Here is a 144,179-nt window from a genome sequence, read left to right as displayed (position 1 = left end):
ATAGTCTGATAATTAGGGGGGGGGGAGTCCCTTGAGTCAATAACAAACGAAGAACTAAATATGTACAAAATTATATACAGGTGAAATATGAAAAGTATAATATATTTACATTATTTACAAATTGCGTGTCTCTGTTAAAACATATGACCCGGCCGTCCAGGTGCACGACCGCTCGTTCGGGTTGCTCATCGTACTATAGTTAATAGTCCTTCGGCTTGCCCGGATCGGATCCTACAGGGTTGTTCCTTCACCGGGTTCGCCGTAGGCCTGGAGTCATGACTGTGTTTGTTTGTGTATGTATGGCTGACAATATGGGGGGGGGGCTCTCTGTTTTTCTTATTAAATTTTCTTGCGAGGATACCATCTGATAGAAAAAAGTTTATAATCGGGTTATACGAAAGGAATAGAATAAAGTTGCGTTGCATATGAACTTTTAAATCATTTATATGCAGTGGTGTGGGAAATAAGTTCAAATGAATAAAAAGTAAAACACCAAAACATAAACTTAGGTACCACTAGAATAAATATTTACGAAAGGGCTAGAAATTTGGCAGCGGTGAAATTGTAAGCGAAGGTTCAGCTTAGGCAAAATTTTCAAATCTACGGGATCCAAAAACTTTGTTTCCCATACATTGTGGTGTAGTTTCTGAAACTTCAAACGCAAAATTATTTCCTTTCCTTTAATTATTTCCTCTCCAAAATTATTTCTATTCAGGTATAACTTTTAATTTCTCAAGTTTAAGATTCTTTTAAACTTAATTAGTTAATGAATTTTAATTAAGCAGTCAACCCACTGTTTTAAAAGTTTGTTTTTAATCTTCTAATTATTAAACCCATTAGATCTAACTATTAAAAAACTATTAAACCCATTAGATCAGCAGTTCCCAAACGGTGTTCCGCAGAACTCAGGGGTTCAGTCCTCGGTGAAGGTTTGTTTGATCTCGTATATCCCTTGTCTTCTGGGTTTGGTTCGAAATTACAAGGTTACGGAGTTGAGGATTGATAGTCGTAAACTAAGAATTGGGTCGGGTGTTCAAACGCTGTTTATAAAAGATAAAGTAAAATCAATTGAGAAGAAATTAATCAACGATTGGTTGTTATTTTTTAGAAAATGATTATTAATTGCAATTTTATAAATTATTTTGAAAATGTTTAATAAATGAAGGACATCTTTTCAGGGATGAGATTTTTCCGCTTTTTAGCGGATTTCCGCTTTTTTCACTTTTATCTCTTAAATTTCAGCTTTTTTATCAAAAATTCAGATTTTCTAAAAATTTCTCTTTTTTTTATAAGTATTCAGCTTTTTCAAAAAGTTCACCAATTTTAAATAAAACTACATAGATACAGAAAAATAAAACTACATAGCTACCAATCCTTTCTCATTTTTATTTATTTTAGATATAGCTATTTTCTTGCGTTTTATACGTAGCAGATAACATTTTCCGAATTTTTTACCCGCCCTCCAGATAGATCCGATTTTCGCAGCTCAAACGACGCTGCTTCTGACAAGCCTTTTAGAGGTCCCAAGCATGGAATCTGCTAATATCTCGATTCTTATTCACACGATTTTAATATCAAACATAGCTTTTCATATTTGCGTGTTGCGATTTTTATTCACGCGATTTGAATATTGTGCGTTGCGATTCTTATTTACGAGATTTAAAAATCCGATATTGTGATTCGTATTTACGCCTTTTTAAAAACCTATGTAGCGATTCGTATTCACGCAAGTTTAAAATTCAATGTCTTGATTTGCTCATGCGGTTTATAATATCAAACACTGATTTTCGTATTTGTACGGGATTTTAAAATAAGGCATTGGGATTCGCATTCACGCATTCTAAAAATTCATAATTCTTATTTATGCAATCTAAAAATTACGCATCAGGATTCGTATTTACTCGATATAAAAATTATGAATCGTGATTTGAATTTGCGCGTTTTAAAAATTCTATATCCCAGTTTGTATTTTCTCATTTTCAATATCGTTTATCTAGTTTCGTATTCATGTGATTTCAAAATCCATACTTGTTATTCATATTCACGCAATTTTAAGATCAACTATCGCAATTCTTGTAAGAAGTAAAAATTTTTTAAAAAATTAGTTACTATAAAGGTGACTGTTTTTTTAACGACGATTATTAGTGTATATATAAGCAGGGGTCTGTCCAGACATTTTGTGAAAGGTTCGTTTTTCGTGAAATTGTGAAAAAATTACTCACATTCTTTCAACCAGGGTCCGCTTTTATGAATTTTTGCATATACGGTCCGTTATTGCTAAAAAAACTTTTTCAAGGAGTTTTTAAATTGTAAAGACATACAAGATTATGCTCAACACTGTAAAATTATAATAATAATAAAAAAATCAATTTTAAAAAATAAACAACAATTGCTGCTTCCAAATTAGAGATGCAACATACAAATATTTGGTATTTAGCCTGTACTGCTGAACGCAGAATATTAATTTCGGACGAATAATGGAAGAATCGTCTGCCGAAGATAAAACTTAATTCGTTTACATCCATCTTTCTTGTTTTCTGCCCTGGAAAGGATTTATTCGATTAACAAAATAATAATGAAGATAAACAAATTTGTGAAGGGTTCGATTAAAAGAAAAATTATTTTGTGAGGGGTCCGTTTTTAAGTTAGAATATTTTGTGAAGGTTTCGTTTTTATGAAGGGATATTTTGTGAAGGGTCCGTTAACGGACCCAAATTTCTTCTAAACAGACCGCTGGTAAGTGTTACAACATCAGAGAAACTGAAAGGGAATATATATTAAAAACTTACATTCTGTGCTTGCAAAGAAGAAAAAATAGGATTTGTCACAAGATGTTTGAAGATGGACTAGCGACTAAATATAGCAAACATAAAAGATGTAGCAAACAAAAGCAATAACTTAAAAAGGGATTTAATTAAGTTGTTTTTTTTTGGAAAAAGAGTTAATTAACTCATCTTTAAAATTTTATTTATAATTGCTGTTATTTATGCTATAAAATGCAAAATTCTTATCACATAAAAAACAGTTATCTAAATAGTTGCTGATTGTCATGTAATTTTTCAAACTAAAATAGCAATTTTTGTATGTTAAGGAGTTACTGTATATTTCTACTTCACTGTTAATGATATGTTTCAAAGTGCTCTTGTTAGATTAGACTATAATATGAACATAATGATTCGGTCCATTGTTAAAGTTTTTTTTCCTAATATAATTTAAAAAGTAATATTACTGATATATTTGCTATAAATCACATAACAGTATTTATTAAAAGAAATAAAATATTAATGTATATTCTCAGTAGTTTTAATTTGTTAAACCAGGTAGTTTTTCAAGTAATAATTGCCTCTTATGTGAACTGAGGAAAAATATAATTTCCAGCTTTATTTTTTCAATTGATAATTTTTATTTTCACTAAATGTTAAGTATCAATGTAATCATTTATATAATAATAGATTAGTACACAATTGTATGTCAACACATTATTTATTACCTTAAACTGTTTGGAATTTATTATTAAAGGGTTGCTCTTGCGTAAAATTTACTATCCTGGAAATTCAGCCTTTTTGCCTTTTGGCCAATCTCATCCCTGTTAATCGTGTAGTTTTATCTATACTAGTCTTAAAATTGTGTTTTATGTCAGACAGTTTAATTTACGAGTCACGAGTGTCAGTAATGAAGTTTTTGATTTGATTTTTCTCATGCACCTACTGAAATAAATGAGCTAAAAAGTGGTTTTTGTAAAAATAAAGAAGAATAAAAAAGACGAAAATAAATGTGGAGAATGCTTATCAGACTAATATCAATTAATTAATGAAAAACTAATTGAACATAAATTTTACTACCTGTTTTCGTAAATAATAATATTTTGTAAATCATAAGCAGTTAAATACTGTCATAATTCATGGAGCTCTTAGGAATCGAAACCGCTAAAATCTAGATGCCCCTCTAATTATTCCTTTAGTTTTCTATTAAGCCCTCTAGTTTTTACTATACCTCTAACGTGTATATCTATTTATGAACATGACTGGATTATTGGATTATGACTGGATTATTCATTGTCTCATTTATGATTGGATTATTTATTTTAGTGCTTAGAATGGACTTGGTACTTATCTACAGAAACCCAAATATTTATAGTGAGTTTGTTTGTCTGCGCCATCATGAGAAGGTAAGTTGTGTTGCTTACAAAGTAAATATAAGAAATTAGTTATGCTTATAACCTGAAATCTAATCTCTATGAAAGAATTTTCCTAGTTTTAAACCTCTCCACTCGAGAGGTGACTGTCAGTCACCACTGTCACCTGTAAATTACCCACCACTCTAATTGTGAATTTTTTTTAAATCTTAATGTTTAGTTACCACTTCATTCAGTGATCCTCGGATTTTATAAGGTAAGATTGTAAAAATTCTTTCAAAATGTTAGTGGTTGCGTCCATTTTTTTAACAGTTGAAAGGACTTCGAATGCAAAGGGTTAAGAGAAACGAAGAATTATGGATTTTTATTTGATTTTTGGTTTAACTGTTTACATGCCGCACTCTTATTTTGCATCAGTAGAAAAAAAAACCTTAATGAAAAATGTGGTAGCAAGTTTGCACAAAAAGTAAATGAAAATTTTCAGCAATGTTAACTGCTCCGGATAAGATAAAGGAAAATTAAAACGGTTGAAAACTACAAACGAAATTTCGCCAACTTATATATAAAAAAAGTAGAGTATTCCATAATTCTTTGAACAGTTTGTAACTAGTGGTGAGTGAAAATCCTATCAATCGAACTTACAATAATCCAAAAATCATACGTTAAAAACTTCCACTTTAAAATAATTATCGGCTGTCTGGAGCAATTAGCAACTAGTTTGGTAATAAAACTTAACTGGTACAGTTCATAACAAGATATGTAATTTTATATTATTGATACATACTGCTGGATAGGAATTTCAAGCTTCTAAAACTATAAGTGATTAAATTGAAAAATTTGAGTTATCTGTCTTTAATATCTCAAAGATGATATATGTTCCAGAAATGGAGCATTCTTATTTAAATGGTTTATAAAATAACTTAAAAGAAGGCTGATCATAAAAACAATCGAAACTTATTTCTGAAAAGTAAGAATATTATACTGTATGACAAAAAGTCCTGAATTAACAAAAAAAAATTTCAAAAGTTTTTGTTGCTTCAATAATATTTGATTTCGTTTACTATTACTAGAAAATACCTATAGCCGAAATCCTAAACATGGAAAGCAGTCTGTAAGTGTCGAGGGAAAAAAAGTGAACACTCTGAAAGTACCTTTTTGATCTAATTATTAGATTTTCACGCAATAAGACGCAACCTTCAAAGTTTGAGGGCATAGCCTTAAATTTGCAAATTAAATAGAGCAGGCGATATTAAGTTTCTAAATCTGACACAAAACACTCCGAATAAAAAGGGGGAAACAGCTATCTGAAATAGTTCAAACAAGATAGAAGTAGAAAGTTTAGATCCCTTAATCGAATTTGGCAAGTATTTTGCATGTTTTGCGAAATTTTTAAGCGATTCAAAAAATCTTTGCGCACGATTATAAAATTTTGTTATCTAAAGTAAATTTATCGGGAAAAAATATAATTAATAATTATGAATTATTTATTATTATTTTTTCAGTAATGTCCCTCTGTGGACTGATTGTAAAGACGCAGTTTCCGGTAGAATATCGAAGTCAAGCATCACTTGATGCGGTCAGTAGGCGGGTGGGAGACAATTTTAATCAGCTTGCGTAGGGACCGAGGGTGAGCGGTATCTGTTCTCGTTGAACTGTTCCACCGTAAATTGCTCGATTTTGCGCACAGGTCGTTGGGTTACCAAAGAGGAGGAGCCGTTCCCTCTGCAAAATTGGGATGGCATGTCTTCGGATCATCCTCGGGAAGTGTCCCAAACCATCCCTAATAGCCCATTGTGCAGCTCTAGTGCGACGTGAATAAAATACCTACCTACTTTTATTTCGTAAAAGTCGAAATAATTATGAATTGTAAAGTATACAAATTTTACATGATTTAAAAGTATATAACTTTAATCAACAAAATTCAGAATTTAAGCGAAATCGGTTAAATAGTTTTATGTTATCCGATTTCAAAAATTTTTACATTTGACTTCTCGAGAACTATTTGACAAATTTCGATTAAATTTTGTCACTTAAGATTACATACTTCTAAAGGTACCTTAAAATTTCGGTAGTATCTGAAACTATAATATATTTCCTTAGTTAAAGTGCTCATGCTTAACCTCTTTTCATATATGAGTCGTTACTTAAAATGAACGAGTGAAAATCACTCAACTTGAGTGAAATTTCACTTTTTCATCTACAAAAAAGGAGCCTTCTCATCTTGAGTGAAATTCACTCAAGTGAAATGAAATCATTCAAGTTTGAGTGAAAAAATTTCAATCGAACTTGAATAAAATTCAATCGTTTTTGATTGATTATCTGTGTCACTTGAGTGGATTGTTTCAACTTGAATTTGTGTGAATTTCAACCATTTTTCATTCATAATTAGCATAATTTAAGTGAATATATTTTAATCATACTATCATTATTTATTCTTTTTACTTGAATGCCATTTAAATCACATTTGAATTAAATTGATCCTTTTCGGACAATTTACTGAATCTTTTAATGCCTATCATAAATTAGATGAAAAGAAAAATATTTTTAGCAAGTGTAATAGAAGTAATTTATCAACATTCATTTCTTTCAAATTTTATCAATGGTTTGTTCGGTAATTAATAAGATTTTTTTTTAATTTTAAAACTAAACAGTGTTATTTGACAAAAAAAAATGAAAGCTTAATAACCCATTTGTATTTTACAATATGCTGAATATAATTGCATAATAATACTTTTTAGAGATCGAAAGCTTTGTGACAGACTTAAGTGCAAAATTTTAAGGATTTTAACTTTTTGTAATGAAATAAATTTTTTATTAACAGTTTACGCAATTTTTCATTTTATTTAGATATTCAAATAGTAATAAAAGTGACGTCATAGTACGTTAAATCGAACTTAACCATTTCCATCCTTGTTCTTGGGAGCATAACTTTGATACTTTTTCTACATTCCATTTTATTTGGACGTTAACTTTTCTAGTTATTACTTTATTTATAAAAGGTTTGCTAAAATATACTTAAAAATATTTATTAGACGTTGGTGAAAGGTAAGAGCATAAGCTCTTTTTAACAGGATACACACTCAATTTCAGAAAAAAATTCCATAACTTTTCCATTTATTCCATATTTACTTTCATGTCAGCAAAATTATGCAGTTCTTAGTTTTTAATTCTTTACCACTTTATAAAATGGCTTCTCGAAGCGTCCTTGCAAAAAGAAGAAGTAAAATATTTAATATAATTATGTATATAATTATATATACTGCTGCTTCTAACCTGGCTTTGTATTTATTTTCTTTCATGGTAAAATTCCATTTACTCTTAACTATTTTTAAATTTTCAGGTTTATCAACTAGATCCCAAACATCGTGTTCGTGAAAAGAATTTAATTCTTCATTCATTGCTTTTCCCCATTTTAACCGATTTTTATCACGTTTAGCATCATCAAAATTACCTGGAATATTAGTTACTAAGTTTGAATTTGCTTTTGCCTGTATTCTATCTGACCGACGTACACCTAGCTCAGGTAACCTGTTTTCGTCTTCAGTTATTCGTTGTTCATTTAATTCCCTAGTTTTTGTCTTTAGTTGAACCTACTGGACGACCACGAGTTTTAGTTTCACTTAAATCTCGGCTATCCTTCAAATCCAGTGGAAATTCAAAACTTGTATTTTGGCCTTCAACGTTTCTTCGGATATTAAGAAATTCATCGTTGTCATTAGATTTATCCTCACTGAACAGATCACTACTGCCTAATAATTTTTCATTCAATTTTACTGAACGCTCTTCGATTACTTTATTTCTTTCCGGATCGTAAATACGATAAGCTCGTCTTGCCTTCGAATATCCCAACATAATACCCTTTTTACCTGGAATAGAAAATTTGTGTCTTAAAGCTTTACGAACATGATAGTATACTGTAGCGCGAAAAATGCGTAGATATTTATATTATGCTTTTAATTAAAGAATAATTCTTTTGGGACTTCAGTTTTACCTTTTCGAGGAGTGAGGTTAGTAACATGTGTTGCATGAGCTATTGCTTCAGCCCAAAAATTTAAATGAAGCTTACTGTTGTAGTTAAAAATATTGCAGTTACCAAAACAAAAGGAAAAATATTACGAAACAAAAACAAATAAAATTTTAATGTTTAATTTAACAAAACAAATCTCATTTAACAAAACAAATCTCACCTTGTGAGGAAAACATAAGAAAGTTCAACTAAGAAGAACTAAAGGAAATGTTCCACAAATTCCCACTAAAAAATCAAAAAAAGAACGCAAACCACCAACACAACATGTCCCAACTTCATACCCTTGCCAACCCGTTCAAAAATGACTTCAACAGTAATTCAAATTCTGTTCCTTGAATACAATCGTCAATCTTCAACGTTTACTATCATAGATTAATGTTCTAGCTCTATCTAACAAAATCCTATTAGCTCGTTCAGCTTTACTCAAGCTTTCTGGGTTGTACGGCAAAGATTTTTCATGCGTAACTCCACATTCAGTGAAATAAAACTCAAGATCTTTATTTACAAACTCAAGACCATTATCACTACGAAATTTCTTAATTTTCTTATTTAGTAAGTTTTCAAATTTCAGCTTAAAACTTACAATTTTATCAAATACTTCAGTTTTGCTTTTAAGAAAATAAGTAATATACATGCCAGAAAAATCATCTACTATTATTAAAAAATACCTTGAATTACCTAAAGACTTAACTGGGAATGGTCCACACAAATCACCATGTATTAATTCTAAAGTTGTTGAACTTTGAGGAGTTAAAATACTATAATGAGTTCTGCTGGTAATCTTAGAAATATCGCATGATTCACAAGGCAATTCATTATCAATTTTTAAATCTAACACTTTAGACATTTTACGCATATAAACAGCATTTAAATGACACAATCTTTTATGCTAAAATACATTAATTTCAGCGTTATTTTATACTTTGATACACCCAGAAAAACATACCTCGTTATTAACATTAGGTTTTAGCTTAACTTCTAATTTTTTATTCACATTTAAATCTTTCAAAACTAAGCGTCCATTAGGAGCAATAATTAATACTGTGTTTGAATGTGATTTTACCCTCTTTTTCCATTAAACATGTAACTGACAGTAAATTATGACGTAATTCTGATACATACAATACATTACCAATTATACTTTCTGCATTACTACTTTGTGAAATAGCTTTAACAGTTCCAGTTCCTTTAGTAACCAATTTAAAAGTCTTGCCTGCCTGGTATATTTTACTGTCGCAAACATCTGGAGATTCAAACCAGCATTCATCCTTGCACATATGAGACGTGGCTCCGCTATCCAGGATCCAACATTCGTCCACTTGTCCTTTCTGTTCAACCGAAACTAAGGCGAAATTATCTGGAGTAGCACTATCGGATACCAATGTTTCTTGAAAATTTGGTTTTCGACGACCTTTTACTCTACTTGCCGATGGCTTGTAGCCTCTATCGGTTCCCACTTCTTGATGTTTTGAATAACAGTTCCTCGCTACATGTCCCGATCGTCTACAGGTTTAGTAAATTTTCCTTGGTAAACTCTTCTTCTGAGTAGCATACGCAGATTCCAAATTTCTTTGTCCACGGGATTTCTGTAGTAAATCTTTTCGTCATCCCATAAGACTTCGATTATTTCTTCTTGCCACTTTTCTCGTTGAATTTTTAAAACTTGTTTTATGCTCTCATATTTTCCAGCTAGACCACTGACCTTGTAAAACACCAATTCTCTGTCAGATATTTTCAGTCCCAAGAAAGCACACTTAGTAGATAATCCTTTAGATCGAACTATATAATCGTTTACGGCTTCTGAATCCAGCATTTCTGAGCTCTTAAGTGCGGCACCAGCATCAATTTTCTTCAAACCCAGTGTAGGTAGTTTTAATCCTTGTCCACAAAGCTTTTGTATTCTTTTCTTCTGCATATTGCAAAGCCTGTTCGTCTGATAGCGACAATTTCAAGTATTTTGCGGCATCGTGGTTAGTAGTTTCCCAAACTTGCAATTTAACAGGTTTAGTTGGAGCTTCCTTTGTCAATGCCGACATTAGTCTTTTCAAATTCAGAACTGCTTCCAATTTCATGGCCCAAAGATGATAATTAGTTCCAGTCAACTTCGGAATTCCAAAATCTAAGTCTTTTTCCATGATGATTGTAAACCACGCTCTGCTACCAACTGCTGTTTTGTTGAAGAACACAGAAGCAATGGCGGTAAATAAAGAGTTTATTAAAATACAACTTGAGGAAATAACATCTCGCACACACAGTGCTATGCAAAAGAAAATACATCTTAATCAGTCATCATAGCTTATGATGTGACCGAACGAACGAAATACCTCTCAGGCAGCTGCTTCAACTACTATATACGGATTTCCCCTTACAGGAAGTCGTTACACTAACTTACGCAACTCGCGCAACTTATCTGAGAGAGAGAGGAAAAATGGGGCTTTGTTCGCATATTAACAACAAAATGCATAGAACATCTGAAGATACAGATTTGAAGGAATGGATCTTGACTCAAAAATTGAACTTGAAGAAAAATTATAAGAAATTTTATGCTAGCAACAAAGAAAAATAGTTTTTATAATCTGATAAATACTTTATGAAATACGAAAATAGCACTAATTCTGGATTCCAGTGTACCGTTACCCTTCAAACTTTGGCAAGGCTGTTATCTTTTAATTGAATTTTGGTAACAGTTACCCAGGTTCAAAAATAGACAAATAACTAATGAATTACATGAAACATTTAACAATAAAAATTAAATTTTATTATAACTATAAATTTTCAACAAATACAACCCCAATCATTTCCAGATGCCTTCATGTGCACTAAAATTTCCAATCTATACACTTTTAAATTTCCAAATGGTTATACTCAAGATAAAACTTTTCGATAAAAAGCACTTTTAAATTTCATATGCACAACATTCAATTAATTCACACTAAAAGAGACATTTACGAAATAAAAATACTAGCTCATTCTAAATTTACAAAAACATTTAAACTTTAGGTCATTATATTCCTACAACAGATAATTAAAATTAAATATCCAAGGCTCATCTTAAAATAGGTATCTTAACACCTGATAGAAATAATTTAAAATACGAAATAAAATGCTCTTCTAAACAGTTACTAAAAAGGTAAGAAATTAGAGTTTATAAATACACAAGGAACTTGCAGATCACCTTCTGGAACGCCCACCGGGTTTGCAGCTAGACTTGTGGACTAGGAGAACTTCGACTTTCTGACCGCCATTCAGTTCTTTAGAAGGATTCGATTTTCTGCCGAGGAACGCTCAATTCTTGCCAACCGTCTTGAACTTAGCGACATTCAGTCTATCACTTCCCGTCAACTATTCCGAGGCTTCAGATCAACTTTCTTCCAGACAACAGCTCATCCGACCAATGTTGCGTACTTAGTCGCGGCATCCAGAGACTCTTTCCAAACACCAACCTTTCAGCATTTCAGCCTAGATCAACTCACTCCGTGACTCCAGCTATATCTAAACTCATTCTCGATGATACCGGCTCAGAACACACTTCTAGCAGCCATGATAGCTCCTGTCAGCGGTGATGTTTCAACCCAACATTCCATCGGGCACGATCCGCACTCCCGTCGTACTGCTTTTACAGCCACTCTTCACGCCTCTTATACTTTTTTCATCAAGGCGAAATAATCCAGACGACCTGTTTACTCGCTCAAAAGTCATCCCGCATCCAGTGGACGTCAGAACAAAAAAAAAGATCCATTAGAAAAACCAGCTACAAACCCACTAATACGCCATAAAAGTGATAATCCAATCCTCCTTAAATGTTAATACAATTTATATCCACAATCTACCCCAAAAATCCCATTTTAAAAGGATCAATAAAAATTTCTCATGAAATATCATAATTTTGATTGCATTTAAATTTTATCATAGTGGTGCCATCTATTAAAAAATAACCCTTCTTTAAAAAGTATTGATACAAAAAAAACTCCAATAAATTCCTATTTATTACACCAGTTAAATAAATGCTAAAAACAGGATAGAATCAGAAATACTATTTAATTTTTTTAAATATAATATTTTCAACTTTTTTTTTGAATGATATATTTATAGTAAAATGCATAGAACATCTGAAGATACAAATTTGAAGGAATGGATCTTGCAAATCTGAATTTTCATAAATTAAAGACTGACAACTTAATTAATCTCGCAATTAAAATGACGCATAAAAGCAATTTAAATGACGGTAATTATAGACTGTATGAACAATAAATTATTTCGTAAATATCTTTTATAAAAGAAGTGTAGAATGATATGAAATTAATTATCGGCAAATGTTTTGTACCAAAATTATACATGAAAAAAACTAAAACATGAGTATAAATTTATTATATTAAAATAAAATGTTAAAACTTTAATATGAGATCTGAAAAAATTCTAAAACTCTTTACAGATATAATAATTACATGCTTTGCCAAAGATTCTAGCATGGAATCAGATTTTTTCAATATTCCATAATCATCCGTATTTAACACTTTCAATTTTAATAAGTTTTATAGACAAATAATTTAAATCAACAGTATTTTATTTAAAAACGCTGAAAAATAGCTAATTTAAATGGAAAGTGTATATAACACATTCTAAATAAAAGTATTTTAAAAAAACAGTATATTAAAAATAAGAACAACAAAGTATCTTTACTTATCAAAAAGTAAAACAGAGTCTTCTTCAGAAATACCGCTGTTAACTAAATGTTGTTTTACTTCTTAATTCAAATTATTCAGTAACATATTCTCCAGAAAAAAATTAAACGTAAAATAAAAGCGAAGACATAATTTATTTAGATCACATAACAAAAGAATTTTATTTAGATTTACTATCTTTTGCTTTTTAAAATAAAACGATAGAAATTCTAGCTTATAGCTCGCACTTAATCAAATAATAAATAACTCACTCAAGTTTGAGCGAAAACCACTCAAGTATCGATTAAGTATATACCACTCAAGTTCGATTGAACGCAAAGCAAGAATTTAGCTCAAATATAGGTGTATTTTACTCAAGTTGAGTTAAAAAAAATTTCACACTTTTTTGAGTAGGCGAAATCACTCTATCTTTTTAAGGGAGTATTTCTAACAACGCAACATAGAATGGAGTAGGTTTTTTTTTTAAATTTCTATCACTCCAAATGTCAGTTCTAGAGTCAAATGACACTGTAATAGGTCAGTTGAAAGAATTAAAAAAATTGTAGGAAGAGTATTTCATTTCTATTTAAAAGGTGGTAAAGCTTAACATTCTGTGATTGCCCCTATTTTATTTTTGGCTATGAAAGTATAATTCACACCCCGGCAAAAAAAGTGACACACGTCAAAAAACAGCATTTGAGAAAAATCAACTTAAGGAATACTATGAAACTTATTCTGAAATAGCATAATCTTGAGCACAATCTGAGATAGCACAATCTAGAAAGGAGATACTTTTAGAGCTTGATGGGGCGCTTCATATATATGTTTTATTGACATAACCTCAAAATTTCTGTTTTTGACTTGTGTCACTTTTCCTGAAGGGGTGCGAATTGTGTGTGATATTTCATGTGAACAAATATATATGTTTCGGTATTTCTAAGTTGTAAAGAAAATTTCTCTCAAAAACGGAAAAATGACGAAGTTAAAAATGGTCCACTTGAGATAATACTTACATTACTGTCTAATAATCAGGCTACAATAAACGCTTTTGGATTTTTTGGAATACATTTTTACCTCTTAAGTAATTGATATCTCAAAATTATTTAGTAAATATACTAAAAATGATACATAGCACTTAATTCAAGCGAATGTAGTACAGGGCTTAAGCTCTATGAAACGATATTTCTTCTGCCAACAAATATTTTGGTTGATTTTACATGACTAACCTACTTGCACAAGTTCATGAAGTGAAAATGCCATTTTGACATATGTAGTATTTGGGTCGATCGACTAAAATGAGACATTTAAACTTAGAAGTAATACCAAATATTTTTTAACGTTAGAAATAGCATTGACCGATTTATCGGAGATCTAAAGTCGCTAATGTAGATTCGGTGGATGGGAATCTAGAATAAATAGAGAAGAGAAGTAAAAAAAAGTTCATCAATTATGGTGATAGACAGGCGTTGATTTCAGGAAATCATTAGTGATCAGGGTGTAAATCCCTTGAGAATGGTTTGCGGGGGTCCAAGCACTTCTTGATTCTATAGTAGGTCTTCTAGATCCTTCATTAAGGAAACCAGTCGATGGGCTGATGATGCAGGAGATGAGGTTTAGTGATTAAAATGGCCTTTTCTACTGGGACGTTGACTAGTACTGAGAGAAGTTAGAAATATGGTACTTCATGCTATTGTAGCATCTGGCTGGTGAGTCTCGGCTTTCTACGCACTGATACTTGAAGCAGTGCCCTTCGGCACACTTCATGCAAATGTTTTTTTTTACCTATTCCTATTTGCGGTTCTTTTCTGAGTGCCAGCCCTGTGAGAAGCTCTACCTCATTCATCTGATTGAAGTTGAGTTGAGAGTTGCTGAAGCAAAAATGTGACGGGGAAATAAAGCTTACACTCTTTATGTATCGGAGAAAATATACTGAATTACAATACAATTCAATTTAGCCACCCCCGGGGGTAAAACCCCAAGCTTCGCAAGTGCATAGAGTGGTGTATTGCCCGAGATGAGATGGGCAAATATTATTAACTGACTGACTGATACAGTTTTATCGGAGTGCCTATCGCAAGGGGATATCTGCTCCTTCATCTAAGTTAATAAAATTAAAAATGAAGATTTTACATAGATTGTTTACATAGAGTTCTTTCCATATTTTTGTCCAAATCCTGTAGATTTTACTTCAATTGTTAAAGTGCATAGTTGAATATTATTATTTTTTTAATAATTAATGTAGAAGGCCAGGAAGAGGATTCTTGTTAGCTGGATTGGTAATCGTCATAAGTGTTTTGCTAGCAGCATTTTCTCATCTTTATTACAAGCTTCCACCAACTTATCATCTATCATATTTGAATCTCGAGTAAGTCATTTAGTGTTAAATTTTTTGAAATATTTAACTTCATAAGTTTCCTTATTGCTTAATCAATGAGAAGTTCATATTAAATTTAATGCTCCTAATTTTCGAATAAATGAAAGGAAATTAATTTTTATTTTACTAAATATAGAAATCGATTAAACTGCTAGGGCAGGAGTTTCTAAACTTTTGGGTATGTTTACTTGGAAAAACAAGATAATTGCTTAAAAATTTCTGTTTGAAGCAATAAAAATAATTTTATGTTAATACTGTTCTAGAAAAAGTATATTTTCCAAATTGTCATTTTATATAGCTATAAAATTTATTATGCTATTGACCTACGCATTGTGCGTATAAGTTACCTTACTTTTTACTCAAACTCAAGGCACAGGACTAATCAAATAGGTGTTTGACTTCAATATTTTGTAGTTTGTTTTGCTGTAGGTATTTTTTTCAGTTCTTAAATAAGTTTTTTTTTTCTTTACAGTGATTGGTTTTATTATGCTGTCAAAGGATACACACCAATTCATTTTCACCTTCCTACTTGCGCTATTGGATTAATTGTTGGTTACATCTTGGCGACCAAAAGAGGCCATATACCAGAAGTATTATCCTGTTTGTTTTACAATTGTTTTCAGTGTATCAAAAAACATTTTACTTTTATTCCTGACTGTACTGTCGTTTTAGTTCAGAAAGGTTGTAAGCGGATATAAAAGAAAATATTTTGTCAACGCTTTTTACAGACCAATTTCTTTAGTGTTTTCGGATCACTCTTTTAAACTTTAAAAAAACACAAAGTATGCAATTTTTCTTGACATTTTTTGCAAAATGATTTGTATATTTTTGTTCTTAATTAGTATCTTAGTTATATTTAAGTGAAAAATATTTCGCTCCTAAAGCTTTTTAAATAGTGCTTTGAACTTATATATGTAGAGTATAAAGGAGTAAAACTAATAAACAAAAATATGTATAATCGCAATGTGCTAGCACTTGATGTTTTAAAACTACGAATTGAACTTATTAATGTTTCTTCCTCTAAATACACGTTTTGAACAAAATTGTTTCTTTGGTTAGAAATCAACTTGTTTTAGATATAGCAAATTTAGCTATTTTCAAATTCGATATACGAAGGGAAAAAGATTTAATTGAAGAAAATAAATAAATAAACAATTTTCCCCTTTTCTGCATTACAACATTAAAGGGGTAAAGTAAGGGTAAAAGTTATTAGGGAGATCTGAATAATGTTATGGTATCGATTTACGTTGTTTTCAAAAACATTGTTTGTTGTTTCATAATCTTATTCAATGTAAAATTTAACAATTCGATGCTAAGGGCGGTAGAGTTTTGATTCTACGTAATTTAAAATAGTCCCAGGAAGCCCACTCATGTTCAAGATGGTATTACAAGGGACCTAAAAAACTGAGTTCGTCCCCGGGTGCTGTAAACTGGGTTGAAAACTGCTCCGCTTACTGCAGAAGTTTTAATAAATTGGTAGCTAATTAAACAGTAAAGTTTGTAAAATAAGGATGATTACGTTTACTTTTATCAAAGTAATCGTATGATTGTTAAATTAATGCATTTTATATGAAACTTCAAATTTTTGATAAATAGTGGTGGAAAAAATGACATACAATGAAAAATTTTAAACTAAAAAAAACTTAAATTTCGTTATCCCTAGAAATTACTCTTTTACAAAACGGAGCAAGTTGGCATCTCTGAGCCCAGTTATGCCTCCGATTTAGGTATAATATCGGAGTAAATATGTGAAAAAATAATCAGTAGCTAACTAATAATAATTTCAATTCCTTTAACACTTAAAAATGCAAACAGTTTCATTAAATAATATTTCAGGAATGATATGTAACTATGACTCACTATGACATTGTTCATTATAACTGCAGACTAAGTTAAACTTTTTATTAGCAGCATATTAATGCCATAGGCTGGTTTCTGTCATTTATGACATTCTTAACTATGATGACTTTGACTTACAAGTGGAACCAAGGAGCGCACGCTCACCCAGGCGTCTTTGTCTCAACTTTATATGGCTCCACTCACAGACTGGCTTGGGGTCTGTGTTTAGCTTTTATAACATTATCGTGTACTTGGGGACAAGGCGGTAAGTTCACATTTTGCAGTTTGAGAAAAATATTGCGATATTTTTAATGCGTTTTGTAAGAAGCTTCCATCAATGGTTCAAACTATTTATATCTGAGATACTGAAATATTTTTATGAACCACACTTTTTGTACATTACAACTTTTGCAATGTTTACTCAGTAACTATAATCCATCATCTTGTGGTGTTTCTACACTTTCCATTTGATAATGTGTTGTATAAATTTATTTAAATTTCTTTAAATACAAAAATAATTCTGAAATTCACACATACATCTGTCCATTATTTTCTTATATTCCGTTACCATTTCTAAGTAGACGTCAAAAGTCAGCACAATAAAACCAAAATTTCTTCTACTACTTTAGCTTCAAAAAAACTTTTTGAGTTTACTTCTGTTAAAATGTTGTATATTTGCGAAATAAATGCTAACAGTGCAGCTTTTGTGATAGCGCTCTAAACTTTTCCGAAAAACAGTAATTTCCTTTTAAACTTTTTAAAAGAAAGCTGTATCAAAATAGGCTAATAATTGCTTTTTTTTTTAAGAACTACCAGTAGTATTCTGATATAAATAAATATTAACAATGAATATAAACTTTTTTCGAAAAATAGAGAACTCCATTTGCTCCTCAAACTTTAATTTTGTCATGTATGTTTCTAAGTTAAAATTTCAAGATGAATGGGAAAAGGGCAGTAAGGCCTCAGACGCCCAGTTCCACTACAACGAACGAACGAATTTTCGAAAAATAGAAATCTTTTTAAGGGAAAGCTAAATTAAAATGGCTAATAATTGCTTGCTTTTTTCTCCGGAATTATCAGTATTAAGTATTCTCAGATAAATAAATGCATACCTGCCAACATTTACTCATTTTGGGTGAAATTTTATTTTTTATTTAAAGTGGTAGTAAATGTATACTACCTTTCATTTATAAACTTATTTTTTTATGTTTCTGACCGCCAATATTCTTGAAAAAAAAATGAAGCATATATATTAATATGTGAGAGTAACTTGGATGTCTGATTAAGATTTTTCAATATAAAAACTTTTTTTTTTCTGAACAAAACCTTAATTCAATTTCAATTTTACTGTCACTGGGAAAAATCAGCCTCGAAAGGATTAAAAATTGGCAGGTATGTAAATGCTAACAATGAGCCTTCTGTAATGGCACTTTCCAGTATTTTTCGAAAAATAGAACTCTCTGTTTAAAAAAAAAGCCATCTTAAGATGTAATAATCGTTTTTACTTTTATTTTTCAGGAATCATCAATAGTATTCTGAGTTGGGAAGGCTTTGTACCATTCTCAAGATTGAGTTACATGGTGTACCTCATTCATCATGGTCTAACGTATATTTATACCGGGTCCATAAGGCAGTCAATGCTGTTAGGACATCGGACTATGGTAAGATCTTGTGCAAAAAATACTATTAAATAAACAAAATCTTTAAAAAAATATGACAAATAAAGTTCCTAAAATACACTATCCTCCCAAATATAGAAACTATCAATTTGAGATTCGTCTAATTTTCCGATTCCTTTTACTATATAGCTAAAGTAGTGTCTTATATCATAAGTGTGCTACGAATCAAAATGTATTAAGTCAGAACTTTCATGACTACATACTCTCCAACAATTGCTGTTATCGTTAATTTATTTTTCTCAATAGTAGTGAAAAAAAAAAGCAGAAACTCTTGTAAAAAATTGAATTTCATATAAACCATTTACAGTTTTCGCACGACCTTAAAAAAATAAATGAGTGTTAGCTAATGTTTTTCCAGATTACTAAATAATGCTTAAATTTATTTTTCATTAGTCAATTACGAAATAACACCAGAGTTATTTTTCGCACCCTTTTATATATTTTTTAAATTAAATATTTATTGATAGCTTATGACATCTAGATAACTCTCACTTTTGCAACGACTTATAAAAAATTTCCAGACCCTGGGAACCCTGTTTTACTAAATCTTAATAAGATAGTTAAGTTTTTGCTCTTATAAGCTGTCTCCACTTCATTACAAAATTGCAATAAATCGAATATGATACAATTAAGTCCTAGTCGTAGTGTTTTGATTTTATTGGGCACCTGGGCCGCGAAGCGGCCCCTATCCCATTCATCTGGAATTTTAGAACAGTTTTGGTTGAGCAATGAGGTAAGCAGGCAATGGAGTTGCTTTTATGAATGTTTCAAGCTCTTTGCTTGAATAACTAAAAAGGAATCAAAAATAAATTGAGCAACTTGCTCTAAACTGTGTTTGTTTGATTTTGGAGTTGTTCAGAATTGTATCAGCATGAGTAAACGTTATTTTCAGAAAGGTTGATGAAATTATTTATTTTGATAGTTATGATATGAGGCGTCGGAGGTGAAATGTGCAGCTATTGGTCTGTAGTTTTTATCTTTGATATAATTTTCAAATTTAAAGATTTCATTAAAATTTGCTGCTTTACATTCTATGGCTTTATCGAAAAAATCCGCGTTTAGCTTGTATATATGCTGTGATAGAGTTGGTATTTTGAGGTCTGTATGTATATTGGTATTCCGGATGAACCATCTTGCACAGGTTATTTTTCTAAGGATCTTGTTTTGGCATTGGTTTAATTTCTTCAGTAGATGTTGAGGTATCGTTGTCCAGGCAGGTGAGGCATAGGTAAGTATTCGGCTGATCATTGCCGTATATACACTGCTGGACAATTGCTAAGGACGGATAACACTATCATCCATAGCAATCACAAAATGAAAGGAAGCAAAACTTGGAAAATTAGAATAAGTGCGGGATATAGTAAAAAGAGGTATGCGTATGCAAATTTTTTTTCCACGTCTGTTCACTACGTGATAGCGCTAATAAGAGCTTTAAAGGTTGTGACGCGTGAGGAGAGTTGTTGTTTCAAGTCTAAGTTTTACAGGAAAGATTTAGTTGACGAACTTGAAATTTTTGGCATGTCTTCCCGATATCACTTAGATGATTTTAAGCGTGGCCAAATTATTGGAAAGATCGAAGAAGGGCGAAAAACAACAGATGTTGCCAGGGAGTTCGACATCGCTCACGGCGTTGTTTCACGGCTGTGGAAATCATTTAAAACAACTGGAATGTGTAGTAGGCGGCACGGGGAGGTCGTGTTAGAAATACAACGCCTGCAGAAGACAGATACATCGTCCTATCAGCAAAAAAGAACAGGCGCACCACAGCTCAGCAGGTGGCAAATCAGTTTCTTGCTCCCACAGGAAAGCAGATCTCCCGAGAAACTGTTGCCAGACGTTTGAGGGGAGGAGGACTATACGCCCGCAGACCTGTTGTGTGTGTCTCATTGACCGGACAGCACCGTACTGCCCGTTTGCAATGGTGTCGTGAGCATCACAATTGGACTGAACAGGACTGGGCATGCGTACTATTCTCAGATGAGAGTAGGTTCAGTCTGTCATCGGATTGTAGACAACTGATCTGGCGCGAGAGTGGTACTGGTTATCGTCCAGAAAATATCCAGGAAAGGGACCGATATCCGGCATGCAGTGTCATGGTGTGAGCCGGCATCATGATCAATGGCCGCACGCGCCTACATGTGGTTGCGAATGGGACTATGACGGGCCAACGATACATTGATGAAGTTCTACTTCCTCATGTTCGTCTTATCCTTGGTGCTGTCGGTGAAAAATTTGTTTTTATGGACGACAACGTAACATGTCATCAGACACTCGCTGTTCAGGATTGTCTAGATAGTGAGGGTATTCAGCGCCTCGTATGGCCATCGCGTTCTCCAGATCAAAACCCCATTGAAAATGTTTGGGATGCTTTGGGGAGGCAACTTGCTGGTCGAAACTATCCTTCGACAAACAAGAACACCCTCATCCGTGCACTGACAGAGGAATGGGATAAATTGCCTCAACAGCTGCTGGGTAATGTTGGGCAAAGTATGATACGACGTGTAGAATGTTGCATCACACTCCACGGTGGACATATCCCGTACTGACACCTTTCTTCAAGTTGCCTGCTGACATTTAGATGCATTGTTCCATTTTTCCGTACACAGCATCGAATGAACATTTTTTTCTTTCAGATGTTTCATAGCTTTTGTACTTTCCAGAACAATGAATATTCTTTATTCTAATGTCTGAACAGTGTGGCAACTATATTTTATCCTACTAGGCCTCATGTCTTGCTTAATGTTATGCTACATTGCAATTTGTGATCCGTCCTTAGCAATTGTCCAGCAGTGTAGTAGCTTCTTTAGTTTAAGTGGCATATTCTGATTATATATCAATGGTTGTATGGCTATTATTGCTGCATTTGATTTATCTATTGTGATTTTGATGTGATCATTCCAGGTGAGTTTGCTATTGATTATAAGGCCAAGATTATTTGCTTTTTTAACTATTGGTATTGGTATGTTGAACATTTTTGGTCGATGATACAATTAAATGTAGTAGATGTTCCTTACATCTATTTCAACAGTTTATAATTAGTGGTGGAATAAATTCTTATAATTCTGGTTAATCAAGATTTTAATGCATTACATTTAATTGCTACCACTAGAAAAATATTTTATGTATCTACGACAATTCTTTAGTTTTAGTAATTATATTTCAATTGCTACCGTAATGTTGCTCATCACAAAATGTTTTTATACAATGTTTTTAATCAATTTTCATGATGTATGGAATATGGGCGGCTGTGCGGCCCAGGTGCTTTGTTTTTGAATAATAAAAACAAGAAAATTATATTTCTGAGAACAAAGTAGCATGATCAAAAAGTTTTAGGGATTGTACAAAGTTTTGAAAAATCTCTATGTAAATAATCTTTCTCTTAGAAGCAAATGTTTTGTAAGATTTGGTGTGGTAAAACTGTTTGCACAGTTTGAAATCATGCCTGAAGTTTTTTAGAAATAATGTCATCCTTATTCAAGAAAATTTGTATTGAATTAAATGAGCTTAAGAAATTAAAAGCTTTTGCCTTTTTAATACCACTATATTTATAAAACTATTTTAAAAATTATATATCACGATTTAATTTATATGTGGGAAAACCGATCCAGATTTCGCTTGGGTAAAATGGATGTCATTATTTTAACACGTTCACGCCGGGAAAAGTGAAAGTACTGGTAGAAGAATCATTTCAATATTAGATGACATTCGGGAGGAGATAATCTATTCTCAGCAATAACAATTCACTGTAAAGAAATTAAACATGGCGAAGAAGCAATTCAATATAAAAATTGCATCCGTTAAAAACAATTGGTAATTATGGATTTTTATTATTCCCAGAAAAAAACTAAAAAATGAAGTTTATTTGTCACCAGTTTTTACTCCGGTACGCTGCCAAGATGAGACAATCTAGCGTGACCCACTGGTGGGTCACCCCGGCGTGACCGTGTTAAGCTTCAAGAAGCATGTTCCTTCATAATCTGCCAATAGATTTGCTATATAAAATTTTGCAAAACATTTGGTGTCAAAAGAAAGATAGTTTAGATTGAAGTATATTCACTTGTATCATATATTAACCACCCATTTTATTTTATGAGTGTTTTTTTTCTAATATTAACCACTCCTTTAACACTAGGTTTACTGTACGCGCAATTTTGAAGCATTTCGATTTTTATAAGGAAAATTACAAAACCCGTTTGCGTTTTTGTTTTATCTCTTGTAATGACTTTTATTCATTGATAGAGGTAAATATATATTGAAGTCTATTTTCTTCAAAAGCGTTGAAATATTGATATTTTCTTTGTGGTGTACCTATCTCTACGAATATGCGTCAATTTGACGCGGTCGTAATTTAGACAAAATTTTGAGTAAACATACAAACATCACATCAATAATAAATAGGAATGTGCCGGCAATACTTCGATCCGATATCGTTATCTCAAATGAAACAAGCGATAGCCAACTGTTGCTGATAATAGAAAGAACAAACCCAGAATGTCAATTAATGTCAGTGTGTTAAATTTCGAAGGCTCAGTTGCTTAGTTCGCGTATTGAAAAATAAAATACTACTGGAATATTTTGTAAATATATATCTCAAAGTTTCATTTTGCTTTCTAAGTGCAGAGATGCCAACTGCTCCGGGCACGCTAAAATAATTTATGCTTATGTGAATTCTTTAGCTAAGTATCGGCCCCATCAGGGGCCCCAACTCATTCGTCTCAGCGGTGTTAAAATCATTTAAAAACGATAAATAACATCTAAGTAAATTTTTCAAATATAAAGTGGTGACTTATATAGGCCTGCGAACTATTTAGAATTAGTGGTGGATAAAAATTTACTGAATTGAATTTGTTAAACCAAGAATCGCAATTGATTATTCATTTAATACCACTTTAAAATATATATTTGCTGTCGGGAAATAAGTTGGCATCTCTGTAAGTGTTATATGTATTATTTCATACATCAAATTGACGCGTGTTCGTAGAGATATGTATATATCTAACATCCGTAAACCTAGGGTGAAATTTCCCCATTCTAACCGTTGTTAATTATAAACTTAGACGAAGGAGTAGATAACCCTAATTTGCCTCTATGCTCGATACAGGAGTTTTCTGTTTTGGGTTCAAAATTACAAATTGAATGGAGTTGAACATTGGTAGTCATAAACACAAATTTGGGTCGGCTGTTATACGACAGTTCTAAAAAAAATATCACAGTAAAGATTTTAACTGAATCACAGAAGATTAATATTTAACTTCATGAACGATTATTGAGTGTAATAAAATGTAGCTATTCCAGATGTATTCCTTCAAATTTTATTACGTAAAAATTTTAGCTGTGACAGGATACATCTCTTTCTAAAACTGCTGGATTGAACAGTCAGGAATGTGTTTCCAAAAAGGGTCATATAATTAAAAAAATTAGAGAACTTTACTTGGGGAAAATCGTAAAGTCAAATCTACTTCGTGAATTATGCCATTTTGCTGAAACAAATTAAGTTATTTAATAAATGATGGTTAAAAATGACGGTAAAAAATAAAAGTAATTTTATTTTATAACCATCATTGAACAGCCGGCCCAATTTCTGGGTTTACGACCACTAATGTTCAATTCCGTAGCCTTGTAATTTTTAACCCAAACCAGAAGATAAGTGAATTCCTAGATTAAGCATTGGGAGAAATGTGCCTTCGTTAAAGACTTTTTGAAGGAACTAGCCTGTATTTGCGTTACATGGAGAGGAAAATTACAAAAACCTTCCACGATTAGCATGACGGAGAGGGGATTCTAACCCATGATTCTAACCCATTTACCTCTGAGGATATTTTTAAGTCAATACCATACCTGCCAACTCTTCCGGATTTTCCGGAAGATTTTATTTTCACATTTAAAGTGGTAGCAATACTCAGGTTATTCCAATTACCTTTTTGAATTATAATGATAATATAAATGAGTTTGACCACCACTACAGATAAATAATTACAATAAATATATCAAAACATAATAATATTTGCTCAAGCGAATTTCAACGGGATCAAAATATAAATATTTTTGTGAGTCAGATTGTTTTTCGTTTTCTGTTTTACAACCACTCTGAAAGTCCATTCTCGGAGAGAGGGAAAGTTGGCAGGTATGCAATACTGTGGTCGGTGCGTGCAGGGTGCCGAATTCGCATCTACCAGCCATCGCTGTGATTCAAACCCGGTTCACCTTTGTGGAAGGTGAACGCTCTATAGCCTGCGCCGCCACGGATTAATTCTAAGTTATAGTTTGTCTAAAGTAAGAACTTCTCTAGCCATTCGTCTAGACCCGTGGCGATGACTATGGCTACGAGGTACAACTATTTCAAGTAGGGATGCGGGGTCATTGTTTAGGACAGGTTTTGGCTCAAGCGAGAGAAACAGAATCTTTTTCTTCCGTCCATTGTGTTAGCCCCAAATTGAAGAGAAACTACTTTCCTTGAAATGCGTTGTTCTTGTTCCCATAGCAGCAGACAGCCTCAGATTTTGTGGTGGGAAGTTCTTACTGTAGACAAACTATATCTAATTTTCCCATCTTTCTCATCTTTGCACAATTTCTAGCACTTCAGTGACTTGTAATGCTATTATTGTGTTTCGACTCGCATTTTGAAAAGTATTAGTGCTAGGGGTAGGACAAAAATATAGAAAGACTTCTATACTAACTCTATGTAAACAATCATTCTTTTAGAAGTAAATGTTTTGGAAGATTTTAAACTATTTCAAAACTGTTGACACAGTTTAAAAGATAATGCTTGGAACTTTAAAAAGTGGGGTCCTTTTTACCTTTATAAAATTTACATCGACCAACAGAGATGTCAACTGATCCGAATTCGACAAAATATTTTAAAAAATGGACGAGAACTACAAACTAAAATGTGAAGATTTTCGGTTACTTTCGCCAACTTTAAACAGACTCAACATGGCTTTACTTAAGGGAGGCAAACTGTTCGCCGTTCTACAAAAATTTTAATAAATTGATAGCAAATTTAATAGTAAAACTTGCAGAATGAGTCTAATTACGCACCGATATTAGCAGTTTCACCCCGATATGAGTACAATAATGTTGCATTTCATACGATAATTTGAATCTGATATAAATATTACAATTCTATGTTTAAAAGCTTTTTGAATTGCTTGAATTTTTTAATAACGATGCCTGATTCACCCATGCAAAATTCGAATCAATCAAAGTTCAGAGAACAGGGCCCGAGGTATGGATTTCAAATTATTAGCCAGTAAATTAGACAACTATCGAAACAAATGCTTAGGACCTGAAAGAGGAAGTTAATAACTGCTTATTAGCTTTAATATTAGCAATTTCATAAACAAATTTACAGGATTGCAACATTTATATTAGAATGCTTTTTTAATTTTAGTGATATAAGAAAAGAAAAGAAGTTTTTAACTACCTACACTAATCTTGCTCGATGCAACTTTTATAGCAGTAAAATGGATCCCACTTCTAAAAACTTCAAGCATGTTTTTTAAAACTGTGACAACAGTTTGCCCTGTAATACCTTCCCAAACATTTACTGTTGAAAGAAAAAATTGTTTACTTAGAGTTAGTATAGAGGTGTTTCTTTTTATTCCAAATCTTGAATATCCCATGTAACTTTTCTTATTTTGTCTGCTTTTCAGATCTTCATATTTTTCAATAATATGTTCCTCAGCTTCTTGGCAGCTTTTGTGCTAGGTTTAATCTTCGAGTCGCCTTTAATGGCATTAAATAAAGCATTTTTGGATGGAAAGCTGAGAAAAAAAATTATGCCAGTCGATACAGAGAATGGAACTGTTATATTGAAGAATGCTGAGTGAATATTGAACTGTGTGAATATGACTGACTTATTTCTTAAAGACGTCTTCATTGAAAAGTGTGTGTCAGTTCTTCATTCATGCTGCCATAAATCCATTGGTAATTTTCAAAATGTTTTAACCATTCCTATGCTGTCTATCACAAGCCATTAAATTAATAAAAAAAATTAAACAATTAAGATGAAAAAGCTAATTGCCAAATTTTAATGCATAGTAATACGCAGATATCAATTAATTGTTCTGAAACATTGCAAATATGCTCCAGATCAGAGGAAACTTAATTCCTTTTCTTCGTTCAGATGTATTTATTGTTAAAAATCCTGAAAGATTTTCGATAAAGAGAAGAAAAAAATAATCCTTTTTATGTCATAATTTAAGTTAATGATATTGTAATTAATTCAGTACTAAACTTATATATGTAAACAATAATCAGACTTTTGTTTAATAAACATTTATAAGAAAACTTAAAATAGAGTATGCATACTCTTTTAAGTTGATGAGCGATTTCTAGTCATTATAAATATTTGTAATACACTGTAGCTATTTTTTAAATATGAATTTATACTAAAAAACTACACTACAAAATCATGCACAAAACTGAATATAAATATCGACGCAGAGAATAAAGCTAAAATATTTCTGATGTTTTTTTATTTATTGATTTTTTTGATATATTGAAGTAGGTTATGAAAAATGAATACTGTCACATTTGAGCTGCTAAAAAATGCTCCCTCCCTTGTAGTAGTCTAAGGTCATTTTTTTAAAAGTAAAAGCAAAGTATGTTTTAAGGGATTTACCTAAAAAAACTTTTGTTTATAAACTCATTCTAAATAACTCATTGTAATAACTCATTTTGTAAATAACTCATTCTAAACTTTTGTTTTATTATATTTATTAATATATCGCTGCTTAATTATGGACATCCACTTGTTTCATGGAGCATTGTTGCGTTTCAGAGTTATGCTTTATCAAATAGTTAAAAAATTCAATTTTCACATTTGAGCTCCTAAAAATGCTCCCTCCATTATAGAAGTTTAAGGTAATTTTTTTAAAAGTAAAAGCAAAGTATGTTTTAAGGGATTTACCTAAAAAAACACCCTAAACTTTTGTTTTATTATATTTATTAATATATCGCTGCTTAATTATGGACATCCACTTGTTTCATGGAGCATTGTTGCGTTTTAGAGTTATGCTTTATGAAATAGCGAAATAATTCAATTTTCAGCTTTTTTCTGCACTTATAATCTTAGTAGAACCCACTAATTTCTTTACTTAATATTAAAGCTCACAGTAAAGACAAGCTCTGTCACTCAGCACTTTCCAGTGATAATGATGATCTTAGTAGATAACTTTCATTCGAACTTTCAAAAAATTTTAGATCTGCATTTAACTATTTTATTTTGCTTAGCTTTTCCCAAAACTGCATCGTTACATCTTGTTGGTGAATGTATCTACTAACAGGTGCAAAAAAAAAAAAAAAAAAAAAATCAGCGAAATCTCGTCCCATTTTCAAGAAGAAAAAGAAGACCAAAGTTGCATATAAATGTTATGTTATAAATCACACCCCTTCTCATTTTTGACACAGTAATGATGGATCTTCCCCTTCAAAGTTAAAATAATTTTTTTTAATGAAAACTGTATAAGTAACAGAAACGTATAATTAAGGAGGAATAAACACTGAGGCATTATAGCATGAAAAATAGAAAAAAAATGCTTTATTTAATAATGTATTTGTATAAAGTACTGTTAGAAATAAACAATAAAACATAAAACAATACACTTTGTTATTCATTTCCTATTATTTACTCATTTTTTCGTGTCAGTCTTTACGAAGGCTTGGCATGGGTTTCCGTGATGGCGATGATGTCCGGAGAATAGCCCGTAACGAAATCAATAAGCTCTGCCATTTTTGAGGTAACATTGTTCGCATTCCACGGGACTATTTTAAGTGCACTACTTTTATTTTTACTGACCATTTTGAATGTTCATTAATTCATTATTTTCCTCAATATCCTGAGGGTTTTTCTTGAACTGTGAGGTTACTTATTCGCTTATTAGTTGTTGAAGATCAATAGAGATGTCAATCGCTTATTTGAGAAGTCTGGGAAGCATAGGTTCTATTTTCATTCTAATTTCCTTTAACAATACTTGCATAAGATTTGGGAAATTCACTAGGGATTATGGTTGAATTTTATTTAAAGTCAAATGATTTGGTTCTGTTGGGGTTGTTCCTATATTTTTCTACAATCCCTAAACATTTCTCACATCTGGAGAAGTTTGCTGGGTGTGAGCCATTGCAATTGCAGCGTTTTGGTTCTGTTCGCTTGTTATCACAGTCCTTAGTCAAATGTGTCCCGCCGCACTTAACGCTCCTCGTGGGGTGGCTATAATTACTTTAGCCGTGGAAAACATTTTGGCAACGGTGACCAGTTAATTAGGCTAGACATTTATTCGTCTTACCCGTAACTTGAAATATAAAGATGATAAGTGGGTCTTTATAATCTGACTTAATTCGATTATTCAGTTTTTGCAGCTTCGTAACAGTCTACTGAGGTATAATCATCTTGTTTAAATCCTTAATCGATTCATTATCGATTAAGAATAATACTACAAAGTATCCCCCATCCCCTCTTAACAGTCTTACCTAATATAGGTTCTGAAAACGCAATCTTCTAAAATATAATAGCAGTAGAAATATTGCGGAAAAGATATTTCAATGAATCTGTTACTGGATTGCATTACTAATGAAGACCGACGGAAGTAAATTCTGAAACACATAATTTGAAGAAGGCAAATATCAAATTAAAAAAAAAAGATGACCATCCATCAGTTTCCCATTTACAAAATTCTTAAAAATATGAGGCGAATGAATTTTGAGTATACAACTACCAATATTCAACTTCATAGGTTTGTAATTTTTAACCCAATCCAGAAGCCAATTGAACTCCTTGATCAAGTATTGGGAAAAATTTACCTTCTCGGAGGACATTTTGATGGAAGTAGCCAGCATTTGAGTTATTACATGAAGAAGAAAACCACGAAAGCTTCCCATGGTTAACGTGACGACAAGGGTATTCCAACTCATGATCCGTCTACCAATGAAAGTACTTTATGCCAGCACTGTGGTCGGTGTGAACCAGGAGCAGGAGTTGAATCAAACTATCATTCTCGTAATGTGGAGGCAACCATCTATGACCTAATTCTAGCCATCTATGACCGAGCCTAATTCTATGACTTGAGCCACCACGCCTCTACATGGTGAAGAGAAATTTTGGAAAATCTGTTTCCATAGTGAATTCATGCGTTAGTGTTCGGAATTACTACTCACCATGCAAGATTTAAATATAGGTGTCAAATGTTGGAAATATAGCCGACCGGCCTGTGTAGGGGGCAGGGAACTGTCCTTGCATCAGAAAGGTTCTGGGTTCGAATCCCGGTCATGGATGTTCTTTCCTTCGCTGTACTATCTATCCTCACTGTGGGCGCGGCGTTGGCCTATCTAATATGGTGCCCTTGAAAGAGAGTCCAACAAAATTGCTTGTTATATGCTTGAATGGACGGATGTTAACACAGGTGGGCATTGGAAAAAAATTTTTGGAAATATAGAAATTCAACAATTATTTCCTTATATAAGTATTAAAAAAAAATAAACAGACTCCCATTTTCAAATAATGCATTTATTCCTTATAATATTAATAATGTAAAAAAAAAACTATAATAAACTTAATTAATGCTGTTATATTTTTATTTGACGACATTCCTAAACATTTACTCATTAAATCTTAAATTTTCCTAAACAAAATATCGAACACGAATTTAATAAATCTGAAGAACTACAATAAATCAATTTAATGTTATTATAGATCGTTTTGAAATGCTAATAACTCAACAACGAAAACTTAGAGATTAGATATATAATAACGTTGTATTGTAAAAGTTCTAGTGGAGCAAGAGATTTTGAGGTTTAATTTAATTTTATATCAGAAATAAAATATTTTCTTCTGTTAATTTAATATATTCCAACTAAATAAGTTCAAATATTGGTTATTAAAGCATCAAAAAGTAATTAGTTTCAAGCGCAATGAATACTAAATATAATGATCGATTGCATTAAATAATTATGTTAATTAATTACAATGAATAATTACATTAAAAATTTGTTATATCGATTGATTATAAAAAAACTAAATTCATAAAAAAATAAATATTCATAAAAAAACTAATTAGACTGATTAATTTAAGCGAATTAATTTAATCGAAAATATCCAACGATAACAGGAGTTTCAATAGATAATGAAAATGTTTGCACTTAATCAGCTAGATCAACGATTTTACTTCAACTGACAAACATTTTCGAAAATCGAAATTATTCAACTTATAATTTTCTTGTGATAACTTTTAAAATTATTATTAATTTTTTAAAAAAAAAACTCACTTCTGCAATGTTCAAATTCTGATGCTGAATTTGAAAACATTCTTTCACTAAATCCATTTTAAGAAAAGAAATCAAATGACATGTGAAAAAATAAATGCAGCAAATACAAGAAAAACTGTAGAAGTAAACAAGCTTCAGATTGCTAGATGCTAAAAGTTTGACGGCAAATAAAGGAAAATAACCGGTGCCATGCCTGATATTTTTAACTCTTTGAATATCAAAATCCGTCAACTTCGGTGACGAACTCGTCATCGATGGTGACTTCCGATCGTCACCAAGACAGTCACGATGACCCGAAACACCTCAATTGCGATCTCTCTTAAAGTTCTGCTCAGCTCTGGTCACGATTACAGTTAACTGATATACATATTTTAAGAGCTTGCTTTAATACATTACCAAAGCATACTACAATCTACAACGATCAACCATTAAAAATCGTATACTTCTGTGAAGATTCGACGATATCCTAGTCATTATTCTTTACATCTTTTTCTGTATTAAACGATTTTTATCAATTCCAGAAAATACTGGATTGTAGTTGAATTAAATGTATCAATACAACATTGAGTAAACAGAGTTAAAACATTAATTTATTTTTACGCCATCATTCATTACCTATCGTATCAGGCTGTAAAATCAACAATAGAAGGATTAATATTCTATTCCATTTCCGCCACGTCTTAAGCGACCTGTTTAAAACAGGTGTACAATCAGAATCGACAAGATTATGAATCTTCAAAACAATGGTTTCATGATTTCCGTTAACCCCTAAATCTTTTTTTTTAAAAAAAAGCTTCCGTAAATGGCTTGTAAGCTTTAAAATTTCTTCTTACCTTCATTCGTAAGACCTATTTTTTAGTAAATCGCATTTTTGAAATCAAAAACTATTTATATCCTTTCTAAAAAAAATGTTACAATCTAACGAAACCACCCACGAAAAATCTTTGAAAAATATAAAATTGAAAATAAATTGCACACCAGACAACTCTTCCGGATTTTGCGGAAAACCTTACTTTTGGTTTTAATGCCTTAGACAAATTTATCTATCTAAACTTCATTCTTGCTTGAATTAATATGATCTGAAAAGATTTTGACCTACCATTTCCTTTTAATAATTTAAATGTTTAAATAATAGATATGCTAGCTGTCCTAGAAGTGAGACGGAAAAGAATTAAAAGTAAAAGTTGGCAAATTTTTATTTCGTTTGATAATTTGTAATTCTTATATTAAAATGTTTAAGAAAAACAAAATAGAATACTTTATACACATGACTGACTGAAATACTATTAAATGGTATTTCGACCAGATTGGTCAATCCATTTACTTTTGACAACATCTACAAATATCCATACAGGTAGCAGGTTCGATTTCCGGCTTCACTATGGATATACCTTTATGATGTCCTTCATCTAGCTTATGCTACCGGAATTTTAAATTGTCAAGGGCTTATAAGCTGCACTTTATAATGAGAATACAAGCTCGCATACGTATGAGTAATAACAATAAATAAAACGACAGCTATGAAATAATCATAACTAAATTTTGCGCTTCTTACCAATTTTTTTTTAATGAACAGTAGGGATAGTTATGCTTGATTTTATTGGTTCTTTAAATCATTTTTACTGCTATTGCGTATAAATAATTCAGACATACGCGGCAAAGTTTATTTGTGCTTGGGAAATATTCAAAGCTCCTGATCAGTTTTGAATTTTTTTCTTGTAACTCTTCGAAAATTTATTGAGTGTAAAAAATGAGAAAGGTAGTAGGAATAAATACGAAAATCGATATTCCAAGGACGTTATTTAATTACCTGCAGACTGCCAACTATTATGTTTTTTGCAAAACATTTTATTGTGTGGTGACATTTGACAATTAAAACTTAAGGCTAACAGACGTTTTGGTTATTTTACTAACATTTTAAAGTCCCGCAGTGGATTGATCGTTAAGACACAGTTCTCAGCAGATCACCGAACTCAAGCATCACTGGCTGCGGACAGTGTGCGGGTGGGTCACCACTTGGATCAGTCTGCGTAGGGACTGAGGGTGTGCGGTATTGGTCATCGTTAAACTGTCCTACCGTAAAGTTCTCGACTTCGCGCGCAGGTTGTCGGGCTACCGAAGAGGGGGTGCCATCCCCTCCGCAGAGGATCAAAATTGTGATGGCATGTCTTCGGATCATCCTCAGGGATGTTTCCCAGACCGTCGCCAATAGCCCATTGTGCAGCGCTAGTGCGACGTAAATGAACTACAATAACAGCTAACATTTTAAGACGCTCACCCAGTGAGGGTGGCACAAAGTGGCTTTTTATATAAGCTTTTGAATCATCTACAAGTAGTAGTGTGAAAATTGACTTTTAATCAAATTAACAAAACAAAGAATCATACATTAAAACATGGACATGGCTACCACTGGACAAAAGTTTTCCGAAAAGAGTGAAAGGTTGGCATGTAACGACTGATTTTGACTTTTTGACCCACTGGAAGGCTAAGCCTTCTATTCGTTGCCGCTCTGATGGTTTCTTCTCAGTAATAGTTTTTTTTATAGCATCAAACAGTTTTTCTAGGACAGTTAAAATTATTTACTTAAAATACATAGTTGAACATTTATAAATATATGTATAACTTTGTGAGTATTCTTTGTTTATGTGTCAAAATATTTCAGAAGGACCCTAAATAATTAATTGAATAAGAAAATTGGCAAGGAAGTTGTGTAACTTTAACGTAATTCATAGAGTATTTCCCAATGGAAGACTTGGCAAAATTTTCCGACTTGGCGACAATCTTGGAGAGATGGTGTCACTTAGCGAGTATTTTGGCGACCAAATGATAGTTTCATAATCTTCTAGTTTCAAAGCACAAGGACGATTAATACTTATGGACAATTACTGAGCGACCAATACTTACGGAGCTATGAGAGAATCGTCTACAATCGTGTAGAAACTTCCTTGATCTCGTTCCCAAGCCTATATAAATAAAAGTGCATCTCACGAGAAGTAGCTTGTGACTGCAGTAGTGCTCTGAGCTGAATCGAGATTTCTAAGCTGACGTCACTTTCACATACCTGTCTACTGGAAATCCATCACTGATTAATCAGTTACAGATATAACTAATAAGAATACGTTTCAATTGAGATTCAATTCAATTTTATGTTGAGAGTGTGGTAAGAAACAAAGCTTGCACGATTCCTCCTCAGATGGTTTAAATAAAGTTTTAAGTGCTAACGTTTTATCTATGTTACTATTTGATTTTCTGGGTTTTGATTTTGTTTAATCTCCTGGAGACTCCTAGCTTGCTTTTCTAGGAATGAAAGTTTTTAAGCGATGGAAAATTAGTTTCTTCAAGAGTTAAATCCCACTTAACTTTTATTGAATCCTCTAATGTATCTTGTAAAATGAAAACCAACAATAATTCAACCAATTCTAAACCTAAAGTTTCTAATTTTCGAAGTACTTCATTGCATGTATCAATCATTACTCGAATGGAATCTGTCGTTGATTTAATATTTTTTCATGTATAACAATTTTTTACACTGTGAAAATGCTAACTCCATTTATTGTCGTATCTATTTATAAGTGTTTCCCACGCATGTTTATAATTATCACTAGTTGTAGCAAATCCCTTAATTAATCTCGACGCATTGCACGTAAATATTGCAATTTTTGAATATCAGTTAAAATTTATTTGCATCAATAGAACTTAAAAATAGATTTAAAACGCAACCATGAATGAAAATGTCCAGAAAAAGTAGGGATATCAAATTTTGGCAAATTAACATAAGCATAGGGATTGGGAGTGGAATTATTTTTACCGATTTCATCTAACTTCAATTTATCATTAATAGAATCTGAAAACGTCTCAATATTTTCGATTGCTAAATCAGCAGCATCTTTTGATTAAATGAATTTTTTATATTCAGCTTCTTCTTCGAATTCACCAAGAAGCGAAAAATCATAATAAACTTCTTCGAGCTTATAACGACATTTCAAAATGTTATTTTTTAACGCCATTATTTTTTGCACGTTTTGAAAACTAATAGCGTCAACAATATCTTTTGATTTCTTTAACTTGAGAATCATACATAAAATGAACTGAATTTTTTCCGTTCGGCATCTTCGATTTATGGGGAACCCACCTTTTCCACTTAAAAGTTTCACTTCGGATTTGAAAAGCATGAAGTCGTGATAACCTTGACCGAAGTTATTTGATTTGAATTATTAACTAAAATTAATTTAAACTAAAGGTAATTAATTTAATTTAAACTAAACATAAATTTTGATTCAAGCTCTACTTATTGTAAATTTAATATTAATCGATTCATAATCATAGTAGCAAGTCATTAAATATAAATATAAGACTTTCGATTTCAAATGATAATAATTTTGATTTCTTATCTTCATTAAATCATATAAATATTAGAATTTGAATTTTTTTTATAAATAGAATTCCTCACTGGTGGCTCCAAAATGTTTCGATTGGTAAGTTTTTGAAATAATATCAAAATGGGCTCACGTGAGATTTCTTGCTGCTATAAAAAAAATAATATGAATTATCTGAAAAATATGAATTCCAAATATACCAAGAAATGGGACAATGAAGTTTTATATCTTAATTCGATTTATTTTGATTTATGATTGACATTATAGGAACAAAATCGATTAGCTTTGATTTCAATCACAACCAATTTCTAACTGAATATATTTAATGTTATTAATATGTGTCGGTTTTAACAAGCGAATCTATTTTTAGTACCATCAAGACATTATTTATAATTTAAATCGTCAGTATTTAAATTTAAAATTATTTTTGTTTCAAAATTTAAAATACATTTTGATATAACATAAAAAGGTAAGGGTCAAAAATTATTACTCATTGTTTTGATGCTCTCTTATTGGACAGAAAACTGCCTGGGAAACATCCGTGAGGATGATCCGAAGACATGCCATCAAAATTTTAATCCTCTGCAGAGGGGATGGCACCCCCGCTTCGGTAGCCCGACTACCTGCACATGAGCTCGAGCACTTTACAGTAGAGCAGTTTAACGAGGACCAATACCGCACACCCTCGGTCCCTGCGCAGACTGATCCAAGTGGTCACCCACCCTCACACTGACCGCAGCAAGTGATGACTTCGGTGACCTGCTGGGAACCGTATCTTAACGATCAGTCCACTGCGGGACAAAACCTTTCTGCACTGCTGGCTTCTTTCTTCTTAAATTAAGTAAGTATAGAAGTTTGAGCCGACGATTATCATCGGGCATGTATAAGGTTTGCAGAAAAAAAATCGCAGCAGAAAACAAACAAACAACTGCTCTCTCAGGCTTAAAACATTAAATGAACAAGAATTTCTACTTCTCGAACGAACGATATCGGACAAGTGAAAAAACAATTTCTTGAACGATCCGGCAAGGACAGTGTCGTTCGCACATTTGTCCCCCGATTTTATCGGTATCGTGTCGTGTAATGAAAAAGCCCCCTAAGAATAAATTTTTAATTCTCTTTTTATATTCAGTTTTCTTATCAGGATCGATATCTATACAGGAAAAATTGAAATAGCCAAGTCAAAAGCGATATGCAGGTGTACAGTCCGCAAAAAAAAAAGATATCACCCTGAATAACTTTTGTTCTAATGATCGGATTTTCACGATTTAAGTGTCAATCTTAATGGTTCCTGGGGGTGACCTTAAATATGCTAATTAATTAGTGCTAACTATTAATTAAGTTACGAAATCAGACACAAAAACGTACTTTCTCTGAATAAACATGCATTTTTTTTTACATATTTGGAATCCTGACCCTTAAAATAGGGGGGGTAGACAAAATTTCGAAAAAAATGTGTTGTAAATTAGGTCGCAATAAGGATTTATATATCTGGCGATGGTTTAAAAATATGCCAAATTACCTCGCCATAGAAGGGGAAATAATTTATAACAACCATAAAGAAACTGAATGAATGACAAGATGGGAAAAGATAGCGCTTCTCGTTGCTAAGCAACCATAATTTTTCGTGTTGCTTTCTGGCCTTTTTTTTTTTTTTTTTAAATCTCCTTTAAAAAGGAAATTTAAATAAATTAATAAATTATTTTTGATTCTCCAAGATTATAGAATCTTTGACTTTTTATCTGACATTATTTATTTTTTTAAAGCTGTTTTAATGTAATTTGTATGACAGTTTTGAATTAAAACCAAATTTTCATAAGTTATCATAAATTTCTGAAGAGCTTCTCAGGAAAGGAAAAAAAAAGTGATCAAGCAAAGGTGGACCTGAAAAAAGATAGCTATTCTGATGCATAATCGCAAAATTTTATAGAAATTAAATAGTTGTAAATATAAATAAAAACAAAAAAAACACGGAGAAAATTACGAGTTGATGTTATTTACACACTCCTTTCGTTAGTTCTTTAAAAAACATGATTAAAAGAAAATTAGGTTTATAATACCCTTAATTAAACAAGAGTAACAATTGTTACAGTTTTTACAATACTTTTTCAACTCTGACACTCTTTTCATGAGATAACTTCTTTTGCCAACGATTTTGTCCCTTTTTTTTGTTAGTTGAAACCAGCTTACGCATTCTTGTAATTTTTACATTTTATCTTTGAAATTTCAATCTCGAAAGACATGCATGAAGTGACGCCTAGTCCAAAGAATCTAAGTTAAATAGTTGTAAGGCCGATTATTACGAAAACAATTAACTACTCTGGTTCAATGAAACAATTACAGTAAAACTTGTGTTAGTTGACCACTTCATGTGCATTGTTTTAGTGGCCAACGTAGACAAGTGGTCAACTTATAGAAGGGGTGGGACATTGTTTACTTTTTCGTTTCCTACATGTTGCTATACATTTAAATTTTTTTTTTTACTTGACTTAAAAATTTGATTTAGCAAATGGCCAAATGAATATCTCAAGAAATGTGTTTAAACCTAAACGAACTTCAATTTGTTACACAGAAATAATTTTAATATTTAACTAACTTTTTAAAAAAAATTATTTTGTTAGTTATGCATGTGAAGTGTTTAATAAAAATAATTTCTTAAAATATCAGAACACGAAAACATTGAAAACTTTAACAAAACAAAATTTTAACACTTCAAAATTTATTCTGTTATTACTACACATATAAGCCTATTTGCTCACTATTGCAACTGGAAGAGCAACTTTTCAACTAACACACCTGTTTTCAAAGAATGAATGAACGAAATGGTCAAAAGCTGACTCCCTACAGTTTCCCCAGATGGTCAACTCACAAAAGGGTTTAGATTAGCTTTTTACACTATTTCACCGAACAAGTGAAATATTAACATACATTGCAAAATGACAGAAAATTTTCTGAATTTTTTTTTTCTGGTCAACTTATGAGGGTTTTAGAATAGAATTTCATAATACTCCTAGACAAAATTAACTTATTTCAGTGGTCAACATACAAGATAGACAGGTGGTCAAGTTACAAAGGTTTTGCTTCTTTATTATGTAGGAAAATTTCCGTTCTTGATAATTGAGGTCAACTTATTCAGATGTAAAACTTACAAGTGTGGTCAACTTGGCAGGTTTCACTGTATAAATAAATCATTAATATTCTTGTTTTTTATTACGAAATATTAGGAGAAATTTGTATACATAATTTCTTCAAAACGTGTGTTAAAACTATGATTATAAGTTATTTAAGAAGAAGAAAGTCAAATGGAGTAAAAGAACAATTTTTGAGATGATGATTCTAAAAATAGCACGTTTTTCAAATCTTTTTACAATTTTTTATTTTAGTAGTTGTTTAACAAAACAAGGCATATCGAACATTTTCCTGATATAGCAATATTTTTTTGAACTGTGCAAAAGTTGAGAAATCATACAAACAACTTTTAAAGCAAATATTTTCAACTTTTTAAGACAAAAGGGTAACTTAAAAGGGTTAGCGAACAAGATTTTCTTTGAATGTTTAATTAAAATTGCATGCCCATAGTTTTTTGTTCATTTAAAAAACAAAACAATCTGTTAAATTTTTCCCCTGTGTGCACATACGCATTTACTTTTCATTGCTCGAATAAATAAGAAGCAATAAAAAAAAATAAAATTAATAATTTATCTTCATTTTTCGTAAACAATAGTATTTTTAGTAAATAGTCAGCTGTTCTGCTTCGAATGATATTGTGTGTGATCAGTAGAATATTTTTAATTTCTTAACAAGATTTAATTCTCAGATAGCTGGCAATAATTCTAAGTTTTCTTTCAATAAGAACTTAGCAATAATTTAAAAAGTAATTTTATTTTAAAGAAAAACATAAATTAAAGTACTTAAACGATTGATTAGTATATTATTGGAAAAAAATATACATAATAGAATTTTAAAAAAATTGCATTAAAATTCAATAAAAAAGTTAGAAAAATAATTCTGCGAAACACGCACAGACAGGTAATTTACAAATTCATTTTAAGATTAAGGCGATATATAAGATGTAAAGAAGTTTTAAAAAACTCTACTCTAAACTCAGCTGCACGACAGCCCATGGAGGGCCAAGGCCTACTGTGCCCATCTCAGTTTTCTAGACCTAGGGCTCTGGGGTGCAGGAGCAGATGTTCCGGTCAGGTGGTCAGCCGAACGCGGAACCCCCAGTGTTTAGTTCCCAATCATGCTTGGTACTTATTTATCGACCCACTGAAGGGATGAAAGGCTGAGTCGGCCTTGCCCGGCCCGAGGAACGACAGCGCGAAGCGCTACCGCTCAGCCACCGGGCGAAGTTTTAAGATGATTAAAAATGTTGACTACGCATTCGTATTAATAATTATAAAATATATATTCAAGAAATTGATAAATATATTATTCCAAATCTATGCATACGTATGTATATTTTTGAAATTGTATCAGTTATTGAAAAAGAAAATCGAAAATTAAAAAATAATCACATTAAGTAAGCACAATCAGGTGCATAATCATATTCTATCAGAAGCACGCCTTTATAAAACTAGACATTCGTTGAATAAAGTGTTTTTTATTCAAAATGTTTTATTTATAATTTCTTTACTAAATTACAAATAAATTATTAAATGACTAAAAAGAAACATCGTATTTTATAGTTTGAAAGAAATAAAAATAAAAAGATTAGCAAACGATTATTAGCGAAAAAAATATGAATGAAATTTTACACTACGCGCGAGAAGTCAAGTTCCTCGCAAGTTTATCACATTTTAATATTAATCGCCCCATTTAATCATTTTTTTAGTGTCGCCAAATTATTTTTTCAAAAATAATTAATTTTAATTTTTTTCAGCTTCTAATAAATAAAAACAGTTGAAACTTTAGATTTTTCTATTGAAAAATATGTAGATTATTATGGTATAAAAAAATTCATACCTTATAATTCAAAATTTTTTCATCCTCAATTTAATTAAATAATAAAAAATAATTAATAATTATTAAAAATTATTTTTTTCATGAAATTATCTTTGGGTAAATGAGTTTTATGAGTGGGAGCAATTTTCTTCAAATTGCTTTATTAGTTCTGAAAATATGACTAAAAACGTAAAAAGTGAAATTAACATTAACGGGTACGAACTTTGGATCGCTCTCCTGACCAAACTATGGGGACCATATTTCCCAGATTGCGGCTACCCCCTATATTTTGAGGCTTAGAAATCCAAATATGTAAAAAAAAATACATGTTTATTCAGAGAAAGTACGTTTTTGTGTCTGATTTCGTAACTTAATTAATAGTTAGCACTAATTAATTAGCATATTTGAGGTCACCCCTGGGAACCATTAAGATTGACACTTAGTTCGTGAAAATCCGATCATTAGAACAAAAGTTATTCAGGGTGATATCTTTTTTTTTTTTGCTGACTGACAGTCAGCAAAAAAAAAAAAAGGTTCCCAGGGGTGACCTCAAATATGCTAATTAATTAGTGCTAACTATTAATTAAGTTACGAAATCAGACACAAAAACGTACTTTCTCTGAATAAACATGTATTTTTTTTGCATATTTGGATTTTTCATCTTCAAAATATAGGGGGTAGCCGCAATCTGGGAAATGTGGTCCCCATAGTTTGGTCAGAAGAGCGATTCAAAAATCGGGCCCCTTAATGTTAATTTCGCTTTTTACGTTTTCAGTCATATTTTAAAAACTAATGAAGCAATTCAAAAAAAAAATTCCACCCGCTCATAAAACTCATTTATCCAAAAATAATTTCATGAAGAAAATAATTTTTAATAATTATTTACTATTTTTTATTATTTAATTAAAGTGAGGATGAAAAAAAGTTGAATTATAAGGTATGAATTTTTTTTATACCATTTTAATCAACATATTTTTCAATTGAAAAATCTAAAGTTTCAACTGTTTTTATTTATTAGAAGATAAGAAAAATTAAAATTAATTATTCAAAAAAAAATAATTTGGCGACAATGAAGAAATGATTAAGTGGGGCGATAAATATTAAAATGTGATAAACTTACGAGGAACTTAACTTAGTGCGCGTAGCGAAAATTTCGTTCATATTTTTTTCGCCAATAATCGTTTGCAAATTTTTTTATTTTTATTTTTTTAAAACTATAAAATACGATGTTTCTTTTTTAATAGTCTAAAATTCTATTTGCAATTTAGTAAAGAAATTTGAATAAAACATCTTATTGAATAAAAAAACATTTTATTCAACGAATGTCGAGTTTTATAAAAGCATGCTTCTGATAGAATATGATTATACACCATATATATGATTGTGCTTATTTAATGTGATTATTTTTTAGTTTTTAGTTATTTCTTCTCAATAACTGATACAATTTCAATAATATACATACGCGTATGAATTGATTTGGAATAAAATATTTATCAATTTTTTGAATATATTTTAAGCAAATTATTTAATAATTTTAAGCAAATAAGGGTGTAAAAATAAACTCGATCAAAATACTCCGAAAGTATACCCTAAAATATAAGTAGAATAAACTTTGGAATCGATATATAAAAAATACCTTTTCAAACAACTTCGAGTATGACGGAAACGTTAACTTTTTTTGAAATAGTTGTCCTTGAAACTATTTAATTTCGATTCCTGGTGCTAGGGGACATTCCATTTTCACATTCGACTTTTAAAATATAAGGCTTGCAGCAAAAAAAGAAGAAAAAAAATGCATTGATTTTTTTACAAAGTAGTGAATTATTATTTTTTTCAATCAAAGAACCTGTGCCTATAGCTTATGTAAAACTTATTTTAATATCAAGTGAAATAATTTAATATGTTGTGTAACTAAATAGATAATCCTAAGAAACTGAATCGAAAATATAAAAACTTCATTGATTTAAAAAATAATAGATGATAATAAAAATAGACATGTTTTGAGTGTCCAATAATAAAAGTCACAAGTTATTCAAGCTTGACAAGTTTTGAGAATGGGCGATTATAATTGAACGCTCGAAACAACTCTTCATATTTTTTGAGCAAGGTGAGTTTTTATCATCAATTATACCGTTTTACATTTGGGTCTTGATCATTATTTTGATAAGGATTTTACACTCGTTAAAGTAAACATAAGCATTTCTATATTTTAACAGGATTTATGTGGTCTTTAAAAACGTAATAGCATCAATATTGTAAAAGTTATAAGTACTTAAAAATTAAAATTTTGAGACCAGATATTTTGAGTTAATGAAATTAAATATTTTATCTTTTAAATTTTTGTGCCCCCATTTCAGTATCTTAAGGATCTTACGAGCTCTACTTAAAAAGAGAGTATCAGATATATATAAGAAAACAAAAATAATCATAGAAGCAGTATTTGGGGGTAAATGTAGCTTATCGTAATTGAAGAATATGCTGTGCGACATTTTATGGTGAATTTGTGAACGTAAGTTTCAGAATGTATCGAAACATGAGGATGCTATTTGCTAATAATCTTTATCCAAAGAAAACCATGTAACCTAAATATCTAGCAGAATGAAGCGATTTTTTAAACAATGAATCATACAATATGCAACATATTATTTCAATATCTTATTCTTAAATATAACATGTTTCAATGTTTTTAATGTTGTACAATTATTCAATGTTTTTAATGTTTAATGTTGCGGACTGTACAGTCCACAAAAAAAAAAAAGATATCACCCTGAATAACTTTCGTTCTAATGATCGGATTTTCACGAACTAAGTGTCCATCTTAGTAGTTCCTAAGGGTGACCTCAAATATGCTAATTAATTAGTGCTAACTATTAATTAAGTTACGAAATCAGACACAAAAACGTACTTTCCCTGAATAAACATACATTTTTTTTTACATATTTGGATTCTTAATTTTCAAAATATAGGGAGTAGCCGCAATCTGGGAAATGTGGTCCCCATAGTTTAAGCAGGAGAGCGATTCAAAGTTTGGACCCCTTAATGTTAATTTCACTTTTTGCGTTTTTAGTCATATTTTGGAAGCTAATCAAGCAATTCAAAAAAAATTGAACCCACTCATGAAACTCATTTACCCAAAGATAATTCCATGAAAAAAATAATTTTTAATAATTAATTATTATTTTTTTATTAATTAATTAAATTGAGGATGAAAAAATTTTGAATTATAAGGCATAAATTTTTTTATACCATATTAATCTACATATTTTTCAATTGAAAAATCTAAAGTTTCAACTGTTTTTATTTATTAGGAGCTGAGAAAAATTAAAATTAATTATTTTTAAAAAAATAATTTGGCGACAATGAAAAAATACTTAAATGGGGCGATTAATATTAAAATGTGACAAACTTGCGAGAAACTTGACTTCGCGCGTAGCGTAAAATTTCCTTAATATTTTTTTTGTGCTAATAATCGTTTGCTAATCTTTTTATTTTTATTTCTTTCAAACTATAAAATACGATGTTTCTTTTTTAGTCGTTTAATAATTTTTTTTGCAATTTAGTAAGGAAATTTGAATAAAACATTTTGAATAAAAAACACTTTATTCAAGGAATGTCTAGTTTCATAAAAGCGTGCTTCTGATAGAATATGGTTATTCACCAGATTGTGCTTATTTAATGTGATTATTTTTTATTTTTTGATTTTGTCTTTCAATAACTGATGCAATTTCAATAATATACACGCATATGCATAGATTTGGAATAATATATTTATCAATTTCTTGAATAATATATTTTATGAATATTAATAAAAATACGTAGTCAGTATTTTTAATTATCTTAAAACTTCTTTACATCTTATATATCGCCATAATCTTAAAATAAATTTGTAAATTACCCATCTGCGCGTGTTTTGCAGAATTATTTTTCTAACTTTTTAATTGAATTTCAATGCAAAATCTTATTTTTTATTCTACCATATACACCGAAGAGCAATATATAGTATAGCATATTATGACCACCCTCTATCTATAACAATAGGCTTGCCTAGATTTTCATGGTTTCTCGCCCAGGAACAATGTGTACATGGGGCACATTAGGACCCATAATCCTCATAGAACAATTCCTGACGTCCGTAAGCTACTTGGACATAGTTGCAGACCAGGTTCCCCCATTCATGGCAACAGTTTCTCCTGCTGGTGATGGTGTTTACCAACAGGATAATGCATCATGTCATAGGGGTCGAATCGTCATGGATTGGTTCGAGGAACATTCCAGTGACTTTCAAATCATGTCTTGGCCCCCAAATTCACCTGACCTTAATCCAATAGAGCATTTGTGGTCCTACTTGGAAAACTAAATTCGTGCTGCCACGCTACCCTCTCGCAATGTGAGGGAATTGTAGGACCAGTTGGTGAGCGCTCGGAACCAGATACCTCAAACTACCTATCAGCACCTTGTGGAATCAATGCCACGGCGGGTGCTGGCAGTTTTGAGGACTAAAGGTGATCCTGCATGTTATTAGCAGGGTGGTCATGATGTAGTGGCTCTTCAGTGTATATCATTTTCCAATAATATACTGATCAATAGTTTTAGTTTATAATTTTATGTTTTCCTTTAAAATAAAATTACTTTTTAAATTATTGCTAAATTCTTTTTGAAAGAAAACTTAGAATTGTTGCCAGCTATCTGAGATTTAAATCTTGTTAAGAAATTAAAAATATTCTACTGATCAAACGCAATATCATTCGATGCAGAACAGCTGACTATTTACTAAGAATACTATTGTTTACGAAAAATGAAGATAAATTATTAATTTTCTTTTTTTGTTTCTTATTTATTCGAGTAATGAAAAGTAAATGCGTATGTGTGCACATGCGTATGTGTGCACACGCATATCAAAAATACAACAGATTGTTTTTTTCTTCTTAAATGAACAAAAAACTATGGACATACAATTTTATTTCGACGGTGAAAGTTATTCTTGTACGCTAGCTAAAATAAAGTTACCCTTTGTTTTAAAAAGTTGAAAATATTTGCTTAAAAAGTTGTTTATATGATTTGTCAACTTTTGCACAGTTCAAAGAAATATTGCTATATCAGGAAAGTGTTCGATATTCCTTGTTTTGTTAAACAACCACTAAAATTAAAAATTCTCAAAAGATTCGAAAAACGTGCTATTTTTAAAATCATCATATCAAAAATTGTTCTTTTCCACCATTTGACTTTTTTCTACTTAAATAACTTATAATCATAGTTTTAACACACGTTTTGAAGAAATTATGAATTCAAATTTCTCCTAATATTTTGTAATTAAAAAACAAGAATATTAATGATTCATTTATAATTGTTTCATTGAACCAGAGTAGTTAATTGTTTTCGTAGTAATCGGCCTTAACTATTTAACTTAGATTGTTTGGACTGGGGGTCACTTCATGCATGTCTTTCGAGATTGAAATTTCAGTGAGAAAATGTAAAAATTACAAAAATGCGTAAGCTGGTTTCAAGCAACAAAAAAAAGGACAAAATTGTTGGCAAAAGAAGTATCTCATGAAAAGAGTGTCAGAGTTAAAAAAATATTGTAAAAACTGTAACAATCGTTACTCTTGTTTAATTAAGGGTATTATAAACCTAATTTTCTTTTAATCATATTTTTTAAAGAACTAACGAAAGGAGTGTGTAAATAACATCAACTCTTTTTACTGCAAACTAAGTTTACTTAATATCATTTGCAAATCTTTTGAAGTGCAAATTATTGTTTTGTTCCATTTAGCTTTGGTTATATTAATACATTATTAGAAAGCACTCTTTTTTGCGGATATAATCGTGCGGGCTGATGAAAAGATTATAACTTTTATTTTCCGGATATTTGTAGAATTTTTTTTCTTCCTTTTTTCGGAATTTTTTTCCCGATTTCTTGTGATTTTATTTTTACTATTATTTTTCTTCTTTTTCCATTTTCTATTGTTCTGTAATTTTTCCCATGTTTTCTCGACATTTTGAACTTATTTTATGAGTTCTATTTGCTTGCAGCTTATGCACAATAAGTAAAACTTTTTGTTTTTCTTAATTTTCTTCGTGTTTATTTTTTTTTGTATTCATTTATTATGATATATATATATATATATATATATATATATATATATATATATATATATATATATATATATATATATATATATATATATATATATATATATATATATATATATATATATATATATATATATATATATATATATATATATATATATATATAAAAGCTTTTAAAATGCCATATAACATTTACTAAGTTTTACAATTTTATCGAAAATAAATACCGTTCATTCCATAAAATTTTGTGATTATGCATCAGAATAGCTATCTTTTTTCGGGTCCTCATTTCCTTGATCATTTTTTTTCTTCTTTCCCTTACCTAAGAAGCTCGAAGTGAGATACTAAAGCAACTAACCCTACAACTCTTCATAAATTTATAATAACTTATAAAAATTTGGCTTTAATTCAAAACTGTCACACAAATGACGTTAAAACAGCTTTAAAAAATAAATAATGTCAGATAAAAAGTTCAACGTCAAGAATTTAAAATCTTGGAGAATCAAAAATAATTTATTAATTGATTTAAATTCATTTAAAGGAGATTAAGAAAACAAAAAATTTGTTTTCGTTGCTCAGAAAGCAACTCGAAAAATTCTTTTGGTTGCTTAGCAACGAGAAGCACTATGTTTTCCCGTCTTGTCAATCATTTAGTTTCTTTATGGTTGTTATAAGTTATTTCTCCTTCTATGGCGAGGTAATTTGGCATATTTTTAAATCTTCGCCAGATATATAAATCCTTATTGCGACCCAATTTACAACCCATTTCTTTCGAAATTTTGTCTACCCCCCCCCCTATTTTAAGGGTCTGGATTCCAAATATGAAAAAAAATATATATGTTTATTCAGAGAAAGTACGTTTTTGTGTCTGATTTCGTAACTTAATTAATAATTAGCACTAATTAATTAGCATATTTGAGGTCACCCCCAGAAACCATTAAGATTGACATTTATTTCGTGAAAATCCGATCATTAGAGCAAAAGTTATTCAGGGTGATATCTTTTTTTTTTTTTTACGGATTGTACAACTAGAACCGGCATGATTGTAAATTTTTGAAACAATCGATTCCCTGTTTCATTGCTAACCTTCTCGCTTGTCATAAAAAGGGAAACCTTCGTACATTACTGGTAAGCTTTATGTTTTTTTTTCTTCTTCAATCTTTCTTATGTGATTACTTATTTTTTTGTTTGTCCACTTTAAAAGAATGCTATGTCGAATTTTAATAACTTGAGTGCCATTTGTCATAATAAATATGCTCTTCTTTAGGATTAAATTATACTTTAAAAATTTTTTTATTTGAAAAATAATTAAAAAATGGGGCAAAACAAAAAATAGATACTTATTTAATAAAAGGTTTTTCCCCAATATCTAAAGCTGATAAAATAATGTAGCAAAACCTATTTCCAGATTGAGAAGGTTTTCTTAAAAATATTATTTTTGGCAATGTTGTCATCATATCATTTTTCTATAATTTTCAATTTCATTGCGTTCAAGTTAACAAAGATACCCAAATACATTTTTAGATTTCCCAGATGAAAATTTTAATGAAGTAACTCTTCGTTAACATAAAACAATTCTATTAGTTTTTTTTCTTTGTAAAAGAATAAGCAATCATTACATTCTTTTACCAATATTTCTTGTCAAGTAGCTAAAATTTACTTATTGGTAAAACAACTGATAGGAAAACCAACTCACAGGTACAGAATGTTCTCTTAAGAATATTATTTCGACAAAATTACTACCGCTTAATGCTTTTGTATTATTTTTATATCACTCAAGATAACAGTTTCCAACTGAATTCTAATAAAGTTATTATTCTTTAAGATTAAAGATTATTTTGATTTCTTTCAAGCTTTTCAAAATTGCGTTATAGCAAAACATTCATTTTCATAATTGTAGCTAACTTGAAATAAAGAAAGCATCTTAGAATCAAATGTGGAAAAAAATTAAACCAAGCAAAAAATAATTAAAGACTAAAGCTAATTAATTAGGAAAATCAAACAACAACTGTGTACACAGCAATGAAACTTTTTGATGGAACTCAGTAAATCAACTAACATTTTTGTTTTTATGACCCTTTTTCTCTCAATGATTTATCAACTTTATTTTAAAAGCATTCGATGCTTTTTGTATAAAAAGCTTCAAAGATAGATTGAATTAGATGTGCAGTTTAACGATGCGGTTCAACTAGAAACTAGGTATACATTTTGACTTCAAATTTAAACTGAAAGAAAAGAAAGTCACTCTATTCAAACAAAAATTCTATTAAAATAATGGGTTCAGTCTAATTGAAAAATATCCCTGTATCCTTCAAATCATTCCGGTTAAATGAATCATAGACTTCAACTTTTACAGATGATTCAATTAGGAATTCTTCCATTCACGAGGCTTAGGCAAGATCAATTACTCTGGTTTGGAAATTAAATTGTGTATCTGTGTTGGTTTGAATAGATAGCATTTTAATTTAACAGTTTAGAACTGTTCCAAAATAATTCCAAACAGTATGTTTTCATAACAATCTTATGAATTGACATGAAAAAAATGTTCTTTGTCTTTAAATGATATCTAATTTCAAATTTTAGAAAAGTTAATTTAGTCAGAAATAGTTTGAATTTTTCAAAATGCCCTTAGAATGAAATTCAATACTATCTTTAGATGGTGCCAATTTTTTGGTTAAAGATTTAATCAGAAATTGCCTTAATTAAAGAATTACTATAAAACTGACCAATGACATTTAGATTTCATTAAAATTCTATCTTATTTTAAGTTTTTTAGTAGGATATTATAAAGGAAGTATCATAATGGTGCTCCGTAGTAACCGTCTACAACATATATTTTTAAAATTTGTGAAAAAATGAAGTAAATAAAACTTTGCACTTTAGGGACCACAACTCAATATTTAAAGTAAACAAAAACGTTTTCCAATCATTATAGTGGTTGATAAGACCAGATGAGGAATTAAATCAACCACAAACTAGTTTGTTTGCGTAGTTGGATTAGAATATCTTATCCTTATGTTAGGAACCGTGTTGAAGTAATCCTCAAATAAGCTCATTTTAAATAAATTTTAAACCCCTCTTTGCTCGAAATGACCTCAATAGTGATTAGTTATAGTTTGAAAATGATTTGTTAAATATTAATTTGTGACACTGAATAGTGCATTTCTTTTGAACGAGATATTTTACATGCATTCAAAAATTATAAATTAAAAGTAACTATTACGGAAAATTTTGAATAAATATGGTTAATGCAGACCAGTTCCCTGTATGAATAGAGTTATTATAAAATTGCTTACATTCAACAGAAACAATACATAATTGATACTAAACAAAGCATCCAATTTACACGGTTGTTTGGGAATATTTTACAAAGTGGTAGTAAAACAAGTGGCAGTTTTCAAAAACTTGGTCATGTGAATGAAGAGGCAAATGGTAAATGAATCAATTTTTGTAAACTTTAAAAATTACGTTTTTTTAGTTTAATACACAAATGCAACTACCACAAAGAAACAATATTCTCAACGAATGTACAAGTTGGCAACTATGATAGTGCTAAACTCACATTAAAACTAGAAGCACTTTAGAGTTAAGTTACGAGAACAAATAAATTTTAGTATTAAATAATGCATCTAATTTACACGGACGTTTGGAAATTTTTTACAAAGTGGTAGCAAGGCAGTATAATTAGTAGGGGCAGTCTCCGAAATGTTAAGCTACTTCGTAAAAGTAGTAAAAGTTTAGGGTTAAGTTACGAGAATAGATGGAATTTATTAATTTTATTTTATATTTAATAATTTTGTTTTCTAACCGTCGTCGACCAGCCGGAAATTTTACGTCGGCTCTGCGGAATTCGTATCGACCAGCCATCGCTGGGTTTGGAATTCGGTTCACCTCATTGGAAAGCGAATGCTCTATCCCCTGAGCCACCACGGCTCTAGATTTACTCAGTGTGAAAAATAGCTTTCTCAATTTAGCCATATGCACACAGCAGGAAATACACCATCGCAAATTACTCAATTATTTCAGTTGCAAGTCTATCAAATAAAAAAAAAATAAAAAAAAATCTGTTCAGAAAAGATAAAAAAGCAAACCAAGAAATAGAGTTGAATGGTGAGGAAGAGGGAAATGAATCACTTCAAATATATTTAAAGTATTTTCAGTATAAAATATGGATAACGTCGACGAGGCTGAAATTAAATTTCCTTAATGTTACAACGTTAATTATCGAGTAGGCATTTTGTCCGTTGCTTTTCTATTCGTCCGTCTTTTAGATTTGTATAAGAAATGCAATTAAGGGCCTCACAATTTACTATTTTTGCAAAATAGATCAACTCTTCATTGATAGATAATGGATAGCATATTCTTAGTAATGGATGCATTTCATATAAACAGTGTTTGTAATAAACATAGAGCCCGAGGGTTGTTTTTAAATATATATTTAGGGAAGTCGGTGTATTTAAATCTATGTAAATAATTCCTTTTTTTTCATGAAAAACGTAAGAATTACATTCATTCTTAGACTTGAGAATATGCTAAGAAAGGTACGTAGTTTGTAATGATTTGAGTTTAAAAGAAATTCGGTTCAAACCATCTATATGTCTATAAAGGTTATGATGGTTAAAATGTATAAAGTTATTTCCTGATAACTTAAAAATTAAGGAGAAAAGTAGATGACTTTTATATTAACAGATTAATAGATATATATTGATTTTAAAAATTAAGTTTCACTGTTTAATGTTTTAAAATAAGCTACCATTACAAATACTTAAAAAAGAAAATAGAGTTTATGGTATACATTTTTCATTGAATTTGCTACAGTTGAAATCTACCATAATATATCTGATTATTTTTGTTAATAAAAATAATTATGATAAGTTTGTTTCAGATTTGTTAAACTGAGCATTTCCTTCTTTCTTGAAACAAAATATTTCAAAAATTCAAAATAAAAAATAATGTTGTTAAAAACCACGTTTTTGTAGTGGAGAATAATAATTAAAAAAAAATTTGAAAAACGAAAAACGTGGGGCGCATGAAATACATAACAGCAATGTTATATTAGTGAGTGCATGTGTGCTCCTGAGAATATGTGTATGTATGTATATCTGTAATTGTAACTGCATCTGAATGTGGATGTGGAATATGTTTGTGTATATGCATATGTATGTGGATGTATATGTGGCTGTGCATGTGTATGAGTAAGAAAATACGTACATGTATGAGTAATGTTATGTATTTCATGCGCCCCACGTTTTTCGTTTTTCAATTTTTTTTTAATTATTATTCTCCACTACAAAAACGTGGTTTTTAAAAACATTATTTTTTATTTTGAATTTTTTTATTTTAAATTATAATTTTTTTAATTTTATTTTTTATTTTATATTTTTTGAAAATTATTACTTTTCAATTATTATTCTTCGCTACAAAGAACGTGGTTTTCAAAAATATATATTTTTATTTAGATTATTTTTCTTTGTCAAGACTACTACAAGACCTCTACTAAAATAATAGAACTTTCATTTTAAATTAGGGATACAAAAATATTTATAGAAAAACAATACCTTTACGACTTTCATTAGTTTTAAGCTGATGACCAGCAAAACAATCTGGAAATGAATGAGGAAAAACTGGATCCTACCACGTGATTTTTCAGCCAATAAAAATACTCCAACAATAAAAATCTTTTCACCTGCCATGTAATACTAATTTGAAATAATGGAATCGACAACTAAAGACAATCTCGAAAAGAATTGTTTTTTTAAATTTTAATTTTATTTTACTTTGTATGTCTTTTTTCTCTTCATTTTCATGCATTGTCATCCAATTCTGAACTATGTACCAAATTTGAAGTTTGTAGCTAGTCGGGAAGTTAGTTTAAAATCGATTACAAAATTCCACCCGGACAGACATACACGAAGGCAAGTTTATATAAACGTGGTAATAATAAAATAAAGAAATTTTGTCAAAAAAAAAAACATAAAACCGAAAAACAATGTATTACTAATTGGTATATGACGCAAGTTAATTGAGAAATCTTGTTCGCTGCAGCTGCTGTCATCATCTTTCTATATGTCAGGCTAATTAGAAAATTTTTCAGTACTTTTTATTACGACTGATATTTTTGAAATTTATTACAATCAACACATACTTTTGGCTAATTAGTAAATGTGCGAAAAATTTACCCATAATTGCAGTTTGTTTCATTACAATTACCCTTTAAAAAGGTTATTTACAATAAGCTTTCACTATTATTTTATGTGTTTGTATGATTATCATGCATAATATGTACCTTTCAAATAGCCTGGAAAAAAATCAGACTAATCGAGAAAGACTGGTACATTTAATAACCCTTAAGGTATTAGGTCTTATATATTTTCTTTATATAATTGTTAGTTTAAAGTAATAACGTACGCTCTTTTCTTCTGATTTTTTTTAAAATTATTTCTTTTTAAAATTAATACTTTAATATTTTATTCGAATTTAACTTAGAAAATAGCTATTGAAACAAATTCATCTTCCAGGAAAATATTTTGACAGAAATTAACAATAATCTCCAGATTAATTCTATAGAGAGGGGTATTACGAAGACTTATCAAGTTTGCCCAGCGACTACGTGATCTGATCTGGTTTGATGATAAAATTCTTGGATATTTTTTGGTCTATATCCTTGTTTGGGCAGAAAAAAAATCCTACTTTGATACATTCTCATTCTTTTTACTGCCTACAAATGTCGCTAACTAATCTTCACCTCTGATTTGCAATTATTTCTATTTATCTTCGCTAATTCTATGAAAATAAATCTTTGGAAGTAAATATTATTTGTCTTACTGTCGATATACAGACTAAAACAAGGAGTGAAAATGAGATAGAACTTAACATTCATCTTCATATTCTAGCGATTTTAAACATATAACGACTTAACACATAATTTTCAAGAGTTTTTCTTTCTTTCTTTTCTTCTTTTCTTTATTATTATTTTTTTTTTTTTTTGTTTTTTGAACATTTGATCGAAATTCTCTTTACAAGTAAAGGATAATGAAAACAATTATTCTAAATCGCGGTTTTCCCAATCATCCAATACTAAGGCTTGTGGTGACAAAATTATTTCATCCGTTAAAGGTACTTCAGGTTTCTGATATATATTGTTAATATATGCAACAAAACAGACGGATATCAATAAAATACGAATATATTATATCAATAAAATGAATTCATAATTCTTTTCAATAGAATGATTAACGAATTGCTAATTATTTTAAGTTATCGCTAGATCTATGATAATTAAAATCTATTAACCCCAAGACTGCCTTTCAAGCATCACTGACACTTTTAAATTACCTACCAGTCTAAATGGTTCATTTTATTTTACTACCGTAATTGAACAGATAATCGATTTCCGAGTTCATAGCCATCAACGTTCAACTTCGCATTATTGTAATTTTGAACCCAACCTAGAAGACAAGTAAACTCCTGGGTAAGCATTAAGAAAAACTAGTTTTCGTGAAGGACTTTTTTGATGGAATTAACCCACTATTGCTTTACATAAAGCGGAATATCACTCGTGGTTAGCTCACCCGTGGATAACGGTAAGGGGATTCGAATCTAAGATCCGTCTGCTACTGAGGATATTTTGCGTATCCACTGTGGCAGGTGCGAGCCAAAAACAGATTTCGCATCGACCAGCCACCGATGGGACTTGAACCTGGGTCACTTCATTGGGAAGTGAATTCTCTATCCCTTGTGCTACTACTCAAACACTCTATGTATTTTATTTCATATGCGTCGTTGAACAGTCCTTCAAATTTTTTGGATTTTCGACTGCTAATTGGCAACCCCGTCGCCTTGTAATTTTGAACCCGATTCAGAAGACAAGGAAACTCCTGGATCAAGTATTGGTAGAAATTTGAATTCGTGGAGGACTTTTAGAGGTAACTAACCAGCATTTGCGCTACATAGAGAGGAAAAACACACACACAAAAAAAAACAACCTCCCACGGTTTGCCTATCGGCAAGGGGCCTCTAACCTATGTTTCGTCTACCACTGGGGATATTTTACGTCAGCACTGTGGTCGGTGCAAGCCGGATGCGGAATTCGTATCGATCAGGCATTGCCGGGATCGAGCCCCGGTTCACCTGATTGGAAGTCGAACGCTCTATCCTCAGAGTCATCGCGGCTCAAGCAATAGTTTTTATAATAAATGATTACTTAAAGGCATCGCTTTGATTCGAACCCGGTTCACCTCATTGTAAGGCAAACGCTCTATCCCCTGAGCCATCACGACTCACTCTATATATTAAATATTTTTGCCTTGGGACCAATGATGTCTAGTGACCATTTTATTTTGCGGTATTATATGGTATGAGTGCAAGCAATAAGCTTTGCCGTGTAAACTTATAATGCTGCATCCGTTTCTTACGCCGCTGAACGGAGAGCAAATGATTCATAATTGCATTAAATTTATAATATGATTAAAAAAATGGTAGGTTTTATAAAATTTGTTTTTCAACTCGAGTGTTTAGTCTTTTTAATACTTTTTTGTATTAAATTTAAATTGTGAAATATAACTAGAGGAACGAAAGGAAAAGAAACGTGTTGATGAAAACTTAAAAGAAACAATGAATCTTTTATTCTCTTTTGTATAAAAAGTATTCTTATCAGGACTGAAAATCAGTGCCTGTCGGATTAAAAATAAAACTTCCGACACGTCAAAAAAAATATGCAAGCAACAGGTGTACAATTAGAATGAACATGATTGTAAGCTTTCCAAATAATCGTATGTCCAGTCACATTGTTAATCTATGCACTTAACTTTAAAAGGGGCAGAATTCGCACATTGCTGGTAAGCTGTAACTCTTTCTTTTTCTCAAATTTTTTTATATGGTAACTCGGTATAAATTTCGTTTGTGTGTTGTAACGGAATGCTAGACCGAATCTTTGCGTAAAATGCAGAATCATTTATGGTCGGGTCATGAAATTTGGATATTGACTAAAGTGCGAGTTTAGCCACCGATACTAAAAATCGCTTAAAAATTTCGATTAGTCCTATCGGGAGAGATATTTGATGGTTTGGAAATTGCTATAAATTAACTGTAGGTGATTATGTTTATAACAGGATTGAGATAATAAATACATAAAAGTTAATTGGGTTTCTACCATTTTTTTGAGCAATTATTGTTGCCTGTGGTATCCTTGTTATATGTATACAGGGCTGCCAACTCTACTATGTTTTTTTTTCTCTCCAAAATGCATCATTGAGGGGATAGCAATAAACAACTGAAGCTGACAGTACGTTTGGTGATTTTACTAACAATTCAAACTCTTCACCCTTGATAGATGAACCGAAGCGGCTTGTTATATAAACTTTCGAAATATTTACAAGTAGTGGGGTGAAAAATAACTTTAAATCAGATTTATAAACAAAAGAATAATACATTAATGCATAAATTTAGTTGCCACTAGAAGAAATTTTTGCAAAAAGTGTCGAAAGTTGGCAGGACTGTGTACATTGCACGCTTTTTACAATCAGCAAACAAGTTTTTAGAGTTCCGTGATTAACTTTGATAGCACAGAGCTGTAAATTTGCTAATTTAAATTCTGGGTAAGGAATAGATGGGAGCAGGAGTTTCATTTTCTTTTTAAAGGTGGTAATGAATCTTTTAAATTATTGGATTTATAAACATAATTTAATGAGATATTGAATACCACAAAATGCAAATAAATCAATCTCTGAGAATTGGAGTGGGAGTGGCACTTCCCCCTCTATAACGGAATAACTGACATACTTAAACTGACATACATAAAGGTTTTACTAATATTTGCTACATATCTCAGTATTATGTGAAATGTAACTTTATTGTATTTATCACGTGGTTACTCTTATAAAGAGTGGGCCTAAGTACCCTATTTCTATAAGTTTTACTATTTAATTCGCTACCAATTTACTACAACTTTTGCAGAAAGCGCAGCATTTGGCTTCCCTGATTTATTAGAGATGCCAACTTGCTCTGAACAGCGGATAAATATTTTCGAGTTTCAGCCTTTTAATGTATGATTCTCGGTTTAGTAAATTCGATTTATAGAGTCTTTTTATTACGCACTAAATAATTCAAATGTTTATATGAAACATTATTACTTATATTACTTTTTACAGTTAAGCCGTTTTGAGTCTTTTAAAGAGATTGCAAAGTTAACTGAAAATCTGCAAACTTTAGTTTGAAAAAATATGTCGAAACCACAGCAGTTTGCTCCTCTGTTTTTTAGAAAAAGGGATGCTACGGGCGATTAAAAATGCATGAAGTGGTAGAAAATCGATTTATTTTTATTTATTTAATCTTTTAATTATCCGATTATAATTACCATCATGACACACATTACAAATTATTCATGTTTAGACTAAAAAAATTTGCATTCATTCTCAATAGTAAACTGAAAAAAAGTGCTAATTTTAATCTCTTTTAATAGATTTTTGCTTTTTATGAGTTACCACTTTTTATGGTTTCAGTCGTCTGTGGCATCCATGTAGGAACAAAAATTAGTGTAAACCATAGCAATAGTAAAAAATTAATTATATCACTAATTGTATTTGAATTAGTCTTTCACTACCACTAGGGAAAAAATTCCTCGGAAAGAGCAAAAGTTGGCATGTCTGTTAGTATGTTAAAACTACTTCATCGAATTAGTGTTCCTAAAATGATCAGAAATCACGTTTTCTTCTCGTTTATAGTTAAAGCGTGGTTCAATAAAACTAAATACTTTAAAATCAAAGATGTTTGAAATAAAGAAAAATAAGTTTTCTACAAAAAAAAATTTCTGGAGTGATTTCATAAGTAGAGAAACCATACTGTGGCGCATTTATTAAATTAAATATAGAAATAATGTAAGTCTTAAATTTAAACAAGTAACATTTTAATTATGATTAAACAATTTTAGCATTATTATTTACGAATCCATTTTAGCATTACGACATTAATCTAAACATTAATTTAGAATAGATGGGGAGAGATAGACTTTAAACTCATGGACCAAGTTTACTCATAGTTTCGGTATCAGGCTTTGACACACTCTGACTGATTTGCTCTTCTAACCCTTTCCTTCGGCTGCTTTTATATCGTATTTTTTTAGTGATAAAAAGTCTCAAATTTAAGGAAAGGTCAGGTCCAAAAGTTATTGTTGTTTTCGAGTTTGTCCCATGATGGGGGTGACATTGCAAGATTTTAACCTAATTGTTTATTTGAAGTACTTTATCCGTATTTAATTTAACTATTTGCAGACGGAGATTTCCCACGGTAGTTTTATTTAATCGAAGACTTTGAAATGTTCTACAAATCTAATTTTAGCCCTTTCTCTTGATTTTAATTTGGAGTAAAGATAAGTGTCACAATACAAACGAATCGTCATTCAATTAAAGACACCAATGATGCTTAATTAATTGCGGTAATTAGTACTAATAATGTTATCATTGTAATTGATGCTGATTTTAATGCGTAATAAATGTACTAATATTGGTAATACTGTAGGTACTGTGATAATACATTTTTTACTGTCTAATTGTGATTATTAATAGATTTTATAGTGTCTTAAATTAGATTATATTTGACTATTATTAGTTGGCTTTGAGTAAAAATTTATTACAGTTAATCATTATTTTAATCGGTCTGCAGTTAAAACGTTTGAGTCTTCTGCCTCCGGACTTCCTTGAGAGATCAACTCTGTCCAAACTACCACCATAATCCTGGAAAGTATTAGTTTAAGATATTATTTTTTAATATCTATTTTTAAGAGTAACTTAATTAATATTTTTATTTAGCTGATTATTCGATTAACAAATGTCTCTCTATATATTTTGTTATCACGTTTCTTCGCTCGTTAAATTTGACGAACGCGTTTTCTTTTCTTATTATTTATAACTGTAATATGAATTCGAGCGTCAGTCGTATGCTTGGAATTAAAAATTGTCAAAAATATTCCATCAAAACTCTTGGTGGCTCTAACCGTCATTTGCTCATCACGACATTTTTTTCACTTCTCAAACAAGCGAAAGAACAACTTATATGTTATCTTTAATGTCACATATTTTCTTTCAATGTGTGACAGAATATTCAATAAAAAAATTCATTCGTACATTTTGCACTCATGATTTTCCTTTTATATTAATTAAAATGTGCAGGACCAGGATATCTATTTCTCACGAAACTGTTCGTGACTTTGTTTTAAAATATGATAGTTTTCAAGGTTTTCCGTTAGTTTTTAAGACACAACTTCCCCAACTGATCTGATATTGAAGAATAGGAATAAGTTTCGAAAAATTGGTAATTTTTAGAAACTAATATATATATATATATATATATATATATATATATATATATATATATATATATATATATATATATATATATATATATATATATATATATATATATATATATATATATATATATATATATATATATATATATATATATATATATATAAAAGAGGAGAGAGAGAAAGAAACACGAATTGCCTGATTTGCGCATATTTTTAGCCATGTGCAAATCCATTTGGGGGAAAATCCGTGGCTAAAATTATGTGCAAAGCGGGCAATTCATGTTCCTTCATCTCTTCTCTTTTTTAGTTTATTTTTTTCTTAAATAAAAGTTAATTTTCGAAAATTATTAACCGTCAACTTCTTTAAATTAAGCCGACCGGCCTGTCTAGGGGTTAGGGAAGTGTCCTTGCATCAGAAAGGTTCTGGGTTCGAATCCCGGACAAGGCATGGATGTTCTTTCCTTCTCTGTGCTATCTGTCCTTACTATGGGAGCAACGTTGGCCCACCTAATATGGTGCCTCTGAAAGAGAGGCGAACAAAGCTGCCTAGTAAATGACTGAATTGACGGGAAAATGCTAACACAGGAGGGCGTTGGAAAAAAAAAATTTCTTTAAATTACTCAGTATAATATGCCCTTGCTTACATCCATTTTCGGGCTCGTCCTTGGTAACTAACAAATCAAACGCACTTTAAAACAAAACCCCTCTACTTATGATTTTACCTGAATTTGCGCTTCTGTTTTCATATTTTTTAATCTAGCAATCATGTTACAAAAATATTTTAAATCATTCTTGAAAATTTTCCCGTTCATGTAAGTTCATTTCAATTCGCTACTCGCTTTATAGATTTCGTTTCATGTTTTGTTCTGTTTTTTCGTTACTTTTTATTTTCCGTTTTTACGTGATATTTTTACTTAATATGATCTATTCTATTTGTTTCAAAAATATTTTTTCGTGTGCTCCTCACACTATTGTATTAATATATTTTGCTTTGGCTATATTGATACAATATTAGAAAGCACTACTTTTTGCGGATATAATCGTGTGAGCTGATGAAAAGTTATATCTATTATTTTCCGGTTTTTTATAGATTTTTTTCTTCATTTCGGAATTTTTTATTATTCATTTTTTTCCGGATTTTTATTATTTCTATTATTTTTTTTTCTCTTTTTCCCTTTTCTTATTGTTCTCTAATTTTTCCAATTCTAATTTTTAATTATATATATACTGGGAGGCTTCACCCCCTGCTCGCTAGCGCTCGCCAACCCCCGGAACTGCTTTCGCAGTTCATTTCGAATTGCTTTGCTCGCTCATTGGATACGTTCTTAACGTCTAGCTGTCGTATACTTTTTTGAACACTGAAGTTCCGAAAACTTTTCACTGTAGAAAATTCCAAACCTGTGCATTTCAATATTAATTTGAAATTGCAAACAGTTCACATATTTTTCTTAATCACATTATTCTAAATTTCAGTTGTTGAGAAAAGTAACTGCTGTAAGTTTTGCTTTAAAGTCTTTTCCACCAGAGGGCTAAAACCATGTGTTGTAAAACAATATGAAATAGTACTGAACGCCGGATGTAAAGCATCGTCTTCGATGAAGATAATTTTATGAGATTTTTTTTATAATTCGATGAGAATTCACCCGATTAGACATATGATGCTCACTACGTACTCTTGCGCGCCGAAGCCTATCAATTAAAAATGAAAACTGTTGCCAACGCGAGAAAAGAAATATCATCGGTTTTATTGATACATACTTATTGGCGTTTTATATAATATAGATAAATATAATAAAATTTTTCAAAAGAATAATTCGTAAGAACCTTAAATCGTTGGAGTCACTGAATAACAGAGTACATAATCAGATTTTCAACTCTTTTTCTCTTTATTTATAGGCAACATATATAAACCTGATCTACTTTTACTGTTGCATAACTTACGACATTTAAGTTATAGAAGGAAGTTTTAAAATTGAAATAATGTTTCGAAAACTTTTATCACAATTTGGGAACATGATAGTTTGTTGATATGTCCTTTGGTTTAAATTATTTAAGCTCATAGGTAAACAGAATTCTTAATTAAATAAATAGAAATTTATTACAAATTTTAATTTATATAAATATCAATACATTACATTTGTTACCATTAAATTTTGTATTTGAAACCACGGAAATTTTGTAATTGTGTGAGGATATGATATACTGAATTTACAAAAAAAAAAAAAAAAAAAAAAAAAAAAAAAAAAAAACACTTCTTTTTAAAGAAGATTTAATGAATCCCAAGACGAAGAAGTATGAAAGAAAATAATTGAAAAATATAAAGTTTAAAAAAAAACAATAATTTTTCTCCTGCTTTACTGAAAAAAGTAAAATATTGGATATAATTTATATGAATCGAATTGATATGATCTCAGTTAACTCCCGAGACATGTTTATTTTAAACATAGTTTATCTTTAAATGTGTTGTAAGAACTTAGCGTAAATTTTTCAAAGAAAGCAGATGGAAAGTCTGTGATTTGTTTGATTTTACTACTATTATTCGAAAACCACCGACTTTCATTTAACTTCATTTTATATATTTAAGAAATATTTGAATCAATCTATTAATTATTTTCTGATGAACTATAGCTTCTAAATATTTATGGATATGTGGTCCGATTTTTAAAAATTATATTGTTTATGTATTGAAACCCTTACAGACTCTCTCGAATGTTAGTTTAAAAAAGCTTAAGGACAAGCTGAACAGTAACCTCAAGTACAGTAAAACGTTATTCGATTTTAAGTAATACAAATATGCCGGCTAACCAACGTTTATTCTAAATATTTCTTTTAATATGCATTTTTTCCTCTTGTTAACTTTTTTTTCTTTTGATATCAATCATATGCTCTCACTGTCTTTAAAAAAAAAACTTAAAAAATAAACTCTTTCATAGAATGAAATATTTATCCCGACCTGCCCCAATTTAGGGCATACGGGTAAATGTTTATTAAAATCAAGAAAAACAGAAAAGTACATAAAATACAAAAATTGCAAAAATACGAAAACATTACAGAGTTTGATGGCAACAGCAGTAAAATAATTAAAATGCTCCGAGAGTCCCGCCTTATAGTGCCGAAGCCGACGGGGCTTCCCTTATAGTGAGCCAAAGACACAAATGAAAAATTTTACAACACATCGCAGGAAAGTACAGTATGACATACAATGCATCATGTGCAGGCAGTACATAGGATTAAAACGAGTAATAATACAGAGTAAGTTGGGTTGCTAAACCAAAGCGATCATTAACATTGTGACAGGATATAAAGGACACAAAGTATAAACTGTTGATGTATTCAAGAACAGTAAAACATAAAGTGAACCATTTAAAAAAAACGTGTACCTGAAGTGAACATAAGAAAACATTAAAATACATAGAATAGGAAAACATAGAATAGGATTTCATAGAATTGGTCATAAGAGGTCAATTACAAATAAATGTTTCATTAGTTGCTGAAATAAATTCCAATTATTTTGTCAAACAAATCTACGAGTTGATGTGATTTTCATTGTTTCACCAAACTTTTAAATGCAACTTGTGCAGTTTAGTTTTGGCTTTTCTGCTTGTTAAAAGGATGTGTGGTGCATGGGAACTCTGACCTGGTAATGTCGTTATACAAACAAAGGGGGGCAGTCTGACTCTCCCAGTAGTTTGCCACAATATTTACACAACCCCTGTTATATATAACGATTTTAAATTTGTACATTTCAGCAAAAAAACAGACTCAAAATGTTTAAAAAATTTGTAGCTTTAGTTTCAAATTTAATTCAGATTTGAAATATCCACACCTGCATTAGACAAAATCAAGTATTTGTATAAATGCAACAAAAAGTTTCTTTCCCAACAAAATCTTGCAACAAAACTTCTTTCATGCAACAAAAGTATTTGATTTCCTACAGTACCGTAAAATGAACAGCATAATTTTTTTTAACTCTACACGTTTAATACCAGACTTACGATGATTAATTGTTATTTTAATCATTATTTATACAGGTTATCAAAACACCCAGATGGAAAAATGAAAGCGATAATCATCCCTATCAAGCTGATTCTTGTAGTTTTGCTCCTTCACCAGGCAAATGGATTAAGAAACCAAACTTTTAACCATGTCACAATTCCACAACATGCAAAGATGGTTCCCGGAATCACTCAAGACAACATCATCTTGGCGTGGGTGAATACGGAGGCTACATTAAAGAGAGCATACTTCAACCTGTTTAAAAGTTTAGTAACGAATGCATTCGGCTTATCTCTCACTACTAATATATCTCAAAATTGTACTTACAGTTTATTTGAATACTTAAATGGATTGAGGAATATGAAAACCTGGGCTTTCAAAAGTAAGATTTCTATTTTTGAATAATCTAGTAAGCAGTTTGCTTTTTTTCTCCCACGATAAATATATATATATATATATATATATATATATATATATATATATATATATATATATATATATATATATATATATATATATATATATATATATATATATATATATATATATATATATATATATATATATATATATATATATATATATATATATATATATATATATATATAATATATATAATTAGCAGATAAGTTTAAAATCTTAAAAAAGTCTTAGCTGGAGATGACTTCTAATACTCATTCCAAAGCATCCGAAATGTGTTGAGATGAATCAGATCGAAGGTTTAGTTTGCGATGAGATTGTTTTGTTGATGTTAACTTAATACTAAGTGTCCTACTTTAGATGTTTGTTGTTTATAGAATAGTGGTTGCTAACCATTTAACGAACGAACGAACGAATCCTTAAGGTTAAGTATTTAAGTAATAATATACAAGTAATCAAAATATATAAAAGAAATGACACGGTGAATAACAAATCGAATATTTAAAGGAAAATAGTACGTTGGCAGATGCAAATGCTTCTGCAAAGTCAAGACTATTCACGCCTTTAAAAATCAAAGCCCACGATCAAATAACTAATCTTGACATCGATAGGAAGATAGCCACTACTCTCATCAGACTAAGAACAAAACATTATAAAAACATGAAAATTTCTACAGATGGGACTAGAAAATATCAAAACTGTGACAACTGTCTTAATGTGGAACTCACACCATATCATGTTTTTAACAGCCCTGCAGTCGCTTCAGGCTTTCACCTCTTAAACTATCCCACAAAAGAGGATTTGTATTCATTAAACACCATAGAAATAACAAAAACTATTCAAGCACACCATGAAATATGATTCAATAGAGGATACGACACCAACTAACCAAAGGAAAATAGTATATACAAGATAAAGTAAAAATAGTACCTCGGTTAGTATAGTGACCCAGTTGTCCTGGTAGCATAGCTCTTGCCGGGTTGCTCACTATCCTGTAATTAAACAGCCCTGTCGCTCGCCTGCATCGGACCCTGCTGGAAGGTTGCTCCTTCACCAGGTTTGCCACAGTTCTGGTGTTTTTAAATCATTATATATATATATATATATATATATATATATATATATATATATATATATATATATATATATATATATATATATATATATATAAATATATAAATATATATATATATATATATATATATATATATATATATATATATATATATATATATGCATAAATAAATAAAAGAAAACACGAAGAAAGTTGAGAAAAACAATAAGTTTCATTTATTGCGCTTCAGCTGCAAGTAAACAGAACTCATTAGATAAGTTCAAAATGAAGAATAAAACAAAGAAAAATTATAGACAAATGAAAAAAAAGGGGGGGGGGGAATAATAAGTAAAAAAATAACAAACAACAGTTTATATATATATATAAAAAAAGAAAAAAAAAAAGAATGAAAATTTATTTAAAAAACCGAAGAAAAAAAACCGGAAAAAAAGATATAATCTTTTCTTCAGCCCACACTATTATACCCGCAAAACAGAGTGCTTTCTGATATTGTATCAATAAAGCCAAAGCAAAATATATTAATACAATAGTGTGAGGAGCACTCAAAATTTTTTTTTATAAAAATAACAATAAATAAAATAGATCACAAAAAGTAAAAATAAGTAAAAATAACATGTAAAAACAGAAAATAAAATGAAATAAAAAGAAAAAACATTAAAAAGGGGCTATAAAGCGAGTAGCAAAATCAGATCAACTTACATGGACGAAAAACTTTTCAAGAATGAGTTAAAAATGTTTTCGCAGAAAGATTGCCAGATTACAAAATATGAAAACAAAAGACGAAAACAAAAGCGCAAATTGAGTGCAACAAGAGGGTTTTAAAGTGTCGTTCTTACTGCACTGCTGAAGTGATTTGTTATTCTGAGATTTGATTTGTTAGTTACCAAGGATGGGCTCGAAATGGATGTGCGCAAGGTAATATTATACTGGATAATCTTAAAAATTGATCATAAATAGTTTTAGAAGATAGATGTTTATTTAAGAAAAAATATAAAATTGAAAAGAGACACATATATTGCCTGTTTTGCAAATAATTTTAGCCGCGGATTTGCACGATATGGATTAGCACATAGAAAAATTATTTAAATTATCAGAGAAAAAAATTTTAATAGATAATTTTAACACGGATTTGCCCGAAATGGATCTGCACATGGAAAAATTAACAAAGAAAATATTTCTAGTAGATAATATTAGCCACGGATTTGCCCGAAATGGATTTGCAAATGGAAAAATTGTATAAACTAATAAAGAAATTTTTAGCAAACAATTTTACCCACGGATTTGCCCGAAATGGATTTGCACATGGAAAAACTGCATAGATTAACAAAGGAAATTATTTAGTAAAGGAATTTTTAGTAAATAGTTCTAACCACGGATTTGCACATGGAAAAATTATACAAATTAACAAAGAAATTATTTAGTAAATAATTTTGGCAATGGATTTGCACATGGGAAAATTATAAAAATTAACAAAAAAAATTTTTTTAGTAAATATATCCACAATAATATACGATTAATTCAATGATTTTATATAAAATTTTATTACTTCAGTTGGGTATCCATTGTTTTTTATCAAATTTTGAAAGAGTTTATCGATTTATTTTTTGGATAAATAAATATTACTACATATTCTTTTAATTCTGTTCATTTCATTAAAAGTGGTGTTTAAATAAATGCTCCTAGAAACATTAGAATTCCAAGTAACTTGTTTATTAATATTAAAATTAAAATCATTCCTTTTATCGTATAAATCAACATAGCAGATATTTTCAACCTTCATAATACCCATATAATATTATCATCATGATTACGAAGTAAGATTAATTCCTCTGGGTATATATCACTCAATAAAATAGTAAAATCTTGGAGATTAAAGATAATTAAGTCATCAATATATCTAAAAACAAATTTAATAATAAGAGTATAATTTTTTTTCATAATAATGCAAAAATAAGTTAGCTAAGAGAGATGAATAATTAGATTCTTGTGGTATTCCATTAATTTGAAGAAAATATCCTTTCCATTGTAAAGATAATTACTAAAAAGACAAAAATTAATCAGAATTTCTCAATAATCAAAATCGCAACAAAGGATATTTTTAAAATCATAGTAATAATTCAAAAGGACATCTTTTAGTTTAGAAAGGGAAATGCTATTGAAAAGATCCTGGAAATCAAAAGTCACAATAGAATTAATTTTATTATGTTTAATGAAATCTAAAATCAGTTGATTATTAGTGATAATCCAAGAGAAACCTTCTTTAATAATATAGTTAATAATCTTATTTAAGTAGTTCGAGAAAATGGTGCCAGGTTTAGTTAAATAAGTATTAGACCCACATGTGATAGTTCTAAATTTTACTGGAATTTTATGAAATTTAGGACTGATAATTAAGTATTTATCATTCAATCATACTTACTTATTATTCCCCCCCTTTTTTTTTCATTTGTCTATAATTTTTCTTTGTTTTATTCTTCATTTTGAACTTATATATATATATAAATATATATATATATATATATATATATATATATATACAGGGTGTCCCAAAAGGTCGTTTACAAACTTAACATGCTGGTCTGTCATATCATGATGAACAAGATTTACATAGGAACTTATGTCCGAAAATTAAAACTGCGACCGCTAGAGGGCGATAATTGCACGATGGGACGCCAGGATCGCGGAAGCGGCAGCACGTGTCCGTGACACTCCTGGCCAATTTGAACGGGTTCGTGAATCCATGCACCGACGCTGTGAAACGTGCATTGTGGCGAATGGAAGGAATTTTGAGCATTTGCTGTGATGTAATGATGTTTTATAATAAAAATCATATTAACACCGCTATCGATATAATTTATTTCTCCTCATCCAAACCTGCACTTATCGCCCTCTAGCGGTCTCAGTTTTAATTTTCGGACACAAGTTCCTATGTAAATCTTGTTCATCATGATATGACAAACCAGCATGTTAAGTTTGTAAACGACCTTTTGGGACACCCTGTATATATATATATATATATATATATATATATATATATATATATATATATATATATATATATATATATATAAATATATATATATATATATATATATATATATATATATATATATATATATATATATATATATATATATATATATATATATATATATATATATATATATATATATATATATATATATTTACGAGAGGGCTCCGTTCCCTGCTCTCTACCGCTCGCCAACCCCCGATAATTGCTACGCAATTACATTTTCATTCGCTTCGCGAACAAACTTAAAGTCGTTTTCCTGGAAATTATTTGGCAATTTTTCTGCACCAACATCATGTAGAGAGAATATGATAGGATTGTAAAATGTCAGAGGAACTTATTATCAACATTATATAAAGCAATTTCAATACAAACAATATTATAAACTTATATAAAGCGAGGAACCAATATTATTTAAAACATTACTATAGGGCATTAGCCGGAGATTTATCTCCGTATCCGAAGCACGCGAGGTGGAGCCTAACTCAAATCATTGTTGATCTTATAGGATGCCGGATGCTCCCTATACGGTGCTTTATCTCCCCCCCCCAGTAATTTAAATTTTAAACTAAAACAATGAAAACCTAATGAAAAAAAACTTTACAAAAATTACAAACAAATTAAAACATGTAATATTAATAAGTTGATTCTAAGTAATATTTCAAACGCAAATACCATTTCAATTAATTGCTCAATTAACTTCCATACTGTCAACTGACAAAATATTTTAGTTTCAATCAGAAGTATTCGTAATTACACAAAAGTATTCGTTTTCATTTAAACGTCTTGACTTTTCAACGTTTCTTCGTCGTGCATTCCGCCGTCGCGTATTGACAGCACTACTACTATTTTCCAGTTAATTTTGTGCAGTTAAATCATGTTCAGCTCTATACCGCTGTTGATATCGCCTAAGATATTCATGGCGATCCATTTTTTATAAAAGATATAAGTATTTTAAAGTAAACTCCGTTCAATATATTTTGATAATTTGGAATGTAAATAGTTTTTTGAGAGAGTGTTGATTCGTGCTTCCAATAACTCTGCCCGATTTATCAGAGCTATTAAAATATATTGGAATTCTAAAATAAATAACCGCGTTCCATCAAAACAAACATTTTATTACAAAACTTTAGAACAACTATCTTTTAACATTGCCACTCAAAATTATTAATAAACACTGGATAATATTGCGTTAATGACACTTTTATCTAATGACGTCATAAACAATCGTTTGCATAAAGTTTAGTTCATAATAATCATATATAATCGTTTCCGTAAATAATCGTTCGGTCTTTTTATAGCTTTACGTAACAAGTGTGAGATTTTTTTTTTTTTTTTTTTTGAATGGCGATGTTATAATTTTGTTGTTGAGTTAATAAATCTTTCTTTTTATAAACGTAATAGTAGAGTTTTCTTAATTATTTGATTCGAAATCCTCTGAGTTTTATTTGAGATCAGTTTGTATATTGTATTTTTTGACAGCATAATTAAAAATTATTACCTTTTCACATACATGCGTTCTCAATTTTGATTGGCTGTTTTGTACGTCACTAATCAGAAGTCTCCTGTGATTGGCTATGTGTTATCATTCCACTCTCTTCTTATATATAAAGATATATATATATATATCGGGAATATAATCATATAATAATATGATTGTACATCATGCTTGAAACTTTTGGAAATATTCCCCTATAAAACAATATAGTGTTTTTGAGGTTGACAAGTGTTACAAATAGAAAGTTGAGGTAGAAAATGAGGTTAAGCTTTTTCACCAAAAATAACCTCCTCAATAAACTTCAATTTCAACCTCTTTTACACCTCATAAAATTAATCCCATATATAGCTTAGCAATACTTTAAATTGAAATTCTTGGAAATTATTCACACCTTAAATATACTTATTTGCTTGAAGTGTAGAAAATAACCTGCATACCTCAAAAATGACCTCTCTAAGTTTGTTGCTCTAAGGTAAATTCATATCAACTTCAAGTGGGAATAAAACAACTGCATACATCTTGATTAAAAACCTTGGGAGGTTGATTTTTTTAAGGATGGGTTGGAAGTCAACTTCAAATAAACCTTAAATCTATCCTATTCATTTCAAAACAACTTGAAGTAACCCTCAAAAACATCATAAATTTTCATAAGGATTGACCTGTTTACCCATGGTAAATTTGCATCGGCCTAAATAGGTGCAGAAAGTTTAAAGCTTCTTTCTTTTTATAATACCACTATAATTCTGAAAGAATTCTTAAATAAATATTACAGTTCTGTACTCTCTCCTCCAATCTGCTCCAGAAAAATCAAAACTCTGATTCGTGGACTTAAAACAGACTCTAATACTCTAGAAATAGAAACATATCGCAAGAAATTTGGACTTAAGCCTGAAAGAAATCATCCAACTCAAAAGGTAGCATGGCCAGGAGTATTCGCGTCTTCCCCTATATCTTGTTATCCAATCAGATTCCAAGACTAACAGAGAAATCTACAACATCAGCTCTATTCTCAATCTCTCGGTACGGACTGAGCGTTTTTGCGACTGCCGTTTCCAGATTCAGTGCAACCGGAGCCAAAAGTTCGGCCACACCCAGAGAAATTGCCCAGTCTGCATGCATGAAGTGTGCGGAAGCGCACTTCACCTACACCTACACAAAACTACCAAGTAACATGTACACATGTACCTACACAAAACTACCAAGTAACAAAACTACCAAGTACTCCAACATGTGTGAACTGTAAGGGTCACCATCATGCCTGCTTCACTGGCTGCATTGAACGACCAAAGAAATCAACAGGAAAAAGACCGAAGAACATCACGAATAAGGCTACTAGACTTCTCCGCATATTTAAAGAGATGCAACAGCTCCTTCAAAACGCTGAACTAGTGACGATGCTGCTGCAATCACTCCTCTCCGAAGACCAAACCTAAGCCAACATCCAGGACTACGCCTTTTCCACGAGCCGATCACAGCTTGCTGTGATAATTTTTTATTTTATTTTCAGATCCACCAACATCTGATCCAACATCATAGATCCTCTCAATTTCAATGAATCGTTTAAAGCCGCTTCGAGGCTGTGTACCGAGATAGATGGAATTTCTACCGTTCAGCAATAATTCGGAGCCCCCTCTTCCTCCCATCTCCATTCCTCCTTATCATCGATTTAATACTACCGATGAATCGCTTCGCGGCATCCCACCGAGATTTATGTGATTTCTACCATTCAACCATTCAGTAATATTTCGAGATTGCTGGTATTGGAGCTAAAAAAAGTTATTAACTTCATCTTATCAGTGTAGTTCAATTTCGCATGGGTAAAAATGACACCATTTCTAAAGATTCAAGCATGATCTTTCAAATTGTGCCAGCAGTTTTTCCACGTAAAATTTTTCATAACGAAGAAAGACAGAGATGCCTACTTTCTACGTTTGTTGTAAAAATCTATTCTAGTGGTACCTAAGTTTATATTTTATTTTATTGTTTTTCTATTCATTTCCCCACCACTACTTTCCACTATAAAGGATTTAAAAGTTTATATCCAACGCCACTTGACACCAAAACTTTCGAAGATAAGGACATATTCACGACTCAGGCGCCAGATCCGAAAGCAAGACAAGACAAAGAGCAGATCTTTCGATGGTAATTATTTTGAAATGTTGGCAAAATTGCCAAAAGTTCTGAAGCTTTGAGTTTTAAATGTTTGCCACTCTATTAAATATTTGTCTACGCAGTAGTTGGCAGTCCTGAATCTTTAAAATCGCATTTTAATAAGTTTTTTAAACACTATTTGAGAAATATTTCATCAGAAAGAGTAAAAGTTAGCAGGTCTGTCACGTGGTGAGACTATTAAAATGTTTGCAAAATTACCTAAAATTCTGAAAGCTTCAGTTTCTAGTTGTCTACTACTCTATTAAATATCCTCCAAAAATCGTAGCAGTTTAGAGCCCTGCATTTTTTTCTAGTTTTAATATGAAAAACAAATCGTATTACCACAGTTTACTTATTTTTGTTTTTCCTTTTAGTGTTGGATTCATCTGGGAAAATACCAAATGGTGTGATGGGCGGAAATCCTACGGCGTTTGGCGACTTTGATACATGTCTTCAAATAGAATCTCCAAGTCGAAGTTTTCATGGACAGTATTGCCGTATAGATTTAGATCTAGCATTGCCGGAGAGACCAGTGATGTCACCAATGGAAAAGCCAATGGAAATCATTCATAATCTGTTTGAGCCTAACACAGTAAATAGCTTTAAATGAGTATTACTTTACTATGAGTATTACTTTAATGAGTACTTTATGTAACATAACACATCATTTATTTAACCCGATATCATTTCATACATCTGCCATGCCACTTATTTACCTAACATTAAAAACTTAATATTTTTTTCATCCTGCAACAAATTTTGTTTTAACAACGACTTTAATTTCTAAATTTATTTCTGATTAAATTCTTATCTGTCTTTTTCTTTCGCTTCCTAAGCAACTTATCTAGATCTCAATGATAAAAAAAATTATTTCATATTACCTGAGTATGTCATTCCCCTCCCCTTAAAGCTTAACTTTCAAAAGCGTAATTTTGATCTTCAGACAATATGTGATAGTTGTATTTTTTGATGAACTTGATTTGATTTTATATTGATGTAGGTTATAAAAAATTGCGTCAGTTTGAGCTCTTAAAAAATAACTTCTCCCCAGTAGAAAATTTCAAAGTTCAAGGTTTTATCTTTAAAAGTGTAAGCAGGTTTTAAGTGATTTACCTAAGGAAAACAGTAACATCTCAAAGTTTATTATTAGCATATTGCTTTATTATTAGCATACCGCTGCCTAGTTACGAGCTCGTTTTCATGGGGCATTATTGCTTTTTAGAGTTATGCTGCGTCAAAATTATTGAAAAATTCGGTTTTTAGTGCTTATCTTGCCTGAAAATTAAATTACATCGCCCCCAATTATTTCCTTAATGAATCTTAAAGTGTACTATTAGGACAAGCTCCTGACTCTGCTCTTTTCTTAGTTATTGATGTCTTTGCTAGATATAGTCAGGCGTTCAAACTTTCAAAAGATACAAATTCTGCGTTTTTTTTTATATAGCTTTTCTCAAAACAGCATAATCTTTTAAAAAAGAAGTTACTTGTATTCTCTCTTGTAGGTAAATGTATCTAATAACACCTGAAAAAGGAAAATGAATGGGACCTCCCCCCTTTTTCAAGAAAAAATTTACTTATATAAGTTGCATATAAACACCATGTTAAGAATCACATCCATCATCCTTTTTATGATAGTTAAAATGGATCATCCCCTTCAAAATAATCTAAAATAAAGAGATTTTATAAGAAATCTATCAGGAATTAAAAGTTATAATTATGGAAGTAGAAACATGGGGATGCTAAGTCATAAAAAAACGGAAAAATTCAAGGTTTTGTTAGTAATGTGTTTGTATAAAGTACTGTTAGAGATAAACAATAAAATACAAACTCTGTTATCTATCGCTTATTATTTACTAATTTCTTCCTGTAACTAATTTCTTCCTTTCAGTTTTAAAATAAAATTCAGTGAGCCTAAGAGCCAAGAATGTCAGGGTCAAAATTGAAATTTTCACTTACTTTGACCGAGAATAACTCTGAAAAGCAAGAATCCTTTATGAAAACGAGTGCATGTCCATAACTAGGCAGCAATATACTAATAATATAGCAAAACAAAACTTTGGGGTTATTGTTGCTTGAAATGAAATTTCAATAAAATAATGTTGACTTTGAAATTTTCTGCGGGAGAGAAAATTCTTAATAGCAGCTCGAACTTGCACAAGATTCATTTCTCATAATTTACTTCAATGTAAAAAAAATCGAACTAATCTAATAATCAAAATTTTATATTTTTGTATTATTGTTAAAAAAATAGCTTTAAATAACTTTAAAATAATATTTATTTCATTTTTAGGTAATTAAATGTTAGAATATGAATTGCAAGGGACCTAGTAATAAATAAAAAATAGTTTATATTTCATGAGGATTACATTAATATCTTCCACCCACCCTAAAAAATAAAGTTTCAGATCTGTCCCAACTAGTCGTCTCCGTCTGGCTCGATCAGACACTACGTTACTCCATTTATTGATTCCATGATTTTGTCATCTTTTTACACAGAATCAATCCATCTGGTGTTTGGTCATCCCCTTTTTCGGTTGCTTGTAAACTTTCCTAAAGTCAGCTTTTTAACTGGATCACCATCATCCCTTCCATCCAGCCTTCTTATTCTATAGGATTTAATAGCTGAAATTATGTTTGTTTGCTTGAATTTTCTGCATAATTCATAAGTGTATTGAATCCTCCAAACACTGTTTTCATTAACCGCTCTGAAGATGGCTCTGAATATTTTTTTTCAAACATTAGTAGTTTATTTTTCTCAGTTATGTATAGTCATTTTAGTATTAAAAATGCAATCATGATAACAATAATAACAGGCAAGCAGTTATTGTTGAACAAGATGTTGATCTGATCATATTACTTAGAGCTCTTGTTTCCAATGACACAAGCTCGACTTTATATTGAAAAGAAAAAGCTGGTGTAGGCTTCATACCTTTAGGAAAAAATGGAAAAGATGAAACGATTATGTTTAATGAGATACAAAATGAAAATTAAATTGTGCTTTAAAACAATTGTATTAAAAAAATCATATTACATTTTGTCTTCGAACCTACAGTTTATTACTTTTTAAAAAAATAGACATTATAAATTAAGAAATCAATCAAAAACTATAAAGGGAAATGTGACAAATTAGTATGACATTTGAGTAACAAAAATTCCTGCCGTTTTAGCCTTTGAACGATAAAAACCAGTTTTTCAAAACATCGTCACCTTCGTATTTTGAGGGTAATAAACCCAAATTTTATTTAAAAATGGCGTTTTTAAGTCAAAGAAAAACATATTCCCCCTCAATTCTAAGATATAGCCAATAAGATAAAGCTTTTTGCTATGACACTGTACAAAATGAAAATTCAACAAATGTTATAAGGGTGATCTGTTTTTTTCCGCTGACAAAGAAGAATATAAAGATGATTCGGATCGTTTGACTTTACATTATATTCACAGAATGTGAATATTTTAACTATTGATTGAATAGTGGAATATTCTGTTTGTAATAATTTTAAGCACTCGTCCCACAACCTTGTGTTAATAAAAAAGTTTTTCCTTTCAATCTGAATAAAAAGTTTTTCTTTTAATTTTTAGAGAAAAGATATTAAAAACTTCTTTTTTCTCTCACTGTTCTAGTTGATGAATAACTTAGCAAAATATGCTCAATATCTTTATATTGCTCAACCAAGCTTGAATGCCTGCCTTCCATCATCTTGTTCAAAAAAAGACGTAGCAGCTTTGTTTTCTAACAGTATGTAAAATAATTTGCTTTTTGTATGTTTTTTTATTTATTTATTTACTTTTATATATAAAAAAAGTGGGGCACATTTAAATTTTCCACGAAGAGAATTTTTTTAAAAAAGAAGAAAAAACAGTAACAGAAGTATAAAATATGTGTGTTTTAATTTGCATTGATTCAAAATTATTTTGACCAAGATCCAGGACAAGTTCCTATTGCTGCTAAGTGATCATACTTTCGAAACAGTTTTCAAATGTATTCAAAAAGGTATCAACACGATAATAAAAAACAGCAATTGTCTTAACCCTTTGACGCGAATTTTTTTTAAAAATATTTCTCATACGTTTTCTTTATTTTCAATTTATTTAGATAAAAGTTAGTGAAAAATAATATATTTAGCATTTTAATAATTTATCATTATAAAATACAGCATGAATCTCAGACGTTAAAGCTGAAATCTTGTAACCACTGTTTACTTCCAAGAAAAAAAATTTTCTTCAAAATTGCAATTACAGTTATTTAGGTCAAAGAGAAACAGTTATTAATCATTTAAATTTCTTTAATTTTTAAAACTAATTATTGTTAATTTTTTGAATGTGAATGAAAAAAACATTTTTTTTTTTGCATTTTATATTTTAGTACAAATATAATTCCGATTCGGGATTTTTTTTAGTAACTATTAGACTGTCTTTAATAATTAAAAATAATGAAATATATTTTTGTTTTTAATTAGATCGCCAGATAAAAATATAGATGTCTTATCTTCGTCAAAGGGCCCCTGCAATAGCACCTAAAATTTCAAATAAAAATAATGTAAACATTGATGCTATAAAAAAGAGTAGTAGCATTAAATAAATTGTGTAGTTTTTTTATATCAGAGCCACCATAATTTGAAAAAAATACAATTCCTGATCCTTCAACCTACACCAGATTGAATTCAATACACAAGAAAATTTAATTCAACCAACATGACACGACACCAGGACCAAGATTTGCTTACAGATGTTTGAATTAATTATAAATGGCATTGGTCTTATTCCTCTAAAATAAACTACGAAATGAATATTTAAGAATAAATTTTTTATCACTTAAAATCTGGCCAAAGAATTAGAACCAGTAAGTGAACACATTGGCAGAGTCTACTTTTACTTTACAGAGCTACGCTTTTCGAGAAAAGTGTTACCAAGTCGTAGTGAAAATTATAAATATTTATATAGCTGCTACTTTTTGTTTCTAACTTTGCATGCATTTAAGGCAAATTAACTTACACAGGGAAAATGAATTTTTGTTGCATTAAAAACAAATATTGTTGTTACCCAATTTGAGAGTGAGGATTTAAAATCTGAAATTTATTTTGTTCGGAAAACTAGAGATTCCTTTAAAAATTTTGTATTTTGGTCAGATTGTCTTTTTGCCTTTTTGCCCTGATATATATATATATATATATATATATATATATATATATATATATATATATATATATATATATATATATATATATATATATATATATATATATATATATATATATAAATATATATATAAATATATATATATATATATATATATATATATATATATATATATATATATATATATATATATATATATATATATATATATATATATATATATATATATATATATATATATATCAGGGCTATTCCCAATTCCCTCCGCCTGTAAACGCCTTTTTTCTTCACTACAACTGGCTTCAGTGGTACATGTTACAGTCATCTACCGGCAACTGCTTAAATTAAAACTTAAATACTTTCGGAATAATTTCATATGTTCTTTTTTGCCATATTCGTCTTCTTTTTTTTTACTATAACGCTTCGAAATCCCGGAGGGAATTATGAATAACCCTGTATAATATCAGTCACCCAAGAGACTCTTGAATACAAACTGTTTATATTTTTTAATTTGTCTGTAATAATTTCAAGATGAATGGGATATGGTTCTTCCGCTCGGCCCAGGTGCCCAGATTCTGTTAAGTAAAGTAACAGTAATATATATATATATATATATATATATATATATATATATGAATAAAATAAAAATAAAAAGACTAAATTGTAGAGAAGCAAGAATGGTAAAAGCAATAGTCGTTATCAAGACACATCTATTGCTATAAATGCGATATTTCTGAATAAAGAATAATTATCCAAAGATAAAAATTATTATTTATATGTGTCGATATCGCAAAAAACTTATAGTTGAAAAATTATGAAATAAAATTAAAAAGTAATCAAACTTACCGGCGTGTAGCAAGATGCGGTTTTAGATTTAAAAGTATAATAAGTAAACAGTTAGTGAAATTAGCGAAGAGGAAAATATTTGAAGTGGTGCTTATAGCTTGAATCGAATAAAATAAAACAATATATTTGATCGAAGTAGAAAAACTTTTAAGTAATTCTAATATTAGTGCTGCCATCTATGAGAAGAATTAATAAAAATTCGGAAATTAAATTATTAAAACCCAAAAATGTAGAAAAACATTCATTTCGATCCTATCATTTATAGGGTAACTTATTTAAAAGTCATAGCCTGCACATTATACGGATAGAAAGCCGTTTATAGACTTAATCCTTCATTCGTACATCCTTACATAATTTTAAAGAATACACATTTCTATCATTCATAGGGTGACTTATTTAAAAGTCAGAGCCTGCACATCATATGGATAGAAAGCCGTTTATAGACTTTATCCTTCATTCATACTATCTTACATAATTTTAAAGTATACACATTCTCAAAATCATAGGGTGACTTATTTAAAAGTCAGAGCCTGCACAGCACTGCATTCATTAGGGTGGTTATTTATTAACCAGAGCCCATTCCCTTTTTACAAAAATAATGATAATAATAATAATAAAAAAAAGAATTTTTTTTTAAATAAATAAATAAATAAACTAAACTGTTTATTATACTGGATAATTAAAATAATCGAATCAATATTAAGAGGCTACAAATTATTAAGAAGTAAATTAAATTTTTTTTTAACCAATCCAGTACAAAAGGTCATACATCCAAACTTTTCCGTCCAGTGGCTTTAGAAACAGTTTATCACAGTTAGTTCCTACCTTAAAAAAATCAGAGCTCATTCTAAAAGTAGAAAAGTTAAATAAAAATAAATAAAAATTAGTGTTCAAAGTTATATATATATATATAAAAGTCATTCAAATGAAACCTGGTCAGTCCGTCTAATTTTGCATTAAACGTAATGGGGGGCCACGTAACTGTGTGTATGGCGACACCATCTATTGGTAGAGGGATTGACACATGCACAACGTTTGACGTTGCATAGCGACTGTATGGTTGCACGCCGAAGAGAAATTTGCGCCCTAGTTATCATCCACACACGGCCAATGCGGTGAAGACGACATTGCGGCAGTTTCGGTGGGAAACGCTGGAACATCCACCGTACAGCCAGACATTTCACATTACGACTTTCATGTTCTTGGACCTCTAAAACAGGCTATTTTCGGACATCGATTCACAACGGACGACGACGTGTGTGACTGAGTCTAGACAGCCTACTAGCTTTTTCAAAGATGGAATCGATCGGCTGGTGTCGCAATGGGATAAATGTGGCAACAGTTTTCGGGACTATTTTTGAGTATGTGTACTGTCAGGGGTGGCCAACCTGCGGCTCGCGAGCCACATGCGGCTCTTTGAAGGATTATTTGTGGCTCTCGATAAATGTATCCGAGTTCCCTTTTAATTTTTGTGCTATTATATTTGAAAAAAACTATTATCGTTCCTTGTGTGTTTCATAGTGTCTTTTAATGTTCGCATTTTTAGATGGTTATCTAGCTACAGCGTATTAAATCGTTTTGTAGATTTGTTTGATCCGATAACTGCATTTCTTAAAGAAAAAGAAATAACCTATAGAGAATTAGACGATGACGAGTGGTTACCATATTTAATGTTTTTAACTGATGTCATGGAACATTTGCAAACATTGAATTTACAATTGCAATGGAAAGATAAAATAATATCTGACCTCTCACAGGCCAGTTTAGTTTTCAAACTAAATTACAACTTTTTCAGAAGGACATTGTGGCAAAATGTTTAAAAATAAAACATTTTGTAATTTTAATCCAATTAAAAAAACTTGTTCTAATATTAAACAAGAAAAACTCAACGAGCAATGATTTTCTTTATTACTCTCAACCTCATACATCTTAATCCAGACTACACTTTTGTCGTTCAATAGCTATCAAAACTATATTTATAAACTTTAATTAAATAAAAAAAATCTAACTTAATTTGTTTGGCCCATAGCGGCTGTTTTTTACAGTTTCTGGCTAAAATTCTTTATAGTGGTAGTCATGTAAAAATTGTGTTTACAGTTGTTATCGGGAATTATTTCAAATATGTAAATGCTTATAAACTTGAAAAAAAAATCAGAATTTCATGGTGGTAAAATTATGGCGTGAAGGCCAAAATCATGATTAATCAATATTGTTAAAGATAAAAAATATTAATCGATACATTTGCTACCAATTTGAGATTAAAAAGAATTGTGAAAAGTAAGCCTCAATACTGATAACTGAAAAAACCTTTTTGAATGCAAAAAGTTAAAATACCGTGTGCACAGGTTATTTGCTTCTTTGAGACCTGCCATACGACAGCATAATCTATAGTTATGGAGGTTTTTTTCTTTTTTTTTTAGCATTAATCTTGCGTTGAGGTATGAGCAATGAGGTATTAGGCCAGAAAAACTTTTCCCAAAAGTAAAAATTTTACATGGGCATTTTTACATCATACTCATCATTACTGAAATCGAGGTATTTTTCGCAAAAATACACAACCGTGAAATTTTTAAATATTGGTTTATCATTTTGTATTGTACAGACCCTTTTATATTGTAGATTTATAAAGAAATAAAAGATATTTATTTTCCTTTTATCGCCAGAACCATTTATGATGTCAAATTATTTCATTTAAGTTATGGTGTATTTAAAAATTGACAATAAAGTGAATGTGCCTGTGGATTGTGAAGTTAAAGAAGACCTGGCATTTACAGCAGTGGAGATTTTTATTTAGTGAGTATAACTTTTCGGTTCATTGTTTTCATGTGTCAATTCTGCTGACAAAAGGAACTTCCAAAAGTAATTTACCCTATATTTTTGAAACAAAAAATTTACCATTTTTTGCTGTAAAATTACATCGGTCTAGAAGTTTAATATTTTTTCTACGTAATCTATATTTAGGTCGATGCATTTTTGTAGATACTGTATTAATTTTTGCTTACTCATGTCATACCAGCACGCCTTCCCTATGTTTATGAAAAAGCACTGTACTTATTTTTCACATCGTATCTAGTTAAATCGTTGCTTTCTTGAAATGATTATAATCTGTGAATAATTGAATGATTATCATCTCCCACCCTATAAGCCTGCCTTTTCCCTCAGCGACTAAATTGAAAAAGAAATATGCGGCAGAAATAGAAAAGAAGATGAGATGAAAGATTTAGTCCAATACAAGAGCTTATTTAGGTACAACATGGGGCATACAAATAAAGTCACATCGTGTATAAAAACGTACAATACACAAGGGATAATAAAGAATTGCACATTACACGTAAATACAGACATTCAATTGAGTAGAAGACTTAAATGACCATGAAATAGCTCAAGGCCTGGTTTCTTAGGACAGGACGCCGTCAGCTGGAAATCAGCGCTAACCTCTGATTGATCCATTTGTGAGTTTGATAGTATACGTCATCCAACGCTCATCTTGAACTACAATTGCCGTCCAACTCAACTGCAGTTGGATTACAACGTGACGTTAACCACAGAAGCAATGGCGGACAACATCCAACAGCACATTGAAATCAGCCAAGATTTTGATTTTTACATTAAACATAGCTTCTTCATTAAACATAGCACTCTTCATTTAGCTCAGCTATAATGTGTTTTCTCTTGGACAAAGTCATTTTTTGTTCTCTAAAGCACTGGTCGATAATAACAAAATCAATACAAATTCAAAATAAATATTTGTTTACGTTATTAACGCATGCGCATTAACGCATGCATGAGAGATAATGTCTGCGTTGAACCGACTGCTCACGCTGAGCTAACAAAAAAGTATTTCTTTGGCGTCATCTCTACATCAGCTTTCCGCTGACGCCCAGATAAGGCGCTAGTTCTAAGAAACCAGGCCTTGAGCTAACAAACCAGTATTTTGTTGGTGTCAGCCGGACGTTGACGTCCCGCTGACGCCCAGATAAGGTGCTTGTCCTAAGAAACCAGACCTTCAGTTGAAAAAGCAAATAAGTGACACTTTCAAAAGGTATTAGGTCTACCTCTTTAAAATGTTTAAACTGGTTTAAAAGAAATTTATTTGATACAAGTCAATATTATTCCAATCCACGAGGAAAAGCTATATCTTTTCTGTTTCTCAGAGGAGTAGAAATTCCGTGATTATTATGATAACATACATTGATATGTAACAAAAAACGATTAATAAGCTAGGTAGAATGTCTACTGCCTTAAACAAAAATCAAGAAGTGTAACTTTTAATTGCTAACTTCGCTTTCAATTCCTACAATTAGTTCTCACTCTCCCTATATATATATTTATATATCTAGTTCAAATTTTCTATCTTTAATTAAGTGCTTTTTTTTCATCCACTCTTCAAATATATTTTTTTAAAGCTTGTAGTGGGAAACACTTGATGTTAATACACTTTTTTCAAATTTTGATTCATTAATTAAATATTATTAACTAGTTTTAGATGGGAGAATAAAAAATTTTCCTTTATATAAGATTCGCGATCGCAACGAACTATAGGGGGCGTTGTTGTATGAGACGCTTACCTGCGATTTCTATATGAACCGTCATTCAGTTACTCTGGAGACGTCGTTAATGTAGCGTGTAGCATTGCAACGTTCCTTCTTTAATGTGGCTTATTAAATTTGAAAAAGAAAAATGCTTGATGTTCTTTCTTGTACAACCGAAAACAAAATGGTATCTCTTTTTATTAGAGAAGGAACATCCAAAACACATCGGAAAAATATTTGTACATTAACAGAAAAAAATATGTATATTCTTATAAGAGTATAAATATGTATACCTAATGCCCGAGAAATAGTATTACTAAATTTAATGATATAACATGAAAGGCCCATTTAAACTTTACATTCTATAGTTTTAAGAATCATATTAGTTCAAAAATTAAAATGAACAAAAAGTATACATAATTTTATGAAATTTAATTTTGTAAACAACGTTTTTTGACAACAATTTTTATCAAAAAATTTCAAGTTTCAATAAAAATCATTATTTAGAAACTAAGAAACGTAAAATAAAGAATGCTGACGAAGCAAAAACAAAAAAAACAATTCTTTTTTTCGCCATTTTTAGTGCTACGAAAATTCGTCTTTGGGATTTGCCAAAAACAAAACAAGATGCAATTTTATTTTTTCAGGAGGGAAATATTTTACCGAAAAATCGAAAATGTACCAATTCCCACTACATAAAACTTTATCTTGGTAAACATACGTTTTGGAAATGTTATTTCATTTGGAATCTTATTTATCAGAGTTCATATGGCGATATGATTGTTTTGAATCTATGCTAAACTCTATATCGGCTCATTTTCCACCGAAATCCGATTAACTATTTTGATTTTAAATAAAGTGTTTTATTTTATGAATTGTCGCAAAAATTTTAAGTGTAGATTGGCGGCACTTAAAAACCGCCAAATCTGTAGCGGCGGTGGCGTTAATATGTAAGTACCGAATTTTTATTCCATACTTTTCTGAATCATATTATTTCAAACATTGGAAATTTACAAGAAGTATACATAAACACATAATGTTATACCATTTAATTTTTCAAAAGTATTTTGAGAACAATTTTTATCAAAAAATTATAAACTAAAAAACGGAAAATAAAGAATTCTTAGGATAAAAAAAACGATTTTAAGAATTCTTAACATTGAAATAAAAACTTTCATATTGTTTCCTTTTTTATTATTCTTATAGTTCTTAATCAGACGTAAAAAACCATTCTGTAGAGAACCATCATCAAATGAAAAAAAAATATTTACAAGCAAATTTTTTATTGTAAAAATCATTGCACTTACCTGATTTGTGATTCCCGGAGAATTCCAAAATGATAAGTTTCTTGTTTGAAAACTTTATTCTCAAATAATAGATACATAGTTTATACCTTCATTACTTTTAGATAACATACTACACTGCAAAATTTTATAATTGAGATGAATTTGAATATGTAGCTAAAAACAGAATAGCTGAATTCTAGTTGAACTTATTCTTTCAAAATTAAAAAAAAACTTACCAAGAAAACGATTTAAATTAATTAAGAATCAGCACAAATGGCACTATTTCAAGTAACTTGGATAATTTTTTATTGTTGTTTTCCGAATTATATGGATACAGAAATATATACTATTCTATAACGAAGAAGAATATGCTATAACTATTACAATTCTGTATGTTCTGAATTCATATTTATTCACTGGAATGACGAAAGCAATGTTGACTTCACTTTAATTCGTAATGAATTGAAGACAGAAGAAATGCATTTTACCTTAATACACACATCTGTAACAGTATCCGAAATCGGAAGTCATCAGTTGCAAGTTTGTTGATAACAGAAATTAAAAATTATTGAGGAATTTTTCTTCAAATGTTTGGCGTGTTCTGTTCCTGAAAGATTCACTAATATTATGGAGATTTTTTCAAGTTCTTCGGCCTTTTCCTTAGGGAAATTTTGTTTCTTATTTGCTGCTAAAAAATGGCGTCTGATTCAGTCAATGACTTTGATGGAACTAAATGAAAACGTGATAAATTAATGTCCGATATTTACAGGCTCCCGCTAGACGGCGTACTCGAGCGTTGCGATCGCGAATATTTATCTTTAAGTAGGAATTGACTTTAATTCTATTTATATTACTTATTAAAAACTAATCTAGGTTGTCACGGGCAACAAAAATACACCGATAGATGAAATTCAAAATTTTATTAATAGACATTTAATTTTGCAACGTTTTCTAGCAATTTTTTAGCTTTGCGGCAGTGGCGAGTAACAGTACAGTATTGTAAAACAGTATTTTCTAGTGGTAGCGAAATTTAAGTTACTTTGAATTTAGTATTTTCATTTTAAGTAATTTTTTCACCACTAAATTTCAAAAATTATGTCTTATATAAAACGCAACGTGAGAGCATCCTTGTTCTGCCTCTTCCCCCCATCTCCATTCCACCTAACTACTCCTCATGATCGAATTACTACTACAGATGAATCGGTTAATGCCGCTTCGCGGCAGCGCACCGAGATTTATATGATTTCTACCATCCTTGTTCTGGCTACTCCATTAAAAAGTAGGCGTAACTATCCTTCTTTAACGAATTTTCTATTTAATATGCTACCACTTTATTAAAAATATTCCAGAAAGCGGAGCAGTCGGCATTCCTAGCAGATGATTTTTTTCTTCTTTTTTTAAATATGAATAATTTGAAATGTAAATCATAGTGGAAGTTGCGATTGAAAAATTTAAGATATAATGAATAAAAAAAGCGAATTTAGATTTTACATTTTCGGATTTCTGGCGTCCAAAATATAGTAGCCGCTGTCTGGAAAATAGGGTTCCAATAGTTTGGGCAGGAGAGCTGTCCAAAGCTTGGATCCCTTAATGTTAATTTTACTTTTCATGTATTTCGCTTATATCGAGAACTTTTTAAGCGAAGTGAAAATTTTTTTACACACAATTATAAAATTCGTTTAACCAAAGATAATTCCATGCAAAAAGTTCTTTTTAGTAAATATTTAATACTTTTTATTATTTTATTTAAGAATGGTCGAAAAAATTTTGAATTGTGAGGTATGCATTTTTTTTTTTTGCATTGTTTTAACGAATGCAATTTGATACAGCTAAGTACATGAGCAAATGAGGTCGAATAGTGCCTGAGAAATTGTATTTCAAATAAGTCAAATACTTACATTTATATATAAAATTGATTTATAAAATTGATTGAATCCTAGAACGTATAAATCGATCCCACGGTTCTTGAAAAACTTCAGTAGTGGTAGTAAATTTAGGTTACTGCTAAAAGATATTTCTTATTTTCGTTAAGTGGGTAATAAGCCAGAACTTTATTGCGTATAAAATTTATTTGGAAATCAATTTTTAGTGGTAGATACGCAGAAATTAAGCTATCGACATTTGTTTAATTTTCGTTACCACTTTTTAAAATTTAAAAGACTCTCGGTAACCCTGGTAAAGATATTTTTTATCTATAATTTTTGAGGTATTTTCATTTTCCTATTAATATTATTTAAATACTTTTTTCTATGTAATTATTTTTCGAGCATCTTTTCAGATTTATTTTTAGAGTATTTTTAAAAGGGATTCCATACTGTTTGGGAACCCCTGAGTTATATGATGTATTATAAAAAAAGGTTAAATGAATAAAAAATTAATTTTCTTCATAATATTCGCCTCTAAAGGCAGCAATCTCTTCGTTTGACACTTAGGAATGAGGTATGATTTCATCTCAATTTAATATGATTCTTTGTACAAGATATTTGGAAATGTGTGTTAAAAAGTTGGGGAAATTTATTTCAAAACTGTAAAATTTTACTATGGTTGTGTAAACAAAAATATTACTCCTTAAACTTTCTTTTTTTATCCCTTTTAGCATATTATTCAGCTTTTTAATCTGCATGGTGGTGCTAGGAACTTCATTGGATATTCTAATCAGAAATAATCCAAATAATGATTTTGAAAAAAAGGAGAAAAGTAAGTTTTTTATTTAAAAAAAATACAGTAGAACCTCGGTTTATTATTTTTCATGGGACTATCCATAGCTAATGATAGATGAGGGAAAATGACAAATGTTTGCTTAGATAAAATATCAAATAATGACTTGAAAACATATGAAAAGTAATAAAAACAATAGAATTGGAAATTAAGAATTAAAAAAATTGTTTTAATTAAAAAAATTAATTATGTACTTATTGTAAAATAAAGCGAAATAAATCCATTTATTTATTCAAAATATTTGGAAATCTTAGCTTTAAAACACACTTTTCTTTTCATCGCAAATAATATTTTTTCGACTTAGTAATAAACAGCGTTCGTAAACACAATACAAGTAGTGAAACTACTGTAGTCGCTGATTTTTTCGTAGTTTGTAGAGTAGTATGCTATTTTTTTTAAAAAAGTAGTGTGGTGAGTAGAGCGATATAAAAAAAGAAACAAACAATAGTTTGTAGCGATTCCTGACAATTACTTTTAACCTTAGTTTAGAATACGGTTCTAACTCAACTAATTATTCGAATTAGATTAGTACAAATTTGAACGAGTCCGTCAATGGATGCAATGGAAATGACCCTGTTTCTGCAGCTGAGCGTTAACAGATACGTCGTATTTAAAATTACATATAATTAATATTTGAACTAGCCATTACGAAAAATAGATAATTAATCACTTTGGTCTCACTTTCACATGCAAATGCACACTCTTGAAACATTTTTGTTATTTCGAAAAAGGGGAACGTATTTTCAATGCCTTTAACTTCTTAAAGAAAAAAGAGAATTAAACAATTAAAAAATTGCAAGTATTCGATAATTTCTGATTTCTTAAATTAAATATCCGTCTTAAAAGGCATAAAAAGTTGAAGGTTAGAAAAAAAAAATTCAAAAAGAATTTTTGGAATAACATGAATAAATATTTCTTAATTATTCCTAATATTTAATATTAGCCAACATCTTATTCAAAACCATTTTGAATATAAGTGTAAATTAAGTTCTCCGGCTAAGCACGTCTCCGTAAAGTAGTAGTTACTAAATTTCAAAGTTGTTTCTAGTCACCACTTTGAAAAAATAAGTAGTTGCAGTTGTAGTTAACTACGTTTGTAACAAAATAGCTGCAGTTGTAGTAATCTACAAAAATAATGTAGTTTCTCCGACCACTGGTAATAGATTACTGATGTTCAATTTCTGCAACTTTGAATGATTTCAGAAAGTTCCTTATAGTTTCAAAGTCTTTAAGAATTTCCAACAATGTTTTCACCTATTGTGGTTCTATTTCGTCATATTCACCAACTTTACTTTACATTTCTTCTGCTTTTGCAACCATTTCTTGAATAGTCAACATCACAAATTCAATTTTTTCATCGACTGATGCAAATTCATTTAATGTGCAGCTTGAAGCGTCTCTTCCAAACTATAACAAATCCTAACCATGAATTGTTTTTGTCGCTTTCTTCCCCATGTAACGCAAAATGTTTATTAGTTCCATCAAAAAGTCTTCCACGAAGTCTAATTTGCCCCAATGTTATATCCAGGAGTTCTCTTGTCTTTTGGATTGGGTTCAAAATTACAATGATACTGAGTTGAGCTTTGGTAGTCGTGAGCTCAAAATTGGGTCGGCTGTTCAGCGATGGTTATAAAATTCTTGTTTTAAATGACGGTCGAATTTTTGAACGACAGTCGCGTAATATGATATTTTTAAAAAGCGAACTAAACGGATATTATTAGCATTATATGTATGCATAATTGACGGGATCGTTAACATATGATTGTGCATATGGGTAAACGAAAGATTCAGATTCAATGGATCGAAGTTCGACATATTATTATTCATATATCATCAGCCCATTAAATATCACTTTAACTTTATTTTAATTTCCAGGTGCAGGAATTAAAGCATTATTATGCTTTTCCTTATACACAAATTTCATTATTCTTTTAAAGGAAGACAACAATCCATGTACTCTACACATATTCTATGGTCTTCGAGTATTCTCAATGACTTGGATAATATGGGGTCATTCATATCTTGTTGTAACTTTCCGACCATTAGGTAAAAAAAATTCAACCCTTTCAATGCTTATTTTGCTAGTAAAAATCTTAAGTGCATTTGCGAAATAAATAATTTAAAATAAATATATAAAATAAATTAGATCGTAGGTGATGGAGAAAAAAAATCGAAAATGAAGAAAATTGGCATGAATTAAAATTAAAAGTTTTCTCAAAAATCTGTAGATGTTTGAAAAAATAATAAGAATAATGCTATGTCTATTTTAGGGAGAATTTCTTGTTTAGGAAAATTTCCCTGACACACTTTATAAAAATAATGATCAAAGCCTTTAGAAACGCAATGTCCAGTGATCTGCCAAAATGAATTAAAATAGTTGTAAACAAATGAGCAGTGCAAGTAGAAATTGTCTAACCTAGCAATCATTTTAATTATTTTCACCCGGTAATTTCTATATGTGCAAGACTGCCAACTTTTGTTGATTGTGTATGAAATATTTTGTGAAAGGCGTGTAGTATTTGGCAGCCCTGTATATGTAAAAATCACTAATGTCTCTATATAACATAAAAAGATAGAAGTCTGATGCTTGGCAGTCACGTGACTTCAACCAATCAGAAACGGCAAATAGCCGCATTAGCGTTGACCAATAGCAAATTTTTAGGCTTCCAATTTATTCCGTTTGATTTGTTACAACTGAATTTCCAACATGAAGTGTTTTCACTTGTATGTTTATACTCCGTTTGTTTTTATGCATTCGGTTATTTTTACAAGTCTTTAACTTTTCAAATTCTGTTTTTGAAACGGAACGTAGTTTGTGATTTTTTTTGTTGTTTTATTAAATAGAAAGTAGCTACTCTCACACTCGGCAAAATCAACTAGGCCGCAGCGACGAGCAGAGAAGACGGCAACGTGAGAGAAGTCGTAGAAATTATGTAAAAAATAGAGAACTTATAAACAGTCGTCGACGCAAAGCTAGAGTTGTAGCTACAAATAGGGTTGAAAATCAATAGTTAGGTGAATCTCTCAGCGACGACTTCCCTACGCTTTCAATTAGTGTCATGAATGTAAAATGTGATTACTGTGATGCTTTAGTTTTTCAAAATGAGCATGGAAGAATCAAGCATAATTGTTGCCATCATGGTAAAATTCAACTAGTTTCCCCCCAGTACCCCGAAGCACTAAGAGAATTATTATTAGGACATTCTTCTGATACACAACATTTCAGACAGAACATACGCTCATACAATGCATTTGCAATGGCAGCATTTGCACCTGCTGAGGAGATTCTTTTTAATGGTATAAGTTGTGCTACAGTAAAAGGTGAAGTAAATGCACTTGCAGCTACCGGCGTTATACCCAAAAATGTTGAAAAACCAAGATATGCACAAATTTATATTCACGAAAATGATGCAACATATACTGATAGGTTATCTGACAAGTGTAGTTTGCCTGTGTTACAAATAATTCAAAGTGTTATGAGCCCTAATCCCTATGTTAAAAACTATAAAACACTTTACCAGAAATATGAAGAACATCCGGAAGAAGATGTTCATTTAATGTTTCGTCGTAGTGCTATTTCTGACGGTCGTCGATATAACTTGCCGGCTTCAAGCGCTTCGTCTGAAATCGCAGCAGTCATCGTTACGGGAAATGATGGTATTATTCCATCTGCAATAGATTTTGTGGTTTATCCGAAGCAAAATTATGAATGCCAAAAATTATTTAAATTATCTCAACATGTGGAACCCATGGTTTTCCCATTGTTATTTCCATTAGGGAATCCAGACTACTACGTAGATATGAAAAATAATTTGTCTGCTCGAAGAATTAAGGCAGTGCAATATTTTGGATGGCAAAAATTATTTAAATTATCTCAACATGTGGAACCCATGGTTTTCCCATTGTTATTTCCATTAGGGAATCCAGACTACTACGTAGATATGAAAAATAATTTGTCTGCTCGAAGAATTACGGCAGTGCAATATTTTGGATGGCAACTACGTGTCACCAATAGTTTTAACATTATAACTATGGCTGGTAGATTGACCCAACAATATGTCATACATGGATATATCACAAATGAGTGGAATCGATTAAATTACTTTCGCACACATCAGGATAAGTTTCGTCGAGAAAGCGTGCAGGGGCTTCAAAATCAGGTTGAACGTAGTGCCGGAAATATGTCTGACGCAGTTCGCCTTGGTAGGATAATGGTACTACCATCAACATTTGAAGGAAGTCCTCGATCGATGCAGCAACATTTCCAAGATGCCATGGCTTTATCAAGAGAAGTAGGAAGGCCAGATTTGTTTATTACCTTTACTTCCAACCCGCAATGGCCTGAACTTCGAGATTTCCTTAGAACACTACCTGCAGACTATGCTGCAAGTGGCATTCCACACGTGGCTGCTCGTGCTTTTTTATTAGGTTTGATACTTTCATAAAAGAAATTTCTTCTGGAGCTGTTTTCGGCAAGATATTAGGGTATACATATAACATTGAATTTCAGAAAAGGGGTTTACCCCATGCTCACTACCACATGCTTACCCCATGTTCATATTAAATCCTAGAGACAAATTACTGACACCTGAAGCACTTGATCGTTTCATTTGTGCTGAAATAGTCAAAGAAAATTTTCCAAACTGGTATGGAAAAGTCATGAAACACACGTTACATGGACCACATACTGCCGTAACTCCATGTTATAATACTTCAACTGGCATTTGTCATAAAAAGTTTCCATATGCATTTAATAATGCCTCTGATATGTCTGGGAATGGTTTTTATCTCTATAGACGCACAGACAATCGTGCAGAAATGCATTACTGCAACAAAAGAGTTAATAGTAGACTTATTCCGGTTGATAATTCTATGGTAGTGCCTTATAATCCATACTTACTTACGAAATATGATTGCCATATAAATGTGGAGTATTGCGGTAGCATCATGGCATATAAATACATATTTAAGTATGTCAATAAATGGCATGATAGAATTCATGTGACGATTGCAAACAAGCAGGAAAACTCTATAACTAATGATATCCAAGTCTATGTTGACACTCGATATGTGAGTTCGATGGAAGCTGCTTGGCGTCTGTAGGAATTACCTCTCCATGAAAACAGTCATTCAGTTATTCGACTTCCGGTGCATTAACCTGGTCAGCAATGTGTCACTTTTCAAGAAGGTCAAGAAACGGAAGCGTTACGTTCACAAAATTCCGTTAGTCAGCTCATGCCTTTTTTAAGCTTAATTCTGATGATCTTGAAGCCAGGCAGTACAAGTACAATGAGATTCCAAAGCATTATGTTTGGATATAAAATAAAAATAAATGGAAAAAACGGCAACGTGGCGGTGACAAACTCATTGTACGTTTATATTCAGCTTTGCCTAAGGACAGTGAGAGATTTCTCCTTAAATTTTTGCTCCAACATGTTTCTGTACCAAGTTAATTTGAAGATCTTCGTACAGTTAGTGGTCAGGAGTTTCGCCCTTTTCGTGAAGCCGAATATAGTTTAGGTTTCGGAGAAAAGGACAATAAAGTTGAATAAATTTTGAATGAAGTTAGCCACTTTATGCTGTCTAAGCAATTGCGAATATTTTTTGCACATCTTCGGCTGACATGCGTTCATGTTAATGCTAAACAGTTGTGGGATAAATTTTATCCACAAATGTGTGAGAATTCAGAGGAGCAAGTATGTTTAAAGGACATTGAGCAGCGCCTAAAAAGTGAAGACAAAACTCTATCTGATTTTGGACTTCCTTCTTTACAAAATGAGGTACCAACACATTTTGATGAACTTTCTTTGAAACGAATGACTGCTAGCAGAACAAAATGACCATCAGTTGCACTGTAGATTTCTTCAGTGTAGCATATGGTAACGTTCCTTCTTTATTGCGGCTCATTAAACTAAAAAAAAAAAATTTGATATTCTTTTTTATGCAAGTGAAAACACAATGGAATCTCTTTTTTTTAGAGAAGGAACATCCAAAACACATCGGAAAATATTTGTAAAAAATCTTCTTATTAGAGTTAAAATCTAGTGCCTGAGAAATCGTTCTACTAAATATAATGATATCATATGAAAGGTCTATTTAAACTTTACATTCCATACTTTTCTGAATCATATTTATTACTTCAAACATTAAAATATGCGAAAAGTATACAGAAACACATAATGTTACGTGATTAAATTTTGCAAGAAAAAATTTTTGACATCAATTTTTATCAAAAAATTTAAAGTTCCATTATTTATAAGCTACAAAAAATTAAAGAATGCTTACGATAAAAAAAAGTGATTCTAAAAATTCCTCATATTGAAATAAAAAATCTTTCATATTGTTTCTTTTCTACTTTTTTTTTACCCTTAATTAGACGTAGAAAACCATTCTATAGAGAATTATCATCAAAATAGATAGATGATTGGATATAGTATGCATTCAGGAAAGATCTCTCCACAACCAATCAATCAAAATATGAATTACCGAATTCATTGCTAAAGGTTTATGCAATAAAGAAACCACCGACACGTTGATATCGCAAAAGCATTTGTTAGAATCTGGTATAAAGGCCTATTTACAAAACTAAGAAAATTCGAAATAGCCACTGATGCTTTACATATTATCAGGGATGCCACAAAAGACTAAAAATGTAAGAAGTAGTAGAAACTCAAATCTTTCTTTTATTTATTTAATCTGTTCAATTATATTCAATCGCAACTATCACCATTACATGCACTGCAAAATATTCATATTTAAAGCAAAAACATCCTTTACATTCACTCTCAATAGTTAAATGAAAAAATTATTCCAGGAAAAGTAAAGATTTCAAATTTTTACTAGTCACCACTTCTTTTAATTTTTAGTCACTCGTAGCATTTCTGTATTACTAATTAATATTTAAATAACACAAAATTCAGATTTAATTTCGCAGAATAATCTGACTACAGAGTTTTTTAAGCAAGTGCACCACAGGGGAGCATCCATGGTTCCCTATTTTATATTATTACACTTCCCACATAAATACGAGAATAAGCAAAATATAATAGCTTTCTATGCGGATGATATCGCTATTTACCATTATCAATAAAACTATAATATTACAGCAACAGAGAATTTGAAGATTTTAAAAATTGGTGCCTTAAAAGGCTAACAGAAATACACCCTGATAAGTCTAATTTGCTAATAGTTTGAAATAAAAAAAAGTTTCTAAACCCATCAATCAAAGCTTATCTCTTTTCATCCAATTAGTAACTACTGTTAAGAAACAAAGTAGGCTGTGGTAGCTTAGTGGTTAGACCAACGACCCTCGGTTCGGAGGCACCGAGAATAGATTTCCGAAACCGCTAAGACCCAACAAGTACATGCGTCTCCATAAAATCAGCGGAATTCAAAGTCCTGTGGTCAGTCATTCGACAGTACCATGGGTAAAGGGATCCGAAAAAAATTTCCTTTCAATTCAGATCTATGTCTAAATTGTGCAAGTGGCCTTACAAATGAGTGGTGATACCTTCTTTCCGGAGATCTGAGCTAAGTCGCACTTTCACCCTAGCGGTTCACTCTAGTCGAACGAAAGAAGCTCCTTCCTGACTTAATTCGCAAGAGCAATAGCTGACAACCTTGACTTGTCCAAGTGTCATTAGAAAAAGCAACAAGAAAGGAAAGTGCTTAGGACTTAACATAAATAATAAATTCATTTGAAATGATCATATCGAATTAACTGCTCAAAAAGCACAAGTTCTATTCTAGTTGCTGAAACCAATTTTTCATCCTCACTCAAGGATCAGCATCAACAACAAAAGTCTCAAATGTTTTCATCCTATTTTAACTTATGCATCTCCATTATCAACCCCTTACAAATAAACCACTCAACAACTGAAGAAAAGATAATCAGGTGGATGCTAGGAGCTGTTGGGGTCATGAGCAATTAAAAGATAAAACTTGAGATCGAAGACATAAGTATCCATATCGCATAGCCTAACTTCAATTTTTGCATAGAAGCCCAGAACAATGATGCCTTAAATTTTAACTTCAAATTTAGTCCGGTAATGCTACTTTTACTCTCGGACACCAGAAAAGCTTATATACCAATAAGAATTAATAATCTAATTCTAACTCAATCAATATTATCTTTTAAATACTGTATATCGACATAAATTACTCAGATTTGATTGGGGAGTATCCTTCCTATGAAACAGAGGACAGCCATGGAGGATCCCATGTTGGCTCATCAATTTCATTTACCTTTTGTATTTACTATAGTCTTTTGAATAATTTTTTGACTTGTAAATAGCTATGTTTTCCGGCGTGTATATAATTTTAACTATTGCTTCCCATTACCTTGCTTTCAATTTTGTACATAAGTTATAAATTGAGATTAAGATAATTCATTTACGATGCTAAACAATTGCATCCCAATCAGGGAGTGTGCCGATTAATTATTTAAACAATTATCCTCTACTAGTCAAATTCTCTCATTGTGACGTAACTAAGAAAACTCTTAATCGATCTTAAAGCCAAAATGTAAATATTTTCCTCACAACGCTGCTTCATCCTTGCTCTGAAAATAAACAAAAACCGATTCTGAACTGTGCGGACAGGTTCCGTTTCTCAGATTTGCACAAAACATAGTTGAACATTAGCCTCCTTGCTTGGGAGGTAAACATAAACATCACACCAAAACAGTTAAGAAGCTCCGCCCTGCTCACGCGTTGTATTGCGAAGAATCAGTCATTATCGTTCTCTGCGGCAAATGCTAACTCGTACTGTAATATCTGGGCAGGTTTGATACAGGTTTGTAAAAACATTTCCATAGAGAACATTTTTGTGATAAAAAGATGGAAAAAATTCCTTCATATTTATTAGTTAATGAAATCGAATATAAACTATAAATTCAAAATCACCTGAACCTTTTTATGTTTGTATAAAATTTGTAATTAATTTCACAATTTAATTTTGAATCTCCATGTAAAACACGCAAGGCAAGAAAGAAATGATTATATTCATTGTTGCCTTATGATGTTATTATTAATTAAGTTGAAGTTTAAAGAAAGTTTCCTCTCACGTATTTACTTTCATTTCTTCTACTTGAAAATGTTCATAATTATGGATCTAGTGATCTAATACATAATTTTATGCAATTAGATATTCAGATTACCCTGGGGACAAATGTTTTGTGGCATTCGTGTAAGCATTTGATTTTACCTAATTCGGGTGTAAGGATTTCAAAATTAATATTAGTTTTGTTTTGAAAGGGACATATTTTATTCTTCAAAATGGCATATTTAGTTAGTTTATGTTTTGTCTAAATGTACAAGTTTAGAAATAGGTATAGGTTTATATACATACATTCTAACTTGTGTACACGTTTGAAAATAAATCGTGTCAAAAACATATAACCTTAAACACTGATATCATTTTAACATTTCGCTTGATTTCAGGTGGATTACACCACAGTCAAGACATAATGAAAGATTTGCTTTTCCAGGGTGTACCATGGGGATTTTTAGCGGTTGAAAACTTTTTCTTTATGAGGTAATTTTATCCTATTCATCTTGTAAATTTTGACGCTAAGATGATACTTTCTTGTGAGTGGAAAGCAAATTGGAGTTAAAAGAAAAATAGTTTTTATTCTGGATAAAGAAGCACTGCTACAAAAATAAGCGGCCTGAGTTTTATTATGCCTTTTTTTCGAGTTTCATTAAATCTTGCGACATTACAATTTAAGACTTTTTATAAACAGTTTGTATTATTATGTTGCCATTAAACTTTGCAATATGGTTAGCCAAATAATCAATGATGAGATTCGGTTTGCAAAAAAAGAAAAAGAATAATTATAACTAAACGGATTACTCTTATACCATTAAAGACATTTGGTTGGATCGTTTTCTTCAGTGTTATGGAATTATCTCAAGAAAATCTCTTAAATTAGTATAATAGTAAACTGTAACCTTGGCCGAATATGCTTATTTTGAAGTAAAAATACATTTTTGTTGTAGAATCATATGAATTTTTTTAACATTTTATTTAGCGTGCAAAAGTAACCTCTGAAAATAAGCTTAAGGAAAATCAGATATTTTGGGCGATTTACAGAAACATGAATATTTTGCATAAAAAATATTTTCCGTTTTTTATTTTCATTGGCCAGCACTGTAGGCAACATATCGCTGGTTCAAAACTAAAACGACACTTCTGCATTCACTTCTCATTGAAATAACATGAGAAGTGATTGCAGAAGTGTCGTTTCAGTTTTGAACCAGCGATATGTCCTCTTGATACTTCATTGTTGAGCTTGCTTTCGTTGTCATCAAGTATAGGAGGATCAACATCACCTCAACAAGGAAAAAGAGAAATTACACCTATGCCAAAAGCGGGATTCGAACTCATATATTTGCAGGTATGAAGCCAACTTCTTGACCACCACACAGCTGGGTGGCTGCTTAAGAGAAATAAAGTTGGAAATTTGGACATTAGTAGAAGCAGATTACATAAAGCAGCGCTAGGGAGTAGTGCTTTCTTTAAGTAATTCATATCGAAACCTACTGATTAGTGCACTTAAGTAATGTGACTTCGGTTTCTTTTTTAATAGCATGGATTACACTTTTTATAAAATTTTCAATTGTAATTTCATACAAAGAAAAAATCTAATCCAAAATTTACGAAAAAAAAAATTATAATAAAATATTCAAAGTTTTCCATGCGTTAATCGCTAGTTTCGCACGATGTAGTAAATCTGACTTAATGAAACAAATAGTTGCTGTGCAAATTTTTTCCTCAAGCAAAAACTAAGGATAAAACTTTTCCCGGCTATTTTAGCTAAACAGGAGGAGTTTTGTTTCTCTCATTTTCTTCTTTTAGTTTTTGTACAGACGAAACATATTACACCGTTTAATCTCGTTACTTTGATTACATGCATAACTTTCGTTAGTTAGTTTTTCTTTTCAGTTTTTGTACAGGCGCTCAACTTATAACACCGTTTAATCTCGTTGTTTTGATTATGTACATAACTGTCATTAGTTTGCTTTGTTTTTCTCATTTTCTTCTTTAAATTTTTGTACAGACACAACTTGTAACACCTCTTAATCTCGTTATTTTGATTATGTGTATAATTTTCGTTAGTTTGCTTTGCTTCTCTCTTTTTCTTCTTTTAGTTTTTGTGCTGACACAATTTGTAACTCTATTTAATCTCGTTACTTTGATTGTGTGCATAACTTTCGTTATTTTTTTTTGTTTCTCACTTTTTGTTCTTTTAATATTTGTACAGACATAACTTGTAACTCTATTTAATCTCGTTACTTTGATTGTGTGCATAGTGCTCATTAGTTTTTAACTTCACATTTGATATAGTTTGACGCTTAAAAATCTCATTTTATCAAAGTCAAATAAATTTTTAAATTAAGAAATAAAATTTTTGACTTGTAGAAGCAAATAACTATTAAATTGAAATAAATTTAAATAAAACACTTAATAAATTCCAGTGCTAAGAAACGTAGGTTTCAGAAATTAGAATAATGATAGGAAGTTCTATTTTTTCTCTTTAAAATTCATAAAATTTTAAAATAGAAAAATACGAAGAAAAAAATATCGCGTGCAAAATTATTTCAAATAACTTTGAGGAATATAGTCATATTTATGTAACATTGAATTGTTTTTTACATTATAAAGGAATGGTTATTTTTCAATAGCGACCCATATAAAGTTGGCATTTTGTACAAAAACCTTATATTGCATGTTAATCTAAATACTAGTTTAATATTATTATTCTATAAAATTATATTCTATTATTATTCTTCAATTAGTTAGCAATCCTTGCGAAAGCATCAACAATCTCATATTTCTATTTGAATCAGTAGTTATCAGATCAATTTTACCGTGCCTTTGCTTTAATGCAGCATTTTAATAAAAAATTTAAGTCTTTTCAAAATATGCATTATAGATGTAAATAAAATTATAAATATGAAATTTATTTTAAGATACAACACTTTAAAGATGTTGTTGTTTTTGTTTCTAATGCCACTTGCCACACGGGCAACCCTGCTTGGTGAAACGGAGCAAATTTAAGGCAGAGTGTGCGTTTCTTGTTTTTCAGTCGAGTCGAGTTCAGTTTCAGAAGTCGAATTCTTGGTCATAGATGGTGCATCTATGACCAAGAATTCGACTTCTGCCACACCATATGTCGCATCCGTTTATAAGGTGGGACCATTCAAACATCCATTCATTCATCCACAGATCGTAATTTTGACCTGAATCAGAGAACGATCGATCTCCAATCCAGTACCCCCAGAGGTATTGATTGAACATAGAGGACTTTTGCGACTCGACAGATTTAACATGAATTAGTCAGCCGGCGGGGTTCGAACCCACGAACTCTCGGGCATGAGCGCAGTGCCCTACCGACCAGTCTATCCCGACCCACAAAATAAAGATAAATCAGTGTAGTTAATTCTTTTTCCTTTAGCATCAACTATTTGAAACTGCCTATAAGAGACTTGAAAATGCTGAAAATTGTTTCATCCCATATTTTTTTTCAAATTTTCCTTGCACTTATTAATTGTCTTTCCAGCTTTTTCAAATTTATTTTTCATTATTCTCCACAAATTCACGATGGGACTAGGGGATGAAGCCAACTACTTTAAAATACATATACCATTAACGTTCAGCCATTTTGAGGTTTGTCTTGAAGTGTGAGGACCGGCATGATCTTGTTGTAACAAAAAGCTGCAAGGGTGAAATGTTTCCATAGTATGAATGTGGGTGGGAGCTTCCCGCAAATTATTGAAAACTTCAATGATTATTTTTTGTGTGTTCAGAATGATATTCTATGCTTAACATTCTGTTGAGAAAATGATAGGTTTTCCAGATTGTGGTCTTTTTTTTTAGCTCTTTCGTTATTTTAAGACGTTTGTTCAGACTAAAAACTTTAGCTCTGCTATTTCCATCTGTATTCAGGCGTTAAAAATATACATGCTTATAAAGGGAAAGATGCCAACTGGATTCGAAAAAGTATTTTTTTTTAAAAAAATAAGCGAAATGCATTTAATGCTAAAATTATTTCCACCCCAGCCACATCAGCTCATCTTGATATTCTGGAATCTTGTTTCATTCATTTGAAAACGGTCTTAACTGCCGATTTTACTTTCTCGAACAATCTCTATAGAATTTATAATCATAATTCATAATACAGCATTTATATTATAAAATATTATTAGAAAAATTGTTATTTCATTTGGTTTGTTTGTTGGGTTAAAAGAAGGGGAGGAGTCCCAGGGGCAGCCATCTACGCATGGCGGGCAGCACTGATAAAGGGAACAAAATCAGGCATTTGTTAATTTGTATTTGTTTTGAAAAAAATTTTAACTGTAATGTTCATGTGGGTTAGACGTTGTGGGTGAGAATTACATGACGCGTCACACGAATTACACGAGGGACCCTATTGTGTTTACTATAATAATCCTTCATATAAACAGGGGTTCTACGTACTGGAATTTTTTTTAATGCTGGCAAAATGAAGTTACTTATTTTATCACATCGCCGACCATGTGGCAGAGTGGTTAGCGTGTCTGACTGCGGAGACATTGGCCGCGGGTTCGAATCCTGCCCAGGGCATGGATGTTTCTTTCTCTCTCTATGTTCTATGTCCTTTCCTCTTTGTGTGAATGTGATTCGCTCTATAAACGGGTTTGTGGTTGTGTGACGTGAGCGACGCTGCTCCACCGCCGTGGTTTCGCCACAAGTACCCACTGGGTAAGGAGCAGAGAGTAGCAGGTCTGGTATTTCTGTAACCAATGGGACAAACCCCTAGTATCCACCATTAAAAGAAATTTATCACATTAGTAACTTCCAGTAGTGGAATGTGTGCTTAAAAATATGTAGAGTGGTGCCAAATAATAAAGCAGAAATCAATTTAAAGTAGTTAATAATGGCAACTTTTCTGTCACATTTGTTTCACGTATGATTATTTTAACAATATAACAGAATGTCAAGGTGATTGTTTTCGTAAATTTAAACGATTGATAAATATAATAAAAGGTGGCAGACCTGGATGCATACTGCAATTGAGATATTAAATAATTAAGAAAATTAAGTATCTATCACTTTGATAAAAAAAAAGGGTGCACGAAGTACCACAAACATTCCGTTAAGCTCCATTTTTTTTAAAATTAAAAAACAAAACATGACTCTCAAACTTGCTTTTATATTCGATAATTTAAATTTGAATTTAATCACATTTCCTATTGTTCGATTTAACTATGCAGCATCGTAGTATATAAAACCATTCAAGTTTTGTTCTTTCTTTTTTTTTCCTTATCAAGCTCAGTTCTTATTTCATATGCTTGCGTCCGAATGAGAGGAAAGATAGATGTGACGCAATTATTCCTGAAAAGGTATCTCAGGTAATTTCTTTTAATCCTTATGCTCTCTCTCTCTCTCTCAGGTACATACATACCTGTACATTTTCACTCTTTCTGAGAATGGATTTTCCAAGTGGTAGTAAAACAGTTATCGAAAAACAATCTTACTCAAAAATAATTTTTTTTGACCAGGTTTAAATTCACTATCATTATTATGCTTTTATATATTAGTTGTAATTATTTATGTGTATAATGGTGGACAAACTCATTTTTAATTATTATTATAATACAAAATGCTTAAGGAAAAAAACATGAGCTTTGCTCCCATTTTAAACACGAAAATAAAATATTTCAGTAAAACTGGAAGTGCTAGTAGTCATGGGAAATGTATTAAAATATTTAAACTAATTTTAAAAAAAAAAATTGATACAAGTAAACAAGATAATTAAGCCACGACAAAAAAGTCCCAAAAGTGAGAATAAACAGGTAGTACCACAATTTCATTTCTAGCATGTTTTCTATAGAAATAAAAATTACGCGATTACTAGGGTTTATTTAAGTTATAACATATATAGATTAATAAGATATGCAGATTGTCTACTGTCTCAAAAAAATTCTCATTTAGTAGATCTGTTAATTACAACTTCAATTTAAAAACTAATTCATATTCCTCAATATCAGATTCTTCGAAGAAATAGTATCTTCAAACTAGTTCAGTTGAAAGTCACCGTATTTGGAATACAGGCAGGACTACCAACTTTCTACACTTTTTGTAAAAATTTATTCTAGTAGCAGCTAAGTTAATGCTTTGATGTATTAATTTTTATTCACTTAAATTTATTTTTCACACAACTACATATAAATTATTCAAAATTTCATATGAAACGCCACTTTATTCCAACTGTTTTATAGTGAGGCTTTTAAAATGTTGGCAAAATTACCAAAAAATCTAAATGTTCTGGTTTTAAAATGTATACCATTTTATAACATATTTTACAAAAAAAAAAAACCAGTAGTAGGCAGGCCTGAAAAATTTCATGATCTCAATAGTATTATGTTTTACCAGAAAGTTTTGTCCGTGAAAGTGCACGGCTTCTTTTACTTAAAGAAAGTGGTAATGTATTTTCTCCTTATCTCAATGGTAATTTTATAGCTTAAAGAAGCAGTATATATGGTGTAAAAAAAGAGTGCACATACCTATACAGACTTGTAGAGAATGTAAAACAGAGCGATATATCTGATATATACATTTAGGGGTAAATACCAATCATATTTTTCTTATTTTTATTTTTTATAAAGGTACTTTTTGCATGCTTGTATACTGTGGTGTGTTCTATTTCGGACGGAATTTTGCGGTATACCTCATGTATTCAGGCTTGCGAACTATTATGCTTTTTGTGAAATATTTACTAGAGTGGTTGACTTCTAAAACCCAAAACTTTCATTATTTTCAATAAAAGCATTTTAAAAGACTAACAATAAAAGAAAATTATCGCTGTGGCTTTGCATATGAACTTTAAAACATTTATATGCAGTGGTGTGAAAAATAAGTTAAAATGACTAAAAAATATTTCATTAAAACATAAATTTGGTTACCCATAGAATAAATTTTTACGAAAAGCGTAGAAAGTTGGCAACCCTGTGCATATAGCATTCCTAGATACTTTGCGCCTCTTGAAAACAGGCTTGAGAGAAAAATTGTTCAGTTTTATTTTCTAATAGCATATCAAATACATAATGCTTCTTACGCAAGTATTTATTAATAACACTAAAACAATTGTTGAAAAATATTTTTTACAAATTTGTGACTGAGTGTGGTGAAAAAGCGTGTTAAATAAACGTGGTGAAAGTCACAAAAGGCGATGTCAAAAACTAAAAAGCACAACTTTCTACTTTCGTTAAAATTGCAATATTTTAACAGCATAAAGTGAGAAAGAGGTAATCCCATAAATAAGTGTATTAAATTTTTCGGATATGAAAAAATTTGATAATTTTTTTTCGATATATAGGCTGACGCCAAGTATGATGCTAGTTGTTGCTTTCTTTGCGATTATCGGACGTTTTGGATCTGGACCTGCGTGGAAAGAAACTGTTAGTGATTTCTTGAGCAAGAACTGCTTAGAACGAGGATGGAGGAATTTGTTTTACCTTAACAACATTATCTATTCGTCAAAAACGGTAAGTTTTAAAGATTAAGGTAAACTTTAATGTCAATTTATACAGCTTTATGCTTCCAAATTCTTGTCCCCAGTAAGTAAACGCTCTGCACGTCTCTATGAAAAACGAATGATTCCACTAACGCTTAGGCTGACTGAAACCATACGGTAACTTATAAGCAGATCAATTCATTAATGGAAACTAAAGAAAAAGTTATGAAAACAAAAATCACTGCGATCAGAATGGAAAAATTACGAATCTCACAGAAACCGTATTAGCCTGTGGTATGGCGGATTAATTTCCAGGCATTTAAAACCCAAAATTTTTAGAACTGTTGGTAATTTTACCAGCATTTTTAAAGCCTCACCACAAATTCATGAAAGGTGTAGATCTGGTTTGGTCTGTTTGGTCTAGCTGGGTTCCTGAGTCCAATAAAGGCCCTTTTCCCATTCATCCTGCAATGAGAACATAAGCAAAAACAATAGACAGATTACATAAAATGCAACAAATAGTGGCACATATTAAGGTAGAGAAAAAAGAGTGGCACTTTGCCATGGTAAAAAGTAACAAATAATTGAATGTATAGAAAAGTTCAAGACATATTTACAAGTAGGGAAACGATTTACACGAGGGAAAAATATTTACATAAAAAGGAAAGAATTAACAAATATTTATAATGAATAACGTGAAGATCATAAAAAATTTCATTAACAAAAAGTGTTACCTCTGTTAGAGACCCGACCGTCCTACGAAAGGTATAGTATATAGTTGCGTTGCATATGAACTTTTAAATCATTATGTAGAGGTGTGGAAAATAAGTTCAAGTGAATACAAAGTAAAACACTAAAACTTAAACTTTGGTACCACTAGAATAAATATTGACGAAAAGGCTAGAAATCTGGCAGCCTACGTAAGAGTTGGCACAGTTTAGGGCAAAATTTTCAAATCTATGGGATCCAAGAATTTTGTATTCCTTACATTGTGGTTTAGTTTTTGAAACATCCTTTTGAAATGAAAAATTATTTCATTTCAGGTAGAACTTTTAATTTTTCAAGTTTAAGAGTCTTTTAAATTTAATTTACTTAAATGAATTTTATTTAAGCAGATAACCCGGTGTTTTAAAAGTTTGTTTTTAATGTTCTAATTTACTATTAAACCCGTTAGATCAGCAGTTCCTAAACGGTGTTCCGCAGAACTCAGGGGTTCCGAGGGTTAAGATTTTTTTAACACTTTTACAAAAATTGAAATCTTTACTTATATTTGGATCCAATCAATATTCCATAATTCATTTCGATTATTCCGTTTGAAATTATATTTAAAGTAAAATGCCAAAGAGTGAGAAAAGATTTCATTTAAAAAAATATATCGATATATTATTTTGATCAAGAATTAGGTGAATTTATGATAAGGACATGGATTTATAAAAAAATTGTAATACTATTTCACATTGCGCTTTTTTAAATCAAAATTAAATGTCTGAATTCTTTACTAAATGTTTCCCTTATAATCATTTTCAAAGTTTATTCAGTTCTTGTTTTATAATAACTTGGAAACATTTCTTTTAGCTATTTTAGGTGTACTCAGTGACTGCGAATTCAACTGTCGAATATAAAACATAATTTGATTAATGGTAAAACGATGAAAAAAAGTTCATTCATCTTAATAATTATAAAAAAGCCCAAGAGTCAGAATAAAGTAGTCTTTTATTTCTTTTAGTAACGCAATTATTTTTTATTTATTTTAATTATGATGTGGGGGCTCCGTCGAAAGAAACTTGTTTATTTAGTGTTCCTCAGCCGAGAAAAATTCGAAACCGCTGTTCTTAGATTTTTGGGCTATGAAACCTTAAATGCTCGACCTTTTTTGAGTGAAACCCCAAAACTTAATAAAGAAAGTTCATAAATAATTGTGAATTTGAGCCGTGGTGACTCAGAGATAGAGCGTTGGTTGCCCCTGGTTGAGGTGTCCCAGGTTCGAATCACAGCCCTGGCTGGTTAGTGCGAATTCTGTTCTCGGTTCACACTGACCAGAGTTCATGGGTTAGAATCACCATGCCGTCTAGCTTACCATGAATGTATGTGGTTTTCTCCTCAATGTACCGCATATGCGGGTTAGTTCAATCAAAAAGTCCTCAGCGAATGCTTGTTTGATCCCGGAAATCCCGTGTCTTCTGGGTTTGGTTCAAAATTACAAGGTTACGGATATAAGCATTGATAGTCGTAAACTAAGAATTGGGTCGTATGTTCAAACGCTATTTATAAAATATAAAGTCAAAGTAATTGTGAACAAATTAATCAACGATCGGTTGTTATTTTTTCGAAAATAATTATTAATTGTAATTTTTATAAATTATTTTGCAAGTATTCAATAAATGAAGGACATCTTTTAATCATGTAGTTTTATCAATACTAGTCTTAAAATTGTGCTTTATGTCAGACAGTTTAATTTACCGGCCACGAGTGGCAGTAATGAAGAAATAAATATGGAGAATTGTTGTATTCATATGATTCAAAGTAAATTTTAGAATAAATAAATAATTACAATATTAAATTAAGGTATTAATATCATAATAGGAAGCATTTAAGGCACTAATGACAATGTATAATATAAAAGTGACAACATAAAATGTGATCGTATATTTAAAAACAGTGTTCAAATGGATTTACCTGATCCTTCGTTCCAGAAGGATCTCCAGGATCGTGTGGTCTAATGGTGTCGTGTGGTCTAATGTGGCATCAGCCAGATTAACTGTAACTGTGTAGTAACTGTTTAGTTTTAGTTTCAGTTTGTATTTATGTTAAGTTTCAGTTTGTGTTTGTGTATCTCGTGAAGTTGTTATTAAATGTGTTTGCGAGATGCTAGATGCTGCTCATTTATTTAATATGTACTGAAATAATACATAACAACACATGGTGGCAGCGGTAAAAGAAAACAAATTAACGCAGTAAGTTTTGACTCTCCTTCGATATTCCAAAATTGCATCATGACATCAGCTCCTGCATATCACATAACGCCGCCAGAATCATTTCCTTTTTCGATTCCCTCGGAATGGCCTAAATGGAAACAAAGATTTTTACGTTTCCGAACTGCTTCTGGACTAATAACAAAAACAGATGAGGAACAAGTAGATGCTCTCATATACGTCATGGGTGATAAAGCTGAGGACATATTTCTTTCGCTCAGTATATCGGAAGAGGATAAAAAGAAATTCCAGGAGGTTTTGAATAGTTTCGACACTCACTTTGTTGTTAAACGAAACATAATATTCGAACGAGCTCAGTTCAATCGGCGAATTCAAAAAGAAGGTGAGTCTGTCAACGATTTTATTACTGCTTTATATGCTCTTGCTGACAAGTGTGAATATGGTAATTTACATGACGAATTACTTCGTGACCGTATAGTTGTTGGTATTAAAGATCAAACTTTAAGCGAAAAATTACAACTTGATTCTGAACTTACCCTGCAAACTGCAATTGACAAAGTACGTCTTTCGGAATCAGTTAAGAAACAACAATCACTACTAGTTGAAAATTCTACAGTTAATGCTATTAGTCAAAAGAAGAAATATAATAAAACAACTAATGCAGACAAAAGTAATTTTCAAGATTCGAAAAGTAAATATCAAGATTCGAAAACTAATTATCAGCGAAAAAATTGCAAATGGTGTGGTAAACAGCCACATGAAAAAAGAAACTGCCCAGCAAAGGACTCAAATTGCAGAAAATGCAACAAAAGAGGACATTGGGATAATGTTTGTTTATCTACTATTAAAAGAGTCAATGAACTTTGTGATGCTGGTTTTGTAGGACTAGTGGGAAGTACACAAAACACAGATGAGTGGGTTGTTTCTGTTAAAATACTAGGAAAATGCATCCAATTTAAAATTGATAGTGGTGCAGACTATTCTGTTATTCCAAGCAGTATTGCCTCCACAGTACTCAAACATGCAGAACTAAAAAGTACAGATAAAGTGATTTTTGGCCCCGATAAAACACCCTTGAAGTTAATGGGAAAACTGCTTGAAAATGTTGAATATAATGGAAAAAAATGCTTAGAAGAAATTTATGTTATAGAAGGACTCCAAACATGTTTATTAGGAAAACCTGCCATAAAAATTTTTGGACTTGGTCCCAATATCCAATCTCAATCTGTGCTCAACATTACAAGTTTTAATCCTTTTCATGAATTTCCTTCGTTATTTCAAGGACTTGGCTTACTGAAAGGAAGTTACCATGTTGAACTTAATAGTGATGTAAACCATATGCTCTAACTTCTCCACGTCGAATTCCAATACCACTTCTGGAGAAAACTGAACTAGAAATACAGAGAATGCAAGAATTAAATGTTATTCAGAAGGTAGAAAAACCTACTGATTGGTGTTCTCCTGCAGTGATAGTACGAAAAAAAGATGGAAGTGTGCGAATATGTGTTGACTTAACGACACTCAACAGAAGCATCAAAAGAGAATGGCACCATTGCCAACAACAGAATACAATTATCACTTTTGGCTGGGGCGAAAATCTTTTCAAAATTAGATGCAAACTCTGGGTTTTGGCAAATTCCTCTCGATGAAGAATCTTCATATCTCACAACATTCATCACACCCTTTGGCAGATTTCGTTTCTTACGTCTACCATTCGGAATATCATCTGCTCCAGAACACTTTCAACGTAGAATGTCACAAGCTTTAGAAGGTCTTCCTGGTATTATATGTCACATGGATGATATACTCGTCTGGGGTTCAAATCAAAAAGAGCATGATGAACGTCTAACATCTACTTTAATCCGTCTGAAAGAAACAGGAATCACTCTTAATAAACAAAAATGCTGTTTCTCTGTTAAGTCTATAAAATATCTTGGTCATGTCATTGATGACTCAGGAATACACCCAGACCAGGACAAAGTAAAAGCCATACAAAATTTCAGAAGCCCAACAAACAAAACTGAACTGAAACAGCTACTTGGAATGGCAAATTATTTAGCAAGATTTATTCCTCGATTTTCAGATATTATGGCACCTTTGATTTCTATGTATCCACAAAGAATAAATTTGTTTGGAACTCTCCTCAGAAAACCGCACTAAAAAAGTTAAAAGACATGTTGCTATCCGAACCTATACTTACCATCTATGACCCAAACAAACAATCAATTGTTACAGCCGATGCTTCTTCTTATGGATTAGGAGCCACACTGTGTCAGAAGCATGATTCTACAATCAAGGTGGTAGCTTATGCATCCAGAACTCTAACTCCTACTGAACAACGTTATGCTCAGATAGAAAAAGAAGCCCTTGCACTTACATGGGCATGCGAAAAATTTTCCAATTATCTAATGGGTACCAAGTTTCTTTTGGAGACAGATCATAAACCTCTTGTCCCAATACTTACTAGAAAATCTTTGGATGATTTAACACCTCGCCTACAACGTCTCAAAATGAGGCTCATGAGATATTCTTTTGATGTTTTCCACACTCCTGGGAAAAATCTTTGCGTAGCAGATGCACTATCTAGAGCACCACATCAACAAGAAACTCCAAATCTGGAATTGGAAGAGGAAGTTGAAGCTTTTATTAATCAAGTTTTAGAATCTGTTCGATGTCTTCAGAGAGACTTTCCCAGATAAAACTAGAACAAGAGACTGACTCAACATGCAATATGTTGATCAATTACGCTTCTCAAGGTTGCCGGAGAAAAACCAGATAGTATCATCCTGTTTACCCATTTTGGCCTCTAAGATATGAAATCTCCATACAGAATGGCTTGTTAATGAGAGGAAACCGAATAATCGTGCCAAATAGTCTACGACAAGAAGTATTGGGCAAATCCATGAAGGGCATATGGGAATTAATAAATGTCGAGCTTTAGCGAATTCAGCAGTATACTGGCCTGGCATTAGTAAACAAATAGAGGAATTAGTTCGGGACTGTCCTTCATGTATACAGGAAGCTAAAAACTGTTCTGAACCTTTGAAACCAACTAGTTTTCCTCAGAGACCATGGGAAATTGTAGCTATGGACTTATTTAAACTCCATGCAGAATGGTATTTATTAGTTACAGATTTTTACTCACGTTATCCAGAAGTGGCAAAACTGGATAGTTTAACATCAAAAGAAGTAATTTTACACTGCAAATCAATTTTTGCATTCCAAATGTTGTAAGATCAGATAATGGACCACAGTTTGAAGTTACCAGAACAGCCGAGTTTCAAAACTTTGCAAAAGTATACGGTTTTAAGCACATTACTTCAAGTCCAAGATATCCTCAAAGCAACGGTTTTGTTGAAGCAGCAGTGAAGATAATTAAATTAAGATTCAAAAAGTCTAAAGATCCTTACTTGGCTTTATTGAGTTATCGGACAACACCTTTAAAGAACGGCTACAGTCCTGCTGAATTGTTGATGGGGCGTCGACTACAGTCAACCTTACCTTTAGCAATTTCACTACTTCAACCAAAGCTAATAGAGAAGGAGATATTGGAAGAAAAAGAAGAGAAAAGAATAGAAAGACAGAAAAAGGATTATGATCGGAGGCACAATGCTCATGAATTGAAACCAATACATCCGGGTGACAAGATATGGATAACTGATAGGAAGGCTGTTGGAACTGTACAGAGAAAAGCTGAATCACCAAGGTCATACTTTGTTAAAGAAGGCAAACAAGTGCTTCGACGGAATAGGAAACATTTGATTCCAGGATCTAAACTACAGATTCCACCGCTAAACGATGATTTAGAGGAAGCTCTTTCAGAAAGAGATAACAGAAGGAGCTTACCAGAAATAACGGATCCAGATCCTACAATGTTAACTCAGAAGAAGGATGTATCTTCAAAAACTGTTGTAACTCGCTCTGGAAGAATTGTGAAAGCTCCCAATAGACTAAATCTTTAAAGGGGGGAGATGTGGCATCAGCCAGATTAACTGTAACTGTGTAGTAACTGTTTAGTTTTAGTTTCAGTTTGTATTTATGTTAAGTTTCAGTTTGTGTTTGTGTATCTCGTGAAGTTGTTATTAAATGTGTTTGCGAGATGCTAGATGCTGCTCATTTATTTAATATGTACTGAAATAATACATAACAACACACACCTTGGATATGAAAAAATAACGAGAGTTCTTTCAGGAAATTTTAAGAATCTTTATTTCTACTTCTCATCACTGGTTCTAGATGCAGGTGGCTCCTTACAGGTTGTGTTAACACATACGGGATCTCGTGGGAGAAAAACTTTCATCTTAGACAAAAAAGTAACTTCATTTCGAAGGAAGATGGATTCCAATTCTTAGAAAATGAAAGAAATTATCTGAGTTGTGCCGCATGCACAACCTGTTTATGGAAATCACATCCAATCAGGAACACGTGCTAAACTTCATCCTTTTTATACTAATGGAACGTGATGGTGTCTTGAAATTATTTTGTTAAATTTTGACTTAATGAATCTCCATAATTATTTCTTGTAAAAAGAACAATTGCTGAGCAGGAAGGCAAGAGCCTTGAAGCTATCAAAAAAAAAAAAAAAAAAAAACGAGAGCGATGCTTCTCTCTCACGGTGGCTTCCTCGACTGCCGCCAAGAAGGCAAGCGGAAAGGAGCAAAGTGAAATACGGTAAAAGTTAGGGTGGGGATAATCGATAAGAAAAATTAGTTGATCAAGTTAAAGTAGGGAAAGGCTATTGCGAACGAAAACTAAAAAAACTATTGAGGAGTAGAAAAAACAATGCAACGTGTGATGTAGCAACATCACAAGAATGCTTATCCGACTAATATCAATTAATTAATAAAGAACTAATTGAACATAAATTTTGCCTACCAGTTTTCGTAAGTAATAACATTTTGGAAATGATAAACAGTTAAATAATGTCATAATTCATGGAGATCTTACGAATAGAAACCCCTTAAATCTAGATGCCCCTCTAATTTTCAATCAAGTCCTCTAAGTAATCCTCTTAGTTTTCTATTAAGCCCTCTAGGTGTCCCTCTAGTTTTTACTATACCTCAAACGTGTATATCTATTTATGAATATGATTGGATTATGTTAAGAAAAGAATTCAAAATATTAAAGCAATTAAAATTAATAATAATAATATATCCAAATGGTAAAACGCGCTTAGAAGCAGTGAAACCAAGAGGAATTAAACAAATGAGACAATGAAAAATTAAAAAATTGGAAAAAATATGACTACAAAAGATGACGTCGCCAGGGGGTACCAGTTCGGATGTCATACATGCAAAAATTGCTTAATAATTTTACGAAAGGTTCTTAAAAATTAATGCAGAGATGCCAACTGCTCCGGGCACGCCAAAATAATTTTAAAAAAAACGGTAAATAATTACAAAAAAAATTTTGCAAATATTTGACTAATTTTGCTTGCTGTTTAAAAGTTATAGCAGTACATAAGAAAAGAACTACAAAGTGGTGAATTATATAAGCCTACGAATTATTTAGAAATAGTGGTGGATAAAAATCTACTAAATTGAATTTATTAAACCAAGAGTCACAATTGATAAACTATCACTTTAAAATACATATGTGCTGTCCGGAGCAAGTTGGCATCTCTGTAAATGTATCATTACTGGTGTTGATAAAGCATGTAATAACTTTTGTATTATGTGTAAATATTTTTTTAAAAATTAATTGTTGGGGAATATAATGCTAATAATATTTATTATAAATTAAAGGAATATAAAAAAGCTATTGAAAAAAGGATTATTGCATTTAGTAAAAATTGAAATTTAAATTAAATAGAATTACTTTTCCATATTTATTTTCCTATTGTTAAATTTCATAAGAATCCAGTAAAATTTAGATTTATTTGCGTGTGGTACAAATTGTTATTAATTCTAGTATTAGTAAAAAGTTTTTTAGTTTTCTTAAAATTATTTTACTTAAGATTAAAAAAGAGAAAAATATTGTTATTGATAGCAACATTGATGTTTTGAATTTCATTAATTATAATGTGGTTTCTAAAACTAATACTTTTGACTTTTGTACACTAGTGTACCCCATGCACAAATAATTGATATTTGTAGTAGAATTTTGATAAATATTTATTTAATGAAAATATTGATAAATCTTATTGGATGGATATTTGTAGGTTTAATCTTTTTGAAAATGTACTTTTTAATGACCTTAATTTTATAAACAAACTGTAGTAATTCTTTTTCCGGTGCTTTTGCTAATAATTTTTTTACATTTTTTGAAGCTAAATTTAGCGAATATAGTGATTTTAAAGCTTTTAGATATATTGGTGATTTAATTTTATTTAATTGTGACAATTTTAATTTTATTTTTAACAAGCCGCCTAAGGCGGCCAGCTGTCCGCCACGCTAAAGGTTCCAATAAAGTTTCACAAATAAAGTTTTTTAAAACATAGCAGGAAAGAGATTATCATATCAAAGCGAAGCGTTCTATTTACGTATCGAATATGTTGCCACATTTTTAATACAAAAGTTAAACTTTTCTCCACTTTGATACATGTAAACTAATGCGAACCTTACAATTAAATTATTAATTCCTTCGTATATTATTGGTTTAGGTTGTCGAAAATTAATATTTCAATTGTAAGGTTCGCATTAGCATACATTTATAAGAGTGGAGAAAAGTATATGCATTTTTTAATAGTTTTTTGAATATGGCTCTTTGAAGACGAAAAAGCGTAGATTTTCTTACAAAATGACTGATAACTAAAAAACTAATCCAAATTTTTGAAAAAGAAAAAAAAAAAGAAAACTTCTTCATTATGTCAAAACACAATTATGTGCCGAGTTTCGTGCCTGGGCGAGGCTTCTGGGGCGATATATTGTGATTACAGACAGACAGACAAACAGACAACACACAGTCGCGTTTATTATTATGTATAGATATTTATCCTAAAGAATTGTTTTGAAGAAAACTAATGATAATTGCTTAAGTGTTGAATATTTAGAATTCCAAATTGATATTGTTGATCAACAAATTAAAATAGGTGTTTATGATAAAAGAAAAGCTTTTAATTATAGTTATTTTTTTCTGTAATTTTGATACTAATTTGCGCAGTAAAATTTTCAAAAAATTTAGTTTTTTCTCAATTGTTTAGAATTAATAAAATCTGTAATAATGTTTCAAAAGGCAACTAGAAATTTTTTAAAAAATTTAGAAAGTAATGGTTTTTCTTTTGATTTTTGTAATTAAGATTTTAAAATTAAGAAAATGATTGAGTATTATTAGTTTTGCATTTATTTGGTTTAGCAAAATTCCAATCTTGTTCAAGTCTCCTTAGTCAAGGTAGAGCCCCTGAATTAGACAGGCCGACTTATCATTTTTTGTTGGAGCAAAGAGCCAACATAAGCACAGCGAATAAATATTTTCAAGTGGTAGTTTATTAATTGTAATTCTTGGTTTAATAAGTTCGATTTAGTAGATTTTAATCAACCACTATTTCTAAACAATGCGTAGGCTTATATAATTCACCACTTTACAGCACTTATTACATGAATTACATTTTTAAAAGCAAGCAAATATTGTCAACTATTTGCAAAATTTACTTTGAAGTTATTTACCGTTTTTTAAATTATTTTGGCGTGTCCGGAGCAGTTGGCATCTCTGTCAGAGATGCCAATTTGCTCCGGACAGCAAATATATATTTTAAAAGGGTAGTTTATCAATTATGGTTCTTGGTTTAATTAATTCAATTTAGTAGATTTTTATCCACCACTATTTTTAAATAATTCGTAGGTTTATATAATTCACCTCTTCATGGTTCTTATGTCATGCTATACCTTATAAAAAGCAAGCAAAATTAGTCCAATATTTGCAAAATTTACTTATAAGTTATTTACCGTTTTTATAATTATTTTTGGCGTTTCCGGAGCAGTTGGCATCTCTGCTCTGTAATAACATAACTAATACTAACATATAACTTTAACTTGCGAACTTTGTTGCTCCAATATTGCTTGATAGGTCAGCTCTGATAGTATATGAGCCTTTGGTCAAGGTTTTCGTTTAATGACGTCACTACTTTCTTAACTTCTATCCTTTTTTCTTTAAACCGCGCAGAATAGGGAGCGTTGTTTTTATGTTTATTTTATTTCAGCTGTGCCTTGCAGTCGAATGTGATATTTAGATATCGGATTTTTTTATTTCAAGTAAGCTTTCGTTCTTACTTTCCTTTCGTGTTTGACTTTTTTTCATTCTACTGTATATGCTTTTGTATTTTAAATTGTATTTTATATTGTATTCTTCTGTGTTTTTTTTTTTTTTTTTGTATATTATGCATTTCATTCTTTTCCTTGATTTTGGCAAAACCTTTGGGTACAAAGAAAGCAATTTTTGACTTTTGCCTTGTCTTTCTCGATAGAAAAGGTTTTGCATGCATGACATCCGAAGCTGGTACCCCCTGGCGACGTCAGCTTTTGTTGTCATATTTTCCAATTTTTTAATTTTTCATTGTCTCATTTATGATTGGATTATTTATTTTAGTGCTTAGGATGGACTTGGTACTTATCTGCTGACATGCAAATATTTATCGCGAGTTTGTTTGTCTGCGCCATCATGAGAAGGTAAGTTATGCTGCTTACAAAGTAAATATAAGAAATTAGTTATGCTAATAACCTGAAATCTAATCTCTGTGAAAGAATTTTCCTAGTTTTAAACCTTTTCACTCGAGAGGTGACTGTCAGTCACCACTCTAATTGTGAAATTGTTTTCATCTTAATGTTTAGTTACCACTTCATTCAGTGATCCTCGGATTTTATAAAGAAAGATTACAAAAATTCTTCCAAAATGTTAGTGGTTGTGTCCATGTTTTTAACAGTTGAAAGGACTTCGAATGCAAAGGGTTAAGAGAAACAAAGAATTGTGGATTTTTATTTGATTTTTGGTTTAACTGTTTACCAGAGATGCCAACTTGCTCCGGACAGCAAATATATATTTTAAAGAGGTAGTTTATCAATTGCGTTTCTTGGTTTAATAAATTCTATTTAGTAGACTTTTATCCACCACTATTTCTAAATAATTTGTAGGCTTATATAATTCACCACTTTATAATGCTTATGTCATGCTATGCCTTTTAAAAAAGAAACAAAAATAGTCAAATATTTGCAAAATTTACTTTGTAGTTATTTACCGGTTTTTTTATAATTTTGGCGTGTCCGGAGCAGTTGGCATCTCTGTGTTTACATGCCTCACTCTTATTTTGCAACAGTAGAAAAAAAAGCCTCAATGAAAAATGTGGTAGCAAGTTTGCACAAAAAGTAAATGAAAATTTCCAACGATGTTAACTGCTCCGGATAAGATAAAAAAAAATTAAAAATAAAAACGGTTGAAAACTGCAAACGAAATTTCGCCAACTTACGTATAGCAAAGTAGAGTATTACATAATTCTTTTAATTGTTTACAACTAGTGGTGAGTAAAAATCCTGTAAATCGAACTTATAATAATCCAAAAATCATACGTTAAAGACCTCCACTTGAAAATAATTATCGGCTGTTTGGAGCAATTAGCAACTAGTTTGGTTATAAGACTTAACTGGTGCAGTTCATAACACGCCATGTAATTTTATATTATTGATACATTCTGCTGGATAGGAATTTCCAGCTTCTAAAACTGTAAGTGGTTAAATTGAAAAATTTGAGTTATCTGTCTTTAATATCTCTAAGATGATATCTGTCCCAGAAATGGAGCATTCTTATTTAAATGGTTTAAAAAATACATTAAAAGAAGGCAGATCATAAAAACAATCGAAACTTATTTCTGAAATAGAATGCAGTCTTTAAGTGTCGAGTGTGAAAAAAAAGTGAACACTCTGAAAGTATCCTTTTGATCTGATTATGAGATTTTTACGCAATAAGGCGCAATCTTAAAGGTTTGAGGGCATAGCCTTAAATGTGCTAATTAAATATAGCAGGCGATATTAAGTTTCTAAATCTGACACAAAACACTCCTAATAAAAAAGGGGGCAACCGCAATCTGAAATAGTTCAAACAAGATAGAAAGCGAAAGTTTAGATCCCTTAATCGAATTTAGCAAGTATTTTGCATGTTTTGCGAAATTTTTAAGCGATTCGAAAAATCTTTGCATACAATTACAAAATTTTGTTATCTAAAGTTAATTTTTCGGAAAAAATATAATTAAGAATTATAAATTATTTATTATTATTTTTTCAGTAATGTCCCGCTGTGGACTGATCGTAAAGACGCAGTTTCCGGTAGAATATCGAAGTCAAGCATCACTTGCTACGGTCAGTAGGCGGGTGGGTGACCATTTTGATCAGCTTACTAAGGGACAGCTTACAAAGGGACAGAATTTAAGCGAAATCGGTTGAATAGTTTTTATGTTATCCGATTTCAAAAAATTTTAAATTTGACTTCTCGAGAACTATTTGACAAATTTCGTTCAAATTTTGTCACTTAATTAAGATTGCATACTTATAAACATAAGTGCCTTAAACTTTCGGTAGTAACGGAAGCTAAAATGGATTTCCTTAGTTAAAGTGCTCATGCTTAACCTCTCTTCATATCACTATCTGAGTATTTCGAACAATGCAACAGAGAATGGAATAGATTATTTTTTTAATTTCTATCACTCCAAATGTCAGTTCTAGAGTCAAATGACGCTGTAATAGGTCATTTGAAAGAATTAAAAAACTTTTAGGAAGAGTATTTCATGTCTATCTTTAAGGCTGTAAAGTTAAACTTTCTGTGATTACCCCTTTTTATATTTGACTAGAAAAGTATAATTTGCACCCCGGCAAGAAAACTTACACAAATCAAAAAACAGCATTTGAGAAAATCAACGAATACTATAAAATTTATTCTGAAATAGCATAATCTTCAGCACAATCTAGAGATGAGATACTTTTTGAGCTTGTTGTGACGCTTCATATATATTTTCTGTTGACATAACCTCAAAATTGCTGTTTTTGACTTGTGTCACTTTTCTTGCAGGGAGCGAATTGTGTGTGATATTTCATGTGAGCAAATATATATGTTTCGGTAATTCTAAGTTGTAAAGGAAATTTCTCTCAAAAACGAAACAATGACGAAGACATTTTTTATTGTCAGCTTTTTATCGTTGTAAGTTACCTAAAATTTATTTCAGGAAATTCCAGGGGTGATAGAGATTAAAAATGATCCACTTGAGACAATACTTACATTACCGTCTAATAACCAGGCTACAATAAACGCTTTTGGAATGCATTCTTACCTCTTAAGTAATGGATATCTCAAAATTATTTAGTAAATATACTAAAAATGACATATAGCGCTTTATTCAAGAGAATGTAGTACAGGGGTTAAGCTCTATGCAAACGATGTTTCTTCTGCCAGCAAATATTTTGTTAGATTTTACCTGACTAACCTACTTGCACAAGTTCATGAAGTAAAAATGCCTTTTTAACATTAGTAGTATTTGGTTCGATCGACTAAAATGAGGACACTTAAACTTAGATGTAATACCAAATATTTTTGTAACGTTGGAAATAGCATTAACCGATTCATTGAAGATCAAAAGTCGATAATGTAGATTCCGTGGATAGGAATCTAGAATAAATAGAGAAGAGAACGAAAAAAAAGTTCAGCATTAATGGTGGTAGACTGGCGTTGATTTCAGGAAATCATCAGTGTTCAGGGGGTAAGCCCCTTGAGAATGGTTTGCAGGAGTCCAAACACTTTTTGATTCTTTAGTAGGTCTTGTAGCTCCTTAATTAAGGAAACCAGTCGATGGGCTGATGATGCAGGAGATGAGGTTTAGTGATTAAAATGGCTTTCTCTACTGGGGCGGGACTCGCACTGTGAGAAGTTAGAAATGTGGTCCTTCACGCTTTTGTAGCATCTAGCTGGTGAGTCTCGGCTTTTCTCGCTCAAACATGAGTATAGTCTGTTCAACGAGAACTGATAGTGAAAGTAAACAAAGCAGCGTGCTATTTGACTCAATACAGTTGTCTACTTGGAGCCGGAAAAATGACAAATAGCGCCTATCAGTCAAGCAAAAACTCTTATTTTTTAGAGGGTTGTTTGTTTCGCCGTTGTGTCTTTTTGCAGGTGTTTCATGAGCAATATGGAAAATAGAGTAATGGATTTAAGTCTTCCTAAATAACGGCAGCAGAAATTTTACATAAGTAAAGCAGAGAAATGTTGTTGTTGTAGTTCATTTACGTCGCACTAGAGCTGCACAATGGGCTAGTAAAGCAGAGAAGGAAATAATATTGAATATTTAAGTGCATTCAAAACCAGATGTCCCAATCATTGATGTGGCTGACCATGCGGTTTCTGCAGCGGGAGTTAGCACAGCTTCTGTTTTCAGAATTATTAAAGAATATAAAAGGGATGGTATATTACATTCACCGAAGAGGACTAAATCTCGTAAAACTTTTTTGGATGGCATTGACAATTTCGACAACAATGCTGTAAGAAGAAAAGTTCATGATTTTTTCCGCCGTAACGAAATTCCTACAATAAACAAAGTTCTCATAGCTGTGAACGATGATTCTGATTTACCAAACTTGAAAAGAACGACATTTTATTCCCTGTTAAAAATAGGCTTCAAACATTAGAAACGAGGACGGAACAGCTCACTCATCGAAAAAGATGAAATAATTTTGTGGAGGCGAAGATATTTAAGAACAATTAACAAAATGAGACAAGAGGGAAGAAAAATTTATTATATGGATGAGACATGATTGAATGCTGCACATACACAAGACAAAGTGTGGAATGATACGTCCATTATCTCGTCAAATCAGGCATTTTTATTTGGTCTTTCTACGGGATTAAAATCGCCTTCTTGTAAAGGTGAGAGACTTATTATTACGCACATTGATAGCGACGCACGCTTTTTACAAGAAGGGCTTTTACTTTATAATCGAACAAAAACAAGGATTACAATTAGGATATGAATGCAGCGTGTTTCGAAGAATGGTTCGAGAAAATTCTACCCTTTCTAGAGCCAAACTCTGTCGTTGTGATGGACGATGCACCATATCACTCTCGTAAAGAAGAAAGAATTCCTAACACATCATGGACAAAGAAGTAATTAAAGACTGGCTAAAATCTAAAAACATTGTTAGTGATGAAGAAGGTATGCTAAAAACTGAACTACTGGATATAGTGAAGGCTCATAAGCACATATTTGACAAATTCGCGGTGGATGAACTTGCTAGACGTAATAATATAATGATTTTAAGGATTCCCCCATATCGCACTGAATTAAATCCAATTGAGCTGATTTGGGCCCAAATGAAAGGTTCACTGGCCAAAGAAAACAAAACTTTCAAGTTATCGGAAGAAGAAGGATTGTGCATGAGAAGTTTAAATGAAATTGGAGTTGAAAAGTGGAAAAATTGCATAGAACATACGCAGAAAATCGAAAATGAGATGTGGGATTTGGACGAAGCCATCGAGAACACTGTTAATTCTCTAGTAATAAATAAATATCAATTCAAACGACGAGGATTCTACAAGTTCTGAGAGTGAATCCTGAGATAAGTTTCTAGTTTCATTTTTACTTTTTAATGATATCATTATTCGTTATTATCCATGTTTAATTCATCGTTAATACAGTAATTCTTAAAATTTTGTTCTTTTCTGCGTAGTTTAATAAAATTATTTTTGTTTTCGGTACAGTTGTTGATTAATTACAGAAATTCAAATGTTACGTAAAATTAAATAATTTTGACACTTGATTCTATTTTCAAAAACCTATTGAATTCGAGGTTTACAAACTGCTTTTTTTATAGTTTAAGTGGATGTATATTTCTTAACAAAAGATTTTGTGAGATACTTAAAAAAGTTCCAAGTTTCTTTTAGTGTAATTATTTTCGTAATACTTCCCTTAGAAAAATAAAGATAATTAACAGTTTAAAAATACAAATAAATGCAGTTCCTTCATATATATTTTTAAATCAATCGGGGAAACATAAAACTATTTTAAATATTATTTAACTTTTAATAAATTTAAAAAAATTGTAATTATAAAAATAAAGAGTATTTTTTTTAACATATTCTTTCAATTCTATACGACTTTTACGATGGAATTATAAAAGTTATGTTTTGCATAGATATTTATGCAAAATATATTAAAACTAATTGATTCTAAACTTAAAAATGCATTAAAACTGATCTTAAAATAAAATTACGTGTTTACTGAAACAATTAGAAACGTATTTTCATGTAAATATTTTAATTTTGCACTTTCTTATCTAATTTTAAGGTATCAAAAACCAAACATCGTTTTCGTTTTTCTATAAAAGCGAAAGCTCTGTCGATTCAATTGAAATTCTCGTTGAACGGACTATAGTGTCCTTCGGCACGCTTCATGCAAATATTTTTTTTACCTATTCCTATTTGCGGTTTTTATCCCTGTGAGGGGCTCTAGCTCATTCATCTGATTGTATTTGAGTTGAGAGTTGCCAAAGCAAAAATGTGAGGGGAAAAAAATAGCTTACTCTCCTTATGTATCGGAGAAAATATATACTGAATTACAGTACAATTAATTCTGGCCACCCCTTGGTGTAAAACCCCAAGCTTCGCAAGTGCATGGAGTGGTGTATTGCCCGAGATGAGATAGGCAAATATTATTTACTGACTGGCTGATACAGTTTTATCGGAGTGCCTAACGCTAGGGGATATGTGCTCCTTCATCTAAGTCAGTGTTTCTTAACCTTTTTGATATAATGGACCCCTTCTAAAATTTTTTAAGAAGTCACGAACCACCCCCCTGTGAAAAAAAATAATTGCAAAAAACATCAATTATTAGAAATCATTTAATTTTATTATTTTAATAGTATACAAAATTTTTAATGTGAAGGTTGCTGCTGCTTTTCCTTAATTAATAAATTTAATTGGGGGATGGTTTTCGACAAAGCAACGTGTATATCATGTTCAACATTCAATCGATTTCGATGTTATATTTTTATTGTCACAAGTGTGGAAAATTCTGCTTCGCAAAGATACACTGTAGCAAACGGAATTATAGCTGCCATAGTTCGATTTACAAGCAATGGGTAGGCTTCCAAACGTTTTAAAAATCAGGAGTAGTCAGCGGACCCCCAAAATATAACTCATGAACCACAGGTTAATAAACCCTGATCTAAGTTAATAAATTTAAAAATGGAGGACGTTGCATATGTTAAGTATCAATTGCAAATAATTAAATTATGCTATAAGATAAAGATATAAATATGTTTTTAAAATTATAGTGGTATTTAAGAAATTAAAAAAAAATATTTTGACTCTTTACGCTCATTTTGGTAGGGGCAAATTTTGCATGGGTAAAAAGGACATTATTTCTAAAAGCTTCACGCGTAATCTTTCAAGTTTTGTCACATTACGCCTACCAAAACATTTGCTGCAAAAATAAAGATTGTTTACAAAGAGATCTTTCTATGTTTTTGTCCAAATCATGTAGATTTTACTTCCATTATTATTAAAGTGCATTGTTGAATATTATTCTTATTATTTTTAAAAATTAATGTAGAAGGCCGGGAAGAGGATTCTTATTAGCTGCATTTGTAATCGTCATGAGTGTTTTGCTAGCAACATGTTCTCATCTTTATTACAAGCTTCCACCAACTTATCTTCTATCACATTTGAATCTCGAGTAAGTCATTAAGTGTTAAATTTTTGAAATATTTAACTTCGTAAGTTTCCTTATAAAAAACTAGTCAATAAGAAGTTCATATTAAATTTAATGCTCCTAATTTTCGAATAAATTAAAGGAAATTAATTTTTATTTTACCAAATATAGAACTCGTTTAAACTGCTAGGGCAGGAGTTTCTAAATTTTTGGGTATGCTTACTTAGAAGAACAATATAATTGCTTAAAAATTTCTATTCGAAGCAATAAAAATAAACATATTATGTTATTACTGTTCTAGAAAACGTATATTTTCCCAAACTGTCATTTCATATCGCTATAAACTTTAATATGCTATTGACCTACGCGTTATGCGTATAAGTTATTGCCTTACTTTTTACTCAAACTCGAGACACAGGACTAATCAAATAGGTGTTTGACTTCAATATTTTGTAGTTTGTTTTGGTGTAGGTATTTTTTTCAGTTCTTAAATACGTTTTTTTTTTACAGAGATTGGTTTTTTTATGCTGTCAAAGGATACACACCAATTCATTTTCACCTTCCTACTTGCGCTATTGGATTAATTGTTGGTTACATCTTGGCGACCAAAAGAGGCCATATACCAGAAGTATTATCTTGTTTGTTTTACAATTGTTTTCAGTGTATCAAAAAACATTTTACTTTTATTCCTGACTGTACTGCCGTGTTAGTTCAGAAAGGTTGTAAGTGGATATAAAAGGAAATATTTTGCCAACACTTTTTTTAGACCAATTTCTTTAGTGTATTCGGATCACTATTTTAAACTTGAAAGAAACACAAAGTATGCAATTTTTCTTGACATTTTTTGTAAAATGTTTTGTATTTTTGTGTTCTTAATTAGTATCTTAGTTATATATAAGTAAAAAATATTTCACCCCTTAGCTTTTTCTATAGTGCTTCGAACATATATATGTAAAGTATAAGGAAGCAAAACTAATAAACAAAAACTAGGAGGCTTCGCCCCCTGCTCGCTGGCGCTCGCCAACCCCCGGAACTGCTGTCGCAGTTCATTTCGGATTGCTTCGCAATCCGATGTTCGCTTTGCTCGCGCATTGGATACGTTCTTAACGTCTAGCTTTTGTATACTTTTTTGAACACTGAAGTTCCGAAAACTTTAACTGTAGAAAATTCTAAACCTGTGCATTTCAATATTAATTTGAAATCGCAAACAGTTCACATATTTTTCTTAATCACACTATTCTAAATTTTAGTTGTTGAGAAAAGTAACTTTTGTTTTTAAGTCTTTCCCACCAGAGGGCTAAAACCACGTGTTGTAAAACAATAGGAAATAGTACTGAACGCCGGATGTAATGCATCGGCTTCGATGAAGATAATTTTGTGAGAATTTTTTTGATAATTCGGTGAGAATTCACCCGATTAGACATATGATATGCTTTATGTGCTCTTGCGCGCCGAAGCCTATCAATTAAAACGTATTAGCGTTTTATATAATATAGATTAGCCATATGATGCTCACTACGTGCTCTTGCGCGCCGAAGCCTATCAATTAAAAATGAAAACTGTTGCCAACGCGAGAACAGAAATATCATCGGTTTTATTGATACATACGTATTAGCGTTTTATATAATACTAGGAGGCTTCGCCCCCTGCTCGCTGGCGCTCGCCAACCCCCGGAACTGCTTTCGCAGTTTATTTCGGATTGCTTCGCAATCCGATGCTCGCTTTGCTCGCGCATTGGATACGTCCCTAACGTCTAGCTTTTGTATACTTTTTCGAACACTGAAGTTCCGAAAACTTTTCACTGTAGAAAATTCTAAACCAGTGCATTTCAATATTAATTTGAAATTGCAAACACTTCGCATATTTTTCTTAATCACACTATTCTAAATTTCAGTTGTTGAGAAAAGTAACTGTTGTAAGTTTTGTTTTAAAGTCTTTCCCACCAGAGGGCTAAAACCATGTGTTGTAAAACAATATGAAATAGTACTGAACGCCGGATGTAAAGCATCGGCTTCGATGAAGATAATTTTGTGAGAATTTTTTTGATAATTCGGTGAGAATTCACCCGATTAGACATATGATATGCTTTATGTGCTCTTGCGCGCCGAAGCCTATCAATTAAAACGTATTAGCGTTTTATATAATGTAGATTAGCCATATGATGCTCACTACGTGCTCTTGCGCGCCGAAGTCTATCAATTAAAAATGAAAACTGTTACCAACGCGAGAAAAGAAATATCATCGGTTTTATTGATACATACGTATTAGCGTTTTATATAATATAGACAGATATGTATAATCGCAGTGTATTAACACTTGATGTTTTAAAACTACGAATTGAACTTATTAATGTTTCTTCGTTTAAATACACGTTTTGAACAAAAGTGTTTCTTTGGTAAGAAATCAACTTATTTTAGATATAGCTAAATTTAGCTTTTTTCAAACTTTTAAAGTCGATATACGAAGGGGAAAAAATTCATTGAAGAAAATAAATAAATGAATGAATAAACAATTTTTCCCTTCAGTGCATTACAACATTAAAGGGGTAAAGAGTAAAGTTATTAGAGAGATCTGAATAGGGTTATGGTTCCCCCAAACGGTAACGTTAGTCGATTTTTACAGAACATGAGCGAAAATTTTCTTGTTAATTACCTTGTCTCCAAGAGATGGAAAATAAAGCTAGAGTTGCTGTTAGCGTAAGGCAAACGCTATGCAAACGTTTTCTAATTTCGGACCACTTGAGAGCCTAATTAAAACACCATTTTTATCAAACCAAGGATGGATGGAACTGTAGACCAGGCTGGTGATGCATATGAAAGTATTGGTCAGATCATAGATGTATATAGTAGTTTCTTTTGTTTTTAGCGACATGTTTTGGTTGTGTATTAGAGGCTGGATTATGATTATTGCTGCATGTACTTTGCTAATTATGATTTTAATACGATCATTCCAGGTTAATCTACCGTTTATTATATGGTCGAGATAAATTACCTTTTTTACTATTGGCGTGTGGATATTAAAAATTTTAAGGATGGGATTGTAGATATATTTTTATTCTCCTTTTCTGTATAACAAGTATTAGGGATCTTCCAACATTGACAGCAGTTTTCCATTTAACGCACCAGTCTTTTATTTCGCAGATCTGTTCTTGCAGTTTCTGTAGGGCCAGGTTTGGGTTTCTTGATTTTATTAAGATTCCAGTATTGTCCGCACATAAGGCTCTGATGCTATTGTATTGTTTTTTTTTTTTATTATTGGGAAATTATGTGTATATAAAATGCATGGTATCTGCTCAAGAATACCGTCCTGAGGTACTGCGGCTGTGATGTTGCGTTTTGATGATTTGTTATTTTTCACAGAGACTTGAAAGGTTTTATTTGTAAAGTAGCAAGATAGAAATTTAATAATGCCTGGGAGGAAGTTGAGTTGCATAAGTTAATATATATTGTGAAAGTGTGACGGACTTTATCCAGTGCCTTTTATTGGTAAACTATTACTTATTTATTTAACACCTAATTGTAATAGGAACTGTATTAATAACATATATTCTTTTAACTTTTTTTTTAAAGAATTAAAGTTTAGGAAGATATCGATTTACGTTGTTTTAAATTTTTTTTTTGTTGTTTTAAAATCTTATTCAATGTAAAATTTAACAAAACGATGCTAAGGGCGGTAGAGTTCTGATTTTACGTCATTTAAAATAGTCCCTCATGTCCAAGATTATATTGCAAGGGAGCTCAAAAACTGAGTTCGTCTCCGGGTGCTGTAAACTGGGTTGAAAACTGCTCCGCTTTCTGCAAAAGTTTTAATAAATTGGTAGCGAATTAAACAGTAAAGTTTGTAAAATAAGGATAATTACGTTTACTTTTTAAAAAGTAACCACATGATTAACAAAGATGTATTTTATATGACACTTCAAATGTTTGATAAGTAGTGGTGGAAAAAATGACTTACAATGAAAAATACTAAGTTGAAATTAACCTAAATTTCGTTACCGTTAGAAAATACTCTTTTAAAAAATGGAGCAAGTTGGCATCTCTGAGCCCAGTTATACCTCTGTTTTAGGTGTAATGTTGGAGTAAATATGTGTAAAAATAATCAGTTGCTAACTAATAATAATTTAAGTTAACACTTAAAAATGCAAATAGTTTCACTTTAACACTTAAAAATGCAAATAGTTTCATTAAATAGTAGTTCAGGAATTTTGACTCACTATGACATTGTTCATTATAACTGCTGACTAAGTTAAACTTTTTATTAACAGCATATTAATGCCATAGGCTGGTTTCTGTCATTTATGACATTCTTTACTATGATGACTTTGACTTACAAGTGGAACCAAGGAATGCACGCTCACCCAGGCGTCTTTGTCTCAACTTTATATGGCTCCACTCACAGACTGGCTTGGGGTCTGTGTTTAGCGTTTATAACATTATCGTGTACTTGGGGACAAGGCGGTAAGTTCTCATTTTGCAGTTTGAGAAAAAAATTGAGCTATTTTTGATGCGTTTTGTAAGAAGCTTCCATCAATGGTTCAAACTATTTATATCTGAGATACTGAAATATTTTTATGAACCACACTTTTTGTACATTACAACTTTTGCAATGTTTTATCAGTAACTATGATACATCATCTTGTGGTGTTTCTACACTTTCCATTTGATAATGTGTAGTATTAATTTATTTAAATTTTTTTAATACAAAAATAATTTTAAAATTCTCACACACATTATCCATAAATTTCTTATATTCCATTACCATTTATTTCTAAGTAGACGTCAAAAGTCACCGCTATAAAACCCATAATTTTTCTACCACTTTAGCTACAAAAAGACTTTTTGAGTTGACTTCTATTAAAATGTTGCATATTTGCGAAAGAAATGATAACAGTGGAGCTTCTGTGATAGCGCTCTAAACTTTTTCGAAAAACAGCAATGTCTGTTTAAAAAGAAGCTGTATCAAAATAGGCTAATAATTGCTTTTTTTTTTAAGAATTAACAATAGAATTCTGATATAAATAAATATTAACAATGAATATACACTATTGTCAAAAATTTCCCATCTCCATTCCTCCTCGTCATCGATTTATTACTACCGATGAATCGGATAATGCCGCTTTGCAGCAGCATACCGAGATTTATGTGATTTCTACCATTCTACCATTGTTTTTGAAAAATATAATACCCGTTTAAAAGAAAGCTGTGTTAAAATGGCTAATAATTGCTTTCTCTTCGGAATTATCTGTAGTATTAGTGATGTGCCAATCGATTCTTTGATTCTTCGTTTTAAATGGTCGTTATAATGAAAGAGTCGTTATAAGAGTAGGTCGTACAAATTAGTTTAGACTGTTTCAATGTTTGAATTAGTTGATCTTGGTCAGCGGTTCCAAATATTTTTCGGCTACGAACCCTAAATAATTAACCTTCTTTCGGCCGAACCCCTGACTTTATAAATGAAGTTTTTTAAGGTAATAGTCTATTAAAGACTATTTTTTAAATTAACTAGAAGATGGAAGAATTTTCATCGTTTTGTCAGTAATATTTGAAAGTTACATTTCCAGTTCTTGTGCTATATTTAGTCTAATTACGAAGTCTTTTTTAGTGTTTAAGTTGAAAATAAATAATTTTTGAATAAGTTAAAATAAGCCGAATTATGGTTTACTGCGAAATGAAAATTTAGAAAAGCTGCTACAAATGTTGAAAATGGTTATTAAGGAAACATATTTCTTTATGAAAGATGATAATTATTTTGATCGGAAAAGCGTGATGAGGAATACTAATACAATATTTTATGAATGCCTGTCCTTTTCATAATTTATTCATTATATTGTTATTAGAGATATTATATTTTCTTTTGAAAAATGTCATTTCTATTTTATTGGCATTTTCTCAAAATTAATTTCTTAAAAGTAACCGAAATGTTAAATAAATTATGGATTGTATCTAAATACAATCTGAGGATTTGAAATTCATCACTGACTATAAAAAGTACTAACTCGTGGAACCTCTGTAGCTCTTAACGGAACCCTATGTTTCCACGGATTATCATTTGGGAACCGTTTTTTTAGACCCTCGTACTCTAGGGTGCAGAAGCTGAATGTTCTAGTTGGGTGGCTATAAAAGTACTATCTCGTGTAACCGCTGTAACTTTCCCACGGAACCATAGGGCTTTACGGAACACCAATTTGGAACCATTAATCTAGACCTTGTACTCTAGGGTGTGGAAGTAGCTCTGAATAAGCTGATACAGTGTAGAATACCAAATATTGACAAAAAGAAAAAAATAATAGATTATTTTTAAAAAACGAACTTGATGAATCGATTCACAAAAAAGAGTTGATTAAAATACCAACTCGTTCCTTTTTCGCACGTCACAATAGTATTATCATATAAATAAATGCTTAGCTGCTAACTTTTACGCATTTTGCGTCAAATTTTATTTTTTTATTTAAAGTGGTAGTAAATGTATGCTATCCTTACATTTATAAACTTAAATTTTTATGTTTCTGATCACCAATGTTCTTAAAAAAAATAAAGCATATATGTGATACTTTCATGGTTGTTTAGAAGGTTTCATGGTCATGTCGTCGGTAAAATAAAAATGCTTTAGGACAACGTCCGACGCTGATGTCATGCTGGTCTAGGATGATGGACTGATGCTTGTCATGCTCTACTCCTCTCCCTTGCGATGCCGGTCATGCTGAATTGATGCTGACTATCCTGAACGTTACAAACAAGGTGAGTGATACAGATTTTGATCTCGTCAGGTTCCTGAGTCGGGAAAGACAATACTGAAAACTGACCATTTTGATGTCTGGATTTTGAGCCCACCATTTTGTTTTTTCAAATCATGCCGTATCGTAAAACAGCTCGTGGTGCAAAGGTCTCACTCTGTGCTCGTAATTCACCGTCGCATTGCAAAGAATCCATGTTATTAGGAGAAATCATTGCTACCTGTGGGATTTCAAAAAGATATATTCCACCAGTTGAACATGAACATATTGATGATCTTGTACAGTTTTACACTCAGTTTGATACAGAGGAGCTGATTCGTTTAGTTAAATTACTTAGCAAACTGCTCATTCAAATAAGATCAAGTTACCCTGGAGACTATGAATACTCATACTTCCTAAAACTGACAAATGCAGCTTATCACGTCAGATGGAAGAGGAAAAACTTGCAAGCAGAAGAAAACAAGGAGATGAACAAAAAATCGATTCAAGTCGAATCAATAATGACTGAAACTAATCCAAGCACTGAAGACATAACCATGGAAAATAAAGATGAAAACCCGAATACAGAAACTGACACGGACATCAATATTAACAATAATACAGAACCACCAGCAAAGAAAAGAAAAAAGAAGAAGAAAAAGCAAAATGCAGTCAAAATAATTGAAGATAATTCTACACTCATGTCTACAAACAGCTGTCCTTCTAGTCAACATAACTCAACAGATGACGTCACTATCTTGCCGACAACAAAACCTAAGGAGGATACCGACAAAGAACGAGATTCGCCCAGCAAACCTGAAATAACACTACAAGCCAGATTTATTAAGGCTTTGGTCCGGGGCCTGCTGGGGAACTTTGATACAGATGCCATCAATACAGAAAAACAATATTGAAACCCTTAAAATAGTGCAGTTTAAGAAGAGAATGGGAGAGGCCTATCGGCTCCTTCCACTTTTTCTCATAATCCTAACATCAACTGCGAATCACCATAGAGTATTCGAAGTCAACAACATACAGCAGATCCCGATCAAAATCGAACGATATCGAGGACCTTTACAATGTTACAACTGCCAAAATTATGGACATACGCAAAGCCATTGCAATGCACCTGCAAGGTGTGTAAAATGTGTTTAAAACCACAGGTCATATCAATGCAACAAAGACAGAACAACACCTCCAAAATGCTGTAATTGTTACACGGCCAACTATACACTCTAAAAACTGTACCTCTGATTTCAGAGGCACAAGCTAAATGTACCGTGTATTTTCTCGCGTAAGAGGCACATAACTAATGTGCCTTTAAAAATGAGAGGCACGACGAGAAATTAAAGGCACCAAAGCAAACGCCAGTCAATGCGCGGTACGAAAAGATTTTCCCGCTTCTTTTGTGCCTCTCAAATTCGTTTGTGCCTTTCATTTCTTTTTCTTCGGTACGATCATGTAGCGGAGAATAAGCGCATGCGCACATCAGTGAAAAACCACGCCACCGATGGAAGCAGTTGTCTACGAATGTGTTCGATTGATGTTATAAAAATGCTTGAATTTGGTAAGTTTAAAACTTATATCTTATTTTTATATTTATTCCCAATTAACGATGGCATTTTTTTTATTAATACATTTCAATTTTTATTAATGCTACAAATCTTATAAAAATGTTTAAGCGAGAGAGCTAACCCTAGTTACGATGTTTACATTTCTGTTGTAGTTGTATCATTTATGTTTTATCATTATAATATTAAGAGGAATGTTTTTAAAGTGCCCTATTTTTGTTCTGTAGTGTTTGATTATAATTATGTATGAGGTTTTCAATGTGGCGATTGCTATGAATAAGAAATCATTTTTATTTGAAATACCAATTTGCTTTTTTGTTTATCTTAGTTTATATTCGAGAGCTATCACAGAATGATTGAATAATTTAAAAAACAACGAAGAATGTTTTCGAATTTTTATTATAATTATGAAAAGTATACTTTCAATCATTAGCTATTTTCAAAAACAATTGACATTGATACATAATTATAATTGTTTCAAACTGTTATTAAACTTACAGTTGATATAAACCTGAAGAAAAAAAATAAGATTATGCTTTATTTATATTTTAAATATGGTGTAAGCATGAAAGAAAAAAACAATCTTCTAATGACTTATAGATTTTTAATTAGTTATTATTTATTTTGAAAAAGTAATGTTTAAAAATGTTTTATTCTAACATCACAGCTTTAAGTTTATAATTTCAAATTTTAGTTTTGAATTTATGACTCAAAATAGATAACATGGGATGTATAATTATAAAATCGTAACATTTCAAATTGAAATTTAATTTATTTGATTTTTAAAAAGGATTAATAGCTTGATCCAGGGTGCTCTTGTGGCACAGCAGGTTAAAATATCTTTCACACTGCTTATTAGAGAACTACGGTAATGAGTTTGATTCTGGCAATGTATAAAACAACTGACGTGTATACTTAGCATATAAACACTGCCACAACTGAAAGTTCTCTCATTGGTTATCGTGCAGAAGATTCAAACGAGCTAGCTCAAGCGGAGTCCACTTTATCTAACCAGTATCAAAATTACATGGCATTTTAACCATGGCCGTTAAAAAGTAAAGCCCTAGAAATAGGATTTTTGGTCATGGTTGAGTGATGAGTACCTTGCTCTTTCTTTAAAATAATATGATGAAAAGTACTTAACAGCTTGAACTTTATAAAAAATATTAAAGTATTGTTAACTAGAGCAGTATAATTCACAGAATTTTGTTATCAATAACTATAAATAAAAAATAAAAAAAATTATTTCCATAACATTCATTGGATCACAAATTGATTAGATATGCAGAATCGCTGTTGTGCCACTGGCATTTTTTAAGATAGATTCTTAATGCTTTATCGTTATATAGGGGAGAGTGGGGTCAATTGTAACAGGGTACGATTGTAGCAGAGCTAAAATTTCGAGTGTCGGGTTCTATATTTGGTTCCTAGGTGGCGTACAGGGTGTATTTAATAAATCTACATGTACACCCCTGATGGCAACCATTTTTATGTACTTTTGAAAGAGTTACATCGCAAAAGATATTTTCACGCCACGCAAGTACTTTTTTTGGTATTAGAATATTATATTGTAACAAAATGATTTTGTTTAGACAAAAAAAATTATTAACCGAATATGTAAGTGGACACCTTAATTAACATTTCAATAAAAAAAAGATTAGTTTTGTTAATTAACTAGCATTGTTTTTAACAAATGAAGCTGAAATGGCGTCTTGGGGACGATTGTAACGACAAGTAAAGGGACGATTGTAACAGCTGAAAATAAATAATCTTATGTTTACAAACCATTACTTAACTCTTTAAGAACCACCAATAGTTTCCTATATCATTTATATTATGTTGCATGTGCATTATTTTATTTGTCACCTTTTACAGCATAAATTAAAGTTTTTAACCCCTTAAAATTAAAAGTTTAACCCTTTAGGTTTCTGCTCATTATTATTTTTACTCCTAAAATATCACTACTATTTTGATCAATAAAAAAATATATCACAACTATGATAATATGTATAATTAACTATGTTTTAGTTGAATTTATGAACTGTTACAATTGACCCCGTAAGTGGGGACAATTGTAACAACTGGACGACTGTCAAAAATAGTTAATAACTAATATAAAAATATTTAAAATCAGGTATTTATTTTTTTTTCTAGTAGAGGATAGTCTACTTTACTCGTCTGTCAATTAATACTAATAATATATCTGATTTTTTGTTAGTTAAAAATAGTTAAGTAAAAAATGTTACAATTGACCCCACTCTCCCCTACTGAATACTTTATTAAAAAAATATTTGGTACTTCATATTCAATGCTCAACACTTTATACTTCGTGTTTTCCTACCACGAAAAGCTACCTAGTAAAACTTTCTAATTCAGCGTCAGTGATAATAATTTTTAAGAAACCTTTATTTATTTTATTGTTATTGCTACCTTACCTGTGTTACTTAGAAATGCATTATCAAAAAACTTTCATTAATCTATAACTAATGCTTTTCCTGAACTGTAGTAAAAAGAATATGAAGCTAAGCAATTTTGATAACAATATTTAGAAAGAAAATATATTGATTGTAAGGTAAAGATATGTGTATAAATTTGATACAGTGAATTTTTTTTTTTTTTTTTTTTTTTTTTTGCTCTCTGAAAGGCAATGAAATGTTTGTGTAATCTAAATTTATATTATTAGTGTAACTAAATGTTTAATAGTTTTTTTTTTTGTTGTTACTTTCTGTCTTGACTGTGTTCCAGTAAATGCAGAAAAATGTTTTTAATTATTAAATATTTTTATAAATAATTACTTTTCGATTTACATTTGTATTTTCTTTGTTTACTCCAATATTGTTATGTGTTAAAAAAAATCCTTATACTTCCTTATGTATTTAAGCTTAGACAGATTTACATTTTTTTTAAATTTAACATGTTGAATGCCACACTAATTTTACATGGCTTTAATTTTTATGGCCAAAAGGATTTTTTCAGTATGTATTACATTAATTTCTTCAAACCATTTTAGTAATAATATAAAAAAAATTAGAGCATTAAAAATTTGTTCGAATAATCTAGGCTTCGCCGTTCATCGGTGACCCCTGTGGCATTCAACGTGTTAAATTAGTTCAATAATATTAAATTATCAATAATATTATATATAAAAATTAATTTGGCTAAACCTATTCTTAATGTAATAAAATCTTCATGAATGTATTTGTGTACATTGTGATAGAAACTTTTAACAACTTATTCAAATAAAATACTCTTACATTAATAAGTCCTGTTTTAAATGTTCTAGCCGAGCTGAATGCATGAAAATACTCGCATTTGAGTTACATGGAGAGGAAAACCACTCAAACTTATCACTGTTAGTCTGGCGTCCAAGGGACTCAAACTCATGATCCATCTACCTCTGAGTGTATTTTACGTCAACACTGTGGTCAGTGCGAACGGAATGGAAAATGCTTGCACAATTTGAACTCAATTCATCTCATTGAATCTCGCGAAACGTCTTACGTCGTTCAAGTAAAATGGACTTAAAGTCGTTTCACTCTGTATAGCAAATTTACCTGTATCTTATCACCTTTTACTATGATGTTTTATTTTCTCATAATAGTGCTCATTTTATTTAATTTTGTTTTATTTTGAACTATAATTTTTGTAAATTTCGTTTAGACTATTCTCACTGGTTAATTAGTCATTGTATTAAGTATGATTACCATTTGAATTTTGCTTCCGGTGTTGTGTTTTCTTTGTTTACCTACTCTTTTTCTTTATTGACCTTTAATTATGATATTACTATTTATATATACATAGCCAATGCTAAGGATTTCAAATTATTTGCCAGATTTTAAAATTCTTAGCCAAAGGAAAATTTTAGAAATTTTTTTTGATTGATTTTTTTCGTAGGAAACTTTTAAGCATAATACAAATTTATTATAAATTAATTATTTTATGAAAATGCAAATACAAATTTAGTCATTTTGCTGTTGGGGAGGAGTAAATGTGTAATGAATGGGGGAGAGATTGAAAAATGCAGATGTTTTATCGTGTTTGAGGGGAGGAAATAGACATAGGTTGAGGTTTATTTTTGACAACGTATTAGATTAGTGCAGTAATATAATGATAAACCTGAATCGACACTATGTTCTGTGTTATTAAGTTAGTGCATATATTATTGTCATGAAAAAATATATTTTCTGCTAAAATAATCTGTATTTTGCTTATTGTTTGAAAACAGTTTTCGTCAATACTTTCCTCAAAATAAAAAATTTTGCCAAATTTGCAGTTTGATCGTATTTGGTTAGATGACAAATGCTTAGCGCAGGATTTTTATGGATAAAAAATTTTGTAAACCGGTATACCATTTGTGAGTATAATAATTTAAAGCCTATGGTATACTTTAAGATTGTTTTGTCATTTTTTTTTCATTCTTTAATATTGAAACTTTTTATTACCAGAATTCTATACCAAACACAATGGAACCCCCCCCCCTCCATTGAAACAACAATAAATTTTGGAGTGATTATATATGTCAATAAGTTGGTTGCTGAGGCTTCAAATAAACAGTTCTTATCAATAACACATACATATGCTTCCGTTCAGACACTAGGTGGCATGAATAACACCTCCGTGGGGCGCACCAAAGTAACATAAGATTTAAAGAGGAAAAGAAAAACATTTACATTTTCTTCCATTTTTGAACTTTGCAAGTTGTTTAATGAAGGGTAATAAGTCAATTTATCAAAAATACATGAGTAACCTTTAATTTATGGTGTTGATTGATGTATCTATTGCTTACAGTAAGTAATACATGATTATTTATTTTATTTTTAGATGGCTTTTGTATTAATTTCTTTTCTTATCAGAGAAATTGTTTATTTAACTAGCTTTCTTAGCATGATGACTTAAAATGCAAATAATTGCTCTTATTATAATTAGATATGTAATATTAAATTCACTGGCAGGTAAGATTATACTGATCAAAGAAGATAAGTAATTGTTTTGAAAATATTTTATGTGAAGAAGGAAAGAAATATTTGGTCATTTAATAAACGATAGTCTTAAAATTGGGTTCAGGCAATAGAAGCTTAAAACTTGTGGTTTTTGAGTTTCTGTTTTAAATACATACAAAATACATGCCTATTCTGCAATTTGTATTTTGATAAAAAAATTTCTTAGTTTTAATATTTATTCTTAGAAGTATATTTTACCTGCCGGATAGTAAAATTTAAATTTTCTACAAACTGATCATCCGCTTTATAGATCATCCACAGACTGATTCAAATAAATCTTGTTTTTACAAAATGTAATATAGAACAATATTTTTATTAGTACTAAAGAAGGTAAATAAATTCTTTTTTATTATTTAAGTGAAAGGTACTAAATTACAATGAAGAGTACATGAGTTAATTTGAATAATATGCCTTTGTACTAACACTTATTTAAATAAATTAGTCAAAGTATTTTATTCATTGTTAATGCATGTTTATCTGGAATAATATTAGACCTAATTGTTGATTTAAAAATTATTTTGGGCAATAGATCTTGATTAAATGAAGGCTCATTAAATAAAAATAGCTCTTAAAGAATATAATAAATTTGACTATTATTTTTAAATTTATCAGACTTATAAGTTAAAAATCAGAAAAATGTCTGTAAAATCTTTTTAGAATTTCTTAAGCAATTTTGCTCATATTTTGAAAAAAAAATTTTTAAAACAATTTAATATCTAAAATATGATTATGATTTATTCTCTAGAAAATCTAAAATAAAACGTATGTTAAATATCTTAAATTATTTAGTTCACATAAACCTATATTTTAAAGATAAGATATCTTCAGATTATACTTTGAAGATTTTCTTCAGATTCTATTTTGAAGATTTTCTTCAGATTCTATTCTGAAGATTTTCTTCAGATTCTATTCTTAAGAATATCTTAAGTTATTTGGCCCACGTAAACCTAAATCTTAAGATTATATTTTGAAGATTTTCTTCGGAAAATATTTTTAAGAAAATCTTAAGAATGAGTGGGCCAAATAACTTAAGATATTCTTAAGAATTTTTTTTAAGAAATTCTTAAGATTCTTTTTAGTGGGGATGCTTCGCCAAAATCGGGCTTTTAAAAAAATTCATTTCAATAGAAAGAAATCTTTGATTTTACACTTGCAAAGTCATTTGATTAAGCATATTTGATGTTATAAAATATACAAATTGTTCAAAATCAACATCTATAATTTTAAAATATTGTGAAAGTTCTATGTTTTTCCATATTTGTGCAACTGTTACTAAATTATGTAAAATTGTTCTTTATGTGTGAAAATAAAAGATATTAGATTTCATGATATTTAGTGTTTCATTTTGATCCTTTTAAAGCTATTTTATTAAATCTCTAAATATTTAAAAAAAAATTCTAAATTTATAAGAAATTTCCTTTTTGAGGATGCTTTTTGGAAAAAAAATCCATGAATTATATTGACTTGGCTTAACATAAATAAATATTATCTTTTTGTACCTATATCTGATTAGAAAAGCATCATTGTAGTTGTTGAAGTATCATTAAACGCTACATAATTAAAGAAATGGTATAAATTTACATATTTTATAATTGCCTATGAAAAAGCCTTAGATGGAATTCCTTGAAATGATCACTTTCAAGTGGCCAATATTCAAAGAATTGAGAAATATTTTTCATTAAGAATTAATTAATATCTTGGTAATAGTGTAAACCCCTTTTAATATGAAGTGCTAGTAAATTACATTTGGGTTAAAAAAAAATGTGTTCAAATCTGGTTAATAACAGGTTTTGGTACCACTAAATGCTTATTTCAATGAGCGGTACATAAAAGCAAAATGTAAGGTACAATGTACCTTTCAAGTTAAGAGGTACATCTGATTTTGCCTCTGAAATCAGAGGTACATTGTGCCTTTCATTTTTAAAGGTACGTTGTGCCCTTAAAATTAAGAGGCACAAACGATCCAAATGTGCCTCTGAAATCAGAGGTACATTGTGCCTTTCATTTTTAAAGGCACGTTGTGTCCTTAAAATTCAGAGGCACAAACGATCCAAATGTGCCTCTGAAATCAGAGGTACATTGTGCCTTTCATTTTTAAAGGCACGTTGTGCCCTTAAAATTCAGAGGCACAAACGATCCAAATGTGCCTCTGAAATCAGAGGCACAGTTTTTAGAGTGTACTGGGTGCGAGACACGCCACAGCAGAAGGAGCCCTCGAGCAACATCAAATTCGACGCCTAAACTTGCTCACCGATTAGTATCATTAATCGAAGAATTACAGGAATTGCTCAAAAATGAAGAAGTGTTCCGTCTTTTGCGGGGGATCATCGGGGAAACATTTCAATCCCAGTGAGTTCTATTTTTATTTTCAAGACTCTCAAGTTAAATTCACCGAACTTTTCACAGCAGACTTTTACTTACGTTAAATTAAATTACATTAAGATTTATTTTCTGATAATATAGCCAATTTATGCATACATATTTATCAACTTATGCACGTTGAATTCCTTTGTAAATTCTATTGTATTTAATGAGCAATATTTCTCTGATAAAATATATTTACTGCATTTTCTCCAAATATGTTATTTTATCATGTATCAAGGTATGATTTATCTATATTCATCAATTACGTCTTTCATTTTTCAAAAATCAATTATTGTACATATCAAATCTTGTTTTATCTTTATTTTTATTTTAAGTCTACAATCAATATTTCTAGTGTTATGAAAAAACACCAATTTGTCATATTGAATTTTTTCATTGTTTTATTATTTCACAAGCAAACGGCTTGATTATTTATGGCTACCACAATGCTTGCCAAATCAATGTATTTTACCTTACTTTATGTAATATAATGATGAATGGGATAGGGGCCGCTTCGCGGCCCAGGTGCCCAGTTTATTTAGATAACGAAAAAGATCATGGTTGCTTGCTTAAGATTTCTCAAAATAAAACGGGTTTTTTTTTCTGTCTAAAATCTTAATTCAATTTCCATTTTACTACCACCTGGAAAAATCAGCCTCGACAGGATTAAAAGTTGGCAGGTATGTAAATGCTAACAAATCAATCTTGAAAGGATTAAAAATTGTGAGGTATGTAAATGCTAACAATCAGCCTTTTGTGATGGCAATTTCAACTGTTTTTAGCAAAATAGAACTGACTGTTGAAAAAAAAAAGCTATCTCAAGATGAAGCGATTATTACTCAAGATGTAATAATCGTTTTTACTTTTATTTTTCAGGAATCATCAATAGTATTCTGAGTTGGGAAGGCTTTGTACCATTCGGAAGATTGACTTACATGGTGTACCTCATTAATTATGGTCTAATGTATATTTATTATGGGTCCGTAAGGCAGCCAATGCTTTTAGGACACCGGGCTATGGTAAGATCTTGTACAAAAAAGACTAATAAATAAATAAAATCCTTAAAAATATATGTCAAATAAAGCTCCTAAAATACAATATCCTTCCAAATATAGAAACTATCTATTTGTGAATCATCTAATTTTCCGATTACTTTTACTATGTGGTTAAAGAATGTGGTTATCTTCCATCATAAGGGTGCTACAACCTGGAAAAATGAAAATGTGTTAAGTCAGAACTTTCATAACAACATACTCTCCAACAATTGCTGTTATCGTTAATTTATTTTTCTCAATAGGAGGGAAAGAAAAGCAGAAACTCTGAAAACAAATTGAATTTCTTATAAACAATTTACAGTTTTCCCACGACCTTGAAAAAATAAATGAGTGGTAGCTAAGATTTTCAAGATTACTAAAAAATGCTTAAATTGATTTTTCATTTGTGAATTATGAAAAAATACCAGAGTTATTTTTCGCATCCTTATATATTTTCTTTAAATTAAATATTTATTGATGGCTTAAAACATCTAGATATATCTCGCATTTGCTACGACTTAAAAAGAAATTCCAGACCCAGGGAAAACTGTTTTACTAAATCTTAAGAAGATAGCTACGTTTTTGCTTGACTTTCTTTATGTTAAATGCTTTGCTCTTATACGCTTCATTACATGAGTGCAATAAATCGAATATGCTATTACTAAATGTAATATATGCTCTTTACATCTACAGAGATGGCAACTGCTCCGGACAAGCCAAAATAATTTTAAAAACGGTAAATAACTACAAACTAAAATTTGAAAATATTTGAGAAATTCTGCTTACTTTTAAACAGGTTTTTACATGACTTAGCTATAATAAAGCATAGATGCCAACTGCTCCGGACACGCCAACATAATTTAAAAAACGGTAAGTAACTACAAAGTAAATTTTGCAAATATTTGACTATTTTTGCTTGCATTTTAAAAGGTATTGCATGACAAAAGTACTAAAAATTGTTGAATGACATAAGCCTACGAATTATTTAGAAATAGTGGTGGATAAAAATCAACTAAATTGAATTTACTAAACCATGAATCACAATTAATAAACTACCACTTTAAAATATATATTTTCTGTCCGTTGCAAGTTGGCATCTCTGAGTGGTGAATATATAAGTCTGCGAAGCATTTAGAAATAGTGGTAGATAACAATGTAATAAATTGAATTTATTAAACAAAGAATTACAATTAATAAAGTACCACTCGATAATATCTATTCGCTGTCCGGAGCAAGTTGGCATCTCTGCATCTATTTCAACAGTTTATAATTAGTGATAGAATAAATTTTTATAATTCTGATTAATAAAAATTTTAATGCATAACATTTGATTGCTACCACTACAAAAATATTTTCTGTATCTATAACAATTTCTTTAGATGTAGTTATTCTATATTTGATAAAGTAGCAAGATCAAAAAGTTTTAGGGATTGTATAAAGTTATGGAAAAACTCTATGTGAATAATCTTTCTTTTAGAAGCAAATGTTTTGTAAGATTTGGTGTGGTAAAATTGTTGGCACAATTTGAAATCATGCTTGAAGTTTTTAGGAATAATGTCATTTTTATTCAAGAAAATTTGCATTGAATTAAATGAGCATAAGAAGTTAAAAGCTTTTCCTTTTTTAATACCACTATATTTATAAAACTATTTTAAAAATTATATATCACGATCTAATTTATATACAGGGAGTTAATAAAGTCCCGGATCCATTTTGATGTTATAATAACTCATAAAATAATAAAGACAGATTAAAATTTATAACATAAATGGTTAGATAGACTCAAAATGTTTCATGACCCTTGTCAATGAACTTCCACGTGGGCATGTAGGCATCCACAGAGGCTATTGCGGTTGTAATTCAGGCTTTTAGGTCATCAATGCTCGACACGATCCTCCTGTAAACATTGTCCTTTATAAATCCCCGAAGAACAAAGTCAGCGGCGTTATATCAGGTGATCTGGGTGGCCAAGGAATTGGACTTCCTCGCCCAATCCATCTTCCTGGAAAATAGTCATTCAAAGAACTACGACCACATATACCTTCGTATTTCCACAACTAGAAGAGCTTCAGCCACAGGTCTTTTTGCAACAAGATGGTGCACCACTTCATTGGTGTATCATCGTTCGTAGTTCTTTGAATGACCATATTCCAGGAAGATGGATTGGGAGAGGAGGTCCAATTCCTTGGCCACCCAAATCACCTTTTTTCTTCGGGGATTTATTTTGAAGGTGTCAGTTGCTTAGTTTGAGTATTGAAAAATGAAATACTAGATAATTTCATAAATAAGTATATCATAGTTTCATTTTTTTCCTTATAGTATATAATTACATTGCTTTCTAAGTGCAGAGACGCCAACTGCTCCGGACACTCCAAAATAATATTAAAAGAACGGTAAATAGCTACTAAGTAAATTTTGCACATATGTAGAGGTGAATTGTATAAGCCTACGAATTATTTCGAAATAGTGGTGGATAAAAATCTACTAAATTGAATTTATTAGACCAAGAATCACAATTGATAAACTACCACTTAAAAATATATATTTGCTGTCGGGGAAACAAGTTGTGGCTTCTCTGTAAGTGCTGATATATGTATTCCTTCATGCGTCAAATTGACCCGTGTTCGTAGAGATAGGTATAAGAGAAACGTCCGTAAACCTAGTGTTAAATTGCCCCATTCTAACCCTTATTAATTATAAACTTAGACGAAGGAGTGGATAACCCTACTTTGCCTCTATGCTTGATACAGGAGTTTTCTGTTTTGGGTTCAAAATTACAATTTGAATGGAGTTGAACATTGGTAGTCATAAACTCAAATTTGTGTCGGCAGTTATACGACAGTTTTAAAAAAATTATCACAGTACAGATTTTAACTAAATCACAGAATATGAAAATTTAACTTCATAAACGATTATTAAGTGTAATAAAATGATGTTATTCCAGATGTATTCCTTCAAATTTTATTACGTAAAAATTTTAACCACGACAGGATGCATCTCTTTCTAAAACTGCTGAATTGAATAGTCAGGAATAAGTTTCTAAAAAGATTAATATAATTAAAACAATTAGATAACGTTACTTGTTGAAAATCGTAAAGACAAGTTTACTTCGTGAATTATGCCATTTTTCTGAAGAAAAAAAATTAAGTTATTAAATAAATGATGGATAAAAAATGACGGTTAATAAGTGACAGTTAAAAAATAAAAGTTATTTTATTTTATAACCGTCATTGAACAGCGAGCCTAATTTCTGGGTTTAAGACAACTAATGTTCAATTCCGCAGCCTTGTAAATTTTTACCCAGTCCAGAAGACAAGTGGACTGGATCAAGCATTACGAGAAATGTGCCTTCGTGAAAGACTTTTTGATGGAACTAGCCTGCATTTGCGTTACATGGAGAGGAAAACCACAAAAACCTTCCACGATTAGCATGACAGAGAGGGGATTCTAACCCATTTACTTCTGAGGATATTTTTACGCCAACACTGTGGTCGGTGCGTGCAGATTTCAGAATTCGCATCTACCAGCCATCGCTGTGAATCAAACCCGGCACACTTTTTTGGAAGGCGATCGCTCTATACCCTGCGCAACCACAGATCAGTTCTAAGTGATAGTTTGTCTAAACTACGAACTCTCCTAGCCATTCGTCTGGACCCGTGGCGATGACTATGGCAACGAGGTATAACTATTTCAAGTAGGGATGTGGGGTCATTGTTTAGCACAGGTTTTGGCTCGAGAGAGAGAAATAGAATCTTTTTCTTCAGTCTATTGTGTTAGCCTTAAATTGAGGAGAAGCTACCCTCCTTGAAATGCGCTGTTCTTGTTCCCATAGCAGCACACAGCCTCAGATTTTGTGCAAGGAGGAGTTCTTACCGTAAACAAACTATATTTGATTTTCCTTATCTTTCTCATCTTTGCACAATTGATAGCACTTTAGTGACTTGTAATGCTATTATTGTGTTTCGACTCGCATTTTGAAAAGTGTTAGTGCTAGGGGTAGGACAAAAATATAGAAAGACTTCTATAATAACTCTATGTAAACAATCATTCTTTTAGAAGTTAATGTTTTGGAAGATTTTAAACTGTTGACACAGTTTGAAAGATCATGCTGTCATACTTGGAGGTTTTAAAAGTGGGGTCCTTTTTACCTTTATAAAATTTACATCGACCAACAGAGATGCCAATTGATCCGAATTCGACAAAATATTTTAAAAAATGGTTGAAAACTGCGAACTAAAATTTGCAGGTTTTCGGTTACTTTTGCCAACTTTTTAACAGGCTCAACATGACTTTACTTCAGGGAATCAAACTGTTCGCCGTTCAACTAACATTTAGTAAATTGGTAGCGAATTCAATAGTAAAACTTGCAGAATGAATATAATTACGCCTACTCTTTAGCAGTTTCTCCCCGATATGAGTACAATAATGTTGCATTTCATATGATGATTTGAATCTGATATAAATATTACAATCAATTATCAGACATAAATATTACGATCTATTATGCGACATAAATATTACAATCTATTATCTGACATAAATATTACTTTTTGAATTGCTTGAAATTTTTTAAAATGATGTCTGATTCACCCATATAAAATTCGAATCAATCAAAGTGCAAAGAAGAGGGCCCGAGCTAAGGATTTCAAATTATTTGCCAGTAAATTAGACAACTATCACAAGTCTTCACCAAATGCAAATCTTTATTTCAATATTTTATGATAAATATTTTTTTCCCCATAGGAAAATGTTTTTCGGTAGTTTGTTTCAGGCGAATATTATTTGGACCCAATTCTAATCGGTTATGGATCAATACAGAAAATTACAGTAATCGTATCAATTACTGTAATCGTACCAATTACTGCAATCGTATTGTAAATGTATCAACAATACAGAAAATTACTGTAATTGAATAAAAATTTCTTATTTGTTTTAAAAAATTCATTTAGACGTAATTTTGAGGATCGAGTTAAATATATTTTTTTCTTTCCAGTGGAAAAAATCATTCGACGAAACACATTTTTATTCGCCAAATTTACGATTTTACAGCATTTGGCAAGGTAACGAATGCTTAGGACCTGAAAGAGGAAATTAATAACTGCTTATTAGCTTTAATATTAGCAATTTTATAAACAAGTTTACAGGATTGCAACATTTATATTCGAATGCTTTTTTAATTTTAGTTGTATTAAAAGAAAAGAAGTTTTTAACTACCTACACTAATGTTGGTCGATGCAACTTTTATAGGAGCAAATTGGATACCACTTCCAAAAGTTTCAAACATGAATTTTCAAACTGTGACAACATATTTGCCATGTAATATGTTCTCAAATATGTACTGCTGAAAGAAAAATTGTTTACATAGAGTCAGTATAGAGGTGTTTTTTTTCCGAATCTTGTATATCATATTTAACTATTCTTATTTTGTCTGCTTTCCAGATCTTCCTATTTTTCAATAATATGTTCCTCAGCTTCTTCACAGCTTTGGTGTTAGTTTTAATCTTCGAGTCACCTTTCACGGAATTAAATAAAGCATTTTTGGATGGAAAGCTGAGACAAAAAATTATGCCAGTCAATACAGTGAATGGAACTGTTACATTGAAGAATGCTGTGTGAATATTGAACTTTGTGAATATGACTGACTTATTTTTTACAGACGTCCTTATTGAGAAGTGTGTATCAGTTCTTCATTCATGCTGCCTTAAATCCATTGGTAATTTCCAAAATGTTTTAACCATTCCTATGCTGTCTATTACAAGCCATTAAATCAATATAAATAATTTAAAAAGTTATGATAAAAATGGTAATTGCCAAATTTTAACGCATAGTAATGCGCAGATATCAATTAATTGTTTTGAAACATTGGAAATATGGAATTCTCATAACGTTTCATATTCCACTTATATTCCAGATTAGGTGAGGAAAATTAATTCCTTTTCTTCGTCCAGATGTATTTATTGTTAAGAATCGATAAAAAGAAGAAGAAAATAAGCCTTTCTATGTCATAATTTAAGTTAATGATGTTGTAATTAATTCAGTATTAAACTTATTTATGTAAACAATAATCATACTTTTGTTTAATAAACAGGTACAACAAAACTAAAAATAGAGCATCCATACTCTTTTAAGTTTATGAACGATTTCTAGTCATTATAGATATTTCTAATAGACAGTAGCTATTTTTTAAATTATGACTTTATACTAGAAAACTTCTCTACAAAATCTTGCACAAAACTAATATCGACGCAGATAATAAAGCTAAAATATTTCCAATGTCTTTTTATTTATTGATTATTTTTTATATATTGAAGTAGGTTACGAAAAATAAATACTGTCATATTTGAGGTCCTAAAAAATGCTCCATCCCCTGTAAAAGTTCAAGGTCATTTTTTGAAAAGTGAAAAAAAAATTCTTTTATGGGATTTGCCTAAAAAAAACACCCTTAAGTTTTGTTTTATTATATTATTTATACATCGCTGCTTAATCATGGACATACGTTCGTTTTATTGAGCATTGTTGCTTTTCAGAGTTATGCTTTATCAAATAGTGAAAAAATTCAATTTTCAGCATTTTTCTGATCTGATAATCTTAGTAGAGCTCATTAAGTTCTTTACTTAATATTAAAGTTCACAACTCTGTCACCCTGCACTTATCCAAGGATAATGATGCTCTTAGTAGATAACTTTCATTCGAACTTCCAAAAAATGCAAAATCTACAATTATTTTACTGAGCTTTTCTCAAAACAGCATCGTTACATCTTGTTGTTGAATGTATCTACTTACAGGTGCAAAAGAAAAATCAATGAAAGCTCGTCCCATTTTCAAGAAGAAGAAAAAAGACCAAAGTTGCATATAAATGTTATGTTATAAATCACAGTTAAAAAAACTTTTTTTTAAAAAAAAACTGTATAAGTGACAGAAACATATAAATAGGGAAGAATAAGCACTGAAGCATTATGGCATTAAAAAATAGAAAAAAAATATGCTTCATTTAATAATGTATTTGTATAAAGTACTGTTAGAAATAAACAATAAAACATAAAATGATGCATTCATTTCTTATTATTTA

At 30.9% G+C, this 144,179-nt stretch overlaps 2 protein-coding genes and 1 long non-coding RNA gene across 4 annotated transcripts in view; all 3 read left to right on the top strand.

Annotated features, from left to right (window-relative positions):
• The window catches only part of LOC107455353 (nose resistant to fluoxetine protein 6-like), an 86,805-nt gene extending 58,777 nt beyond the window's left edge, over positions 1–28,028 (top strand). Inside the window, exons 11-16 of one of the 2 annotated variants that reach the window (XM_087159093.1) lie at positions 4,089–4,168; positions 15,066–15,188; positions 15,670–15,787; positions 17,109–17,301; positions 18,555–18,697; positions 26,368–28,028. In XM_087159093.1, the coding sequence (XP_087015219.1) occupies positions 4,089–4,168; positions 15,066–15,188; positions 15,670–15,787; positions 17,109–17,301; positions 18,555–18,697; positions 26,368–26,544 (834 nt within the window). In that variant the 3' untranslated portion in view covers positions 26,545–28,028. Of the gene's footprint in view, positions 1–4,088; positions 4,169–15,065; positions 15,189–15,669; positions 15,788–17,105; positions 17,302–18,554; positions 18,698–26,367 lie in introns of both variants that reach the window. The other variant, XM_087159092.1, reaches the window with a different exon arrangement.
• A 27,127-nt stretch (positions 28,029–55,155) lies between these two features.
• LOC107447194 (nose resistant to fluoxetine protein 6) lies at positions 55,156–143,216 on the top strand. Its single transcript, XM_087159095.1, has 16 exons — positions 55,156–55,226; positions 62,725–63,071; positions 71,239–71,456; positions 74,486–74,600; positions 79,543–79,639; positions 85,261–85,361; positions 87,258–87,428; positions 94,823–94,916; positions 99,695–99,775; positions 101,743–101,911; positions 113,337–113,416; positions 120,331–120,453; positions 120,940–121,057; positions 124,694–124,886; positions 136,953–137,095; positions 142,550–143,216. Exons 1-16 carry the CDS (start codon positions 55,186–55,188, stop codon positions 142,724–142,726), a joined length of 2,268 nt encoding a protein of 755 aa, XP_087015221.1. The 5' UTR covers positions 55,156–55,185; the 3' UTR covers positions 142,727–143,216.
• LOC147813747 (uncharacterized) lies at positions 128,627–133,696 on the top strand. Its single transcript, XR_015432501.1, has 2 exons — positions 128,627–128,708; positions 131,996–133,696. It is a non-coding gene; the product is annotated as an uncharacterized LOC147813747 (long non-coding RNA).
• Positions 143,217–144,179: the final 963 nt, after the last annotated feature.

This window comes from Parasteatoda tepidariorum, chromosome 3 (assembly GCF_982258835.1).
Source record: "Parasteatoda tepidariorum strain Cologne lab strain chromosome 3, Ptep-v5.0, whole genome shotgun sequence".
NCBI lineage: Eukaryota > Metazoa > Arthropoda > Arachnida > Araneae > Theridiidae > Parasteatoda > Parasteatoda tepidariorum.
The sequence above is the reverse complement of the archived record's forward strand: the minus strand, read 5'-3'. Positions and strand labels throughout refer to the sequence as shown.

Excerpts from the sequence above, each read along its gene's own strand:
- LOC107447194 (XM_087159095.1), top strand. The coding sequence starts at position 55,186 with ATGCACTTAACTTTAAAAGGGGCAGAATTCGCACATTGCTG. Across the intron at positions 71,457-74,485 it reads ATCTGTTTGAGCCTAACACA|TTGATGAATAACTTAGCAAA; the intron begins GTAAATAGCTTT and ends TCACTGTTCTAG. Across the intron at positions 79,640-85,260 it reads GCAGTGGAGATTTTTATTTA|CATATTATTCAGCTTTTTAA; the intron begins GTGAGTATAACT and ends TATCCCTTTTAG.